At 38.8% G+C, this 118,987-nt stretch overlaps 3 protein-coding genes across 6 annotated transcripts; 2 read left to right on the top strand and 1 right to left on the bottom strand.

The window, feature by feature from the left end:
- The first annotated feature begins 3,387 nt into the window (after positions 1 to 3,387).
- Positions 3,388 to 18,078, top strand: RIOK2 (RIO kinase 2). The gene is made up of 10 exons (XM_065656652.1): positions 3,388 to 3,588; positions 4,672 to 4,810; positions 5,712 to 5,828; positions 6,814 to 6,989; positions 8,605 to 8,693; positions 9,806 to 9,997; positions 10,392 to 10,484; positions 11,435 to 11,971; positions 12,934 to 13,030; positions 16,562 to 18,078. The coding sequence occupies exons 1-10, from the start codon at positions 3,523 to 3,525 to the stop codon at positions 16,721 to 16,723; spliced, it is 1,668 nt and encodes a 555-aa protein (XP_065512724.1). The 5' UTR covers positions 3,388 to 3,522; the 3' UTR covers positions 16,724 to 18,078.
- A 6,405-nt stretch (positions 18,079 to 24,483) lies between these two features.
- Positions 24,484 to 44,166, top strand: RGMB (repulsive guidance molecule BMP co-receptor b). Its single transcript, XM_065655838.1, has 3 exons — positions 24,484 to 24,927; positions 28,147 to 28,658; positions 38,440 to 44,166. The coding sequence occupies exons 1-3, from the start codon at positions 24,822 to 24,824 to the stop codon at positions 39,103 to 39,105; spliced, it is 1,284 nt and encodes a 427-aa protein (XP_065511910.1). The 5' UTR covers positions 24,484 to 24,821; the 3' UTR covers positions 39,106 to 44,166.
- Positions 44,167 to 54,484: 10,318 nt separating this feature from the next.
- CHD1 (chromodomain helicase DNA binding protein 1) lies at positions 54,485 to 115,154 on the bottom strand. 4 transcript variants are annotated; one of them, XM_065655835.1, is made up of 38 exons: positions 114,802 to 115,154; positions 112,676 to 112,874; positions 93,442 to 93,646; positions 92,353 to 92,457; positions 91,018 to 91,085; positions 87,576 to 87,725; positions 87,031 to 87,299; positions 85,295 to 85,520; positions 84,352 to 84,452; positions 83,914 to 84,092; positions 82,795 to 82,922; positions 82,007 to 82,223; positions 81,303 to 81,392; positions 80,271 to 80,461; positions 79,424 to 79,612; positions 78,946 to 79,108; positions 77,174 to 77,326; positions 76,594 to 76,665; positions 74,664 to 74,813; positions 73,928 to 74,076; positions 73,560 to 73,656; positions 73,378 to 73,473; positions 72,240 to 72,416; positions 71,890 to 72,050; positions 70,607 to 70,648; positions 69,762 to 69,892; positions 69,211 to 69,349; positions 68,329 to 68,479; positions 67,245 to 67,367; positions 66,759 to 66,896; positions 64,314 to 64,577; positions 63,753 to 63,893; positions 61,492 to 61,670; positions 59,570 to 59,666; positions 59,311 to 59,368; positions 58,272 to 58,455; positions 57,882 to 58,070; positions 54,485 to 54,646 (listed from the first exon to the last, which is right to left on the bottom strand). In XM_065655835.1, exons 2-38 carry the CDS (start codon positions 112,726 to 112,728, stop codon positions 54,508 to 54,510), a joined length of 5,364 nt encoding a protein of 1,787 aa, XP_065511907.1. In that variant the 5' UTR covers positions 112,729 to 112,874; positions 114,802 to 115,154; the 3' UTR covers positions 54,485 to 54,507. The 4 variants fall into 4 exon arrangements, with proteins under 4 accessions (XP_065511907.1, XP_065511906.1, XP_065511908.1 ...); XM_065655834.1 differs by lacking the exon at positions 54,485 to 54,646 and having other exon boundaries at positions 56,396 to 58,070; XM_065655836.1 differs by lacking the exons at positions 54,485 to 54,646; positions 64,314 to 64,577 and having other exon boundaries at positions 56,396 to 58,070.
- Between the last annotated feature and the right edge of the window lie 3,833 nt (positions 115,155 to 118,987).

Raw genomic sequence — 118,987 nt, 5'->3', positions numbered from 1 at the left:
CTGAGCTTCTTCTACTGCCTTAAGGACTTCCCACTCTAACCATTGACCAGGTCAAAAAAATCTTGCTTCTGTGGATGTGCCTCTCTTCACTTAATAATCCCCATTGCCTGGCTAAGGTATGCTGTCTGTCATTCTATTGTCCATTTCTTTCTGTCCTTGGTCATTCCCACTGTACTGGCTCCAAATTCTTACTGACACATGCTTTTCGTCTTTTATGTTTATGGTATCTCCAGTTTCCTGGTATTTTCTCACCTAATCTGCCTGCATGTAATTAATCCTTTCATATGTTACACTCTCTTTCACCACTCAAATCCCAGATAATGGAGTCCCCCCTCATGGGAGACTTTAATTACACTGATGTCTGCTTGAAGGACAACACAGCAGGGCTCAAGCAGTCTAGGAGATTTCTTGAGTAAGAAAACCAGCTCCCCCAAAAAAGAATGTTGTCAAACTTGTAAAAGCAAATGGAGTTGTCTTGAGCTAGGACTACCCACCCTGCCATGAGAGGCTGGAAAACTCTCTGATGTACAGGAGAGAAGGGAGTACTACCCCACAGCTGGGCACAATAAACCAAGTAGAACTTGTTGGTGTAAGGCAAATGTTCACCAGCCAAAATGAAGGGGTTTGTGTTACAAGAGGACAACTAGATATATACTAGATTTGCATGTTCCAGAGTCCAGCTTGATTGGATATTTTCTTCAGGAACACTAGAACTGCTTATGGATGCCCCCTTAAGGCCTGTTTCCCAATTCAGCTACCTTGAAATGGAAATTCAGGCAGCAACAGAGCCCTGAAGCAATGGATATGGGTTTCTGCTGTGACTGTTCTTTGAACATGGGAAAGCAGTGCTGAAGATTAAGCTGTGAGGCTACAACGAGCCATCCAGGCTTGCTCTGATAGTGTATTGAACTAGAGTACTAAAGTGATTATTGAATTTGTTCTTGGTTGTCTAGGCAAGTGGAATATCTTGCTGTTCTCAGACAAGCTACATAACAAACACAGATCAGGGAAGTGCAAAAAAAGTAAACATCTCTTGGAGTTACAAGAGCTGAATGCTGGGCTCCTAGCCTTCTCCATCCTCCAGGTCCTTGCCCCTTCCTTTCTCCCTGGGGCTGCCTTCTACAGCCTTTCTGCAGATTAGCTGTCTCAAATCTGAAGTTTTCTGTCTCCCCAGTTAGTAGGCAGCCTGACATGCCTCCTCCTTGAGACCAGCAGCTGGCCTGGGTACTCTGTGTCATGAATACTGCAATCTTGCAGCCCATGTTCCTGGGTCAGCAGCTGTGGCCATGATAGTATCTGGGGGACACTGCAACTCCAGACATGCTTCACAGCAGCCCAGAAATACTACACAAGGCCCAGTTCCCCTCAGCACACACACACAATTGTTAGGGAAAAGAAATTTCACACCTATAGATTGTCTCCACTAAACATGTACAAATTGAGATTTTCCAATACCAGAAGTGTGGCTAAGATTTTCTAGCTCTCTGCAGAATTTGCATCCTTTACACAGAAGGCCACTTCTGCTGGTAAACACCAAGCCCTTGTCAAAAATAATGGATTACAGCTTTTTCAGAGAAAGACAGATCCATAATCTGTTAATTCAGACAAAAATTGTTTTTTACCTAGTGCTGGTTGGAAGTTCCAGTGCAGAATATTATTAGTTCAAATACACAGATAGTAAGAACAAAAGTCTCCATAGCTAATGCCACTGCCTGTTCGTGTTTCTGTTCTATATATCACAATTTTTCGCTCCTGCTAGCTGCAACCAGGGAGGTAGAAACTTTTGAAACTCCTGTTGGTGCCTGCTGCTGGGGAAAGCCTTCTTTGAAGGCATTCCCTACAGACCATGCCTTTGGGTCAGAGTTATGAGAGGCCTATTAGTTGCAATGTGAAGAAAAGTTGTATGTGATGTTGAGTGGTGGTAAGCTATTTGCTCTGTGCCGTGGTTTAGCCCTAGCCCCAACCTCTGCCCCCCCCACCCCTCAGCCAGCAACTACCCTGTTTTCCCCAAAATAAGACCTAGAATGATTTTTCAGGATTTTTGAGGATGCTTGAAACATAAGACCTACTCCAAAAATAAGCCTTAGTTACAGTTAATTTAAAAAGTCAATTTAAATAGTGTCCAGGCAGCTATACATGTAAAAAAGTAAAATTATTCGGCAATGGAAGGCAGCAGGACAGAGAGACCCTTCACACTCAAGATTCAGGAATGGGCAGAAACATTACTTCCTTGCTTTTATGCTGAGGAAGATAAAAGCGTTATGCAAGGTAAATTGGCACAGGATGAAGTTTTTAATGTGTCTGAATCTCTTGACAGCTTTTCTGCTGAAGTGCTTTCATCTTTATTTTAGAACAGAAAAGCAGGTATGTACACACCATCTGCACATTTTTAACACACTGTATGTGTCAGCCTACAGAATAAATGCACATCCTCTGTACACTCAAAAAGTTTTCTACTGCTACATAATGACCACTGCTACTACCAGGTGGTGTACAGCCGTACAACTTCAAGTAATTTTCTTTATAAGACTTGGTACCACTAATCTGTTTGGTTTATTCTGCACACTTCATACGAGCGACTATCACCTGTCTACAAAAGCGTGGTGCGAGAAATGGGGAGAGGAGGAGGGATCTTGCGGTCAGGAGACCAGGATGTAAGAGGATTGTATCTGATGTGCCGGGAGACCCCGGGGGGACCCGCTTGTGGAGTCACCGGCATCTCCAGGTGGACTCTCCCTTTATTCAAATGAAGTGACGTCTTTTACTCTTCTGTCTCCCTTATGGACACTGACCTCTAGTGCAAAAAATTTTCCGTACACACTTAAATTAGTAAACTTAAAAAAAAAAATAAATAAAATCACAAACAAAAAAACCCACCTGGCTCTTGTTTATTCGATTCCATAGTTTTAACCTAATTCTTTCACCCTACTATCACGTAAGGAAAAAAAAAATATTCCGAGAAGGGGCTGCACGGAACCGGCACGAGCGCAGCACAGCGCCTCTGCTCCGAGCCCACCGCTCCGCAGCCTCCCGGGGCGCCGGGCAGGCGCAGCTACAAAGCGCAGCACCTCACGGCGCCTCCCCCGCTGGGACCCGTGACCCGGCCCCGGCGCTGCCAGCCCGCAGTGCCTGGCGCGCCTCCGGAAGGGTTTCTTCTAGGGTGCCGGTCGTGGCAGATGCGTACACGCCACCCAACTAACTCATTCACAGGAGGGAGAGAGGTCGAGCTATTCCCGGACTGTAGGCTTGTTCTGTTTCTGTTTTCCGTCGATATGACTCAGTGACAAATGAAGCGCACGTGGATCCGTCCGAGGACATGAGCACATACGCAGCTGCCAGGACCCAAGCGTGCAGCAGCCTCGTTCCGGGAGGTGCTTGCCGCGGCAGTGTCGAGCGTTCTGCGCGTGTGTCGGAGCGCCGCCGCGGGGAGGGAGCGTTTCCGCACGGGCTGGGGCCTGGCTGCGCGCCGCTGCGGCTCGTGTGGGGTGTTCGCGCTGCTGCGGTGTACCGGCCGCGGCCGTCATGGGGAAGCTGAATGTGGTGATGCTTCGGTACCTCTCCAGGGAGCACTTCAGGGTCCTGACGGCGGTGAGGAGGCCCGGCTGTGCGCAGGCGGTGGCGAGGAGGAGGGGAGGCGTGCCCGGCCGCGTGGCCGGTTAGCTCGGCGGGTCGGGACAGTTCCGTGCTCGGAGGGGACGCTGGGTTTGTTGTGCCACGAACGGCAGCGGATGAAAGGCTGCAGGGGAATCGGACCTGTCACTGCCCCCCTTAGGGTCCGGTGTTGGTATATCACGGTGAGGAGGGCCGTGCTGTTCTTAGCCGGCCTCGGAGGAACCGTTAACGGCAGAGTGGTCGCTGGGGCTGCGCAGGTGGTGACCCCCGGTAAGGCAGCGTCACCAGTTTGTACTGTGCTCTATATTGGTTTTAGCACCCAGTGGAACGGGGAGTGAGCAAAGGTTTACCAGTGTGTGGCAGGCTGCCTGGGCTGGTTGCATGGTAAGCACAGGCCCCACCAGTTGGCCTGTGTAACTGTACGGACAAGCAGAAGTATTTGTGGAAAGGCAAATCGAGTCGTGACTGTGTAAGCATGAGAAAAGGGTCTTATTTCAGAAATGTAGAACAGTTCCTTGATCCACTCTTGAGACTGAAATCTAACCAGCTATTCTTCTTCTTTAAGGGTGAGCGTCACGAGGATGGAGCCAGGCTCTTCTCGGTGACAACCAATGATAGGACAAGGGGCAATGGGTACAAACTGGAACACAGGAGGTTCCACTTAAATATGAGAAGAAACTTTTTCACAGTGAGGGTGACGGAACACTGGAACAGGCTGCCCAGGGAGGTTGTGGAGTCTCCTTCTCTGGAGACATTCAAAACCCACCTGGACACATTCCTGTGTAACCTCATCTGGGTGTTCCTGCTCCGGCGGGGGGATTGGTCTAGATCATCTTTTGAACATTCTGTGATTCTGTGATCTTCTGATCAGTACTGTAGACATTTAAAGGCTGAATTATACAAAAGGTATCAAGGGGCAAGGTGCATATTATAAGTTTGCTGAAGTCATAAAAACGCCTAATGCATCAGTGAAAAGTGATTTTAGTCTCAAGTGGGATCTGATATTATTTCATTGTTGAACATGGGACCTAACAAATCTGTTTTTATTTACCCTTTTAGGTGGAAATGGGCATGAAGAACCATGAAATAGTTCCTGCTAGTTTAATTGCTTCCATTGCCAGCCTTAAACATGGTGGCTGTAATAAAATTTTGAGAGAGTTGGTGAAGCACAGACTTCTAGCTTATGAAAGAACTAAAAGTGAGTTTGAATTTGGGTTGGGCTCCCTCTTTCATTTTGTCCCCAGTGCCTCACAATGGTACTTGCAGAAGTACCACAGCTTGGCACGTGTGAGCATCCAGAGCACTTGCTAGCCTTGCTTTCTCTTGGATCTACCTGGGAATCTGGGTTTGTGCAGCAGCAGGTGTAGCTGTCTGCTGAGCTGCTTGTGCCTATGGAGATGACAAGCAGAAAAGAGATGAACAGTTAACTTTCTTTTTTGCTCATTCACCAAAGTAATGAAAAATAAAAGAATAATCAGTTAAGGCAATATTTAGATGCATACAGGAATCAACGCAAATGAGTTACAGTCTTATAGTATGCAAACCGGAGCAGACTGCAAAAGTCTTGTATGTTTCACACCCTCAAAAGTAGCTAGCAAAGTAGTTTTTATTCCCTGTCATGTGACAAGTAGTAGTTGTGCAGGCCTTTCCCCATTTCCTTCAGCCTTTTAGTTGTATCTGGCTTTGCAAACATACTGTTGGAGTCTACATGAACTTCCTATCCTTTTTGTCCCTTCCTCAGAGCATTAAGGGTTTTTCTCGATCATCAGAACAATCCCAGATTCCTATGGTGTCTCCTAGATGTGTATCTTCCAAAATGCTCTGTGGGTTTTCCCAGGCTATGTAAAATACTGCCATTGCCTCTATTAGAGAGGGGCAAACAGCATGTCTATGTTTTTCCCAGTTGTCAATTTTCATAAAACTTGCAGGAATTTAAACATCTTTACTATTCTATCAAATTTGGCTGATATTAGCCAAAAAGTGAAATATTACTTGTGTGTTGTATACTGTAAGCTGAAACAGAATTAAACTGAGACTGATTTTAAATGTAATGTGTATATAATGAGGAATTAATTGCTTTGTACTTTATTCTTATCTAGCTGTCCAGGGTTATCGGTTAACTAATGCAGGATATGATTACCTTGCTTTGAAAACTCTGTCATCCCGACAAGTCATAAATTCTGTTGGAAACCAGATGGGTGTTGGCAAAGAATCAGGTAATAATTAAAACCAAACAACAACAACAACAAAACTCCCCCAAAAAACCAAACCAACAAAAAAATCCTTTAATAATTTCTTAAAACAAACACAGCTGTAATGTTGCAATATTTTGCTAGAAACTAGGTACATTTTCCTCTGGAAAGTCACATCAGTTAATCTGTCAAACACCAAGATTTATGGGTCACTTGTTGAAATGCTGTGTGAGGTCTCTGGCTGCATTTGAATATTTCTTCACAAGAGCATCATTCTGCTTTGACCAGTTTTTCTGCTTCTTGGTTCATCACTTAAATAGGTACTTTGCAGGCAGATGCCATTTGTCTCATGCTTCTCGAAGTTTCGAACCATTTGAGCAAACAGTTAATTTCAGCTTTTTCATCCCACTTAAAAGTAAGATAGTAAACTAAAATACGCTCAAAACTATTGGAGTACTATCTCGGTTCATCTTATGTTCATGTGGTTTGTAATTCGACACAGCATGTAACTTGCGTAATTGAAGAATGAGAAGGATTATTGGGGGCAAATGGTAAAATGAAGCAGGCTATTTGGTAATACTGTTTAAATTGAGAGGCTAGTCCCTTGGGTTGTCTGTCTGCTCAATAGAAAGAAGATGGCACTTCCAGAGTGTGATTAAAAACCCCAGCATCTGACCTAGATTTCTCTCAAGATAGCTTATTTTTTTTTTTGCTGTGCAGATAGCCTGAGAATGTTAAACCAAGTATAGGAACCTTAGGGTCTCTTACTCTGAAAGATGTTTCAGATCACATCAATGTTTCTTCTAATGGAGTACCATTGTCTCTTTAACAATACTTTTTCTGATCTCTAATATACAATGTGTAATTTTAGCTATAGTAGAGCTTGCCATAACAGAAACAGTAATTGTGAGAAGTGAAGTAAGAAGCTTATCACTGCACTTTTTCACTAGATACTAGCTTGTTAGATAACCATTTGTTTCTTAGATCTATGCCATTATGTGTCTTTTAGATATTTATATTGTTGCAAATGAAGAGGAGCAACAGTTTGCATTGAAGTTACATAGGCTTGGAAGAACTTCCTTTCGCAGTCTGAAAAATAAACGTGACTACCACAAGCACAGACATAAGATGTCATGGCTATATTTATCCCGGCTAGCAGCAATGAAGGAGTTTGCCTATATGAAGGTAGGTGGACCTTCACACAATATCAGCAATGGTGTAATAGACTGAAAGATACTTTTCAGACTGTCTTCTGATCAGTTTATATTTGCAGTACTGGTAGGATTTATGGGGGTTTTTTTCTCTTTTTCCTTATTTCTTTTTTTTTTTTTTTTCCTCCTACTTAAAGTAAATGTTTCAGAGAATTTCAGTGCTATGTTTTGTATACTTTCAAATGACAAAATGAAGCTTTGCCAAGGAAGTCATATGGAACAGAAACAGGTGTCATGAGAGAATTTCAAATTAACATTGTTATTTATGGACAGATAATTCATGTATCACCAGTTCTGCTGTTTTTCCTTTAAAATATATTGCATAAGATTGCAAAAACATCTTAAAAAGCAAGGAAACTTGCAGTTAATTGTCAGATTTATTCTTCATTTTATTCAGCTGTCATTTAAAAAAAATCATTATTTTTTAATTGTCTGTGTTTTGAGTTGTTGCTGTGCTGTTGAGGGAAATCTTTCTGTGCATACTAGTGTTCTGATCTGAAAAGGCATACTTTGTTCTGTCCTGTGCGAAAAGATTTTATTTCCAATTCTCAGAGTTACTGTTTTTTTGACATACTTTGAAAAAGTGCAGATGTTATATAGTGGTTGAAAGTTGATAGTGGAAAACTAAATCTTTATAAAAAACTAGTTTTCCCTTCTCCTTTTGTGCTATTCAACAGTACTATATACATTAAATATTATTTTCTCATTTCTCTTAAAAAGTCTTTGTCGCTTCTACCAGTGGCCTGCGCAGTGAGAGGAAGAACTATTGGCATAATTTAGAACCTCTATATGGTCCAGTTCATCCAATTGATAAAATATTATGTGGTCAGGACTTGTAGGAATATAATTGTGGGAGTCAGTTTCCCTGAAAAGATTTTTGGGAGAGGATTAATTGTGTGCTGACAAGTCATAATAGTGTAATATTTAAGTAACAAAAACTGTATTTACGTTGCTTTAACTTAGAACTTCACCTTAGAAAAATTCACTGGTAACAAGAGAAGAAACCTGTAAAGTTGTTGAGTGAATCAAGCGAATGACTGCATTTGTGTTAAAAAAGGCAAACAGGATAGCTTTGAAATATTATGACCCACTTTTGGCTAATCTTGAATGTGGTTTAATGGTACTTATTAATATTAAAAAACGAACTTTCATCTTGGAGCAACTGAGTATAGATTAACTATTCCACACTAAGCAGCAGTTTAGCATGGAACTTTTTCCTGGTGCCTGACACCCTATTTCCAGTTATCTGCTATTGATTACTTGGGTTATCAGACCAGATGTGATTCTGTCATTTTTCCGCTCTGTTTTGTTTCTTTTCCAAATGCACCATAATTAAACTGTAGACAATGTAGCAGTGCACTCAGTGTCTAAACTTACAAATTTTAATTGTCTTTGCAGTGTAAATTCAAATTGCTGTTATGCTGTCTTTCTTCTGAAGCATATGATTGGGTGTTTCTAGTTAGTATTTGAGTAATGTATGCTGCTTCCACAGTAATATTTCTTGCTTATCTTAGAAGGGAGTTTGTCAATATATGTAATATTTTCTTAACTATTTAATTTTAATTTTTCAACCTATTGTCTCTTTCCAGGCTTTGCATGACAGACAATTTCCTGTTCCAAAACCCGTGGACTACAACAGGCATGCAGTTGTTATGGAACTTATTGATGGCTATCCTTTGTAAGAACTGAATTTGTATTTTCTGTGTTATAGAAACCCTAACAACGTTAGGTTCATTAAGGTAACAGGGTTAGGGTTTTCCTTGTCATGTGAGTGAACTCTGACCATAATGAATGCTCTCTAGCCCATACTCACTGGCATTTTACTTAGTCTTAGTCTTGTTTCTCTTACCTCTTTATTCAGAGAAATTGTATTTTTCTTAGTCCAAAGAAATTGGTGAAATACAGTAGTTTTTTTAAGTAAGAACACATTAAAAGTGTAGTGTAACACAAGTTAGTACTACAACTGTTTTCTAGACATAAATCACATATTCTATATGTCATCAGATATATACAATATTGAATATACTATGCTGGAGCCTGTTACAGAGCTGCTAGACTTCCGTTGTTTGTTCCTTGTATTGTACAAACGATTCATTCTCATAATACTGTGCTGCTGCATTTGGACCAAAATTTCCACATGATAGTTGTAATTGATGACTACTTCTTGGGAGTTTATGGTACAATAACTGCGTTTTTATTTGGTTTGTTTCTAAACACTACATGATTTGTATTTTGGCACTTGTGGGTCTTTGCTTTCTCAAGTATATGTTCAGGAATGCCTTAACCTTTTTCCCTCACCCCCACAACTTAGTCTAGAAAATACATTCAAATGGGACATTTGAATTTGAATACGGGAAGACCAGTTGCTGAGACTATAACATTACCTAAAACAGGAGAGACATAATTTATGGATCCATTATTTAAATAATGCATTATGACAATGGTGCATGGTGGGAGACAGTGAACATAAGTTGAAATGAGATTTAGCCTGGGTATAAGGAGACATTATTTTCCCATTGAGGACAGTGAGGCAGTGGCATAGTGTGCTTGGGGAGGTTGGACAGTCCTTCTCTATCCCATGAATTTTTCAGTCTCCAACTAGACAAAGCCCTGAACAGTCTGGTCTGATCTCAGAGTTGGCTCAGTTTTGAGGAATGTATTGGACAAGAGACCTGAAGACCCTTTTAACATGAATTACCCTGGCATTCTGTCAGATGTATTTCATATACTTTGTATTTTTAAATGAAGTTTTTTAAGCTTCAGAATATTTTTCTTTGTTTAACTTTTCAGGTGCCAGGTGCACCACATGGAAGATCCTGCCTCTGTCTACAGTGAATTAATGGATCTAATTGTAAAACTTGCCAGTCATGGTTTGATTCATGGTGATTTCAATGAATTTAATCTCATATTGGATAATGATGACCGTGTCACTATGATTGATTTCCCTCAGATGATCTCAACATCACATGCAAATGCTGAATGGTAGGTTTCAAAGTAAATCTGACAAGTGCTCATGACAGCAAATAGTCAACCATGACTTGTTTCCATAAGCCTGTTTTCTGGTTCTTTTTCTACCATTGTTGTCATGCAGCACAAATAATGTTCCAAACATAATTTGCTTTATGAATGAATAGAAATGTCTCTGTAGGATAAATATGTAATTAAGAGTTTCTCAGAATGATGTCGTTCAGTTAAGAAATGTTTAGAAATAAACTGCATGCAATTTGTCTCCCTAGCCGTTTGTCTTGAGATCACTAATAGAAATAATTTTCAAATAAGATCAGTGAAAGACGGGAAATGTAAGGTAGAAGTTTGTTTTTGCAGTAGACTTCATTAGCTTGATTTCATGTTCATACGAGTCTGTATTTTTTTACAGGTATTTTGATAGAGATGTTAACTGTATTAAGGAATTCTTTAAGAAACGCTTCAACTATGAGAGTGAGCTCTTCCCGGCATTCAAAGACATCAGGTAGAAACTACCAGATGAATTTGAGTTCTCCTATTTATGGTATTTGTGTTGGTTTTGTGAGAAAAATGGGTGCCTGTGAGAGCTGCTTCTGGACAAACTAAAAAAATAGGCCCAGCTATGCCATTTTAAATTGTATTTTTGCCATTCCTATTGTGTTTTTTTCAACCAAAGTCACTGTGGTTTCCAAAAGCTAAAGTGTGCTTTAAGATCTGCTGCTGCCTCCTTTGTCTTTCCTCTTGCAGCTAAGGAAGAGGCATCAATCCGAAAGCTCGGTTCGAATGGTAGATGTCTAGGAAGTGCTAACAGTGATGCAGAATCAGTTTCTCTCACTTCTCAAAGCCTATTTGACAGTTCTAGTATATAGACGATTAATTTGGGTTTCAATTTGTTTTTTTAATACTAGTAAAAATGTTGATTGCTTCTTCAAACATTATGATGTTCAAAGTTGTCTTCCTAAGGTCCTTTGTCCCTTTTGAGAAGTAAAGTAGTTTTTCACTTCTTTTAAGACTGAAGCTGTTGCAATGAAAAGGGTTTTATTTTGGTCTGAGGGCTTTTCCAAAGGGCTACCGCACTTGAATCAGTCTCCATGTGTCAGTGTACCTTTATTCTTCTGTTTGCTTAAGCATAATTTGAACTTAAAGCCAAATTGTATTCCTGCTAAAATAAGATAATTTCCTACAAATAAATAAACAAACAAACAAATAAATGCTTATTATGGAGATAGAATCATCATCTGTGAAAGTTTGCTTCTCTTAGGTCACATTCTGTTAATACTTTACCTAAAGATCAGCACTATCATGTGGTAGTCGGTGTGTTTCAACAGAGTATATCCTCTTTGTTAATAGTATGGATAATTATAGTCTAGCTTGATTAATATTTTTAATCCAAAATGTAGTACATCAGTAGCTTGATGATTCAGCATATTAAAGGAAAACATATTTCTTTTACAGGAGAGAATGTTCTCTTGATACAGAGATTGCTGCCAGTGGCTATACCAAAGAAATGCAGGAAGATGGTGAACTTCTTTACCCACCAGGTTCTGATGAGGATGATAATGAAGCAGAGGCATCAGAAGTTGTAGAAGATGCTGAGAATAAGATCAACTTCTTCAGCAAAGATAAAGAAAACAATGCAGACTTCATACATGAAGTGGATGATTTGTCTGAAAGCAGAACCTGTAACAACTTTATGTATAGCAATGAAGAGGCTGATATAACTGAAAGTGGTGTAAATACACAAAGGCTGAATATGTCAAAGTTGAGTTCAGCCTTAGAAAAGGTTGAAGGGCAAACTATGCTTTGGAAGTCCAATGAAGATGCAGAGAGTTCTGAAATTGCTTTTTTTATAGGCAAAAGCATAACTGGGAATGCTGCTGAAGTAGAAAATCAGCCAGGTCAAGGAATGTGCTGTAGTGATAAGGAGCATGAAGACAAATGTCATAATCCGGTTGACTTGTCAGCTTTAAACGAGAAATTCAAGCATTACAGGTAAAGATTCATATTTACTATCTAGGAGTAAATATACATGTAAATCTGAATATTTCAAGTAGCTCAAAAAGAACTACAGGTATGCTTGTTTAAATTGAAGACTAAAAATGCAATTTATTTTTTAAACATTGCAATGAATATCTTTCCTATTGGTGTCACAATAGGTAGCCTGTTGATTGCTATTACATATGTAATACTTCATATGTAATATGTGACAGATCAATTGTCCACCTGTATAGTAGTATCTAATGAGAGAACAGGTTGGATTTAATTCATAGACCAACCTGTTTTCTGTGGTGGAATTTTTTCCCTTTTTCTTTATTTCAGTTAAGATTGGTAGTGAAAGAGTTCTTGATATTAAAATACTGCTTCTAAATAACTTTTAGCAGTAGGTTTGTAATTTGAAAGCTCTGTCTCACACCCAAATTATTCTGCTGCTCACTCAGCTGAAGTTAGTAAGAACAAGCTCCTTGGAATATATTATTCAAATGCATTGTATTTTGTTGTTCTAGCTTTTAATTTCTTTCCTGACATATTTAGAAATTCTGCTTACCTTCAGGCTAGCACCTTGTACATGAAATTCCAACTGAGAGTTTGCCAGCTCACCATGTACCTGGATGCATATGCTAAGCTCATACTGCCTCTCACCTGCTTGTTTGCTTTTTGGTGAAATGACTTGTTGAAACGTTGTGCAGAATCTGAAATAATTTTTTTTAGTGTTCTGGAGCTTCTTTTCACATGCTTGGTATACACGTGGCTATTGTGCATCAGATCCTTCCTTTCATAAAATTCTGGTATTGAACAACTAGTGTTAATATTTAGAATGTCACTGTTTTGTAGTACTTGCATGTTCTGTTTGGGAGTTTTCAGATTATATCTCAAAAAGCCTAAAACATGTTGCTCATAAAGGCAAATGATGTTTATTTTGCTAGTGGAATAAAATATTGATTTATGTATTTTAGAAATGAAGAGAGTATTGCTCAGGTTGCTGAACACAGGACAAGGACTGAAAGTATCACATCAGTCAGAAGTGTTGGGAGCTGTTCAACCATTCCAGCGGTAAATATTATTGTTACTTTGTCATTACTTAGTTTACTGTCAGACCACATTAAATTGCATGTAGCTGTTAGTACCCATTTGTAAAAATACTCTCTAGCATTAATTATCTTTAAAAAGACTCTTATTATGTACCCACAGAAAAATAGGACTGATATTTCTGGAATTGTTTACAGGGAATCATTTCTAGCACTTGCCTTCACGTGTTGCTTTCTTGCTCTGTCACCAAAGCTCTACATCAGCAACAGCCTAATGTAGGTTAATGCACAAACATATAATCAGTTAATTCATTCTGTTGTTAACCACAATTAATATTTTTTTAATTTTAAAAGTGGATGCTTGAGTCAAGATTTAATTTGACCTTTTTTCACCTGTCTTAGAGATTTCTTGACACTGTTTCTGAAACATTTCTATTAACTCACTTCAATAGTCATTTTTTTGACAGTATGCATTATATAAATCAGAACACTTTTACAGCAGAATTTAATATCTTCTTCTTTAAAAGTTCATTTTAATTTTAAAGGGGAAAAGGCCAATGTTCTTTATTAGTTATAAAGTATTCCTGTACAAAATGGGAAGAAACTTGTTTGAGCTGAGAGCTAATCCATAAGGTATTTTTTAAATTAGGTCAGACTACATACTTGCCTTTGTAAATACAGGTACCTCTGTTCAGTCTTATTTCCATTTACAGTTAGGAACAGAAGCTCTGAAAAATTTCGTTTGGGGAGCTCGTTAGTGTAGTTTCAGCTCTTTTGTGACATGTACCCGAAGTAAATATTTTGGTTTTCAGTTTGAGTGTTTTCAAAGCATTTCTATTGCCTTATTAGAGTTTTAGTCCTAGAAATACTATATCTGAAACCCCTAATGTTGGCAAAAGTGATTATTTGTTTGGTTTTAGTCTTGATGATCTTAATTTACAATCCTTTTATTCTGTTACTTATTGCTTCGGTGTTTTTCTAACAAAGACTTGGCTACTGTCCTAATAAGTAATGTTATTCTGTGAAGCAGCCTTGTATTACACAAGGTGCCTGACGGTGTCTATTATATTCATGGAATAGTTGGCTGCTTTACTTGTTCATGTTTGGATTTTTTTAAAGATAAGTATTTTAAAGATACGCCAATAACCAATAAAGTTATGTGAGTAAATAAATGTTAAGGAACAGCATGTTTGGGTCTTGTCTAAGACATTTTTTACAGGACTTCATGCAAGACAAAAAAAAAAGCCCACAACAACTTTCACCTTTGTCATCACAATTCTTAATCTAGGGGATGCCATTGTATCATTTTAAGGAGGCAAAAGGTGAGGCTAAAACGATGGGATTGAGTCAACAAGAGTGAGGATGACCGGCCAGGAGTTACCTAGCTTCTAGTCCTGACAATCTTTATTGTTGGTTTTTTTTTTTAAATTGGTGTTTTTTGGGGTTTGTTTTCATTTTTTTCCTTTAGTTTACTAATTCCAGTGCAGAATAAAACAAACAGATTAGTGGTACCAAGTCTTATAAAGAGAATTACTTGAAGTTGTACTGCTGCACACCACCTGGTAGTAGCAGTGGTCGTTATGTAGCAATAGAAACCTTTTTGAGTGTACAGAGGATATGCATTTATTCTGTAGGCTGACACATACAGTGTGTTAAAAATGTGCAGATGGTGTGTACATACCTACTTTTCTGTTCTAAAAGAAAGATGAAAGCACTTCAGCAGAAAAGCTGTCAAGAGATTCAGACGCATTAAAAACTTTATCCTGTGCCAATTTACCTTGCATAACGCTTTTACTTCCTTGCTTTTATGTTGAGGAAGATAATGTTTCTGCCTGTTGCTGAGTCTTAGCTTTTGAGTGTTAAAGCTAAAGAAACAGTGTGTATCATGAGCCATTTGTAACATAGGAAAATTATTACGAAAGTAAAAATGCAAAATAATGGCAGTGCAGTAAGACCCACTGGGCTGCTTAGAGCTGATGCCTTTTATTACTCTAGCATTTATCTACTTACGCAGCTTTATTTCAGTTCAGTGGAGGAAACGTATTCAAACATAAGGAAATTTCTGAATTAATCAAACAAATTCAATAGGCATATAGAAACAGTGTCAGTAATACCAGTAGGTACAGTCATAACTTGGAGGCTATGTGAAAAAAAGAAAGGATCATGATTTTGGAAAACCTGCTGCTCCACATGAAGTAAGATATCTTTCTGTGCTTGTACAAATCTTCATATGCACTGGTGTAATTACATTAGAGAAAATGTGAACGATCAGAAATATAAATAAGAAAATGTAAATCTGTTTACTCTGAAGCATTTCTCGGTATTTGCTTTCATTTAGGTTATGATGATCTTTGCTTAAGGGCAGACTTATTCCTTTACTTCATTTTTAAAAAATGTGTTATTAATTAGAATAAAAGTAAGACATTCCTTTGTGATTTCCTACAAGGTATAATTCCTTCGTGATGAAATAGTTAGAAGGGTGAAAATAATATGAATTATCTTTTTCTTCCAAGACAAGATATGCAAATATGCACTGAATAGCAGTGCAGCAGCTTGATCTGGGATTGTTTTCCAAATTATAAAATCACAGCCACAATCATGGCTTTATTTTTACTATGGATAGCTATTGCCATCATAATGGAGAGTAGAAATCAGGATGAAAACATAGGTGTAAATAAGATGAAATTTCATAAAACTACTGCAGTTTTATGGAAATAACAGTCGCTGTTGCTCTTTCAGTACTTTTGCTGTAGAGGTATGAGACAGTCCTGACTTAATGCATCTTAATAGGAGAGTGCCTTACAAGAGGGGGAACTGCAAGAGGATTTCCGAATCACTCCTGACTGCCTGTCTTTTTTTGCAACACTTGTGGCAAAGAGTTGTTGTTTTCCATTAGAATCATATTCAGTTCTTTGTAATCCAAACTTTAGAAAAAACAAGATGCTGAAAAGAAATAGGCACAAACCAAGTAATTATTGCAAGACATGAAATGCTCTACCGGTCCCTTTTTTGAAACTTAAAATACATTTGTCTAATCTTCAAGCATAGAATATTACCAGCTTTTACATTTTTTTTAGAAGGTCTATGTTTTACACCAAGAGGTGCTCATCCTTTATGATCCGTGTAAGAAAGATGCTTAAACTCCGTAAGGTATGATTGAAAATGCTATTTATTAGAGCTAAGACTATCAGAAGAGAATAACATAGATAATCCCACACCCCTTTAGATGCTGGCAGCCCTGAAGGTGTTGCATTGAATGGGGCTCCAACACAAATGTAGCACACCATGTAGACCTCGTCCATAGCAGACAATCTCTTTTCAGTCGTTCGATTTATTTTATGATTTTCCTATAAGGAGACAACTCTGTTCATCATTTCTATGCTCAAGCTGAACTGATGTTCCCATGAGAACTTGCAGTTGCACTTTTAGATGAAGGCATGGTCACACAGGAAGCCTAATTGCCAGTACTGAGTGGGAGCTGGCTTAGTTTATCCTACTGGCAACAGATTTGTGCAGCAAACACAGTTCTGATACTGAATTGTTTGTTTATTTGTAGGAACTGGTGAAACAGAAGATAAAACGTCAACTGACCAAACAACAAAAGACTGCTCTGAGGCAACGGCTGCGAAAAGGAGAGGCAAATATTTATACCAAACAACGTCGAGAAAATATGCACAACATTAAGTCAAGCTTGGATGCAGCTAGTTTCTGGGGATAATTTCTTAAAGCTCCTATATAACATAAGAAAACTCATAATGTATACAGTTGAAAGAATTCTGCTGATAACCGGTAATCCTTTTATATGATGGAAGAATCTCTTCTATACAACCAAATGTTTTTCTGGAAGTTAGTAAACCTCACTCTGGTTCCTGTGATTTTGATTGGGGGATTTTGTTTTGTGTTTCTGGTTAAAACTGTTGACTGTAATTTAAATTAAATCAGTAGTACTGGCTGGAATAATTTAACTGCAGTAATTCCCAACAGTATCTTGTTGTAAATCAATTTTACTGTGTTTGTTTAGACTAAGAATATTCTGTTGTGCAGCAGATTCCTTTTAAGAGGGAAGGGAAATCTTTAAAACAAATTTTTGCAATGATGTGAAATTTAAATGTAAAATATTGCCCTTGTTATAAAGAGATATTTGGTTTAATTAAAAATCACTAATATGAACCTGATAGCAATTAGTACTCCAAGATTTCTCTTGTACCTGTACAAACATGGCAATCCATGTGATGAATATGCATTCTCTGTAGCCAGCAATTCTCATTTATTTTTTCCTTCACTCCTTCCATGATCTCATGTATAAATCTTGCCCAGAAAAATACATAATAATAACAGTGTTGTACAGACCTGGCAAGCACTCAGATTTTTAATATGCCTGCACAGTTACCAATAAATTTATTTCCTTTATATCTTACGACTTATATAATGCGATGAGGATTCTGGAACTTCTCTTTTCAAAAATATTACCATGACTTTTTCTATGCTATATGCTTGGAATCTGAAGATCTAGAAGAAAAACAAGTATCATGATTTTTTAAAATTTTATTTTAAGCAAGATACATCTAGTAATAGAATTAAATGGTGTTTATATTTAAAAACATAATAAACTTAAGGACGTAAGTGTTTGTGAACACTGAAGTAACTGAAGCAAGAGAGATCGGTTTAAATTTTTCTTTATTCTTTTTTTTTCACTCTGGAACAATATAAAAGCTAGTCTCAGCTGGCAGCTGTATGTGGTCTTAAATAAAACTGTGGCAGGTCAGTGAAGAGATGGAGTAGATAAGTGTTCCATGTAGCATCACAGCTGCATGTATCTGTTGAAAGAAGTAAGGAAGTTCAATTAAATTCTACACATAAATGATTGCAATCAAGGTATGTAGGCCTCTTGCCTTATACAGCTAAAGCTGATTTTAGCAGGATTAGAAAAGCAAACTAAGTGAAGTTAACTGCATTTCCATTTTAAACATCAAGGGGAAAAAGTCTTTTTATGTTTGTAGACTCTTACACGTTAGGAGACTGGTTCAGTGACAGCTTAACAAGATTTGAGTTACCATTCTTTGGCTAAGATGTGCATGCACTTTTTGACCTCTGATGTAGGACTTCTCACAGTGAGTTCTTATTGGTGTACAACCTCAAGTCTGTTTTGGTAAATGGTTCCAGAAATATAAAAAAGCTGTCTGGTTCAGCACCATGAGAAAAGAAGGGATGATGGAAATGTCTGCTGTTTATTTTCAAAATGTTTCTTTAAAACATCCATTAACTCTTTGAAAAGTATTCTGATGGATTGGTCTAAGTTATTATTTTCACTTACTCTGCCAGACAAGACTCTTCTGAGCCTGGACAAGGGAGGAACTGATCCTCAAAGTTACAGCCTAATATGTCTTTGTTAAGCCTATTTTTTCCAGAGCAGCAGAATTCCTGAAATGTCTAAAGTCATCTAAGGTCACTGTGAAGTTTACACATCAAATGAACTTCAGAGTACTCCCTTGGCTTGAATGTCCACATATGAAACAAAGTATTTAGAATGAAGTTTGGAAAATACAGAGGTTAAGACTATAGTATTATTGAGTATGTTAAATTAACATATTCAGTAGGAAGGGTTGTGTGGGCTATAACAGAATAGGTTTAAAATGCTTTGTTTTAATAAGCACACATCAAGTAGTGCATTAAATTGTAACTAAAACTTGAAAATTAGTAAGGAGAAACCTTGTACTATGCACACTCAATGCATGCAATAGTATGTGTTAAAAATTTAAGTGATACAGGTACATTCTGAGCTCACTGGATGTTGGCATTTCCCCTTTCTAGCTTTACCCTGCAGGTTCAGTCTTCTGCTGTCCATAACAGGTTTCTCTCCAAGAGCTGCCAAGCACTTTGTATGTGGTGTTGGGAGACCCTCGACAGAATTGTGCTGCTGTTTTCATATGTGCGCTCCAATCATATGTCTTCTTACACCAAAGGATTGTCTGAAAGTCTCCAAAAATAAGCCATGGAAGTAGATGCACTCAAAAAAGTAATTTTTGCTTATCTGACCGTAGCTAGTGTTCAGACGTGCCTTGCCTGTCTCCATTTTATAGCCTGTGCTCAGGTGTCAATGTCAGCTCTGGATTCTCTGGTGGCAATGGGACCGTAATCAGCATTACATGTATGCCTATAGTCTGCTAGCAGAAGGACACTCGAGATACATCTCCAGAGGTAGCAGCTGTGGTATACATTGTCACTTCAGTGACAATAATTAACTACTCTCGTTGGGACCAATTATTGTAGGTTCACCTCCACAAGAGGTGGCTATACTGCTTCTGATTGTCAAGCTGGCCCACCTCCCACTAGCATGTGGCCTTCAGGTTCGTGCCTGGCCTCAGAAGGCTCCGATTGCCAAACTGCCTGGATTCACATGAATCAGCTGCCAGACTTACAGCTAGACCAACTGTTTCACAGATCTCTAGCTAATGTAAAGACACTCCTTAGTTTTAAGCTTTCCTTTAACCTCGCTACTTTATTACCAGAGGGCATTGGGAGTAGCTCTAGTACAAGGATGTCAGTGTAAATTGAGGAAATCAAGCTCTTTGAGGAAATGTGTGTTGCCTAGGTCTATGTGCAGTAATAGTGTCCTAAATTTTGAAACGTCTGAGCCCTTAGCAGCTGCTATTACAGACACTGAGCAGTGGCATTTCTGTAAAGAATAACCTGAGTATAACAGTGATATTACTTAGGACAGTGGCTGCACTAGTAACGTGGGAATGAAGGATGCTCACCTTCCATCTTTGACTACTAGACTGTCACCCTTTCTTTTGTATTTCCAGTCATTTATTTGTTTTTTCTTTCAGTGGCATTTAAGAATGCATAAAATGGCATTCTACTAAAATCTTTTATACAAACTCTGGGGTTTTTTTGAGGTGTGTTGTGCCTCCCTTTTTCATCTACTGTACTGAGAGAATGTGTCTCACAAGATGCTAAGGTTCCAGTCTTGCTATCCCAATGATTGATACTTGTCTAGAGATACTGGGCTGAGAGGAATGAGGCTATGGGAAACAGACAGCACATATGCTACTGGCAAAACCCCTTCCTCTTAAGTCTTCCCTTGCAAAATAAAAAAAAGGAACTTTACTGGATTATAATAATTTTCTAAGTGCCAGGAAGAAGGGAGGAAAACTAGTTGAGTGTTTGGTCTGTTTTCGTTTGTTTGTTTCTGCACAGAATCTTTAGACAGATGGACCTGGGTCTTCTGTATGTAGGGTTTCTGTCGCAGCAAAGAAATGAGTATCAGAGCAGAAGCTAGTTGAGATGTTTAATTTGATTTTTTTAAGATTGCATATAGCCTTTTTACATTAAAATATAAAATTCCATCATAAAAGTTCTAACTTTTTGTCAGACTTAACACAACCTTAACAGTTTGTTCTCTTTCTACTATTTGACCTCTCTCTTTTGCCTTTCTCATCCATTTTTGCCTTTTAAAAAAGTGGAATACTATTGTTTTCTGTATATTGGGATGGTGTTGGCAGGACACTGCTTCTGTACAGATAAAATGTGCAAGGGTCATGTCTCAGGGCTATCCCAAACATCAATTCCTGATTGGAAAGCACTTTAAATATCTGTGATATAGATGTGAAATTTAACTTCCGCTGAAATCAGAGTGATGACCAGAGGTACTTCTCAACCTGCTAATAATGACCATTACTATAAAGTAGAGGGATAACAGATTGTAGGTAAATGATACAAGATAGCCCATTTCTGAACAGTAGTGGAAGAGAAGAGCTATCTATTATTTGCCATTTTTTTCTTCTCTCCCCCCTGGTTATTCAGCACTCGAAAAAACTGCTTTGAAGATAATAATGCTTCTTGGTGTCGAACAGCTCAGGAATCTGACAAATGTCAGAGGCGAGGGGACAATAGAGGAAAGGTCTGTTTCAGACACTATTTGAAATGTTTATTTAATTACTGATTTTCTTTAAGATTGAACAAGCTGACTTCTAAGGCACATTGACTAATGTTTTTGGAAAGAAAAAGTCTTTGTCTTGCTAAATTATGTTTGTTGCATTGGGACTACTCAACAAAGAAGAATGGTAAAGTGCTGGAATTGTGTTAGAAAACAACCTCTAAGGCCAGCTTTCTGGGATTGCTTTGAACTCTCCCTCATTTTCTGCATCCAATCTCCTTTGTACATATGTAAGGAGGATAAGAAACAACATGAATCTTGCCTTCAGGATTTTTAATAAAGTTGCAACTTTCCTGATTGCAGCAGTGGATTTTCAAGCTCCAAAGCAATTGTGAAAATTAAAATCCCATGTTTCTGTGGGCTATGAATGGAGGTCTTTGAAATGTTCTTAATAGGAGCCTACTTCCACCGTCAGAAAGGGGAAGGAAGTTTCAGGAGCTCTGGGCTTCCATTGCCCCACACAGTGATCTGTGGCTGATGGACACTGCAGACTTGTGAAGAGGCTGAGGCCTCCCTCCCTTCTGGGGCAGGGCCTCACCCAGAACAACTTGAAGCCTTTAAGAGGTTTCCAAAAGGCTTCCTTCAGATCCATTTACTGCTCAGATGAGGTACACAGAAACCAGTGACATGTGCAGCAGAGGAGGCAAAGGGCTGGTCATTTTAAGATGTACGTAACGAGTACACACCACAGCCCCTAGCCCCCCGAAACATCAGAGGCACATCTGCTCACACAAAACAGTGTGTAGCAAATTCAGGGGGGAAAATGTAATGAGTCAGAGAAAGAACATGAGGTTCATTCCATAGCTTTTCTAATAACCCAGTCAAGCCTTCCCCAGCCACAAGGCCAAGTTTTGAAGTTTTTTTCCCCCTCTCCATTCACCCTTGTACCCAGCTACTACATTCTGCCTCTGCATTTGTGAGGTCAGATTTCCAGAGATGTATATTGATCTGTCACTGTTATTCCTACAGGAGCAGATAGTCCCTGCACTGGGTGCCCAACATAAAAGAGAAGCCCACTAGCAGGTGCATAGAGAGAAGAGACGGTGAGCAGACTTACAGGGGGGAAACCCAAACTGGGGGGGGCTATGCTATGTGCGCAGCTTATCAGGTGGGCTTCCGGCATTGAGGTAAGTACGGATCTTTTGGCAGCTGAGGCGCTGAGAGCCGGGAGGTGCTGAGAGGATGCGCAGTGAGCCACGGCAGGGCAGGGGGCTGCCGGGGGCTAACCCGGACGGGCGGGGTTCAGGGCGGATGCCGGGGGCGAAGGACGAACGGCTGGGATCGGGCCGAGGGTGCGGGTACGGACATGTGGGTGCTGGCCACGGTGGGACAGCGCCCGGCCGGGAGGGAAGAGGCAGGCGGAGGAGCATCCCTGCATTCCCAAGGTGGCTGCCCGTGCTCCCCGCTTTCTCCCCGCCTCCTCTCCATTAGTTTTCTGTAAGTGGCAGGAAGATCACGCTGTCATTAGAAGCACATCTCCACCCTTTGTGACAGAGAGAGAGGGGCGGGCGCCGGACACGCCGATGCGGGCTGTTCGCTGCTGCTGCCGCCCCCGCGACGCCGGCTCTTGCCGGCGGTGCCGCTATGGGTGCCGCCGTGCCCGGCGGGGGCTGCTTTCCGCGCTGACCCACCGACCGCCCCGGCAGCTGCTCGCTCGCCAGCCCCGCAGCTGCCCAGCCGCCTCGGGAACTGCCCGCTGCACTCGCTGCAATGCAGGCAGGCGATGGGGATGCTCAGGGTGAGTCGTTTGTCGTATGCCTTTGTTCGACCTGGGGTTGCAGTGAGGGATGTGTTTTGATTAGCACATTTGCTTGTTTGTTGTTTCTTCCACTTGCCTTTAAGCAGTCTCAGCCGGTGCTTAGAGATACTGAGATCTCGGTGATTGGAGACTGCAGAGGAAAGGGAAGTATTGTTTAGCTATCCAGGCACATATCCGGATTCACTTGCGAGTCTGCAAACTGCAGGTTGAATCCTATAAAGCAAACAGCTTCTGACAGTGCTTCCTGTGACTTCCCACCTTCAGGGTTACCATGGGGTTTTCCCTGCTCTGTGCCTAATATGTGTTCTCTTCTTGAAGTTGAGGTGGTGAGAAGGTGGCCCCCATGGGGTGCTGCTGAAAAGGCAGCCCTGGTGGGATCAGTGCTGGCGGCATGCATTTTCCATAGGTATCTCCCAAAGACGGGCAACATGGTGCGGCCCTCTGGGCCTGTGCCAGGTAGAGCTGGCAGGCTCTAGGCCCAGCACTGGAATGCAAGGCCAGGACACATGTAGATATCCCAAGTACAACAGTGGGCAATGGCTATCTTTGCTCAGCTGAGAAGTAAGAAACAAAAACGCCAGTGCAACTATGAGGCTGCTGTGCTTTCCAGTTTTTTCAGTTTTTGCCTGACGATATTAGTATTATTGGGCAGGAAGGTGGTGTGGGTTTCCATGGAGAACGGGCAAGAAACATGCTATCTCTGCAGTTCTGGCAGGCAGGACCCAAATGTATCTTGCACTGGCTGGTGCACCTGCAGCAGCATGCTCCATAATGTGGATGCAGAACAATCTCTGTGTGGGCCCTGTTATTGCCGCCAGAGCAGGGCCGCTCACCGTGTCCATTTTGTCATGTATTTGATATGCAGGTCCAAATCTGCAAAACATCCTGTACTCGCCAGTGGGAGAGCACGGTGCCACCTTGAACCCAGTGAGGCATGCAGCACACTAGAGTCAAACACCATGTAAGTACCCCATGTGGCATGGGTGAAGTACCAGGGGCATACTGCTGGGACTTCTGTCCACTCCATCTGTGGACACAGAGCAACACGGTGCACCCTGCAGCGCCCAGGCCAGCCAGTGAGGACCCACCCACGGGGCTGCCTTGGGGGTTGGAGATCCCATCCACGGGGGAGCAGCCCAGGCATCACACCTGTCTTTTGGAAAACAAACCACATGTAGTTCAAAATGCAGTAGTGCTTCTTGCACTGGCACATCCGTTTAATTTCGCTGGTTTTCCCGATTCTGCCACGGGTGTGCTTGGAACCCTGCCTGGGGACGAGTGAGCGGGTGGCGTGGGACCTCTGGCTGCTATGAAAATGCCGCAGATACGGTTTGCGCTGGGACGCGCCCCTTTAAGAGGAGGTTTCACCTCGGCCTGGCAGAGGCCGCCGCGCGGCTCGGGCCGCTGTGCCCCCGGCCCCGCCCCGCCCCGGCCCCGCCCCGGCCCCGGCCCGGCCCGGCCCCGCCCCGGCCCGGCCCCGCCCCGCCCCGGCCCCGCCCCGGCCCCGGCCCCGCCCCGGCCCCGCGCGTGCCGCCCGCAACCCCTGGTGGCGGCGCGTGGCACTGCTGCCCCTTCTGCCACGTGTGTGCTGGCGCAACCAATCACGGCCGTGGGGTGCGCTGGGGGCCCCCTGAGGGCGCGGCCACGCTTAGCGGCGTGCGTCCGAGGGACGTGCGCAAAGCCACCGGTAGGGCGGGGCCGGCGGGACGGGCTCATCTGCACAACGCGCCGGGGGCGGGAGTCACGGCCTGAGGGGGCGGGAGCTGGGGACGCCCTTCCCGCCCGAGTCAGTCACGGTGGGGGAGGTGGGGCGCGCTGACCACATGTCGTGAGGCTTGTCGGACAGGCCGGCCAGCCAGTGCGAGGCGGCGGGGCGCCATCGCACGCCCGCCACCTCTTCCCCCTTCCCTTCTCACCGGCTCTTTCCGTTTGTGGCCGTCTCGTTCTGCCGCCATGCCGCGCCGCCTCGCGCCCGCCCCGCTGTGTCCCGACGGCTCGCGATCGTCGCCGCGGCGCTGAAGGAAAAGGAGGAGAAAGAAGCGAAGAGGAGGCGGCCCACCCGCCACCTCATGCCGCGGCCTCGTCCCGCCGCCAGCCCGGGCAGCTGCATGGACGGGCATGGGCAGAGCTGCGCCTTCCCACGCCGCCGGGGCTGAGCCGCCGCGCCGCCCGTCGCTGGTCGCCGTCAGCCTTCTCGCCGTCCTGGGGCTGCTGCTGGGCTCAGGTACCGGGGCGGGCCGGGGGCCGCAGCGCATGCGGCTGGGGCTTGGCGGGCACCGCAGCCCCGGCAACGGCGGGAGCGGGGTGAGGAGAGGGTCTGACGCTCCCGGGCGGCAGGGGCCGGTGCGGGGCTGCGAGCGGTGTCCGCTTGGGCGCACCCCGCCTCCCGTGGGCAGCGTCCGGGTCGGGGCGGGAGCCTGCGGCCCGTAGGGCTGATAACAGCGTTGGGAGCGAAGCCGGGCTGTGCTGACGACGCGGGGAAGCGCTGTTTCTTTTTGCTTCAGGTAGAGCCAGCGTTTGCTTGGCGGATTGGAAACTGGGGAGAAAGTGGAAGGTGCCCTGCACACTGCGGATGCCTGCCAAAGCGGTCTGCGTTTTCAAGTCGGGAGTGATCTGAGCAGTTGTAGTTCTGTGAAAATGTTTCTCTCTAGCTTGAGTGTTTTTATACATTTTTCGTGTTGGTGAAATAAATTTTAGAGAGAGTTCGTCCAGTTTCAGTCAGATTGTTGTTCATGTGCCTCTCTCTGCAGCAAGAATCCACTGAAAGCAGCAAGCAGATTTCCTTAAGTTGCAAGGAATGTGGAGGGACTGATGTATTACACTATTTGATAACTTGACTCATTTGCTCAGGTAGACTAATTTATATGTAGTTAAAATATTACCACAAATCATAACTGAAGGGAAATATAGGAGAAGTTTTGCTGCTTTGAAGGTCAGGCTCTGAACCAACGTTTCCAAGGTAGTTTTATTTGCCATGGGTCTTTTCTGTTTGTGTATCTGAAAACACAGAATTTGATTTGGGGTTTTTTGCTGTTCTTTTGCAGAGGTACATATTATTTGCACAAAGATCAAGGAGAAACATACTGTTTACTCATACAATTCATGGTCATGCTTGGCTGTGGGTTACAGACTTCCTCCTATTCTGTCTTGGGATTTCGAGAGATATGCATTAGCTACGCATCTCTGGCAAAACATGTTGCCCTTATAAATAGATTCATGGCTTGGATATTCAGAGTAAGTCATGTGGATACAGACTTGCAGGAGGGTGAGCAAAGGGACGAACGAAGAAATTGCTAATATCTTCTCATCCCTGTGTGAATTGCAGAAAACAACCGTGTTTAAAAATGAAAAGTGCTACACTACTATTCAGTCCATTTTCCACTCCTCATGTCTCAGTTGTTTAGGAACATTTTAATTAGGCTGTTAAAATTAGACTGGACTGATGCCTATTTTACTTTGATGACACACAAAACAGGTGGGAAATGTTTTAAAGAGGGGCTTGAGGGGAGGGAAGAGACTGTTAGGTATGTTGTATTTCTCCCCTTTTTTCACACTTGCATTTATCTTTGTAAGCATTTTTGTGTGTTCAAAATCTGCATTATGACAGTTTGAAATGGCAGATTAATGCATGCATAGCTGAATTTTGTAAGTCATAAACCGAACAAGTATGTTTTTAGTACATCGTGTTTTTAGTAGATAGTTTCGGGTGCTTGGACAGCTATTGTATGAAGCCTTGCACATATTCTTTGTGAAGGTCCATTTTCTGTAACAGCTGTTTTCCGCTGTTTTGGAGGGAATCCGATCTCCTTTGAGGTCCTCCTATTTTTAACCTCTGTGGAATGTGTGGCTGTCTTCTTTAGTGCAGCCTGCAGTCTTGTTTGTTTCATTTCTGCTCCTCATGAGTTGGTGTGTAAAAGTTACCTGCAGAAAATGGATGTTAACTGCCATGAGAGTCTGGAAGAATTTCAGATCATGACAGTGAGACCTGTGAACATTCAATTGTAACATTCTGTAACATTCAGTTTGCTTGCTGGGATGGTAATTATGCTGTCTTTGTGGAAACTGGGTGAACAGATAAGGTCTAACTGGTTTGTTCATGTAAACTGAACTGTGTACCTTTTGAGTACATCTTGTGAGTACTTCAGGTTTTAGTGCAGAGGGTGTTTCTTTGCCCCTTGTCTTATTATTGAATCACACTGTAAGAGGTACTGTTATTGCAGCGTATGGATTCCTTAGCTGGCAGTATGCATTTCAGACAGCTGTGGGTGCTGTCACTCAGTCTCAGAAAGCAAGCAGTGAAACTTTAGCCATGGCAGTGCCAGGGAAATAAAGCAAACTGAATTTATAGCGTGCCCACGTCCCTGCGGTTCTTCCCCTTCTAGAAAGCAGAATGTCCTGGTTTCAGCTGGGATAATGTTAATTTTCTTCCTAGTAGCTGGTATAGAGCTATGTTTTGGATTTAGTGTGAGAATAATGTTAACGCACTCATGTTTTAGTTGTCGCTAAGTAGTGCTTGTACTAAGTCAAGGACTTTTCAGCTTCCCGTGCCCTTCCAGTGAAGAGGTGCACCAGAAGCTGGGAGGGGGCACACCCAGGACAGCTGACCCAAACTGGCCAAAGGGTTATTCCATACCTTATGATGTCATGTTCAGGGAGGAGATTTGTTGGGGAGTAGGGGGAGAAGGGGCAACCGCTGCTCAGGAACTGGCTGGGTGTTGGTTGATGATTGGTAAGCAATTGGATTGTGCATAACTTACGTGTGTTATTATTGTCATAATCATTATTAATATTATTATTTTGCCTTTCTGTGCTTTTACACTGTCTTTATCTTAACTCACGAAGTTCACATTTTTTCTGATTCTCTCCCCCATCCTACTGTGGGGGTGAGGGAGAAGTGAGGGAATGGCTGTGTGTGGTGATTAGCTGTCTGCCAGGTTAAACGGCAAGAAAGATAAACTTTGATTTCTGCTTGATTTGATCTGTGTTTGTCTAAACTTGTGTCGCTCACTGCCTTTTACCACATCCTTCTGAGGGGCAGAATTCTGTTTAAAAGTTCAGTAACTTGTATAAAACACTGAAAGACTAAATGAAGTATTACTTATTGACTAAGTGATTAACTTAAACACAGAAATGCATCATCAGCTTGATACCTGGAATGAAATGCTGGGCTCATGCTCAGCAGGAATTAGTGCTCTTAATTTCCCTCTAGACAATATCAAGTAATGGATTAAGTCATGCATGGGTCATCTCAGCCTTTGAGATGGTCTGTCTTGCTGTCTTTCTGCCTCCCAGCCCCTTTTTCTCTATTATATAATGTTTCCCTAATGGATGAACACTGTAAGTTGTCTTCAAGTTATTTTCTACAGTACCTGTGGGTGTGTAATGGGGTATTGCAATCTAAGAGGTTTGCTTGGTTTCTCTCTGCCGTCTATTTTGTGCTTAGGTGACTGCCATCTCCAAACACCTTGTCAAATCCAGAAGTGCACCACTGATTTTGTATCCTTAACTTCACATCTAAACTCGGCTCTTGAGGGCTTTGATTTGGAGTTTTGCAAGGCCCTGCGAGCGTACTCAGCTTGTACTTATCGCAATTCCAAGGTATGCCGTGGAAACCTAGTGTACCATTCTGCAGTGCTTGGGATCAGCGACCTCATGAGCCAGAGAAACTGTTCCAAAGATGGACCCACATCTTCCACCAACCCTGAAGTGACCCATGATCCCTGCAATTACAGTGAACACACAGAAGCCAGAGAACATCAAGGAGGAGAGAAGACTCCTCCTACTGCTTACTTATTTTGTGGCTTGTTTGGTGATCCTCATCTGAGGACTTTTAAGGATCACTTCCAGACATGCAAAGTGGAAGGTGCTTGGCCCCTCATAGACAATAACTACTTATCAGTGCAAGTGACCAATGTGCCTGTGGTCCCAGGATCCAGTGCTACTGCTACAAAAAAGGTATGGATTGTCCTTAAGCACCGTGCATGCATACAGAACTAAAAGGACAAGACAGTAGACTAAGTCACTTAACTGTTAAGAAGTGTAGCAGCTTAAGAGTCTTCTGTGCAGTAGTCTAAGAAAGTAAAATTGTTAGCCTCCTCTTTCCTGAGAATCAATCAAAACTTAAAACTTGTCCTTTTCTTCCTTCTGTTCCTCCCCACCACAAGAAAACCCTGTACATATAATCACATAAGCCTTTAAGAATACGAAATGTACCACTTTAAACCAGTTATCAGATTGCAGCATCCGTGACTGCTGCTGCACTAAGTAGAAATTCTAGGCAAGGGGCAAGGAAAGAATGTAAATCTCCACTTTTATTTAATTATCTAAACTGTATAGCCATAACAGTAGAAAACAAAAAATATTGTCAGTGGAACAACAAATAGGTTACTAAGATACTGAGAGTTCAGAGACAAGACAGAGAGCTGCAGAGCTGAGAGGAGGTATTAATAGCAAAAAGAATTACACTGATGCCAAATGGTTGTCAGGAGGTCTTCATACCCTGGCTTTACTAAAGAAGCAGTAGCCTGAAAATTCTGCTGAGTGTCTAAGTCTCTGTTACAACAGGTGGGACTTAAGATTGCCCTCCTCTCAGCCACTTGAGATAGCTAGAGAAGGAATACATGCATTAATACTGATAGGTTATGCAATTTCCTTATCTTAAGAAAAGTACTTGTCTCTTTCTTCTGATAGCAAGTTTGTAGGAAGAAAATGAAGAGGCATAAAGCATGATCCTTAGATTTACCTCCAGAGCCAAGGGTGAAAAATGCTCTGAACATTTGGGAGCATCTTTATGTCAATAAAAGAAATTACTTGAACATATGTTTGAGGCTGATGCTATCGCATATCTTGTTCTCTTTTTGGAGTGAAATGGCCTTTTTAAACTGTGGTAGTGTAGCTCTTGTATTGCCAAGGTATGTTGAACTATGTGTACACAGTTTCAAGACCATCAATATTGGAGAATTTTCACTGTTTTTTTAAGCTCGGAAGTAGGGTTTTTTTTTTATTACTGGGATCAGGAGCTGGGGGTGCCGGTCACAGTAGTTTAGAGCCAGCATATTTTCCATGGAGGTAGCTGTACAGTAATATTAATAAGTGAAAATCAGTTTTGCTATGACATTTGTGCTGGATTGTGAGGTACTGACTAATGTAAGTGCTTGCATGAGTGAGGCAGATTTTTGCATTTGCCAGAAAGCAGAGATTTGACTGATATACATCACTGAAATTCAGAATCATCTTTTCTTGTCTTGTGCCTGTTCCAAGAAAATTCTGAACAAGTTTTGAAGAAGTATAAAATGAGGAAATGAAGCTAACCTGAGTAAGCTTTGCAAAAGGGACTTAGATCCCTTAAAAATCTGTTCCAGTGGCTTTTTTTTAAAGACTCTTAATTAAGTACAAGAAAAAGCTGAATTTAGTAATCTGCAGTAAGCTTTTATCCTTAGGTTTGCTAAAATCTTGCAGAATGTTCTTTGTTTCCTTGTTCCTGGTGGTACTGGAGGAACAAGTTGAGAGTCATCTTGTGAACAAATTGTGTGGGTGGCTAGGCTGTGATGGTAGTAGATAGATGACCTTATCTTTCCCATTAGCCACATTCTGAAGATGATTGACTGTGGTAGCATATTATGCTGGTATATGTCTTCTCACACAGATAACCAAGCAGAGAACTTCAGGAGATAAATGTCTATATGTATTGGGGGAAAAAAGTATGTGTTTTAAAGGGCACTATTTATTCTCAATGTTTTTGTGTTTTTCTTTGACTTGTCATTCTGGAAAATAATAGTAATACCTTTTTCTCTTTATAATAGTGGTTTAGCATCCCCACTGTTGCACAAGCACAGATAAATGTGCAGAAGCAATTAAATGAAATAAGACTTGTGGTTTAGGATATTAAAAATGCCTCTAATTCTAATATTATATAATGCTAATATCTGTTACATGTTATACAGTCCTTGAGTTTTCTTTCTTTGGCAGGTAATCAAACTTACCAGCACACCTGTTTGTAGGAAATGAAGGTTGTTTGAAGGTATAAGTAACTTAGCAAGACAAGTTTTAATATCTCTAATGCATCCTCTCAAGTCCTTTATTTCTTTAAGGAGCAGGCTGCTATAAAAGATACATAAAAAGGCTTGTTAAACTACACTGCCACTGTTAGTTTCATTTCTGTAACATTTTTCTCTGCAAGTATTCCATTTTGGTTGTGGTGCTGGACTATTTGCTGCTGGATTTACTTTCCTAATTTTGGCCAGAGTGGCTTAGGGCACCTTTAAAGAGCTACTACGTGAAGTTCAGTGACTTACCTGTGTGCGTGTTTGGTTTTTTTTTTTCCCTTAGCTGAGAGTGTGCAAATAGGTCTTTTACGTTCTTCATAAGAAAAGTTTCTGGAACATTATTCATTGTTAGTCTTGCTGCTTTTTCATTGCAGATATTTGAGATAGATTTTTAATAGGAAATAATAGCAAAGGTTTATGCTGAACTTAAATTGTGCAGAAGCTGAAGCAAATAGTAAATTGCTATCTAGCCTACTTAATCCACTCTAAAGCAGACCTAATGAAAACAAAGACAAAAAGAGTAGAAAATCTAGTTTTTCCTGAATGCCTTTTTAGGGAATTGATTTAAGAAGCTGTAGGAACAGAATATTCAATCTTCACTCCATATGCAGTATGCTTTTGAAAGGGGCATGCCATCCCTTGCCCTTGCAAGTGGTTATTACCTTCAGATTTATCATGGCTTTCTGGTGTACCAAGCTTGAAGGGAACCAGAAACGAAGGGAGCATTATGTGTAAAGTAAGTTGTTTTCTCTCTCCAAAACCTGTGAGACTTGCATAATGCCAATAGTCTGAGGGACTAGAGAATGTCAGGTGACTTTAATAAACAATGTGAAGAATAAAAGTGTGGTGTGTGTGCCTCTGCCATAGGGGCAGGCAAGTATGAAAAGCAGGAAAACTCTGATTCCTTAACTAAAAGGCTATGTCCTCTCATGGGATTTGTGTATTTGTTCACAAAATGCTCTTGGCAATTTGTTTGTAGGTGTTTTGCATATTTGTGATGCCCATAGTAACAACATCTGTTTCTTCAGTGAACAAAGCTATTTTATATTCTGTGGTCTAGCTGAAACTTGAAACTCCAGATTTTTTTTGAGCTTGTCAGTTGTGCCTGTGCCCCTTGGCACAGGATCCCAGGGCCTTTCAGATGGAGAATGAACGATCGTCACCAAGCAGCAAGAAAACAGAGTTCAATCTCTCTTTTTCTTTCTGATGGATTTCCTTTATGAGTTTTGGGTAGGTCACTGGCATCTTTATGCCTGGTTTCTCCATTAATAGGTAAAGAGCTCTCCTATCTTGCAAGCCGTTTTGGGATTTCCTGAGAATAAATGGCTATTACAAGGGGCTGTAGAGGGAGCAAGTAGCAAGGATATTGTAGTACACATCAAATAGAAGGGTGTTTTAAAAAATTTATTGTGTGCTTTATTTGGAGAGTTAAAAGTGTTTGTTGACTTTCGTTGCTGTGACAGATGTTCTGGATATCACTTGTGTAGCTGTTCCTGAGTGGCAAATGAGGCAGAGATGCTTGGGCTTGTCTGTGGAAAAATTTCCTTCTTGTTTGCAGTAATTGGAAGGGGAGAATTTTCCTGTCCAGATGTTTGACAGTGGCTTGAGGGTGAGAGAGTGAATGGAAGGACAGAGAGAGAAAAAAAGCCACAGATCTTACTGTACTGTATTTACTGGGCAAAAAGTTTTGAACCTGGGAGCTGGTGCTATTAGCAGGGATTGGGAACATTGGGTATAAATTTTCTTTTTTCTAGAGTAAAAAAAATTAAATATCTCTTTTGCAGCAAGGTTTCTATTTTTGCCAGAAATCATTGCAGACTGAATGCAGTCACCGTTAAGTAATATTAAGATATTTGTCTTCTGGTTATTATTCAGTTGTTCTTCTAAGTAGGAGCATCAGATAAGTGATGGCACGTGAACAGGTTTTTTTGTGTTTATGGATATCCTGCCTAAGGTAAAGACGGATTTGTCTGTATTTCTCAGAAGTAGTAGATACTACAGTTTTGTTGGAGGACATCGTAAAATCACAGAATCATTTAGGTTGGAAAAGACTTCAGATATCATCAAGTCCAACCATAAACCTAACACTGCCAAGTCCAGCACTAAACCATGTCCTCAAGTGCCACATCTACATGTCTTTTAAGTAGCTCCAGGGATGATAACTCAACCACTTCCCTGGGCAGCCTGTTCCAATGCCTGACAACCCTTTTGGTGAATAATTTTTTTGTAATATCCAATTTAAACCTCCCCTAGTGTGACTTGAGGCTGTTTTCTTTCACCCTATTGTTTGTTACTTGGAAAAAGAGAGCAGCACCCACCTCACTACAACCTCTTCTCAGGTAGCTGTAGACAGCAATAAGGTCTCCCCTCAGCCTCCTTTTCTTCAGACTGAACAGCCCCAGTTCCCTCAGCCGCTCCTCATAGGACTTGTGCTCTAGACCTTTCACCAGCTTCATCGCTTTTCTTTGGACACACTTCAGCACCTCAATGTCCTTCCAGTAGTGAAGGGCCCAAAACTGAACACAGTATTCAATGTGTGGCCTCACTAGCACCAAATACAGGGGAACGATCACTTCTCTAGTCTTGCTGGCCCCATTAGTTCTGATACAAGCCAGGATGCTATTTGTCGCTTTGCCCACCTGGGCATGCTGCTGGCTCATATTCAGGTGGCTGGTGACCAACACTCCCAGGTCCTTTTCTAATGAGGATCTTTCCGGCCAGTCTTCGCCAAGCCTATAGCATTGCATGGGGTTGTTTCAACCCAAGTGAAGGACTTAGCATTTGATGTTGCTGAACCTTATACCATTTGCCTCAGGCTGTTCATCTGGCCTGTCCAGGTCCTTCTGTAGGATCTCCTTTCCACCCTCCAGCAGGTCAGCACTCCCATCCAAGTTGGTGTCACCTGCAAACTTACTGAACTTCACTGGTGTAAAGATAAACAATGGTGTTTCCTGGTGTTCAGGACAGCCTGGCCTTACTAGAGGTTTTCTAGGACAAGGTATGGCAGTTTGTTAGGTGCTAAACTCTTTCCTGTCTGTGATGTTTGTGGGGCTGCTGGACAACTGTTACTGACGTTGTGGTGCCTTCAATGTCTGCTCTTTGGAGGTGGAGGGGAAAGGAGAGATGCATATATAGTCAATCAGGAGCCTCTATCTGAACATCTTTAGGACAGAGAATAAATCAATCATTATAAGTGGCAGTTTTTCTCGCAGACATAGTAATGGGAGTTAAATGTTAGTGTTGTGCACTTAAATAGATGTTACTTTCCTGTTTGTTGCCATATAAGCTTTATAGTCCCACTGTGAGGCAGGGGAAGAACCCTTTTTCTTGGGCTGTCCACCTGAGAAAAGGAGGTGAAATCTTTTAGCTACTGTTTCCATTGATTAAGAATGCTTAACTAGGTTCTGGGTGGTTTTGAAATCAGTCAATAGTAGATTGATTTCTACGGTGATTTATGAAGTGACCTTCTTGCTTAACTGCATTCAAGAAACACTTTCCTGAGTGATCTTGACTTTCCTTTTGGAAATCATGTAATGCTGAACTGTCTTGTTGTCGGGTCGACTTCCTCTTTATTTCTCTGTTTTGCAGAGAATTCACAATGGATTCCACATGCTTTCCCTATTTTCTCCTCTGACATGAAATAAGAGTGTGTTATGGTATAAGGTCTCGTGGTGCTTTTTTACCACAGAAGCAGGCTGAAGTATGGCAGGCTGAAGAAGGACTACTGTATATAGTTTTGTAACACTCCCAACAGTCTTTGCTTCTGAGAAGCTGGCCCTGGCAGCATCACTGAGGCAGCCTGGAAATCTTTTCCAGATAGTTTGCTGTCATCGTGCCCTCACCTTCCCCAGTATATATGGAAGAAGCCAACTGTTTTGTGCATCTACACCCTTTGCTGGTGTCCCTGAGCTATGATGACTTCAGCAAATAGTGCACCACTAAAGCATGGGTATATTAAGAGAGACATGAAGAAATCCTGCTTTGGATGATGCCTATTACTGTCTGATGGACTGAGTAGTCATTAATATTTGTAACACACCTTTCATCCTGACAGACCTGCTATGCATATAAAAATGAATTAGCCTGTGATGTAACTTGAAATGAGGCTAGTGAATCAAAATTTTACAATGAGTCCATATGGTTTTCCCTAATTAAATCTCTACTTCCACTTTTTGGCATAGGCTATTTTTCAGTAGATGATGAGTGATCCTTGGTTTTGGAGGTAGGCTCACATGCTTCACACCTGTTGCAGGCCTCTGGAAAGGGAAGCTGTGACATTTTCAGTTGGCAGTTGGAAGGTTATTTAATGCATTCAGGTTGAAGTTTTCCTATATGTATGTGTGAACTCTGAAAGCTTTTGGATGGCACTGCAAGACCCCTTTAGAAATGTCATGTATTCTATGCGGTTGTCTACCTATGAACTTTCAATAGCTGCCTTTCATAGATGACTTGTTAAGTCCTTTGCAGGCTTTCCAGGGTTATTTGGTGGACCAGTGGTCTAGTATTATAAAACCTCCTGCTGAAACATCTCTATTCTTCAGTGCTTGCTGAAATTATTAGTAAATCATCAGGGCTGTGTTTTTCTTTAAACATCCTTCCTTGTCTTTTCCCATAGACTGAAATAGTGGATAAGGAGCATATCTGAATGTTTTCTGATGATGCTTGGGCTTGAGGTAGGGCATGCAGACCTATGCTGAAGATAAAGCTGAGAAGTGTGAATAGCAAGGTGTTTCTTCAGCTGCATCAGAGTGCCATCTTGGCAGTCTGCCTGACTTACTGCACTTCATACAGACTTACAGGCATGTCACTTGATAGGTGCACTGTGGGATCTCATCTGCTTCCCTGCTGCTCTCTGTTAGGAAACTGAATGCTCAATATCAGAATCTAGTGACATAAGAAACATTGTGGAGACACTCTTTCAATGCCCATATTCCACTGGCTAGGTATTCAGTTGTTAAATACTTGCATAATGTACTTGTAATTAATGTTCCCTACCTCTCTAACTACCTTTCCTTGTTATGCACCTGAATGCTGACTGTAACCTTTCCAAGATGTGTGTTGTGGCCATCTGTGCTTGCAGTAGTAGTTGGGGAAGACCGGGTGGCTCTGTGAATTTTAGTAGCACCTTGGGTGTCCAGCGGTGTGTAGGCAGGTTCTGCATGATTGTGTGGTGATACAAGCCCTTGCCTGAAAGTACAACCCAGTCATGACAAGTGTCCGGGGAGGAAAATGGACTTGGGCACTATAACAGTAAAATTATGAGTAAAACTAGGCACAATCAAAATCTGTCCATAGAAGGACAGGTACCTTCTGTCCTTCTATGTTAAAACAAACAAACAACAAAACCAACCAACCAAACCAACAACAAAAACCACAAGCAAAAACAACAACAAAACCCAACCAAACAAAAAACCCTCAGAAAACCAAAACTAAAGAACATCCAACAACCTTCAGATTTTTCCAGTCACTGCCTGTTCTGTAAGTAGTGTCACCTTCTTGCATATGGTACCTCGTATCTGTGTTTTTTAACATGTGAGTGAAGTCTAATTCTAAGGCAGGTTTTGTTGGAGCTCTTTCCTTAGGTTTTTTCCTGTAGTAGGTGTAAAAGACTTGAATGCCTGAAATTGCATTTCTGGATATATGAGTTGTATTTGTGTCTTCTTGTTGTGGGAGGGCTAGACCAGGTTAAAGATGTTATGAGGAAACTTCCTGCTCTGGTACAGTCCTCAAATTATTATGCATTATTGCTTTATCATGTAGGCAGTGATGAAGTTGCAATAAGAAGTCCAAGGGTGAACAAAAGAGACTTCGGGGCCTTGGTACAACTGGTTAAGGGATCAGGAGCACAGATAGTGTTTTCCTCTGTCCTTCCAGTTGCAGGGAGTGATGCTGGAAGAAACAGGAAGACCCAGCTGGTCAATATCTGGCTCTGTGTCTGGTGTTATGGGCAGAATTTCAGTTTTTTTGATCACGAGTTGATCTACACAACACCAGGCCTGCTGATGACAGTTAAGGTACACCTTTCTCAACAAGGGGAAAGGATCTTTGCACAGGACTTAGAAGGGCTCATTGAAAGATCTTTAAACTAGATTTGAAGGGGGAGAGTGATAAAACGAGGCTCATTAGTGATAAGCCATGGGGCAGCATGCCAGTGTTTGAGGGATGGTGGGCTAGTGAGAACCTTCAGTCTGTGCACAATGTGCTGTGTGCACTGGAGCACATTTGAAATGTCTTTGCTAATGCCTGCAGCACCTTAGCTGTCTCAGTGGTGGTGGGGGATGGAGATCCAGTGGCAGCAAAGACACAAGGGTTATCGATGTGTTAGAAACCACGCAAACACCTGAGAACAGTCATGTAGGAATTAGGACTTCTTCCTGAAAAAGGTGGCAGGATTAATAGCCCAACTGAAGTGCATCTACGCCCATACTTGTAGCACAGGCAACAAACAGCAAGAGTTGGAAGCCATTGTGCAGCTGGAAAACGATGTTACTGGAATCATGGAAACATGGTAGGATGACTTGCACAACTGGAGTGCTGCATTGGATGGCTATAAACTCTTTAGAAGGGACAGGCAAGGAAGGAGAGGGGATGGGGTAGCCCAGTATGTTAGGGAGAGTTTTGATTGTCTAGAACTTGATGATGGTGACAATATGGCTGAGTGTTTATGGGTAAAAATTGGGAGGAAGGCCAACAGGGCAGACATCCTGGTGGGAGTCTGTTTCAGAGCACCCAACCAAGATGAAGAGGCAAATGAAATATTTTGCAGACATCTGGGAGAAGTCTCTCGATTGCTAGCCCTTGTTCTCGTGAGGGACTTCAACCTACCAGATGACTGCTGGAAATACAACACAGTAGAGAGGAAGCAGTCTAGGAGGTGCCTGGAGTGCATGGAAGACAACTTCCTAACACAGCTGGTTAGTGAGCCTACTAGGGAAGGAGCCCCTCTGGACCTGTTCTTTGCGAACAGACAAGGACTTGTGTGTAATGTGATGTTTGGAGGTCGCCTTGGGCATAATGATCATGAAATAAGAGTTTTTGATTCTTGGAGAAGTAAGGAGGGCGGTCAGCAGAACTACCTTGCACTTCCGAAGGGCAGACTGATCTGTTTAGGAGGCTGGTTGGCAGAATCCCCTGGGAGGCGGTGCTGAAGGACAAAGGGAGTCCAGGAAGGCTGGTCAGTCTTTGAGGAAGGAAATCTTAGAGGCACAGGAGCAGGCTGTCTGTGGCTGTCTGTATGTGCCAAAAGATGAGCTGACAGGGTTTTCACCCAGTCTCATTCTGTTTCTGCTGTAGTGGCTAGCACTTACACTTCTCTGTGACTGCAGGATGCATGCCAAAGTGTTAAGAAACCATCAGGCAGGAGGGAGTTGTGATGCCTAATTAAATGTAAAGTCTTTTGCTTTCCTGATCTTGTGGTGCTTGCCACATGCTAACAGTCTCACTTCCAAGCCAACCTAGGAACAAATTTAACAACTACTGTCTGGTAAAATATTGCTTTAAGAACGTGTACAGACTGTTTTCCTTTAGGTGTGAGTTGGGGACAACTAATGAACTCCAAGGTAGTGGACAATCCCAAATATATTCAGCTGCAAAATGGAAATGGGATTGAAATAATGATTTTTTTTTTTTTTCCCCCCACTAACTTTGATTTTTTTTTTTTCCTCTGTCTCCTTATCCCTCCACCCCCTCAGATAACTATTATCTTTAAATCATATCAAGACTGTACAGATCAGAAAGTATATCAAGCAGTGACTGATGACTTGCCTGCAGCTTTTGTTGATGGTACAACAACTGGAGGTGATGGGCACACCAAGAGCTTGCAAATTGTGGAGAAAGTCACTGGCAAATATGTTGAAATGCATGCCAGGTACATTGCGACCACCGTGTATATACGCCAACTTGGGTACTACTTAACTCTGGCCATTCGCATGCCTCAAGAGTTGGTCATGGCCTATGAGGAGAGCCAGGATCTGCAGCTGTGTGTGAACGGTTGCCCTTCAGGTGAACGTATTGATGATGGTGGCCACTTACCATTGCCTGTAATGGGGCAGTTGCTCCCTCAGGGTGGTGCTGCTCGTCCCTGGTCAGCGTACACACTGGAAACTGCCACCACCAAATGCAATGAGAAGATGGTGGTGAAGGACATCTATTTTTACTCATGTGTATTTGACCTACTCACGACTGGTGATGCTAACTTCACGACTGCTGCTCACAGTGCCTTGAAGGATGTGGAGGCACTGCACCCCAAAAAAGAGCACTGGCATATCTTTCCCAGCAGCAGAGGTGATGTGGGCAAGAGTAGCAAAGTCTTTGTTGGTCTTGGACTTGTGTACTTGACCCTTGTTGTGTTTTTGTAGTTTTTTTGTCTATTAAAAAGTTTTGAAATATACATTGTCATAATATATTGAGTAAACATGAGTATATATGTATATACTATGTATATGAAGGGATGTTTTGTCTTGGGACATCCACCAGATTGTACATATTGTGTTAACTGTTTCCATGTATGTTTGATGTAGTATTCTTTGTATCTATTTGTTTTGCAGTTGGTGAAATGTTTTATAATGTCCCCGTGTCAGGACCTGATAGAAAGCACTTTATTTTTTATATATTTAATATTTATGTGTGTACCTGAGTAACTATATATTATACATATAAACATGTATATACAATACTCAGTGCTTCCTTTAAGTACTACTTGGTTTAACACTTTTTTTAAACTGGATTAATTTGTGGGGTTTTTTTCCTGTCATTTCTTTTACTCTAGAGACAGCACATCCCATGTCCTGCAATGACATTGGTAACTTTTGGGGTTCACTACTGAAAATCATTTAAGAATGGAGTTGTATTCTCTCCCTCAAACAAATGGCCATCCCTTCTTTGGAGGGAGAGTGAAGTGCTTCCCATTAGCTCAGATGACTGTCTTAGATAACATCAGTTACAGAACCTTCTTTGTAATTCTGACATTTTGTAGTTTCATGGCAGGTGTTTCAAAAGAAGAGAAGGGAATGTGTTGGAGTGAGACTAATGTAGCTTTATAGAACCTGTGGAGAGATCATTTTAAAAGATATTAATGGTCTAATTGCATAAGCATGTAACGTAACTGTTCAGCTGCCTCTAACCTCAAGGTTTAAGTCATTCTCCAAGATGGACTGGAGAAATCACAAGCCTGAATTCTCACCCTTGCTTAGGTGCTAATTCTATCTATAAATTCAGAAGGAGGAGGGGAGTGAGGCTGCAGGCTCTGACTACTGAGGAACTAGGATAAGAATGATTTGGTGGCCTGATGGCTGGTTTTACTTAGTGCCTTAATGTGGTGCAAGAAGTCGAAACTCCAGTACATGCTGCAATAAACCCAACTCCAGGAAGGGCTTATTTCACTCTTAAAACTGTTTGATACTGGATTGTTATGTTAGAAGTGCTATCTGAATTAGACTCAAATAGTACTTGCCTTTGTTATGCGAACCTGAGCTTGTGTTTACTTTGGTGGAGGGAGATGGAGTTTATTCATGGAATGAAATCTCCTGGTTTTTATGAAGACTCTTTTGGCTAGGTTAGGGATTTTTGACTAGTAAGAACAGCAGTAGTCTTCTCAAAGAAACTAGTTAATTCCCTTTATGGATGGATGACTGCATACAGGTAATATTCTGGGAATATCTGAGATGAAAGTAGTCAGAACTAAGTTAAAGCCGAAAGTAAAACTTCACTTAAACTAGACTATTGGCAGCTTGTTCTGTCTGTGCTGTCTGATTATGCTGTTTCAGATGAGTTAGTCTTGTGGATTTATGATATATCTGATAGTGTGGTTCCTGTGGTTTCACCTGATGGTGACAGGCTTCTCCCTGTTTTGTGTCTGAATTGAGAGTTCTCATGGCTGAAGGATGAACCTAATATTGCTTGCAGTGGTTTACATACTTATTGGGCAGGTGCCATATACTAGTTAATTTCCTCTGTCCTTGGATTCTGTATGTATATACATATATATGCTATATATATGTATACTTGCATTGAGTTGTTAGCCTCTCAAATAATATTTCAGAAATGTAGTCATTCCCTTAAGGAGTTTTCCATTTTCTTGTTCATGCTGTGGAATTCTTGAGAAAATGTTATTTGCACGTGTTCATTCTTGAAGTCTGCTATCACCAAGAGAGCTTTAGTCAATGCCATATGTGGATATTTTGAAGCTGGTGAATGGTCTCTGGAGAGAACTTTACCTTAGAGGGAACACTTTTTTTCACAGGACCTCTAAATGGCTGTCTTTTAGGAGGCTACGGATATTTTTTTCATGCTTGGAAACCCCACAATGTGTCAGTCTTTGCAAAACCTTTTAGATGTACTTCATGAATACACCAGTATGTATATGTTTGAACAAAAGAGTGGCTGTGCAGTGTGTAAATACTTTAAATTATTATGATAGAAGAATGAAGTTGCCTACCCTCCTGAGGAACGTCTGTAATGTGGTGTTAGTGACCTCTGGTGGGGTGTAGAGAAACTGGAGACTTGGGCCATATACTGGGCAAGCAATCTATAAATAAAGCCCCAGTTTATCTCCTACCCATCACTTATTGGATAAGAACGTGCTGAGTACAATCATTATACTTCCTTGCAGATGTTTGTTTTCCCTCTACTAAATAAGCTGTGTAGTGAAATTTATGACCAGCAGCTGCAAACCAGGCCAATTTATTGAAGAGGCAGTGTGTGGGAAACCAACAGCAGGAACCATCCCTTCAGGATCCCACTTGTACAGTTCCTTTGCAGTATTTGCAGAAAATCTTGGAAGAGCTGCTGCATCCGTCTTGAGAGGTGTTACAAACATCTTCTTTTAAAGTTACTGGGAGGTTCCCAGACCAGAAGACCCTTAGAACAGAAGTGATTGAGGCATTGAAAGAATAAATGATATGGAAGAGTCTACAGGATTACAGAACTTTGTATAACAAGATGATCTGCGAAGTAGACATGGTAACTGCAGTTTTTCAGCTGCAGAGCTAATTACACAGTATGAAGGTAAGTTGAAAGTGCCAAAACTTAAAACAAGTTAAAAATGTATCAAGAAAGATTGACCTGATAAACACAGCTTCGAATGCTGTTTTGCTAAGCTTGTGTTTCAGCTAGAATTTGAGGTGTGTGTTGAACAATCTTATGTGGTAGATAAATCATTGACATGTTTTGTGGAAAAGACTGTAGAAAGCAAAGGGAGCTTTAAGTATGTGTATGTTTAGTGTATATAGAAGTTGGCCATCATATCTGTAAGAGCTTACTTTCAGAGGTGTTGATCTACCTACCACCACAAGTGCTACTGAAGGCAATATAGCATGATCATCAGTATTTTAATGCAACAACTAGTAAGACACTACTGATGCTATCTGTTGTTGGCCTTTGTCTTAAAAATGTTAGCTGATACCTTGGTTATTAGTGGCTTATTCAAAAGGTTATTTTATGTATCTTTTAGAGCATTTCTAACCAGAAAATTTCTTAATCATATGTTAACAGAGCTCTTCTCAGCAGCTGAGGATAGCTGTCTGTAGTTGTGGAAACTGACAGCTTCTCTAGGAAGCATGTCACGGAACTGGGCAGAGAACTGGGAGCTTGGTCCTTCATTTTGTATGTACATGCATCTCCTCAACAAGGGTATTAGAAAAGGAAATAGTATGTGCAACTGACTCTCAAACCAAAAACTCTTTTTTTCTCTCTTCCTGGAAAACCTGTCTGGAAGAATAATCTACATAGAGCACCTGTTAAGCAGAACACAGCTTGAGATTGAATGCAGGGTGTGAGAACAACCTGGCTGTTGTTCTTAAGGTCAGGTTAGGGCCCTTCAGTAGTGGATTTCCTTTCAAACTGCTGCTGTACTGCTGGAAAATAGATCACCAGCTATTTACATTCTCCTACCTTAGCGTTGTGGATACCATGCATTTGTTTATGGGTTTCGAAGATGTGCAAGTGCAAGTTACTTACATACAGCCTGAAGTGAAGCAAGTGATGTTGCAAGCTTTGCACTGCCTAATAAGGCTTTCGTTAATGGATGTGTTTTGAAAAAAAAGCCCAAGTGGCTTGTGGCTTTCTTCTGTTTTCACAGATTCATAGCAGAGTTTCAAGTCTTGCCTTCATTTTCTTAATGTAAGTACAGTTGCAGTGTTTTACACTGAAATTTTTGTACTTTGGGTTACTTTAATTCCCATCTGTGTCTTGACTGATGTAAAGTTTATTCCTTTCTGTCTTTCCCATTGCAGCTGTGGAAGACTGCTGCCTGTACATGACTACTAATGACTCCTCTTTTTTTTTTTTTTAAGAAGGTATTCTTTGTTGTTGTTCACAAGATAAACGTTCTCTGTGTTGTGCTGCTCGTTTGCTCCATCTGTGTTCAAAAGAAACAAGGATTATGTAGGTCAGTGTTGTTCATTAGATTTTATCTTATTAATTAGCTTGTTTTGGAGACAGCATACATACAAGTATATAGGTAAATTTATTGTGATGTTGACATAAAACAACTGCATCGTATCTAATTCAGAATTCTTTTAATCGGACTGTGTTTGTAAATTATACTTCATTTAACTTAAAAGCTGCTGATAGTAAATCAACTGTTGATTTCATTGATTACAGACTTTGGATACATGCAGGGATGTGTATCAGAACTGATAACTTCCTATAAAAAGGACTTATTTTGTTGTATGTGGAATGCAAAAAACTTATAGGAATTATTGTAATTATTGTAGAGCTTAATTTCCACTTTTTTCTACACCATAACAGCGGAAGAATAATCTGTTATGTACACAAAATGTGTGTTTATTCTAGTATGTGCTGAGAGCTGGGTCTACAAAAGATTTTACATGTCTAGTGGCTGTGTGAAGTGTTTAAATCCAAAACTGATATACACAGTAAAGGCTTCTCAGCTTGAACTCAGACATTTCTTTAGGATCTCTACTTCTCTTCTTAATTCACTGAAGTCCCTCAAGAAACCTGTATTTTTGCTGCTGTGCAGGGAAAACAAATGCAGTCTTGAGGGTTGTACCTCCAACCTGGTGAGATTCACATGTTGTATTCATTTGCCTAGTTTACTTGCAGAACTTTTTTGGCAGGTATCTGACCTGCTCACTCATGTTTGGCAGATGATAGTAAGATCTGTTAATAATGTAGTGATGGCAAGCATTCTGCTGGAGTTTTGGAGAAGCAAATTAAAATTCCTCTTCTGTCTCAATCTTTGATACCTTGTGTGCGTGCCAGTGCCCTAACAGCTGGGAGCTATTATCAAATAAATGCCATTCTGTGTTGTTACAAAGTCATAGCTCTATCCAAACAAGGTCTAGGGTGCCTTGAAACAGACTGGAGGCATACTTATGCTTGAGAGTTATTGCACTTAAATTCAGCAAACTAAGTATGTAGGTCTTCTCTGTAGTCTGTGGAATCACAGAATCACAGAATGTTAGGGATTGGAAGGGACCTCGAAAGATCATCTAGTCCAATCCCCCTGCCAGAGCAGGAACACCTAGGTGAGGTTACACAGGAAGGTGTCCAGGCGGGTTTTGAATGTCTCCAGAGAAGGAGAATCCACAACCCCCCCGGGCAGCCTGTTCCAGTGTTCTGTCACCCTCACTGAGAAGAAGTTTCTTCTCACATTTAAGTGGAACCTCTTGTGTTCCAGCTTGAACCCATTACCCCTTGTCTTACTGTTGGTTGTCACCGAGAAGAGCCTGGCTCCAGGAGTAAATGGCTCTGGAGTAAATGGCAATACTGTAGGTTGGGTTGTATTGTCTTCTGGAGATGCCTACTGATATCCTTCAGTAGAAGGGCAACCCAGGCAGCTAATTTTAAATAGCTGAAGTCAGATGAAATTGGCTCGGCCCTGATGGGTACGTTTTAAATTACAACCTAGGTTCCTATTAAGAGACTACGTATGTTTGCTAGAGACAAGGGAGCTGATGCAACATTTCCTGCATAGCATCACATCTGCCTCCCGGACCTGACTGATGGATACACCTTGGCCTCTGAAAGCCTCACACCTGACCTTGGCCTGGCCGGAACACCGAAACTTTCAATATTTGATTTCTCTTGAAAGCATACCTGAAGAAGGCAACAAGGCCACTCCATCCTTTCTGTATTGGCCCCTTCTCCCCTCCCAAAGCAGCTCTATGTGGGGGAAAAAAAAAAAAGAAAAAATAAGCAGGAGTCAGGATACAAAGAAGAAAGAAGAGATTGAGCGGGATCATAGTGGGTAAGCATCCTAATCTTAATTTTGGCCTTTAATTCTCGGACCGTTTACATTTTCCAGTGAATGACACAAGGTTTATAACGTAAGTCTGCATAAGAGCGAGGGCTCTGATTCCTAATTAGCCTGTTTTATATTTTAGGCTGTCCTTTGGGGTGTCCCTTGCTGCCATTACCATACAAGTGTTTTTTACAGAAAGCAGAACAATTCCAACAGGTGAGATTGCCAAAACCTTTAAATACCTTGCAGCCAAGTTATTAATGTATTTGACTAGAAAGTAAGAGATCTGTGTTTGTTGGACTCTCCACTCCAAATTATGTAAAGAAGATGTTTAAATAGAGGTTTCCTGTCTTCTCAGGTTACTGTAATAATTATCCTACAGGGTTTATCTGGCATTGATGAATGAAAGTGCAAGGTGCCTCGTAGCTGAGAACTCTGGTGGAGGCAGGCCCTACCTCTGAGCTGGAGTTGCCAAGTCAAGTCCTATGAGAATTTTACCCCAGTAGTTCTTACTGGGTAGCTAAAGGCTACAAGCCCCTGCAGTGGACCCTGACAAGTCTTACTTGCTCAAAGGTATCTCACTCTCAAAAAGTCTGACTAGATGGCAGTGCAGCCCAAATGCCTGCATGGTATGCTGCTTAGCACCACAGTGCCTGAACAAGCGGTCCAGTGTATGACTAAGTGATTTTAAAAGCTAGCTCACTCCTGAAATCATTGCAGATGTCTGTAACATCCTCAACACAAATACCTCCATATCTAGCTATATCTGATTAAATCATTTAACTCAGGCTCTCTTTTCTAAGAACCCCAGACGCCTGATCAAGCAGCTGTCCTTTCTCAGAACAAATAGCTTTTTCACGCCAGTCTGCTTGGAAGCATATGAGACCTGCCTTCAAAGACTGCGTTGAAATTGAAACTCTTTCTATATAGGTGGGGTAGCATCTCCTGTCAGAGGAATAATGCTTTCTCTAACCCTGTCTCTCTTGTAGATAGGCCAAGAGTGGGAAACCCTCTTGGTGGCTAGGGCAAGTTAAAAAGTAATGTACATCACTGTCTGTGGTGCCATCTCTAATCCCTTTGTCCTGGCCTTGATGCTGTGCCAGGGGTTTGGTATGACCTGCCTTCATCTAGTTCTTTCTTCTTCAGGTGATGCCAGTCTTCTCTTCCCAGTTTGCTTAAAACGTGATGAACTAATTTTCTGTAAAATAAGTAATTTGATAATAAGCTATGAGAGGTGGTAACAGAATAGACTTGAAAAATAGAATTTGGTTTGTGCTTTTAAATTTTTTTTTAAATTAATTTTATAACACTTTAGCAATTTTAAATCCTGCAAAAAAGCCCCGATAAATTATACTGTGGCTTGCATAAATAGCATTTGCGATTCTTTGGAATGCCACCATTTTAGAATACATATGTATTTTAAATGTGCATATAAAAAAGTCACAAGTCTTACCTCTTCTTGCAAATGATATGGCCTTTATGTATGCTAAAGAGATCAATAAATAGTCTCATTGGGAAATCAGATATAGATACTCCTCTATAATAAGAATAATTGGTGAAAAATAATTCAGATGTAACTATGTCTATGGCAATCACAGTCATCTGCCCTCTCCTTGCAACTAGTTAAGGCTCCTCAGTCAAAAAATACCAAGTATTTCAGTGATGACTGTCTGAGTCCTTGAAAGTTTTCCATAAGTAGACATGCATGTTCACTGACATAAATGCTAACTTTGTCAGCAGATCTTCAGCTAACCTTTGTAAGACTGTGGATTACTTTTCGTCTTTTTCTAGATATATTATTTTTTGTTGTTGACCCGTTCAGAAAACCTAGTAATTCTGATATGGCTCTTTAACTGACTGAAACAGAGGATCCTTACAAAGGGAAATGCTTTCTGCTTCTGGCTTTAGACTCTGGTAAAATGTCTAACTTCACAATTATGAAAAAACTGCCAAATAGAACTTTGTTCAAAAAGGTTCTATGATATTGTTCCTACATTGTCTGGTGCGAGCAGAAGTACATAGTGGAATCTCTGGTTCTGTACAGATCAGAGGATTTTGCTTTTGCTTAGTTCTGCACTGTCTCAGAGCAAACAGCTGCCAGCAGCTGCAGTGCATTGCGTGATCTTCCTGAACACATCTTCCCATTTAGTTTCCACAGGAAAGATCCATTTCATTCAGTCAGAGATGTGAACCAAAGCATGGCAAGAGGGAGGGGGAAATAAGGATGTTCACTTCCAAAGTTAAAACCTTATCAGTTCTTTTAATATTAAGAAAAGATCCCAGTAGTGCTCACAATTATCCTTGAAATCAACATGTTATGTAATATCTCTCTGGGTAAAAACAAAACCCCAAACCTGCAACCCAGCAATCTAAAAGCGGTCCATTTATAAGTGAATGAGTTAGTCTAATGACAAGAAGTAAAAAAAAAAAAAAAGGCCCAGTTTCAGTTTTGCTCAGGGGATATTTTTACTGGATATTTAAACTACCAGTAGTTAAGTGACAATATATTGGCTACTGGTGCGGTATTTGCCTTAAACATAGAGCTGCTAACTGCACTTTGATTGTGGACAGTAAAGATTACCTAATAATCATTAATGAAACTTCTCCAGATAACAATTTAAGAGTTTGTTGTTTGTTTCTTTTTATTTTGCTAGAGATTAAATGTGCATGTGGCTCAGTATGTATATAGAGAGTCTACTTGATTATTATTTTTTTTTTTTTTTAAGTCTCAGCATATTATTTTCTTATGTGCTAAAGTGACTTTATTTGGTGGTATAGACCCTCTAAGACAATTAGGCATTTCTCCACCTTGAATGAAGAGCATACACTGCCAATCCTTTTTACCTCTGTTCTTTATCCACAGAATAAGCAGTGAGTCTATCCTACTCATAAAGGATGGATACAGTTTTTGGATTCATAATTTATTTCGTCCTTACACGTAACGTTGAATATAGGAATGAGAGTATTGTGTATCAGCTTTGGCTGGCGCACTGCATCCCTGAATCTTGAGGAAACTCTTTCCCCTGCCTGTGCCCTCCAAAGCTTTGTTTCAAACTCATAGCACTCACCATTAACTGCATTTTTCTATAAAGGATCAAAACACTTCTCATAACTTCCTTACACTGAGTGTCCTATGCTAGCAAGGAAGCAGTGGAGGTGAAGTTACTATTTCATCTCTAGGTTTTCAGCAGTGCACTCCCACTCTGACACCCACAAATCTAATTCAAGCAAGCAGGTATGCAGCCCACAAGAAAAAACCTGGTTTTCATTGTGTAGTTAACAGAGCTTCGTGTTCTTATTTTCCTATACTTAGAGATTTTTCTACCTTGACTGAAGAAATTTGCAATGTAGCCTTCTACGCATAAATAATAACTATCCCAGTTCTGGGGTTATGTCAGGAAAAATCTTGCCAAAGAGATCTGGCAATCTAGGGGCAAATGAAAATGTCTACAAGATTGAACCCCAAAGGAAGACATGTATAGAAGTGTATCCTCTTGGATGTAGGCAGGAGATAGCACTGAGCTGCTCAGATCTTTGATGCCAGGAGGTAGTGTGGGCATGTGATCAGAAGCAGAAATTTAGAAAGGAAGTAAATTTTAATATAGAAAATTGGAGTCCTTCAGGTACTACTGGATTAGGCAACAGGTGTATGCAGGCTCTGAGGACTGCAGTATTGAATCTAGGTGTCTGAATTATTCAGTGATTAAAGGCTCTAATCCCTGTAAATTAACAAGCTCCCATTTTTGCAGATGATCTAAACCCATGAGGCCTGATGTGCTGCATCCCAAGATCCAGAGGGATCTGGCAGAGGAGGTGGTTTGCTGAGCTGCTCTCTGTTGTATTTGAAAAGTCATAGCAATCATGTAAAGTCCCTAGTGGCTATATGCTATAATGCATGCATGTAGAGAGGCACCCAGTTGTGATGATTTTCCAGAGAGGTTGTGAGAGCTTTCACTATCATGCAGTCCTCTCTTCATATCCTTATTTGCGTACCCCTTCCACCCTGTTTTGCTGGCTTTGAGATCTCTCCAGTCCACATCACCCTGTGCCCTTTGCTTGTCAATCCAGGCCACAACTTCCTCTCTTGATTGTGGATCAAAGTTTCCCTCCCTTGCTGTTCCTAGTTAAAAGCTCTTCTCACCAGTTTGGCCAGACCTGACAAACCTGACAAGATGTTTGGTCACAGTCAGGTGAGACCAATTAGCAGTCCGTGATCCTCAAAATGGCCAGGGAGTCATAAAAGCTGAAATCCTGTAATTGATGTGAGTTGTAAAAGAGGTTGTTGACCTGCAGGATCTACCTACTTCTCCATAAGCTCTGCAGGTGGGGCAGAATACCCTCCTGGGACTGACAGCCACCAGTTTCCAGCCTTTGTCCTCTTGGGAGTTTTCATTTCTCATACACATACGCCTAGACTGCCTGTTCCCTCAGGTAGAGCAGGGACGCAGGATTTTGAAGCTATAGCATCTCAGAGAAACTGACGTGTTCCTTATTGCTGTTGGGAGACATGATTAAGCAAGGTCAGGCAGAGGTTAGCAATGCCGAGAAGCACTGCGCTAGACTTTAATTAAGATCTGTGGACTGCTGGAAAAGTTTTTGTTTGCCCTTTGTCTTCTCTGCTCTTTTTCAAGAACCTTAAGTGTTTCACAGTGCTATCATGCTGTTATCCAAATCTATAACAAAAGGTTCACTTTCTTTATCCCTCAGCTGAGACAGATTTTAAACATCTTCTCTTAGATTCTGTGATGCTTTGCTTCTCTGTTCTCATCCCTTTTTCTGATGCTTCGTGCTTTCCTAGAGATGATACACATTTCAGATAATGAAGTACATCAGAAATAGCCATCATGACCTCCTCATATTTTTGCTGTACAATCCGACTGTTCCTTCAGTGGGAAAATAAATCAGGGCTGATTTCACAGTCTAGAAAGATCTGAAACTAATTGTACCTACTGTCTAGTCCTAAAATTTTCAGTTTGGAATACAAGAAGATTGCTCCATTTTGGAACTCGAAGTGCCTTGAACATATTTTACATAACAACTAGGTTTGAGGGAAATACACAGACCATAGGAAGCAAGAAGATCTCACCTGTCAAATCAAACTACTCACAAAGCTGAAAATAAATACAAATAATCTTACGGTTGATATTTAACTTCTAATTTATAATTGAACATTCCCAATGTTTCAGGAAATGACATCATATTAAAAACACTTGGAGTACTGTGTTCTTTGAAATTACTGACCATTCCTGGTAAGTTTAGAGAAATCAGTATTTACTATTTACATGCAAATATTTGTAAGGAGATTTCTTTTTTATGCTTTGGCATTAAGTTTTCACAGGCACGCAGTATTAAGTGGAGGCCATGCTCTGTATTTTCCAAGGGAAGTGTTTCAGCAGCTCACTTGCTGTTTAATGTAGCCAGAAGCGCATCCCCCTTGGTTTAGTGATCAGAATTCCCACATGCTATTTTTCAGACAAATGAATGAGCTTGTCTCCCAGCTTGCCCCAACAGGAACACCTGGCGCCAGCCCTGCTTGCCTACCTGCTGCAACTGGAGATCCCTGGAGGGCTCAGGAAAGAGATAGATCCCTTGGCCTATGATTTTTTCTTCTGAGTCAATACTGATGGCTGAAAGAAGGTACTAGGGAATAAAGAAACACTGAATAAATCGTAGTATTTGGAATCACCACATGAGGTTGAAATAAAATACATTAAAGTATTTCAGTGTTCAAAAGACATTAGTACTAACTGATTTGTGTCTTGTGTCCTCATGTTATGCTGGAATAACACCAACTCATCTCATAAAACATATTTTAAAGTGTCTGCAGTACTAAGTGGAGTGCATCACTGCAACTGAGAAGAAATGATTAATTTTTTATTTTGTGATCATACACTGAATAGTGATAAAAGAAATACTGAATTTACTTCATGGGCATTCTGCAGTGTGCTCTCATCGTGTACTCTCTGGAATGGATGAGGTGGGCCTCCCTAGAAAAAGTAGTTTGGGACTCTGAAAATTACATCATAAGAATTGCATAGGGAGGTCTGAGTTAAGATTCTGCAAGAAAACTTAGTTCTGGAATCTCCTAACTTTTAAGTGATTTGTTTTGCACATGTGCAAATGTCAAGTCATTTATGGAAAAAAAAATTGAAAATACTGTCATCTAAAAATAGTCTTACCTCAAGTTTGAATGTTTGCAGTGTATTTATTGAAACAGTCCATCTGTTTATTCTTTGTGGTGTTATACTACAAACCCATATATTAAGCCTTTAGGTTACAAATGTTAATGTAAGTGAATTTCAAATTTTTTTAAAAATTATGGACACATAGGTTGTGGTTCTAATAATAAGGTCTGTTTAAAGTTTTATACTTGAATGATATGTTCTTCCTGCTAATAATTTTCCACCGAATTACAAGAGTGATCCTTAAGAACAGATGGAATATTGAAAAAAATAGAAATTGGGTAATTAACAAGTAAATTGATGCTATAAGATACATCATACTTCCTTGGTTTCAGTACTGTAACTTGAAATAATAGAAACTCTTTAAACTTCGCACATTCTCCTGTTGTGTCTCTGTGACAGAGCAACTAGGGCTGGATTTCTTTGTTGTTGTTGTTGTTTTTCCCATGCAGTCATGATTGTGGAGTTTTTTCTAGAATTTTAAAACTGCAGAAGGGCAGTCATCTGTGCTTGCCTGAGACTACATTCTTGAACTTCACAAAGGTAACTATTTAAAGAGATACATACTTGCAGCCTGTAATAATTGGGCATACTGCGCCTTTCAGATACTTCATGTTCTAGTGTGCTGGCCATACTCTTGTCTGAGAGTAAATATTATTCATCTTATAATGCATTCACTTAATTAAAACAGAATGGAGAAGGCTGCACTATTACAGGTAACACACTAGATAGAATGGGAGTTCATACTTTAAAAACTTGACCAGAATGTGCTCGAATACGGAAAACCTACAGGGTGATCTTCTAAGCTCACAGACATGGATTCCAAGCATCTCTCTTCAGGCACTAGCTAAAGACTGTCCTAGTACAATACACTGAAGAGAAGAATATAGTTTTAAAGCACCAAACCAGAAAATGTGGTGCTTCATGTGCATTTTCTTTTTCGTTAAAGCTCATGGAGTATTTCCTGCCCATGTTTCCTTTCAGCATTACAGTTAATGAATATCTGGATCCTAACTCTTCAGACGTATTTATTTAGAATTTGACATGACTTATTGAACCCTTAGTACCTGGTGAAGGTAAGGGTAATTTTCCAGCCCTGTTTACTTTCACCTCAGGGTAAAGACTGGATTAGACCATACCCTTCTAGATTTGATAGTTTTGATAGACTTCAGTGAGGTAGAATGACAATTTTCTGTTTGAGATCTGCCTGTTCTGGATAGAGAATCCATCTGCAAATTCCACTACAGAAAAAAATATCAACCCCTCAAAAATCTCATTTAGTTAAAAATTTAGAACAGAAAGCTCTCATATGAACAACTTTTCAAACAGTACCAAAAAGAGATGGGACAGTTGTTTCCAAACAAAAGAACTGAAAGGCATTTAAGGCAGTGGACTTCTGACAGTTTTATTATTGATGCTCAGTGCCATGGTAATTGTGTGCGTTGCTTAGTCAACTACTACATTTTGCAGTCCCAAGATTCACAAGACATAACAATTATGATGCTAATAGACAAAGACAGTTTCATGGAATGTATTCTTAAGTATCCCAGAAACTTCTAATATAAGATTAAATTAATCTTCACTTAAAAGAATTACGATTTTATATGCTCATAAAAAAATCAAAGCTTTGAAGTTCTCTTTGCTCCTCTGTGATGAAAAGGAATGTTAAAGAAACATTTCTTAATTTTAATTGGTCTATACACTACAGGTAGTCACTTATCAATGCTAGGATTACTACGAACCGAAACAGTAGCTAATTTTAAGTGGTGATAAGATTATTTTCCAAATACTCTAATTACCTCAGCAAATACTAACTCTACTGCAATTAAATCTCAGTTGAGGTCTTGGAGTACTGCAGTAATAAAAGCTCTCTGATTAATTTATTACATGTGATCAGTAGTATGTGATTTTCTGACATGACTTCTGGATGTTTATGTTCAGATAAGGTTGTGGGTCACTTGTTACAGAAAGATGAAACATTTAACTGAGGTTCAGAGAGCAGCTACCTCACATATAATTCACATATGTTATTACAGACCATTAAATGGCTACATGTTTCCTTATAGCTAGAATAAAAATACTGTAATGAATCAAACTTGGACTAAGTAGTTTGGGATTACAGTTAGATCTTGGGTGTTGACTAAACAGAGAACTGTAACTAATAGCTTTGAAGTTTCTTCGGAAATCCAGATAACATGTATCTCAAAGGACTGTTGCTCAGTTTACTTCCTGTGAATGATTATGATTCATCAAGTCATACAGCGGAAAACAAATTTGAAATGCAGTCTTGATAACTGACAATAAATGCATGCAAATATTCTGTATTTAGGGGTTTATGTAAATAATGTAGTCTTGGAGTAAACTAAAAATTACACACTTGACCAGAACTTGCCACTTTTCTTTTAAAACAACACCCTCCTCAACTTTATCTACAATATATGTTATACAGAATATGAACAAATAAGATTTGTTAAAAAAATTCTGTTGCTATATTTTAAATTTATCAATATAATATGAATTAAAAGCCTAATGCTGAGCTTTAGAGTGTAAAACAAAGTAAGCAGCTTCCACAATAGGTTTATGAAGATGCTGCACATAATTTAAAAAAGCAGATTTTCTTTGTATGTTAGGTCTAGAAATAGTTACTTTCTTTTCAACAGGACAATAGCAATTCTTTATCCAAACTAACAATCATCATTAAATGTCATTATTTATCCCAAAGCAATTTTTCACCTGTTAAAAAGGTTTTGAAAATAATAAAAAAGATAGTTATCAATGAATTGGTAGGGCTAGGTGGCTGGAAAATACACACAAGAAGCATCCTTTGGTCTAGTATTAGCCATATCCAAAGAAAGAGCTTTCACTGGCCCCATACAGTGTGAGAGTATAAAGATGGGTGGACCAGAATGTGCTCCTTATTACCCAGTCATTGTCAACTTATATTTTAAGAATAATAATTAGACTACAGAGAAAAAGGAAAAGGCTAAGCATCAAACAGTGAATTCCATGAACCCCCTTCTTTCTGCTCCTAGCAGTGTCTCACACAATTGTATTTCTTAGCTGCAGCTTCTGGATTTTTTCACAAATGAAAGCTTCAACATAAAGTTTTAAGAATAAAGCTTAAATTTCAGGTGCAACCATACTAGCTTGTTGGAAGAATGAAGATACACAAGTGACAGCACTACCTATCTGTACCAATATAGTTCAGTAAAACAAACCTTGGTCAGTACAAGTGGATGACTCACACCAGGTGTTACCTATTTTAATAGTCTTTACTAGTCTCTAACAGAAGCAAGAGATTGCCTACATTTATTTGTGTTAAAAAAAAAAAAAGGACCTCATTTCAGCCATAGTCCACAAAAAGAAGCCAGGATTTAACTAATTTGCTGTTCAAATAAAATGTGATCGTGGAGAAGCTTGCAATAAAATGCCTCATCAAGAAGAAAAGCTGTATCAGGATGATCGCCTTTAGTGTCTTCAGTCTTGCTCATCTTCCTAAGCAATGGTAATTTCCTAGGAAAAAAAAAAAAAAGCTGTTGTCACTGAACAGAACACTAAGCATAACACTGGAGATGCCTGCAGCTAAACAGTAAGGGCTGTGGGAGGTGATGAGATCTATTTGTTGATGACAGGACATCATACAGGGACAAAACAAGCCAATCTAGCTCTGAAAAGAAGGAAGACAGGCGTAAAAGGTATTCTGCCTACAAGTCTGTGCTTTTGGTTGCTGTGCTGACCATGTCTCCAAGGGCAGTTGGGACACACATGTAGGAGTGACAGTGTTTCTGCAGAAACTGCCATCCTTTCATGGCTGGTGCTTCAATCTTTTCCAAGTCCTGTTTCTGATGGTAGTGAAAGGCTCTCAGAAACCAAAAGTTATCTGAGTGTCACTCAGACACCAGGACATCTGCACTGAAGATCAAAATGGGGACAACAGAGTGCCTGTAAGGAGGTAAATGATGATGCCAACACAGCAGCTGAAGAACTAAGGACAACCAGTCAGAGCATGCATTTGTCCTTACAGCTAACAGCAGCAATACATTTTTCCTGTGCTTTTTCAGACTGACCAACAACTTACTCTTTTTAGATAGTACTGGAAATGTTAGACTAGAAATACATGACAGGATTAAGATGAAAATCTTAGACATCCCTGCACACCACATGAAACACCCAAATCTTTATCAACAAGGAGTTCTCTTGCAGCTGCCAAAATTCTTCCCAAAACACCTTATGGACAGGCAACGTGAGACGGATGCTTTGAAACTGGACAAACTCCATGAAAGCTCTTCACTAAAAATGAACAAAACAAGGATCAAATCTCTGTGTATGGAAAATGAATTACAGATGGCTTATTTGCAGAGGATACAGGATTCTCCTAAATAGTAAGATACACCACAACAGTCAGCCTCCTAAGCAATGGAGGCTATCTCTACCATCAAACTTTATACTTAACTAAAAACACAGGGAAAATTTAAACTGTTGCAAATGTGATTTGTAAATCTGTAAATATGATGGAAAAAAAGTTAACACAACCTAAGCAGACTAAATGCCAAAGATCCTGATCATCAAAGCCACCAGGTATTTTGTCTTGCTTGTTCACAGAGACCTGAGATGCCTTTAACAAAAAAGGATGCAGACTAAGCATGTCAAATTACACATGTTCAGCCACAATGCCATAATACAGCTACACTGATGCTAAACCAGGCTTGTTGGGACTGCTCTCTCTACGCTCCATTGATGGATCTATGCACTTCCCAAGCAGTAAGCATCAGTCCAGTGGTTAAAGGTGCTCCAACTTCTAGATTTTCACCACTGGAAGACACATGCCACACATGCACAACCTTATCAGACACCATTCCACTGCCTAAACAGTGCTTTAGCAATTAAGGTTGAAAGCAGAACAACTCAAGACTCTCTAGATCCTGGGAAGATGAAGAGTTAAGACATGAAGCAGCATTAATTAGTGGAGTCCCAGCCCACATTAAATAACCTTACAACTTAATGTGCACCAACTGTGCCTACAGTGAGATCCCAACTCTGTGGACAGGTTTTGGTTCTATATTAATGCTTTCATATAAACCTGTTTAATTGGAAAAAATGCTCAACACTGCAAGAGCAGAGAAAAACTGAAACAACAGATACAGCTCCAACCATGATCTCAGGCTAGATAGTACTTAAAGAGTTTAATTTTTTTATAGGTAAACTTGAGAAAAAGTAACACTGTAGAGAAAAACACAGCAGAAAACTACAAGAGCCCACAGGTCCTTTAAGTTTAAATTTAATTTCTCAGATAGAAGTTATCTATGTACAATCAGTGTGCACTGTAACAATTCTGTCAGTAAAGTAATTCAAATCTTCTAAAATATTAACTGGCTGCATAGCACATTTGACATTATTGCCAATGTTGAAGAGGGAACACAAATGGATTTACAATAAATTTTGGCTGATTTGGATTCTGAAGTGTTCAGATATTTAACACTCCTTTAAAACCAATGCACCTGAAAAGCTTTCAGAGCACAGTTTAGTGGGATATTTTTTACCATTTCATTACAAACGATCACAACACTGACAGCTTAATAGGAAAAAGAAACAAACCAACCCAGAACGAAACCCAAACCCAACCACAAAAAAACCCCAAACCAAACAAGGACAAAAATAAACAAAAAACCCCACCCAAACAAAGAACCAAACACCCAAACATGTATCTAAAGTATCCAATAAAAAAGGAGCACAAATCGTAATAAAATTTTCCCTTTCCCCATTTTTACATTCTGAACAGTGACCTGATCAAGGTATTTTATTAGAACATGTAGGTACACTGATTTTGTTTCACACTTAAGACAAGAAGGCCTGAGTTGATGGGGAAATGAACAGTCAAAAAAAGCCTGAGAGGGGAAAAAAAGCTCATTTAATTAATTTACAGTAATTTACAACCATTTGTTCGTGGGGGTTTTTTTTAATTTTTATTTTTTTTACTATTACTTGTTTTGTAAAAAGGCATTATAACTGATCACAATCAGGAGAAATCCTGGCTATTTTACAGTTATAGGTACAGAATTTAAATATTCAAGCTTGTGATGAAAAGCGGCAAGGTGGTCGCAGTGTAAAATGTAAACAAGTAGCTTTGGGAAGTGAACAAAGTCCTTGAGAGTTCTTTACTAAGAAACAAAAGAAAAAGAAACTCCTCATTCCTTCCTGAAATAAACACAGGTCAGTGTTTAAACGTTCATTTACAAACATAATTTAAAACATGTTCAGCCTAAAACCACTTTGACATTAAGAGTATTATAGTAAGATCCAGTCTCAAAGGGGCAGTGTTGAGGTCCCTGTAAAAGTAAACATCTTCCATTTCTTAAAAAAGAGTGCCACGACATTTGCAGCACAGTGCAGCATAAACTTTAAATACAAAAATATTTTTCTTCTGTTGGGATAATAGACCTTGCATCCTGGAAAGAAGTAACAATACTGCTACTGATAGAATATCCAGTCCTTATCTTTCAAGTCATGTAAGGCAATTACTGTGTTAGTTTACTGTATATGGCTAAAAGAGAGTCCACAAAACATCAGTCTTTGTTATGTTTTCCGGCTGCTCCATGCATGTTCAGGTGTACTTTTGTGATCTGATGAGTGTTCAAATGGAGATCTGTGTCCTAGAGGAGATCTGGAACCATATGGAGACCTCTGATCTAATGGTGACCTTGGGCCGCTACCTGAAGCTCTGTGGTCCATTTGCCAGTCTGAGTGGTACCTGTAATCTCTAGAAGATTTATGATGGCTGTACTCTGAAGTGGAACGGTGATCTGAATGTATCCTGTGGTCTGAATGGGAACGGTGATCTGAATGAGCCCAGCTGTCTTTTAAACTTCCTTCCAGATTTGACCTGTGGTCTCTGCTCCTGTAGTCATCTAACTTTCTATGTTTACTATCACTGTAGTATCTAAAAAATAGAAATTATTTGTATTAGTGTTACTGAACACACATGAAGAGCCACGGTCAAATCAGCAGAAGTGCATTAGACAGATATCATTATTTCAATTTTGCATTACTCAAAAAAGATGTTTTAGTGCTTGCTACAAAGCATACTACAAAAACAGGAAGGGAATTCTGAACAGATTTGGAAACTGCTGAAGAAACTCACCTGCTGTCTTGTTTATAGTGGTCCCAGTCTCTATGATCTTTGCCATTGCTGAAGGCTGAATAAGGCCTTTTCCTACAGTCACTTTTCTTGTAAGCATCATGGTATTGTGACAGATGTCTATCAGAAGAATAACTGTCCCTGCTACTGTCATCATGGTTTGTATTCTCCTTCAGTCTTTCCACATCTGTTTAATAAAGCAGAGGTTAAAAGAAAGTCTCAAAATCTTTTCTTCAACTAATTCAAATCGCACTTCTACATGTCAGATGTAAAGCAGTATGAAATTGACATTATAACGTGACAGAAACAAGATCTAAATAGTGGAAAGGCAAATGCGCTAATGCAAGTGAACTGAAAGTAACCTCAGAAGCAAGCTAGACTGTGGATGTAAAGGACTTGGGAACTGAACTTTTCAGCCTCTCTGCAGTCTATGAAGTGAAGTGTGGTCCCAACGAGCAGTAAGTAGAGGTGCCTTTTGTGGAGCAATTTTAGACAGAATGGTAGCACCTTCTTCTATAAGAAGGGATGGCCTTAGCATGAGTAAAAGTTTTAAATGTACACCTTGTTAATGAAAGCCTTTCAGTGGTACTCCTAATATACACCGTTGATTTTAAGTCCATGAAAATATACTAAAAGTGTTACATAACACAAGATAAAATCAAGTTATTACAAGAAGGCAGGTGTGGGAGCATAGAAAAATAAGTGTTATTGTCAATAATAAAAGACAGCACATGTAACTAATTTTAATTATAAACTATGACTTCAAGGAATAGCTTACTTTCTTATACAGCAGTGACATTACACCAGCTACAAATAGGCACAGAATTTCCAAGAAATTTACAGGTTGGTCAAATAACTTGCTACTAAAACAAGTTAAGGACCAGCTTCATTGTGTACTCAGCTGGATTTCATCAGCAAACTACTGGTTTTGCTGACCAGCCTATCTCTGCGATGATTAGCAGTGTGGGAGACAGATCTAGGAGCCAAAAGATGAAATAAACACTAAGATACCTAATACAAGAATATACTTAAGGTTTCTTACCTGGATTTCTAATTACGTGTGTATTCACATTGCTGCTAATATTCTGGTCATTGTGTTGCTAAAAGAGACAAGTACAAAAACTGATTGCTAAGTCCTGAAGTTCATCTGAATTAATTGGAAAAGTATCCTAACAAAAGAGATTACTACAAATGCTACTTGAAATGTTGTTTCTATGTTCCTTATACTCTTTTAAATCTAATAAAGAGTTATAAGACTTAAATATGTATTTGTGTATTGAGAAAGTGACTGAAAACATTACCCGAGACTCTTGGCGTTTTTTGATTGCATGTTTATACAGTTTGTGTAGCTTTCTTGCATCAAATTCTGTAAACTTAGAGACAAAAATCCACAAGTTTCTGAAGGAAGAAGAAAAGACAAGTTATAGTTCTTCTATACATTTGTTTTTCTTGTATTATGCAAAAGAACGTGGGTTTTACTGAAATTATTGTAAATACTTCAGTAAACCAGAAACACTATAAAATTTGCAGTGTATTGCCTAAGAGCACAGCAAAGATTACCTAGTTGTATTTCAAACATTTGGAAGATTAATTTCTTTAACAATTCGTCACTTTTTACTTCATAGTGCAAAGTGCATGGAAAGTAGTACTAATAACTGTTAACAGAATGATTTGTGAAACTGCTGAAAAATGTGGCTATTAGCTTATGTATGTCTTCTGAAAGTTTGTTTGAATTTTCTGTATTTATCACTCAGTAAATAAAAATTTAAGTAAAAATTATTCCAAACTTGAAATCTCTTGCAGTGTAAGACATTTGACCTACAAGCCTTATTTCATGAAAATATCAGTGAGATATTTTTTCCATAGAATTCCAAAGCCTGGTCAAAGCTTTTGAAACCAAATCGGAACTGTGAAAGAGGATGGAAGTGGCACGGCAATAAATTTGTGCCTAATCTATGCTCAAAGGAATGGAAGAACAACAAATGAAGTCTTTTCCTGTCAAGATGCCAAAACCCTGAAGAAAACATTTGCTTCTATTATCACTGATAACAGATGTGAAGTCTAGAATTCTTTTAGTCAAATTTATAGGTGCAATGCTTAAAAGAGACCACAGAATACTAGTGTTCAGAAATATCTGAAGTGTGCAGGCTCAGGAAACAACAGTCTGCTCCTTCACTGTGATTATTTAAACATTATAATTTTGGTGTAGAGGTTTACAAAAGTAAACAACCGGTCAATGGTATGCCTAATGACATCTATATAACTTTATATTAATATAAAGTTATTAATGTAAGCTGCGTAGCTTAAGTATACATCTTATCAAAAAGCTGAAATACGTATTTTATTAACCTATATATACTATCATAGCATTATTAGTAGTAATAGCACTATTATGAGTTTCTACTTAAAGAAATCCAGCATTTACTAAAAAATGTAAGACACGGATCTTGGTTTTGGTATCTCAGATCACCTTAATATTTTGAAGTAAAGCAAACAGAAACAGTAGAAGCATTCTACACTAACAGAAGTCTTCAGGAAAATGAAACACTTAACAGATGCTTGTATATGGAAGTGCAGGATGCATTTTCAACTATAAAAGATTGAAGTGGACATTCTAATAAAAGTAACTCAAATTGCATTAAGAACTTAACAATGAAATAGGGAAGTTTTCAAACTAAAGAATTTTTTTAAATTGCCACCTCAAAGACGCAGACTCTTTTTTCATTTTTTCAATACATCTGAGTACGTTATGAAAAATACTTTCTATCAAGTCATGGTTAATATACAATATGTAATTTAATTTTAGAGTATTTTAAAAATAAAGAATTTTACAACTCAAAATTCTATGAAGTTCAACGCAAATTCAGAATTGCCTACTTTTATCAGGAATTAACAAAAAAACCAAAAGCAACTCAAAGTTGAAAAAAATAGATCCATAATGGTAAGAATGCTTATGTAACAAATTATCTAGTGTTTTCTTTCAGTTGTAAGAAGTGAGATGACTCCACCTACTGGACAAAATACATCGGTGTGTGGTATGAAAAAGTCAAATCGATTAAAAGTTAGAAACATTTATAATAATCTTCTTATAGATTCCTATTTAAAACAGAAGAAAGATACAAGAAAGGGAGGACAAGAAATGAGAGAAAAAAATAATACCTGTTTTGTTTAATAGGAGTTATAGATTTTCCTTTTTCAAGAAAAAACACTGAGAATTACTTACTTTCTCCACTGTTTAATTTGTTCAGGATTTGTGTACTCCTTTAGACATTCAGTAATGTGATCCCCAATTTTGATCAGACACTGTCTCGTATGTTCCAGCTGCTCTCTTTCAGAAAGGCCCTTCTCTGGTCGATCCAGCTGTTTCAGTGCTGCTTTGACAGGCCTCATTCTTTCTTTGCACTGTAAAATAGAAAAAAGAAATCTATTAATTCAAAGGTAAAAAAAAATCTAAAACATTACCTACCCTTTTCTATTATATATATATATATATATATACAGGCAAAGGCAGTATTTTTACAAGCCAAATAAAATCTAAGACTTGCTCACAGCTCTTAAAAATGTTTTCCAAGTTGCCTTTGAAGAAGTTGTATTCTAAATCCAGTTGGAGATTTACTCCTCTTTGAAAGCATTAGATTGTATAAAATACAGATATCAAGGATTTAAGAAAGCACTAATTTAAGGGATTTTCTGAGGAAAAGGACTCATCACAACAGGGTTTTATAATCAGTTATAACTTTCTGCATGAGCATATAGGACACGACATACTTTTTAGCACCTTAAAAGCTATACAAACTCAATGTCAAAATTAATATGAGATTGTTCAGTACATTTCAAACAGATCCTTTCTGGAATAATTAAACCTGGCAATCAGCAGAGGATCAACACTGCTGCTCTGAGCAGTTTTTAAACCTCAGTCCTATGCAGATACTAGCAGAACTTGTGCTACCTAGAGTAAAGCTAGTTTGGGTATGCCTAGATTAGCAAAAACAGTGATGGCAACATATGTCATATGTGTGGTTTTGAATTTTCACACGTTGAATAATAAATCCAGATAAAACCAGTTAGCGTGATTTAAATTACAGACACTTGCTTTGCAATACCATCCAACTACAATGGCATGCTAAATAGATGAAATGCATGTTCTCCTCGTCACAAAAAGACCAATTAGTTAAGCCTGAGCAACCCACAGTAGTAATTTCCATTTGAAAGTGTAGTTAAATATGTTAATTAGACTGTATATGACAATGGCATAATGATAAACATACATACCAGAACGAAAAGCCTGGACAAAAAATTGGTTACACACAGACACCACCTAGACTTACTCCCAGCAAGAACAAACGGAAGTCTTGCACATAAAAAAAAAGAAACTTGAAAAACCAAAACAAATGTTTGGAATGGAATGAAATGCTATATGGTATATCTCAATTACCATGTAAGCATCTACGGACAACTCAGAAAAATCAAGCTGTTCCGTTGTCAGCTCATGCCACAAAGTAATTAAGCAGCTGCATTACATATTGCACTAGCCATAGCTTAAAGTAACCGTTAAAAGACACCTTAGGGAGTGCGCTGCTTAAACATGGAAGTTATCAGAAAAATATAACTGTACATGGAAATCAAGTGATTTTCTATCACTTGGCCACACAAACAGCCACCTGAACCACTTGAGGCTCATCCTGGAAATAACAGGTGAGTTACCTGAAATGTTTAGAACAAAACTATACACAGACCAGTCACTGCCATAGTCAAGAGAATCTTACTTGCATGTCACATACAGCACCCACAACAGACCAAATGAAACCTAGCTAGCAGAATAAACTACTGTTGAAATCTGAATGACAAAAAACCCACAGGAAAATAGCTGCTCAAAGTAACATATTTATACCTTTTCTAAAGGCCCCAGCTGACCTATAAAACTTCAAATAAATGGTACATACATCTTTTTTCTCTAATATTGATTCTGTTCTTGGTCAGAAGTAGTGATTAAACAAAATACTTTTGGTATCAGAGACATTACTCCAGCAAGGTATTTCTAGGGGCTTTAGTATTTGTTCCTTCCTAAGTCTGCAATACTTCAGGAGGGAAATGCTGAAAATTAATGTCTCCTGTTATCTTACAAAGGAGAAAAGGATATATGATACAGCAAAGTCAGAGCCTCCAGCATTTGCACTGGTCTTTAATTAGCAGGATACTCTTAGGAATAACTTGTGTATCTTCACAGTCTATATTCTAAATCTATTCAGCACACACATCACTAGGAAAGTTTTCCTACTATCCCGCATAGAGTAAACAACAAAATAAAACTGCTGGAATTAAGACAAAAAATACAGTACAGTGTCAATAACATTAATTGATCTGAGATTTCACTAGCAAAAGATCATCTGTGTTACTGTGCTCAATAACAGAATCAAGAACACCAGAAATTGTCCTAAATTAGACTATGAAGTATAAACAGTAAGTTGCCAAAAAGGGACTTACCACACTGAAAGTTTTTTGATCCAGTTCTTCAGATTCTTCTGATATAGGAACTGGTTCACTAGTTGCAGTAATATGAACCGGAGTATCCAACAATGGGATTTTTTTAGTTTTTTCTTTATTTTCAGATTTGATTTCATTTACCTAAGGACAAGATACAAAAATGTTTAACTGAACTTGATTTTTGCTCTGGAATTATCCTACAACATACGACAGTCTCTGCAACTACTCCATTCTATTCAATAATAAAAATAATGCTGACATTCAGTGACAGTACATGTTACTTTCTCTGTGGGATGGAAAAAGAGAATGGAAAAGGAATAGAAGAATTTCTTGTACACACTTGTACTCTCAGTCCAACTGAAATATGTATCATTGAAGATGTAATTTCACATTTCAAATGCCTGTCCTCATGGTTTCAGGTAGTAAAAATAAAGTTTCAAATGATGTGAAAGACTTCAATGAAATGAAAACTGATCAGATCCAAAATACTTCATCTCAAAATCATTCATGTCAACCTAGTGGCCTTTTCTAGTGCTATATAAGATAAGTAAACCTAGTTACCTTCTCTTCTTTTACTTCTTTTTCTTTCTGTGTGGATTCTTTTACTTTGTTTTCTCTCTTTTCTTTAATATCTTTTTCTTTTAATTCTTTCTTATCCTCTTTTTCTTTTTTCTCCCTTTTCAAATCCCTCTTATTTTCCTTTTCTTTAGTCTCTCTTTTTTCTTCAGCTTCCTTCTTTATACCAATATCTGGCTCAGGCTTTTCTTCATTTTCTTTTTCTGCTTTAATTTTTTTATGTGGATGTTTCACTGAAACAATCTCATCCTGCAATATGCAAGCATATATGTCACATCAAACTGAGTTCCTAGCTATACAAGTTTAGCAACTATCAGATTAAAACATACTTTTTATCTGTGCATTTTTTTCTTTTTGGACATCGATTTAACACTTATCAAATAGAACTGAATACAGTTGTAAAGAAAGATGAGAACAACTGACTCACTTCGTTGATGTGACAAAGCAAGTACTGGTTTGGCAGTGGTAGTGGGGGTGAGAAGTTATGTCCACTTAACTTAGAATTCTGGCCCTCTAAAAAGGTAGTCAGGCTCTGAAGAGCTAAAAACTATAATGATGCAGGTCTCACAAAACTGAGCTGATTAGTGAGGATACTCAATTGATGGGGATGTTAGAAGACCTCTGTTCTAGCTAGCTTTGTCCCAGAGACTTTTTACCAAACCCATATTAAACATTCACAGGAGAGGGTAACAGAGTTCCAACTTTCTCTTTTCCAGAGGCGTTCTTTTTACTAGGCTTAAAAAAAGTCTTAGTTACAGATTGTCTGATAGGGACCCATTTAATTATTTAAAGGTGAACAAAATACCACTCCACTGGTCTTTATAAAGTGTGAGATAAAGACTCAGATCCTTTCAGACACAGAAAAATACTATAATAAGTAACAAAAGTATTATGCACAGGAGTAAGTATTATTATCATATTTGAATTTATTTGACTATATCTTGGAACGGCACATACGGAATACATTGCAGAAAAATAGATGAAAGAATGCCCCATACATGAATCCAAACAATTTACTTAGATGAGGTATCAAGTAACCAGCCCAAACAGGACTTTAGGATTTAGATATCATGGAAGCAAAAATACGACTTCAAGAGTCTCCTGAATGTTCTACCAGTTAAACAGATGTGCACACACTATGGCAGCTACGTAGCTAAAGCCAATCGTTTAGGTGGTTAAAGCCTGTTCTCGTATATAGTCTAGTTTTCAGAAGTGTAATTGTTAAGTCTGTGTCCAAAAGCATTAAAGTGATGAATAGCTGTTATTAAATATACAAAAGTGGACAGCACACTAGGCACTTTCCCAAAACGTAACAAGTTAATCAACCGACTCACAGTGTCTTCTGTTTTGAGTGGAGATGAAGTTCATTTTAAGTAGTTTGAACACCATATTTGCTTAGTTTTAGGATTCAGCTGTCTGTGTTAATTTACTGGGAAGTGTGACTACACTTACAGTTCTTAGTCTTACATCCCAGACAAATTATTGTATCTATAAACATAAGACAGCCTACATGCAATATTTTTTTCCCTGGCTTTATATTTTATTCTTCATACAACAATTTAAATATATATAGGGATGCTTTACTATTTTTTCCTTTAGAGTTGACAATTACAATGGTTTGTAATAGTTCAAAATGGTTATATAAGACATTTCAATTTAGTTTATTTTAAACCAAGTAGGAGTATTTTAATGATACATATAATTTGCACGTATATATTTCAACTACTTTCAAAGTAATAAAATTAGCTGTGACATGACCCTAAGCTTTACCTAATTTTTTGTCTCTACTGGTTTCTGCTGTGTGATGTCAGAAATAAAAACACCCAACAAAAGTAGTGGCCTAAAAGAACACATCAGGAGTAACAGAAGACAACAAGATTAAGTAGTCAGTTAAACTGTCTTTTTGGATAACAAAAGCCATGACACATACAGTAGCATTCACATGCAAGTCTTTTATTCTTATTTTATCATTTATTCACAGTGCCCAGTCTAATAGAGCTTTACGGTTTTTTATTGAGCCTGAGTAAAAAGCTTTATCTGATGAATCACTATCAGTAGTTGTCACACATTAGCCAGAAACATTAGTTTTATAATTGTGTGTTACATCAGGTTTGCATTTCTAGCAGATATGATGCTGAAGTCTTTAAAGAATGCTGCAACTGAGCAAGGCCACTTGTAGTTAGACCACAGCTTTTTAAATAATATAACTTTGAAAACTACTCCTGACTCCTCATCTACTGGCTTATCCATAAATTAAAATAGATACAGTCTTCCATGTGCTTGTACTGATGCAACATCAACTGTAGTGGCCAAAGGAAAATGACCACATTCAGGTGCTTCAATTTTATTAAGTAAAGCAGAAGGTAAAATATAAATTTATACTAATAGGAAGAACTGAATAGCCATCTTTAACATATGAAAGATATTTACCTTGTTATCCTCCTCATCATCTTCATCAGATTTTTCTGAGGGTTGTGGTGAAGAATCACTTTTTATTTCTTCTTTTATTTTTGCAGCCTTTAACACCTTATTCTTCTTAGTTCTTGTTTTCCTCCTCTTTGAATTGCCCTGAATGCAAATTGGTCTCTTTAATATGTAAACTGACAAACATCTCTGCACCACACTTGCAAAAAAAAAAATCCTGACTTGTTTTTACATCAAATAGAGGGTTAATTTTATTTTATTGCTGCTAATGACCACCACTTTTCTCAGGACTTTAGACAGAGCAGTAGAGAATACATACATATAGTAGGGGGAGTAATACAATATGAAACTCGCAATTAATTTCTTGAGTTAGTCTCATGTAATATGATTGGCAATAGAGAGTAATACTACACAAAGAGCGGAACTAAAAAAGAAAAAGGATCAGCTGACATGCCCTTATTATCTCGCTAATGAATGCCAAATTTTACTTACTGCACCAGCAAGCCTTTGTGCTTCCTTCCTTGCAAGGTCTTTACTCAATAATTTAATGAGGTAGTCTGCACGGGTCTGTAACTGCTTCGCCTGGGGTTTCTTATCTGGATCATCAGGCAAAATCTGAGGAGAACAATGGTATCACAGCTATAAGTACATTTTATGAAGTTTGGGTGATGTTAGCCTGGAGCAAACACAACAGAAAGACCTACCTGCGTGAAAGAAGGTGGAAAACAATTCACTTCAACTATACCTATCAATATGCCAACAGGCTTGAAGCAATGGAGAATTTCTTAATGTTTTAATTTCTCTCCAATCACACGGAGATTGCCTCACAGTCTAAAACAAACTCAAGAAACCAGCCTCAGATTTCCGTTTCCACTCTGATAGTTTAAGAAACCCTGAGCTCCTGTATCAGTCAGAAGTCCTGGCTATGCCTCATTCATCTTCTAAATGCAGAACTTGCTACAGGGTATTGCAGACACCAAAAATATTAATGAGTGATTTCAAAAAACAGGCAAATAATGGAAGGCAGGAGTAGGAATCATTATTAAATAAATTCGGACACAACCCTGGCTCCTCAAATCCCAAAGCTATAGGTTGCTGGCACTGTCAAAGTTTACTTCACTCCAGTCCTCCCCTCAATACCTGTTGCTCACTATTCCTAAGAAGCTACTGCACTAATTCTAGTACAGCTACTCTCAGGTTGTGAGTGGAAGACAGCTTCAAGCGAAGAACCTGGAAATTAAGTGAGGATGGGGAAACCAAAAGCTCCCTTTCAAGAGTTCAAGAACACAAAATGGACAAAACTAGAATATCTAAAATAAAGAAGGAAAAGACCAAAAAGAAAAATTCAGATGAAAGAGGTCCATCTAAATGGAAATACGGCAACATAACTGATTGCAAGAAGGCATACTTCAATGAAATACACAAGACCTTAAAATCTAACAATACACCACAAGGATACTAATAAATATAATGTCTCTGCAATTGCAGTTATCATAAAATAAGCTCTGAGTTACTGTTGTTAGTACCACTATTACCTAAACAATGAGTCCTTTATGAAATACTGTAGATGACATACCTTCTGTGTCAAACTGAGATCAGGATCCATTTTTATCATTTCCCAGCTGCCATAACCATATTCATAGATGCCTATTAACAGATTGGAATCATCTTCCTTACCCCAATCAATATCAAAATGAGCAGCCTTGGTGTGGCATGGGATGACATATCTAGCAGAAATAAATTAGAAGGACAAATAAAGGACTTCTACTTCTGAAGCATAGCAAGGGGGAAGGGAACATACTAGAACTAATGCAAATAGATCTATTGTCTCTGCCAAGATACTAGTATACTTAGGAAATTAATCAAGATTTTTATTATATTTTCTTAACATTTCTATAAAATATTTATGGAAATCAGCACTGAAATGTGTTTTGAAGCTGATCGAGACTAAAATATGTAGAACAGACATCTGTCCGTGGCCATGAACTGTGTCACAACCTTGGCTAACCATAAATAAAACATAAATCATCATCCAAGTGTAACTGCTAACTAAGTGGATAGTTTAGGGACTGTGATACACGAAATGGCAAAGGAGAAAGTTCAGAGGGTATGAACAACTACTGCTGTGCTTTGACAAGGACTGCTTTCCCCAAAAGCAGAGATGACACATACAGAAGCTCCTCAGCAAACCTGAATTCTAGTCCTGATTATTATTAGTAATTGCACACAGTCCCCACCGAATATAACTGAGAAGCCAAAGCTGGTACTGGCTTCTACAGCAAGGGAGGAAAGAAGGAAGAACAAATGTGCAGCAGGTTACTGCTGCCAGTCCTTACAGGGAATAGAGGGACAATGCTGTCGCAGTGTGCTTTGCATCCAAGTTGTCTGAAAAAAAAAAGCTAATAAAACTTTGAAAATTTTCTACATTAATACCTCTTAAAAAAAAAAAAGTCAGTACCTTTTTCTTTCTTCTGGATCTGAAGGAATGGATTTGTGCAATGGTGCCAACTCTTCTTCGTGAGAGATGACCAGTTTTGCATTCACCTGCACTCCTGAGATTCGGAATGTTGGGCCTTTAACCTTCCCTAGTCTACCTCCTTAAAATAAATGACAAAGCTATTAAAATTTTTACCTTTATGAATATCCTACAGAAAAATGCAAGCAAAACAAATAAGACTAATGCTATAGCAGCAAACTTTCAATTATATCAAATGACATCTTCTTAACTAAATTAAGCTCCAGAATGAAAAGGTTTTCTGGATAGTAACAGATTACTTTTCAATTCCACAGTAAAGCAAAACCATACTGCATTCTCCAATCACAATTCACATGCAGCAAGGGAAAAAAAAGAAGTCATCTTACTATAACCCTTTTTGAAGTCACCCTGCATGCCAATGTTTCTGTTTTTATTCTCCCCCAACGAAATTGGTTTCTGTTATGACTGGAGTGCAAGAATAATTCAGACTTCTTCACATTTTTTTGCCCCCAAGCCCACTCAACACATTGTACCTGCTCTTTCTTGTCCAGATGAATTGTCCTTTAAAGCTTTAATGCATCCATTATGTACAAGCTCTCCCAAACGTCTAAGATCTGTCTCTGATTTATCAACTAGCTCAGCATCTCTAGCTACAGCATCTAACCTGTAATAAAACAAATACATGTTTTTATATCTCTGAAACTTTAGTAATTGTGAATGACTCCTGCAGACTTTGAAACTAGAAAAACGATCACGTAAGTAAGTTATCAGTCATCTGCACTTGATATGCTGTGTACAATTTTGATTCAAGGGAAAAAAAAAAGTGATTCTGGTATCAAATGACAATACAAGAAGAACTGTAAAGGGCCCTAACCCTACAGTTTTGAGTTACTCTACATTTCCTTTAAAAAGGAAAAGGAATCATTATATATAGTATGTTCATATACACTATAAATATTTTTAAGGAAAACAAGGATGGGAAGTTTTTCTTAAAATACGGAATAATAAAGAACTGACAGTAAGGAAAATGCAAAACTAACTGACAGTCACAGTAGATAAACTGGTAAGCTTTAAACAGGCTATCAAACAAGACAACTGAATGATTATCACCAGTGAAGATTAAACAAGATAGAAGGTAAAGTATTAATAAAGGAAGAGAGTAGGTAACCTCGCAAATGGGAAGATTTGTTGTGTGGCTGTTAGCACACATACCATATGTGAAGAAAGGGAAGACATTAAGCTAATGTCACGTTATATTTAGGGCAAAAGACTAGAAACTGTATCTTTTCGTCAGCCTAAGGTTTCTTGGTATATTGTTCTAATTTTTACAAAAACAAGGTTCCAAGTTGCTAGACAAACAGTAATCAAACAAGTTTACCTTTCGAGAGGGCCACCAAACTTCTTGTAACTCTTGATAAACCTAGTAACAGAAAATAATTTTGCCATGTAAATGTATGCTTAACTAACTACATTGGTTTAAAAATTGTATTAATACAACTATTAATCTTATTATAATGCTATATGGACAATGGAAAAAAAAAGTAGAGAGAGGAGGACAGCTCAGTATATTCAGATAATCCAAAGTCAGAGTTTTATTACTTTAAGAACTGATGTAAATAATAGAAGGTACAATTTATTTCAGAAATTGCTTTATTAATTTCACAAGACAGAAGATTCAGCAGCTGGATGTGTCTAATCATAAAAACTTAAATGTTGATTTACATTAAATAAAGACTTCAGACATTATGTTATGCCTTATGAAGTAAAAGGAGCAATTTGCAACAGCTGATTTGAAGATTTTGACAAATATGACATCAAAGATACTCTCTGTAGAAATGTGTAAGTGGTGGAAAGAAACTGGACATAGTGGGAATAAGAAAAATTTTTTTAAAAAAAAGCCTTGAAAAAAGCACCAATTTGCTTGTTAAATGAAATGGAAAGGCAAAAAGAATCTTTAAAGTTATTTCTCTAACTAAAAACATTTTGAAAGCTCTACAGCATTTTAGAGAAACATGCATACTTAACTTTCAGAAGCAAACTACCATTTCACAAACTCAAAAAGGTAAAACAAAACAATTACTCCTCCTTCTACCAAGAAAACAGTTTAGTGCCAAATATTGAAGGGACCTGCTCTCCAATATTCAAATAGGATTTTATATTTTTTTAGTTTAAAAAAGCACAATGTAACATTAATTCAACTACACCATCAAGAAGTTTAAAAATAAAACCAAAATCCACTCAAATTAAATTTCCATAGTTATCACCAAGATGATCCACACGTTCCTCCAGCACTGCAGTTTTTAGATAAAGTGACTGGAAGCAGATTATTTTGCTTGTATGTTAAAAGAAAAGCTCACCCATTGTGACAACTTGTTTTTGAAAACACTGTCTTCACAGGTTACAGGAATTAAAAAATATAAACCAAGTAATAATATTTTTCAAACCTAGTTTTTATCCCTCATTAAAATGGGTTCAAATTCTTGTCATGACAGTTCACTATGTTGGCACCACAAAGTACACAAGGTAAAACATGAAATGCTAGAATAAAAAAATTTCAAAGAAATTCAGAAAAAACAGACTGCTGTCTGTACTTTCAGGCTTAATAATAATAATAATAAAATAAATTGTCCCTTTAAATATGTATGTTCCCCTATATCTTACCGCCTGATCTCGGCATCACTAAATCCTTTAATATTTTCTCGAGGGATAGTTCGTGGTCTTCCACGTTTTTTTGGCCGTTTTCTTTCTGATATGGAGTCACTATCAGATCCAGAGTATCTTCTGCTCCTACTGCGCCTTCCTTCACTTCCATTAAAGCTGATCTGGAATTTCAGAATAAGTAGTTCGAAGCTACGTGACTGACACACACAGGTAAAGTTTTATCTAACCTGTCAAAAATACGTGTTCAGAAAATGGAAAAAAAACCCTAAAAACCAAAACCCAACAACAACCCCCAACAAACTAAACCAACGGCAACCTAAAAGCACCAGTCAATCAGAACCAAGAGACACCTGTTTTGCACAGTTTCTCATCCTTGGAAGCATGTATATTTCTTCAAGTTCTTTTTGTCTTTCCTCCTCTTCTATTCTTCGCCGCTGGACTTCCGGAATGATTTCTTCCCAATTTCTTGAATTTCTTTCTGGTTCCAATTCAATATCATCTTCATCCATATTGGAAAAGTTGGCCACCTTGTGTATTAGAATATAGGTATTTTCATCAAATCAGTACATGACTTTATTTGAAAACGACTAAGCAACTAATACTTTAGGAAAACAGTTCTAGACAGCATATTTTATGCATTTATATATTATTATATTGTTTTATAACATATATAAAATCTATACATACAAGATGCTTCATAGAACACTATCTCTAATGAAAGAATTTTTATTCATATATGAAAGCCACAGGCTCCACACAACATGGCCTAAGAGGAGAAAAGAGAAGAACCTTTTTCTTCTTTTGAAAGTTGACTAATACAAATGCATAATGAAACACCTCCCCAATACCAGTATGATTGCTGTTTAACTTCCTTTGAATTATGGCTAACGACATTTGAATGCCTGAGTTGATGTGAAACTATAATAATATAAAACTAACCAAACATCCATACGCTGTAGACATCACGATATGTTGCAAATGAATGATCAGCAGGAGAGCTATTTAATAATCTGCTGATCTAAACAAATACATCATGCTCTGCGTTTTTTGCACCCAAATTATAATACGTTTAACTGATAACAGTTTAAAATATTTGGCATTCAAGTTTACTTCAAGGCTAAAAGCTACTTTTAGAAGTCATCCACTAAGAAATGCAAACTTCATAATTTTGCATTTAACGATACCACAGCTGTTTGACAGCAAAGGCACCATATAAACCACAAAACTTTCTAGAATTCTAATCATTAACACATTCACTAAATACCTCTTATTTTATTAGCAAAAGACATAATGTATTTTAAAATGTTTATACTGATGGTAGGTATCCTATAGAGGTGAAAAGACATTTTACTAGAAAGAGATAAAGAGTTGAATTACTGAGGCATTTATTTCATGAGAATGAAGAGATGGATAGGCACACAAAAGAATAATAGCACCGTTTAGAAAGGAAACTGTAATTATGGCAGGAGGGAGAGAACACAGCAATACCTTGAACTGTGAAAGCAACTCATCTCCTACAGTTAATGGACCTGGCTCATTTTCCCGAGTTTCAGCCCTCTTCAAGATTTCATCTATATCCATTTCCTAAAAAAGAAGTAGTTTCTCTTTTCAATAAAATAATCCATATGTTTTTGGTTGTTTTATCTATCTAATCCAGAAACGGTACTTACCTGGGGCTCCTGTTCTTCCCCTTCAGGTTCTTTAAAAAGTTCCTCAGCACCAAACTTCAAAATCGCTGATAACTCCTCCTTATTAAAAGGTGTTGAGCTGAAATAAAGGATGTTTCAGGAAAACATTTTATCTCAATAATTTGAAAAAGTTCTCTATAATCATAAGTCAGTTAACATTGATTTTACTGGTAAATAAAAATTATATATATATATAGTTTTAATATATATTTTCAATATGCAAATAAAAACCTACAAAGACGATACACCCTGCATCTTCACTTATTTTGCCTCTCATTAACCATTACATTTTTATTTACTTGTCAAATATCCTTAGGGGTAAATCAGTATGGAAATAAATACAAATATACCTTGAAGGAGTAGAGCCTGTATGTAGCACAGTTTTCCCTGTAGTGTCCATTCTCTGAATTACTAAATGATCTAACACCATCTTCTTCTTCGCTCTCTCAAGGATATCTTCTTCTACTGATCCTTTTGTGACTAGCCGGTAAATATTAACCTGTATAGAATTTTTTAAAAGTACACAATAATAAGGATAAATCTGAGTCTTCACTGCATATATTCTCAATTTATTGACTGGTTTCAAATATGAAATACTAGTTCAATCATGCTACCACAGTCTTTACGTAAGCATTAAAAAAATCCCAAACCTCTTGGATCTGTCTTTTTTAAACTGCAGTGATGTGGCACAAGCATTGCCACAGGAAAAACTGTGGCACTTCCAACTATTACTGTATGTTTTCTGCCAGAACGAAACCTGATGAGAACTAAGAAACATTTAAGCAAGCGATATGTGCCTGATGTAGCAGTTATTTTCTAGAATGACATGATAGCAATGAATGTGGGACACACAACCCCACAACTCTTCTCCTCCTTCCATCCATCTACCACAGCTGCCACATTCTCTCTCCATATACGGAGATTTAAAAATAAAAGAAAGTTAAATGAGCATTACTAACATTTTTGGACATATGCAGCAAGTAGTAGTTATTCTCAAAAATACACAAAGACTGAATGGTGCTCACATAGAGTGGACAGCTACTGTATAAAACCCTCCTTCAGGTCTGGAACTCAAAGTGTGTATACCTGTTTCTTCTGTCCAATCCTATGTGCTCTAGCCTGTGCTTGCAGATCATTCTGTGGATTCCAGTCAGAATCAAATATGACTACAGTGTCAGCAGATGCCAAGTTGATACCTAATCCTCCAGCTCTGGTAGACAGTAAAAAGCAGAAGTCCTGAAACAATAAAATAAGAAATAGTTTTATATACAATAGTTGTAATACTCTTAAAGGAACCAACATGATACTTTTTTATGCAGTTTGTGGCACAGACTACAAAATCATAGACTACCAATTGCACAACTGTTCTATAGTTAAAGCTTCTTTAATTATAAAGCAAACATTGATAGCAGTTTCTTTCATAAATAGTTAATGACTTCTCAACAGCTTAAAGGAAGCAGCATCCTAGAAGACAATCACTGACCAAAAAATCCCAATCAAATCACAGACTGGCCAAAAAGTACAAAACTCCAACTGTTAAAGCCTTGTATGTTACAAAGTCCCTCTCCCACATGCTCTGCCCCAAGCCATGGAAGAAGCATGCCAAAGCAAGGAAGATGCCTGAGCCTACAGGTAATGGGTTAAGAGACAGGAAAGAAACGTCTTCTGCCAGGTTCAATGCTGTTGAACAAACTCATGGACTACATTAAAATGGGATAAGCAACAAGGTGAAAAAGCATGTAGATGATACAGAATTATTCCTTCAGAGACAACTATGAAAAACTGCAGAAGCATCTTGAGATGTGCAATGAAACAACACATGAAATTCAAGATAAAGTAAAACAGATTAAAAAAAAATCCAAATCTTCAGTGCCATTACAAGAAATAGTAAACCATTACACACAGGAATAAATACTGAGAATTGTGTTAGAAATTTCGATGTAGCCCTTAGCTCAGAAATGGCCAAAAAATATGTGGAATGTTATGGATTTTTAGCAAAAAAGTAGAAAATAAAATTAGGACAATTTTATTGCTGCACAAATGCATTGTTTGCCTCAGTTTTTTAAATGCATGAAGTTTAAATTCCTCTTCATCTCAAAAAATGTACAATGTTACTACAGAGATTTCAGAAGAAGGCAACATGTCTTTGCCAGAAATTTGAAAGATAATTACTTTGTGTATTTAACAAATATTTGAAGTTCGCATTATGGAGCTAAGTCCTTCTCCCTCCATCATAGCAGAAACAAGCTCAGCAGCAACTGACAAATGCTGTCCTTCAATCACTGATTTTAAAAAACAAAAAAATACCCTCAGCCACCAAAAAAACCAAAACTTCCCTTCCCCCAAATCTGCCAGTGTAGGACAAAAGACTTAAGCTGACCAAAGTATTTATTGAATGGCTTGCACATTAGGAATGTGAAATAAGCTACAAGTCTTCCAACTCAGAAAAGAAACAAACTGTAACATATATTCACAGGTTGCTTGCAAAGAATGGCTAAAAATTGGTTCTTCTCTATTTCTTCAGGGCAAGTAAGTAGGTGGCAACAAACAAAGATAAGAGAAACCAGATTTGAAACAATTAAAAATGGTTGTTCATGCAAGGATATACACAAGTTAGTTCTGCCCCTTGCCAAAAGATCTTTTTCATGCTTACTGCTTGTGTAAGTTCAATGCTCTTTTAAACATTGTTGGGTTAAGTTCTACACAGCAAAGCTGAGGTTAAATTTCTGCAGATTTTATATAGTAATTAAAATAACTTTTGACAGAGAGCTTTAGAAAAAAAAACATAACTACACAACCGATTAAATACCACTTCGTAAGTTACGTATTTTCTACTTAGCCTCCTCTTTGAGAAAAAAATAAAAGCGGACATAAACCTTACAGTCTAGGCAATAACAATGAATTTTCAACCTTATTGATTTATTCCTCACTTCCCAGTCTGCCCTTTTCGTGCAATGTTTTTTTTATATTTCTTGGAAAAAAATAAACCAGATTCCTTAGGAAAAAAATACCATACCTCTGATCCTTCTGCATTAAAATGATCTAGTGCTTGTTTCCTTAGTTCCCCTTTTATTGATCCATCAAGTCTCTAAAGAGATTGAATAATATAGTTAAAAAACAATTTTATATTCAAAATATTCTAATATTCTCTATTCAAAATCAGAGCACCTTGAATTCTCAGCTGCCAAAACTGTTATGTGAAGGTGAAAAAAGCAATGCAACACCGCACATCATTTTTTAATTATCTATTTCCTTTCAAAATACTACTTAGTATACAGCAAATGCCAGTCTTTCTAGAACAAAAACATTTTCTTTTATCTTTTCTTAAGCAAAGTGGTAAAGATCATATAATCGCAAAACAGTTGAATTTGGAAAGGACCTCTGGAGGTCATCTAGACAAGTCCCCTACTCAGGTGGGGACGGTTAAAGCAGGTTTCACAAGGTTATGTCCAGGTGGCTTTTGAATGTCACAGAGATCGGAGATTCCATGACCTCTGGGCAACTTGTTCCAGTGCTCTGTCAGCCTCAGAGTAAAGAAAAGATTTTTCTTATATTCAAGGTCAAAGCTTCTTGCCTACTACCACCAAGACTCTTACCTGAAAAGGAAACTGACGATACTTCAGATATTCTGCTAAGATGTCCAGCATCCTCACCATCTGTGAGAAAATGAGTACTCTGTTGCCACGTTCTCGCAGACGAATCAGTAGCTTGTCAAGAAGGATTAGTTTCCCGCTGCTGCGTATTAAATGCTACAACAAGCAGGAAATACATATTACAAAACAAGTTCATCTCAACACTAACACACAGTTCAACTGGTTAGACATTCATTTGAGGTTTGCTATTCTTTCAATTCCTGTGGGGAAAAAAGTATGCAAACAGGCAAATTCTAACATTTTTAAGAATTTTATAGTTTAAAATGTGCATACAATTTATAATCTCCTGGAGCTATAAAAAAGACCCCACTAAATTCATGTGATCATAAGACAACACATTCACTAGTATGTAGCATTTACTGAACATGAATGTTCAGTCTAATTTTGGTTGATTCTAACAGAAGTCAACTGGATTACTAACTCATATTTTTCAGGGAAATGCATTGTTCAGTTCCCTCTCAAGTCACATTTTAACATCTCACCAAAATATGAAGTAAATATACGGGCTTAAAAATTCAAGCAGTTATGAGGTAGGTCCAAGTTCTTCTCTGCCAAGTAAAAAACCCCAAATTTGGTAACCAATAAAACATAAGATTGAGAAAAAACTACCTTAGCATTACTTTCTCTGCACTTCCCATCTCTTGAAAAGAAAGAGGTACTGCTGCAACCCTCTAATTATTTTTAAACAAAGCCTATCAATCAAGTTTCTCAGGCAAGATGAAGCGAGAGGAATCTTGTTTGTGGTGCCTAGCATTGTAACCCACCTAAAGCCTGTTAAGCCTTCTTAGCTCCATTGGGAATAATCAGCACAGGTACTCAAGCAAATGTGAAATATAATATTGAAAACATCAGGCCTCTTCAGATGAAGATGCTTGGGATAGAATTTTGGGGAATGTTAAATTTTGAGTTAAGTGCTTTTATTCTTTATGCCAGAAAGGAGGATGACATTTGTCACTGCACAAACTAGCAGCTTTGGGAATATATTCAAATTATCAACTTGCAAGCTTACAGGGGAAAAAAAAAAAAAAAGTTTAGAAACATTTATGTTGGTATAACCTGCATCAACAACAATAGTCTTCTTATCTGTTGCTGTGCTTCTCAACAGTTTTGGTACAAATATTAGTTAACCTTAAAAAAACCAAAACAGAACAGACCATCTTTGGTAGTCATAATTGTTTCCAACTGTTACAACAACCATAATAAAATCTGACTGAGCTTTGGATGCTTGTTACTTTCATTTCCTTTCACTTAGGTTATTTGCAGGCATACAGGAAACAGTATTTGATTACAAAAAAGCTTAAAAGCATTCTGCAGATGACTTTCTGCTATCACATAGATCACCAGTGTATCACTGCCAGTCACGTGTATTTCCATTCACATTACATTTACCTGCCTAGCATTTAACTTAGGTTTAAAACAGGTCTCAATTTTATTTTGCATGAAAATAAACAGCCTGTTTCAAACTATTTCCTTTTTCCTTTGGTTGTAATTAAAAACAGAGATACTTTATTTAGTGAGTTATCTGTCCATTATTAAATTATCCAATCTGTCAATAATTCAATTAAAAACAAAAATCAGTTTACTTACCTGTAAAACCCAGGATACACATTTTCCAGAGAACCTGTTTTTTCTTAATATACTTCAATAAGAATAAACTGCCAAAGCATTATAAAATTGTGTGACTATAACGGATTTTAATTATAAAGTGACATTACCTGTAAGGCCTCCTGTTTATTATAGAATTCATTATCATCAGGTGGTTTAATGAGGTAGCAATGGTTACAACACTTCTTGAGTTCCATCATGATGTTCAAAAAGCCTGAAGTACTGCCTTTTGAACCTTTACTGAGGGCTTTGTAATTCCTGGTTAAAATCCACCTGTGATATAAGATGTACAATACAAGTAATTTCTAACCATATGAAGAAGCAAGACAGGTGTAAGCTCTCAAAAAATAAACAAGCTAAAGAAAAAAAGCAGCTCCCAAAAGAATGTACAAACATGCCAAATAGAAGAAGCTACATGAATAGACATTAGACCAGTGTAATTCTTCAGCCCTTGAGTCACAGAATTTTACCATTGTGAAAGCCTAGCAAGCTCAAGTTCAAATTGCATTATAAAAATTATTATACCTCAGTAAATTGCATATAGACATATCACTAAACCAGCACAACTTAAAAAGCCTTGTTACTTACTTATAATATTGCTTCTGCAATGCACTCATTTCCATCCGCAGAATTTGCTCAACCTTCGCAGGTAAAGACTTTTCTACATCTTTTTTAACTCGTCTCAGAAGAAATGGTTCAAGTTCTTTGTGAAGACTTGCATAACCATACTCTCTCCCTTTGCCGTGCTCCTCTTCAAAATCTTCCCAGGACGAAAACCTTCAACATAACAAAGAATGAGTGCAAAATAATGACATATTGTGAACAACCTGAAGAAGCAAAACTGAAGAAAGATAACACAAGAACAGGATATGTATAAATATACCACAAGAGCACACATACACATTTTGGTTTCTTCCCCACTCCCTTCTGTTTAATTCATCCAATTCCTGAATTTTCATCTCACAAGAAATTCCAAACACTTGGCCTGTAAATAGAAGAATGGAATTTTCCAAAAACATTTACAGAATGAAGATTACTGAATTTTAACTTCCCAAGTGGAAACCAACATTTTCTGCAAGGGTATTCACTTAGATGGTTGCAGAAATTCCACTATTACATTTATCAAGAGCAGCACGAAAAGAGTTGCATGGCTGGAGTGTGTGCAAAAGAGCAAGAGACTACTTAATATACATTTTGCATAAGTCAATCCATCATTTTTGTGGACTGCTAAAATTGAAAATGGTGAAAACTGCTACCAGTGTTACTTATCAGGAGCAGCATGAAAAAAATACATGTATCTACTTTATATAGAATATTTAAAATAACTTTCAACATAATCCTATACCTCTATTGATTCTCAAATCACTACGCTACTTCACAATAACAAAATTGACCAAAAAAATGTTAAGAAGAATAATGTAGAACTCTTCCTTACTTTTCTGGCATGATGAAGTGCAACAAAGACCAGAGCTCTTTGAGGGAGTTTTGCAGAGGGGTTCCAGTAATAAGAAGACGATGGTTAGACTTAAAGTCTATTAAAGTCTTGTATAGAAGAGAGTCGTCATTTTTTAAACGATGAGCTTCATCAACTCCTATGAACGCCCAATTCAGACCACCAAGGAATGACTTAAAGAAATGGGAGGTGGAAACATTATACAAATAAATGCATGGCAAAACTTCCCCACATTTTATAATCAAGCTATAAACACCATCACTTCTTAGTTTGTCATAATAAAACATTGACAGCTATGTTTTTTAGTACTAATTGCATCTTTTATATTTGCCAGATTCAACGAAAGTCTGTACAAGCAACCCAAGAAAGTATAAATTAAGTTTAAAAGGAAAAAAATGGCAAAAAGTCTGACTCACATTAATTTTTATGTGACAGGGGAAAAAAAAAAAAAAAATCACTATTGACCTCTTCTTCCTAGTAGACAGAAACAAATCAAGTAAGATTGTTCTGCTTCCTGTATACAAAGAATTTCCATATACTGTTAGAAGGATTAACAATAACCCTGTGTGCTACCACTCTGAGGACAGTATTAATATATGTACGCATACTACTGTATGCAAAATAACAAATGAAAATTATATGGGACTTCAGAGTTCTGTATCATGTTTGGGGCTAGGGGTTTGGGACTGCAAAAAAGTAGAGCTCTTGAAGATGGGAGGAGATTATTACAATAATGAGAATCCCAAGCAAACTGGAAAAAAAAAGAAGCGTTACTGACTTAACAAAATGGAAAAAGGCTGAAAGCCTCACCATGCATAGAGAAAAATCTATAAGTGCTTAAAAAACATATATACACACAAAACTCCGCCTAAAGCCCCAAACCGTGCACTGTCATACCTCCAAAAACAAAAGATATCACACTCTCCACAAATTTAATGACCCACAAACCAAATGCATGCTATAGAGTACTACATTGGAGAAATGAATTTTATCTCCCTGGAGAAGCGCCATTACCTTATCCTTCAGCAAAATTTCGTATGTTGTTAGAAGTATGTTAAATTTTAATCGTTTGGTCTGTGGATGCATCCATTCATGAGTTCTTATCTACGAAAAGAATGAAGTGAACTATAAGCTAGAGAAGAACGTGTCTTTTTGACTGGGATGAATTTAAGTACTGCAGCAATGTAAATGTTTAATGACATACAATAATATAATCACATAACAGAAGCACAATATATTTACATACAAAAGACTGAACTTCCAACCTGTCTAAGCACTCTAAAAGTATTTTGTTAAACTTCTGAATAAACAAAGAATTTCTAAAAAAAAATTTTTAATTTAATGGATAAGATCACTAACATCCAGAAAACACATTCAGAAAACAAACCAACAACTTTTCAAGAAATAAATTAAGATAATTAATGCCTTGCTTACATATTTATTATTTTTACTATCTCCACTCAAATAATCAGATGGCAGAAGAGAAACTTTTCAAATATAAGACTAAATTTTTAACCCTGGTCACTATTAAGCAGGACAGAAATCTTTCCCACTCATTTATATCAGATCAAAATCTAAGCTTTCAATTTGTATCTTAAATACATAGCATTTCAGTATTTGCTCAGTCCTAACCAAAATACTGGAGATTATCAGAGGACAGAAATAAGAAGTGTCTTGTTTATCTACAAGGCTTTCCAATGATAATGAGAAATACTCACCATATTTCTGCTAGTTATATCTCCTAAGTAAACTACAGCATTCATGTGAGGAGCCCAAGTTTGAATTTCTCTTTGCCAAGATGTCAAGGTAGAAAGTGGCACGACCAGCAAGAAAGGCCCATACAATTGATGTTCGTGGAACAGGTAGTTCAGAAAAGAAATTGTTTGTATTGTTTTACCCAGACCCATTTCATCTGCAAGAATACAGCTATTCCCTCTAAAAAAAAAATGTAGGGGGAGTGTAGAGAAGGAGAGAGATTGGACAAGAAGTTATTCTCTCTTGAGCATAAAAACCACTCATACAAGTTTTCAAGATTTTGCAACTATACACCTTGAAAAAGTTTATTTCGCTTTTTCCCCATAAAAACAATTTCCAACCAACACTCCCCAATTATTACTTCAATTCAAATAACAAAAGTAATAAAAACCTTGTTAGCATGCCTCATGAATCTAATTTTAAAAGTATAACACTCATGCTGACATTTCAAAGAGTTTGCTTTGGATTTTCTGGTTTTACTCATTTAGGCTTGTTTGTTTTCTAAAAATATTACTTACCCCCATACAAAATTAAAATCAAAGCAACAACAGAGCTTAGCTGTTTTTTGAGAATAGCCATGGAATGATAAATTTTGGTACTACTTAGAACAAAACCACTCCCTTCATACCTCTACTTTGAGCTTACTGTATGAAACCCTCCACCTTCAAAGAAAAATACAGAAAAATAAATTTCAAAGTTTTACAAATGTTTACAATTCACAAACAGCAAACTCATTTCAGGCTATACTTACTTGCACCATGAGTGAGCAAGCCAGTTCAATCCATTTAACTGATAATCTCTTAACTCTAAACCTTCATGCCCTCCAATGTAGGATGGTTGCTTCTTTAGCGCAACAAACCTTGGCCTCTGTTTTAGAACCTGTCAAAAGCAAATTGATCATCAGTCTTACTATTGTCTGAACCTACCAACATGTCTTCTTGTAGAAAAAATAGTAGTGGGAATCTACTGGGTGACCAAGTCTAGTCATTATCCATTGACAAAAACTACGCCATATAAAAACACCAAGCAATTTGCAAGTTGAAATTAGTTGGACTGCTAACCTAAATTTCACAACATGAGTGACTTTAACTCAAAGTTTACTTTTAAAATAAGCTACAATATTAAACAAGACCATCTTTGATTGTCAGTGAGAATGCAAGGGACTGGTATCTACAAAAAGCTACTCTTAGTTATGATATTTTCTGTATCTATTACTATAGATCTTTATCACTATTCTGAATACCCTTCAAAACATATTTCATATTACGTATCTTATCTTTGGATTCATACAAGATTTTCACATTTTTACTATTACAACTGATGTGGTGGCTTCAATCTGGCTGGCAGCTAAGCTGACAACTGGTTGTTTATTCACTCCCCACACTAGTGGGACAGGGTAGAGAACTGATGAGTTGGAAAAACTTATGGGTCAAAATAAAAGACGGTAAAGGAAAAACATTCAACCAATAAAACAAAAATCCATAACTAAAAAAAACCCTGCAAGTGACAGAACACATTAACTCACCGTCAGACTGATGACCAGCAAGTTTCCAAGTAACAACCACTTTTGAACCTCCTGCTAAGCCCATGCCATTTTATTGCTAAGCGTGACATTAAGTATTGGCTGTGTTCCTTCTCAGCCCCTTGCCCACCCTCAGCCTACTCATGGCAGGCAGGGCACAGCAAGAAATAGAGAAGGCCTTGACACTGTGCAAGCACTGTTCAGGAACAGTCAAAACACTAATGCATTACCAAAACTGTTCAGGTGATAAATATAAAACATGAGTGACACAGGCTGCTATGAAGAAAATTAACTCCATCCCAGCCAGACCGAGTACGACTTATTATAAACACATTGCAAATAACATACCTTGCAATCCTTAAAGGGAGTGGTCTTGGATTGATTTCTGCTGAAGTACTCATCAATGCGTGTCTGAAACTTTTTGGCAATAAGAGCACCATCTTCCCAGCTACATTCTGAATAAGGCAGACCCTGCCATTTACAATAGTAGTCTGGATAACCAGCTGCTGACTTCTGATTTGAATGAGCTGCAGAATGCACCAGAGAGAAATGATCAGCATTCTGTTTCTGTATCTTATGAAAATACTAATTTTAGGTAGTAAGACAACATAAGTTAGCTTCATAGCACAGACAGTATGACAACTTTTCTCTTTACTCAAAGTTTCCTTTGGGATTTAAAAGTTTGTGAAATTCATATTCTAAATTTCTTAACTACAGATGTAATATATAAGCAGTGAACATACAGAATTCTCCACACTGTTTTCTGTCTGTAAGTTTGTAACATACCAATTATTCTTTCCACTATCTGATACTGTTTATGCAGATCATCTGTAAGCTCCTGCTGGCAGTTGTAGTATTCCACATCTTCCGGAGAAGCATTTTTCAGCCTGTAGTGGGAATTAATTTACAAGACTTATATTGTACAGTTCTAAGCCCAAGAAAGTTTGGCAACTCTAAAGTTCTGAACATAAGCTTCACAGGAATGTTGCTTTGACAGCTTTTTTGAAGGGAGAACTTAGAAATGCCTGCTACAAAATTGTTGCATCTGGCCCAGGTGCCTCATCATTGATGACTGAGAATGCTCAGCAAGAGACACAACTACTACAGCTACAGGTGGTACCAGTCATGCAGCTAATTCAGAACACCTATTCTCAACAATAAGTAGTGTACTTTACAGTGTACCTTCATGGAAAAGTATTCAGAGTGGCTCACTCTATAAGAATACTTCTTATGATTAAGCTGCTAAAAATCCCACTAGTGTTCACTGATTATACTAAACATACTAATAAAATGGAACACTAAAAAGGTGATTTTAAAATGTATGGATTTCTTAAGCATTTTGTGCTTATGTTTGAGACAAGACAACTGAGATCCTCAAAGTAATATGAAATGGCTAATCCATCAGGAAAACATTAACCTCCTGAAGAACTCTGACCAAAGTATAATGACAATATTAGTAAAAGGTACAATTTATTATTTAGTTTTAAACACTACCCATCTTTTCAAAACTCCATTAATAACACACACGCACACACATACACAAATCAGGTTCAGAAGATTATCTTACAGGAACATGTTAAGGAGGCTTCACCTTGTAAAGCTTTTGTCTTCCAGTTGCATAGACACTCAAAATTATGCCCTCAAAGACAGGTAACAGGTTTCAGAAACAGATCATAACATCTGTGTTGTCACAAAATAAGTATCATGCAAGTCTACATAAAATATTCACCATCGTTTTGTTTCCTGATCCTTTTTCCTATAGTTGTCCAGTTTCTTCATTCCTTTAACATTTTGTTGCTTCAGCGTTTCTTCAGTTTCCCAAGTGTTATGGATATGTGACCAACCTTTCCATTTAATAAGATACTGTATTTCTCCTGGCTCCTTTGACTTTTCAAACCCAGCATTTGGGTCACCATCTGCCTCAACTGCATATATGGTGGTTGCAGCACCCGTGGCTGAGAAACCAAGCACATCATAAGCATTAAGTGTACATTGTCATAAGTTAACCAGTATGAAATGTGGTGTAGAATGCAATGAGTGATACTTCTAGAGAACATACTTGACTAGTATCTACAGCTCTCATGTTACTCTTATTTGAACAGTTATGATGTAGATATGTTAACACATGCATAGGTAATCAAAAGAAAATCAAAGAAGTAACCAAAACTTCTGCACCTAACCTACAATATCTTTTCTCATTAAAATTTTCTTTGCATTTCTAAAGTGATCAGCAGGAAATACTCCACTAATGCTGCTTGTCATCTTCTCTATTATATTACTCTCATCCTCTGAGCATACAAAAGACATCTGACATTATGCTTGGTCAGCTTGAGACCTCAGTAACCTACTACTAGGGATACTATAAAGCTGCTTATTCCTAAACATGTTTTACTACTTTTTTCTGCCTTTGTTATTTACCTGGGAAAATTTTTATTTAAGTACAGTCCTTATCACAGCTGAAGCATGCTAGCAACAGGAAACAGGCTCTTTTCTGTGAAAACGGCCAGGTTAGGAAATGAGCCCACCAAGCTGCAGGGGCCATATAAAGCAACAGAGAGTGGCAACAGCAAAAGACAGCACAAGCAGCAACATCATCTGGGTAAGAAGAATAAGCAGCTTAGTTCCAAAGGCTTTGACCACAGCAGTAACACTATGCACTGGAACAGGATATACTAGAATTTGGGACAGCATGGGAAAAGAAAGTTGAGAGGAAGAAGCGAGCAGGTTCTGAGATGAGTCAGAAACTTTAGAGACTGGGTATAACTAATAGAGAAAGGTAGATCTGAAGTGCAAGGGGACCAGGGTGGTGCTGGGTTTTTTGTTTGTTTTGTTTTTAACTAGAATCCTAATTTGTAGACTCAAACACATAAGCAGAACTGCTAGATACTGCATCCCATTATTGCTGGAAATATGACATGCCTACCACTATTCACAAAATATTTTTAAGAGTTCACATGCAAGTGCACCACTAATTTTTCAGATGCATTTTGTAGTCATTTCACGCATTGCACTATATTGGAACAACTAGTACAGCAGTAACTGAAGTCATAACCTCAGTGGCTCAGCATTGCTAACATCATCTTTCAGGATTCAGGTTACTAGTCAGCTCTCACATCTAGTCCACTGTCTCCACTCCACTGTATAAAGTTTATAGTGATCAAGTATCACTAAACTGTACACAGTGGTATAACAATTGCATTTATGCAATATGAAGCTATTGTCTACTTCATTTTTATTTTCTACTTAGGTACGCAATTCTTCTACATTTTACTTTGCAACACTTAGAATGGGCTTTAAAAAGGAACATCCTTATAAATAAAAGACAAAGCGAGATGACTTTTTTGTAACATTAAAATTATTGCTGTTTATAAGCCTCACAGGTGACCTACAGCTGAAAACATTTGCTGAAGTTGCACCACAATGCACTCCAGGATCTTAAGAACACTGACAAAAAATAAATAATACCTCCTTTACGGCCAACTCGACTATCCATGAACTTCTCTATAGTTTCAAATTCATCTTCTTCAGTTTGTGGGACATCTTCTCCACAAACTTCCAGCAAATCATCAGAATCTGTCTTGGTTTCTTCAGCTTCTTTGTAACTGATGTTGACTGTTGCCTGGCGACGTGATCCTCTCTTATCATAATCATCATCATCATCTTCCTCCTCCTCTGATGAATCAAGTTGCCTCTTTTTCAGTCCTGCACTCTTTTTCCCACTTTTTAGCTTAATTCTTGAAGACAGTAAGGTACGACACAACATTTCAACAGGGACAACTATAAATTCTCTGTATTGCTTTCTGAATATGTGTATTTCATGAATGTCCAGTTACTCCATTTTCAGTTACAGCCCATGAAAAAGTATTCACTAGAAAATACTAGTATACTAACATCTTACGTAGCTTTAAAAACAACCTTATTTTGTCTTTTAATAAGCATTAATGTTTTCATTCACATGTATTTCGCTTATTAGAAATAGTATGAGAGTATCCGAATGTATGACTTCTTACCTGCTTGGAGGTTTTCGGCTTTTGACCTTGTTTTTTGGCTCATAGTCAGATTCACTCTCTTCACAACTGCTTTTCTCTCTATCTTCCTCTGATTCAGAATCGGAAGCGGTTCCTGATACTGACCCCGATCCCGACATTTGCCAGTCTTCACTATACAGATTGAAAGACAAAAGAGTAACATCAATGAATAAATAAAAACACCCAGCAGCTTCAAAGGGAGTTGGTGTAAGTTTTCTGTTATCGAGAGACAGATTTAAAATTCAAAATAAAACAAAAATTTGAATTTCTACAAACATTTCTGCATGAAGAAATGAGTTACCATGATATGAAGAAACGTAGCAAGTCTAACTGGAAAGATACACATTTATCAGAACTTACATATACCTAAATCATAAAGCCCTGTAATGTTATATTCTGGAGAGTCCCATATTGTCTAATGTCTATGGTATCTGTAGCCCATGTGAAGAATGAGCAACTTTGGCACAGGAATCAAAAGATAATGGAGGCAGATTTGAGAAACGCCCAGAAAAACTTGAATTGCAACAACCTGTGAGTGGCACTGGCTCCCAAAAACTCCCACTGAGCTCCCAAACCAGACCTTCACAACCAGGCAGCATACTATGAGTAAGACACTTGTGACTGAGCAGCAGCATCTCCTGCTTAACTGAGATCTATTTTGCAACAGGAAAGATATAACCACTGATGAACAGTAACATGTTTCAACTCTTTGTATAGGCAAATTTAATCTTAATAGCTTCATGAAAAAGAAAGAAAAAAATTCTGTTATACATTATTGAAACATGGCTAAACTTCATACTAACATCAGGTTTAGGTCTACATGACCAAGGTGCTAGAGCAGTAGTAATATTCATCAAAGCTGGAATATTACCAAGAAATCTCTTCCTTAAATTTCCAGTCAGGAAGCCAGGGAATCAATGCTTTGATGCCTCTCTTCTTCCCTCCTTCTTGCCTTCCAGGACATTGGGTCCTGGAGGAAATTACACTGCCATTGTTCTAGCCACCCAAGACAAATACATATATGTGTCTATTATACTCATGGTACATCGCCGTATCTTATCAAAATACTTTTTCTGCAAACAGTAAATTAAAGAAATAATAACATAAATCCATGACCTGTATTTATTTGGAAATATAAGAAACAGATATAAAGCACCATGCTCTAAGGCTTGATCATGTATTAAATTATATACTGAGAAGTCTCTGATCTGCATGCCAGATAACAACTGCAGACATACTCATTCAGAAGAGACATAGGACAAGAATTCAAGTACTGGATATATGAAGTTATTTGATTACAGGTTCCTAAACTTAAATATCTTTCATGTAATGGAGTATGCTATTGGATGCAATCAAATTCTTAACTAACAAAAAACTGTGACTAACAGCTCACTGCTAGGAAAGTATCACTTTGCATAGTTAGTGGATTTTTATGCCCTTTTTTTTTTTCCAACTACTATTTCTTCAAGATATTATACTGGCAACCCTGAACACTGAGGTGATTCATGAAGTGTGAGAAGAGGAATGGTAGAACAGTTCGATTTCTACTCTCCGCTCCTCAGAGACACAGGTCACTGCCTCTTGGTGCCACGATAAGAACATATAATCCTTTTCACAAACTTTTTGATCTATCATTTATTAGGCTGGTGCAAAAGTAATCGAGGTTTTGGACCATGAATTTTAAATCATTATAACTAGGTTCAAACACATCTTTATTCATCAAAATAGGAGAATCATTACAATCAACACATTTTCGCCAAAGAGAAATAAGTTTGTTTATTCCTGTAGCGTAACAATCCGTGCTTTGGGATTTGACGAACTCTTGGAAAGCATTTTCTGCATCCTGCTGGTTGTGAAAGCGTTTTCCCTGCAAAAAGTTGTTGAAATGCTTGAGAAAGTGGTAGTTGGTTGGTGAAAGGTCAAGTGAATATGGTGGATGAGGCAAAACTTCATAGCCCAATTGGTTCAACTTTTGAAGCGTCGGTTGTGTGACGTGCGGTCAGCCACTGTCATGGAGAAGAATTAGGCCCCTTCTGTTGACCAGTGCCGGCTGCAGGCATTGCAGTTTCAGGTGCATCTCATCAATCTGCTGAGCATCCTTCTCAGATGGAATGGGTTCCCCAGGATTCAGAAAGCTGTAGTGGATCAGACCAGCAGCAGACCACCAAACAGTGACCATGACCTTGTTTTGGTGCAAGTTTGGCTTTTGGAAGTGCTTTGGAGGTTCTTTTCGGTCCAACCATTGAGCTTGTCATCGCCGGTTGTTGTATAAAACCCACTTTCATTGCACATCACAATCTGATTCAGAAATGGTTCATTGTTGTTGCGTAGAAGATGACGCTTCAAAATGACAACTGTTTTGATTTTTGGTCAGCTTATGAGGTAACCACTTATCAAGCTTTTTCAACTTTCCGATTTGCTTCAAATGCCAAACGACTGTAGAATGGTCAACGTTCAGTTCTTCAGCAACTTCTCGTGTAGTTGTAAGAAGATCAGCTTCGATGATTGCTCTCAATTGGTCATTGTGAACTTCTGATGGCCGGCCACTGCACTCCTCATCTTCAAGGCTCCTGTCTCCTTTGTGAAACTTCTAGAACCACCACTGCACTGTACATTCATTAGCGGTTCCTGGGCCAAATGCATTGTTGATGTTATGAGTTGTCTCTGCTGCTTTATGACTCATTTTGAACTCGAACAAGAAAACTGCTTGAATTTGGTTTTTGTCTAACATCATTTACATAGTCCAAAATAAATATAAAATAAACAGCAAGTAATAAGTCAGCAGTGAAAAAACATTAAGCAAGAAAAGCGCATTAAAATCATGTATAACATAACCACATTTATTTAATAATGTATTCCAATACCAAACAGCAAATTTCAACAATGCAAAAACTGCAATTACTTTTGCATCAACCTAACTGGAGGAATTTTACAGTTGAAGTTCTTTACTAGTCTATAATTACTATAAAAACTCTAATAAATTCTAAACATGTCAGAGGGAGGCAAAAAACCCCTCAACAATGAAAAACACCACCACCAACAAAAATAATTTGGCATTAATTAAGGGATTCTAAATTGAATTTGTTCTGAGACAACATACTTAATAGCTTCCCATTTCTGCAAGAGTTTTTAGGGAGGGCATTCAGCTCAAAAATAAACCGTAACAAAGTTTTTTAAAAATAAAAGCACTGACGAATTTTTTGAACAATACTGCAGACTTTTGCTCAGACAATGATATGATATACGTGTTCCTTTTAGAGTTTAGTTTAAATATTCCAAAATGTTTATCAAAATTGGAAATGCAAGATCAAGATGAATCACAAAGGGAACTTCAGCATTTCAAGTGTGGAGAAATGAAGCATGAACTATGAGCACGTCACTATAACAAAATGATTACGTAATTTTACTCAGCAAAGTATCTTACTCTTTATGTTTTTTCCTCTTGGTTTCACTGGATGAGTCATCTGCAGAATCTTCACTACTTGATGAGTCCTGCAGGTGAAGAAAAAAACTCCAACAATTCATTATCACAAAAAGAATGAAGCACTTCTAACATTAACAAGAGAAATCAACTCCCACTTTCAAACTGGAGACATATTATTCATGTTTTATCCTTTACATCTGCCACAGTGTAGCTATCAATGCACAATGAGATAGACTGCTATTGGTTTTGTATTTATCCATCTATGAATATATTGTGCCAGAACATCACAAAAAACGCCTGTCTTAAAATAACTATTGTGCCTACATAAAAACAAACATGGTTTAAGCTGCCCCAGGTTAATCAAGATGATGGTTCTATCAGAATCCTAACAAAATCTCCTACTCTCAGGAGTTTTCTCACCTTCTGTATTCTTTCACAATTAAACATCACTTTAAGAAAATTTTGAGAATAGCATGGTTCTTTCTGTAGTCCCAAAGAAAAAAAACCAACACTCTTAAAATTTGATTTTCCCAAAATCAATCTAATTGGGATGAAGTATAGATTTAGATTTTTATCTTGAAAAAATATTTCAGAAACAGTACTAAACAACAGCTGTAAATTAATGTTTTAACGATACGCGATTTAAGTTCTGTGATTGTTTTAATGATGAGCTGCTAAACCAGACAAAACCAGAAACCTAACCAAATGAGTGTGACTACACTGCATAGTTTTTGTAATGAAGAAGTCTTCTTTATAAATAGATTCCACTTCATAGACACTAGTGTCCTTAAAAGATGTTCCTGATGCACAAAGTCAACATTACTTTAGCCTATGATTTAGGTCTTAAAATACGTAGAATATAGGTGATCTTAAAATACAGGAATTCTTTTGTAGTAGCTTAGAACATTAGCAAAAATGTTGTTTTTTACTCCATACAGAATTTTTGAAAACCACAGTAGCTAGATTTATACAGAAAAAAGTTGAAAAACATCTTTTAGCATTTTTAACTGTCTTTACAAAACTCAAGAAGCCAAAAATACAATGCAAGTCAGTACTGTGTGGCTTGCAAATTTTGGCCATACATCACGGAATACCTAAAAATACCACATAATTGAGGCTGCTATAATTTTGGCACAACACACTTGAAAACAAGTCACTAGAGAGATTTCTATTTCTCCTTATAAAAATGTCAGTTATTTGAATGTTACTTTTATAAACTAAAACCAGGCTTTTACACACACTTGAGAATATAACTTGGCTCTGTGTCATTTTATTCTAACATATGAGATGATATGGGCATGTTCACATCTAAAAAATCTAAATTATGTTATTCACCTCTTCTGAACCACTGTCTGATGAAGCTGCCTTTTGTTGTTGCTGTTGCTTCTTGAGCACTGCTGATCTTTGCACAGCAAGTATACTTGGACTAGACTTCCAAAACTGGATGGAGATACAAGAGTCAATTAAACATACTGAAAGTCTCAAGTTTACCACTTATTTACTTTTGCTGAGTAGCATCATTATTAAGAATGATGTTAACTTTACCAATGAAAAAATCCACTGCAAAATACTGCACGCACTAATAGTATCAGATAACTTTTTAAAGCAGTAAGATTTCTGCAAAACAGAATGTTATATAATAATTGCCAGGACAGTTTCTATAGGACGTTTAACAATAGCTGTGTAGGTATTGTCAAGGTAAAACATTTATAAAGTAAATTTTTAAACTGACCCAAATAAATCTTCTCAGATCGCTTAGCTGATATGTTTTTGTTTCATACAGTAATACTGAAGAACATGAACAAAAAATATAACAGAGAATCCTTAACAGTCTTAAATTCATGTGGTAACTAATACATGACTACTGTTCATAAATATGGTCTACCACCCCAATTAAGTCCATATAACATGGGAAAGTGCAAGTAATTTTGGCCCACTGGATTTAAGAAATTTCTAAACACCACTTTTTCCTGAATTTAGGTGACTTCTTGATAAAGAAAGCCAACTGTATGTAAGCTTGAATTTTTTATACAGTCATGTATCGATACAAGGAAACTAAGCATAAGAGAAACATAAAAAAAATCATAAATAACATTATATTTACCTTCATATAGCCTAAGTTCCAGCAAATTAGCACATGCTTCTGCATAATGAAGTTTAGGTAAGTATTCGACTCAAAATACTTACAAATGTAAGAATTTTAATACGGTCAGTTCAAGTACTTATCAACGAGAAACTCAGCCCTATATTTTAGATGGCTAAGCATAGGCATTCACTAACACAACTAAGCTACAATCTAATTAAAAGCACTTCATTACCTCTTTTTATGTTTCTAAATGAAAACAGCTCTTGAAACTAACTGCACAGCATAATTTTTTAAATCATATTTCCCTCCCACAAAGGGTTCATTTGTGTTTTGTTTACCTCAGATCCATCAACTTTTGGCAGTTTAGCTTGAATTTGTTTCTTCTCTCTAGATGCGTCAGACTCTGCTTCTGACTGAGAGCCTGACTCTGAACCAGAGTCGGAGTCACTGCTGCCTGACTGGCTGCTGCTTCCGTCACTACTGCTTCCAGAGCTTGAACCAGATTCAGAACCTGATGCTGACCCAGAATCATCATCTGATCGGCTGCAATAAGAAGTTAGGGTATTACATAATTGGCAAGGTAACAGGATTAAAAGAAAAAAAGTTGCCTTACCATCACCTATAAATTGTTAAGCTAGACCAGACAAATGGGTAGCACGCAAATGGATGCAGTCGATTAAAAAAGTTGAGATGAACAAAGTTAAAAATCAACAAGAAATGAGAATTCAGAGCACAATCAGATACTCTTTGTGAAACCTAAAAAAAAAGAAAGATCACAGAATCATAGAATGTCTTGAGTTGGAAGGGACCCAACAAGGGTCATTGAATCCAACTCCTGTCCCTGCGTATGACAACCCCACAGTTCACACCATGTGTCTGAGGGGCTTGTCCAGTCTCTTCTTGCCAGCACCCTCTGGGTGAAGAACCTTTTCCTAATGTCCAACCTAAACCTCCTCTGGCACATCTTCCTGCCATTCCCTCTGGTTCTGTCATTGGTTGCTAGAGAGAAGAGATCAGTGCCTACCCTTCCTTGTGAGGAAGCTGTAGACCACCATGAGGTCTCCCCTCAGTCTCCTCCAGGCTGAACAAAACAGTGACTTTAGCTGCTCCTCATACGGCTTCCCCTCCAAACCCTTCACCAACTTTGTAGCCCTCTTCTGGACTCTATCCAGTAGGTTTATATACTTTTTATCCTGTGGTGCCCAGAACTGCACACAGTGCTCCAGGTGAGGCCACACCAGTGCAGAGCAGAGCGGGACAACCACCTCCCTGTCCGGCTGGCAATGCTGTGCTTGATGCACCCCACGACACGGGTGGCCCTCTTGGCTGCCAGGGCACACTGTTGGCTTGTGTTCAACTTGCCGTCAACCAGAACCCTCAGATCCTTCTCCGTGGAGCTGCTTTCCAGAATCTTGTCCCCTGGTTTGTATGTACAGCCAGGGTTGCCGTGTCCCAGGTGCAAAATCCTGCACTTGCCCTTGTTAAACTTCATGTGATTGGTGATTGCCCAGTTCTCCAATTTGTCCAAATCCCTCTGCAGGGCCTCTCTGCCCTCAAGAGTGTCAACAGCTTCTCCCAATTTTGTGTCATCGGCAAACTTACTTAGTATTCCCTCAAGTCCTGTGTCCAAGTCATTTATGAAGACATTCAAGAGTTTATAAGGTGACCATGCTCATCAAGTAATGGGCCAATATTTCTAGTTTGCATTTTGCCATGAACATATTTGAAAAAGCCCTTTTTATTGCCCCTCACTGAACTGGCCAGCTTCAATTCTAATTGAGCTTTGTTCACACAAATTTCCTCCCTACAGTGGCGAGCAGCATCTCTGTAGTCCTCTTATGAAACCTGACCATGCTTCCACTGACCACATACTTTCTTTTTCCACTGTAGTTTAAGAAAAAGATTCCTACCAACCAAGCTGGCCTTTTGCCTCGCCTACTAGATTTTCGGTCTTTTGGAATTGCGTGGTCCTGAGCTTTTAGGAGGTTGTACTTTAAAGGCGATGAACACTGAGGGATGCCAGCACTTTCAAAGGCTTCTTCCCAGAGAACCTTACTAAGTAGTTCTTTGAGCAACCTGAGTCTGCTCTCCTCATATCCAGAGTTGAGGTCTTGCTGTCAAGTTTCCCTCCTGTTGCCACAGATTTTAAACCTGACTGCTCTGTGGTCACTGTGGCCAAGGCAGCCACCAATTGCCACTTCTCCCACAAGACTCTCTCTGCAAGTATCAAATCTAGGAAGGCACCTTTCTTGGTCAGTTCCCTTAGTACCTATACCAAGAAGATAAAGCAAGAACATTTAAATGAATATGGAGGAGTCAAACAAGGAAAATTAAAAATGGTAGAAATGGTTCTTTCCCATGCAAACTTTCCACTCCAACTCTCTCCGAAATCCTTGTTTAGCTCCATCAAAGCCCATATATACATACACACCTCTTAACACCTAAGTCCAGCCCACAGCAACCTGTCCAACTAAAGTATAAAAGACTCTTTTCAATCTCTATAGATCAGCAGCAATCCTTAAAAAAAAAAACCAAACCTTAGAAACACATATCTCTCTCTAAAAAAAAAAAGAGAAAAAAGCTATCCAGACAACATTTTTCCGCTAAAAAAATAGCAGCAAAATTCCCCATGCAGACAACTCTGGATTTGTCACTGATGGTATGACTTGTGCCAAGGTACTTTCCTTGGGATATACTAGAGCCGCCAGTTTATTCCACCTGTATATTCATTTTACACTAGATTTAACACACTTAGAAAACACCATAACTAAAGATAAATATTTATTTTATGACCCCTCAAAAACTTAGAAATACTTGGTTTTTTACAAGAAGTTCACAAAGTATCCACGTTAAGGCTTTAATAAGATTCCTCATTAGGTTAACACTACCATATCTCAAAGATATCATGAGAAAAAACATTGGAATCATACTACCACAGAGCAAAATAGCTTCAAATTATGTATGCATTGACCGCAAACACTTAAAAAACCAGAGCAAACATGAAGCCAGAATCAAAAATTGTAAAACAAAAGCTGGTATCAAAGCCTAGCCAATCTCTGCCAGCACGATTCATCTGACAGTCAGCTGGAGGTGGGGTGGGGGAGAGAGGACAAACTGATCATCCTCTGCCCTAGAACATACTTAATTGACAACATTTTAAAACTGCAAAACAAAGCAAAATTGCTCCCCTTTCTGCTTTTGCTAACACCAGCAAAACTGTACCACTAAAGAAAAAAAATCAAGCTATTTATAAACAGACTCCCGTAGACTGCACCTCAATCAGCCACCTGCAACTACCAGCTTTGAAAGAAACAAGCGGACCATGCTGAAGCTTCCTTTTTCTGAAGGTGGAAGATACGGAGAAACATGCTGGTGCTGGGTTTCTTCACACCTGCCAAGAGAAAAACTGGGAAGCAACAAACTTCCTATTTCTGTCACCAAAGTCTTACTTCAGGCATGGTGCTGCAACACTAACCTCATTTGCCAAATAAAGGAGGGCACCCGCTACAGAACATAACTGGAGTTTAAACTGTTTACCAGAAGTTAATGGCACTGCATGACAATCTGCTGATGATATTTTAATTGTAATAGTGTTCTTGTACAGTAATGTTACCTTACTATACATGAAGAGAAAAACAACAAAATTGAGCATGAAGAAATCTTGAGGTACAAGTGAATACCAGCCAGACAAGTTCGAGTAACAAAAAGCCACCAAAAATGCGTAAATCCTATGCAACCTGGGAAGAAGGGAATCAAATACTTCCATGTAGGACAACACTTGCTCAAGTAGGGCAATACTAACGTGTATTATCAAATCTAAAATATCTCATACACATGAATACAATGCTAACCATAGGTTCAATATCACATGGAGCCAGAGGCAACCAAAACAAAGTATCTCTTTTCTAAGGTAGCAAGGGGAAACTGACACTGGAATAAGCCATCTTGGTCAAACAACTTGTCAACATTATGAGAAACATGTAAACCAGCTACAGGAGAGAATGGTAGAGACACTAATGGGAAAAAGAAAAAAAAAATTACAGCTTACTTAGATAAGTATGCAAAAGTCACATCAGTTAGACTCGCAGTTGATGAAAAAATGTAAACAGTTAGATGTCCTTCAACACAGGAATTAAGTGGTAAGTTCAAAACCAAAGGGACTGAGATAGGGGAAAAAAAGTTTAGTAGATAATGCCATTTGTTCTGGAGTTTGATGCAAAAAACTCAACTAATCACAAATATTGTTCTTTACAAAGAGATCAGGTAGCTATCATCCAAGGTCTTCATTAAGTAATACCGACGTGTCAAGAGATGTGGATCACACAATATTCAGTATTTAGACAAAAATGGATAGACTCTTTATCTTGCCAACTAGCTCTCAGCAAAACTCGAAGGCTGGGAATTAATTCCTATTAGGCTTATGAGCAGGACCAGCAAAATAAGAGCTACTTCATAAACACTTCTTCTCACAATAAATTGTCCTGATCTGGACAAGAGCAGACTACTACAATCAACGGCATATTAACTAACAGTAACATCTGACAAGCCTAAAAACCTTAAAATCAATATTCAACCATGTTATTAATAAATGCAAGACTACAAAACAAACCTGCAGATAAAAGGGATGGATAGAGAAAGAAATTTACAAGAAACAAGAAGAAAGAACAAATATTAATGTTCATCACAACTGACCTAGGGCTGCCCTAATGTTACCATGTACAAAGGACAATGCAGGGTCACTACTGTAGACTAACAGCTAACTGGTATATAGAACAGAGAAAAACAGAAAAATAAAATTTAAAGAACATGGCATCAATAATGTCTTACTAAGCTTTCTTATCCCACAGTGTTAAATCAGCATGAAGAAATGTGAAAAGACAAACTGAATAGCATCAAGTAATTTTAAAACTAGCTAAACAGCAAGGACTTGCTAAAACATTTATCAAATCTTAAGAGGCTATGGCAGTACTCATACATGCTCAAAACCAGTTTGAGATTAACTAGTAAAAAGCACTGTAGGAGTTCAAGCACACAAGACTAGTCTATGTTGGTCAGAGCTTACTTCAACTCTAATTATCCAAATTAATGCAGACTTGTGAAACTACACTAGAGTTTCTGCCTGTATGCTTCCTCATGTGCACCACATACTACCAGAGATCTTGATGCAACTACAGCACCTACAAAAAAATAGGTATGATAACAGATGTGATTTAATTTCAGTTGAAATCTGAAGAACTTTCCTGTTCATTGCCCACAGGACACACAACTGATTGGCTCTGAGGACACCAATGCATGTTTATTTCATCATGTCCTTTCATAAGACGTTTCACTCTGAGCTTCAGCAGAATCTTGACTTGGAGCCACCTCTACAAAGACAGTACTACAACCCAGAAACTAGAGCTCTTGTTTGCAAAGGAGGTAGGAAATGGAGTAATACACGAGTTCGTGCTGCATAAACACAAGCAATAAAGATACACTGCACATTGTTGAGACAGTACCAATCAGCACTGTGTGACATGTAATACCTATAAATCCCCAACAGCTGCAACAGTCTATACCTCAAAGAACTTTCCTCTGAGAAACTGAAAGGATTTGAACCAACAGTAACAGTAGTGGGGAACCCGAGGCAAAACACATACCTACAGTAAGAACTCCGGGTTAAGTGCTCAGTTGTGACCATTAAAAATATTTTAAAAATTAGAGAGAAAATTGGTATTTTTATCACTTAAGTCACTGCAGTCAAAGATCAAAAAGAGAACATGTTTATGCAAAGATCAAAATATCATACACTTCTGGGTGTAGACTGTGTCCTTGCTTTTCCTGTCCAAAAAGAAAAAAAAGTTTGGTCTAGCACTTCTAATGATACTCTTTCACAACATGTAACAATAATATATCATAATTTCAAACTATGATACTGATTTTCTTCTTTAAAGAAAAACTTACTACTAGGTTATTCCAAGTGATTTTACACTAACAACAGGTGTTATCATGAGAAGGCTGAAGAACAAGGAACGTCGTTCAGCCAGTCTCTCTATTAAGTCTCTGCCTCTGCTTACACAGAAATTTTTTTCTTAAACTAGAAAGAAAAAGAAAAACAAAAAAACCAGAAAACTCATTCCCTAACCTAACTATCTGGAAAAAAATAAGTTAAAAGAAAACCTTTTGTATCAACACCACAAAACCCCTTCTATTGCCTAAGAGGACTAGCTTACCTATTCAAACAGAACTTGAATGGAAATTTTCAGCCTAAGACTTATTTCATAGTTATCTCTAAAGGTAAGGATCTACAAGGCACATGGAAAGTAATAATAGACTTGATTACTGAGTTTTTTCTTGCTTTTATTAATCTCTCATGAGAAACAGTTTTATACTGGCATCAGATGAGACTACTGTTAATAACTTGCTAGGCTACCAATCAACTTCTGATATAAATGAGCACCTTGTCTTTTAAATAACACTTGTAAGAAAGCAGCAGCATTCAAGCAAAAACATAGACCTAACTAACTTTTCCTAAATTCAAGAAAGCCACCAAAATATGTAAATGTTTGCGGCACAGAAGGAGCATTATGTGAAGAGTATTGAAATGTAAAATGGAAAAGCAAAATATTTCTGTGGCATTTTAAGGCTGTGTCTCTTAAGCAGTTGTCAAGGTTTAAGGGAAGGTGGCAATAAACTGTGGCAGACGCCCCCTGTTACCCTCTTTACCCTCTCTCCACCCTCTCCTTTAGATCGGAAAAGATGATAAGGAAGATAAAAGGGAAGGAAAAGAGACTTAGACTTCAAGTTGGAAGGGTTTAAAGGGTTTTACTAATGCTACTAATAAATAGGGAATATATACACAAAATATACAAAACCAATCTTGAATGCTGGATGTGGAGTTGGTGTCACTGTGGCAGCGGCGGAGCTGGGTGTGCGGAGCTGGTGTGGCTCCAGCAGGTGCAGGTCCGGCCCCGGGAAGTCACGGGCGGGACTTCACAGCAAACTGGAAACAGGATGCAGGGCCTGAGGCCTTCCAGATCTCAGGAAGACAGACAGGGTCCTCTACAGATGCTGGCCATGGTCAAAGAGAAGAGTTTGACCCTCATGATAACCCTCTTACATAGTGGGTAGGATGATTATGGAATGGAATACTCCGTACTAATCAGTTTCAGTCACCTGTTCCATTCACCCCTCCTCAAACACGTCCCTCTCAATTATGGGATGTGTGGAATTCTTGGCTGTCATAGCAATAAATCTAAACCTGAAGCTTCTTCAACATTCCGTTGGTCTTGACTTTGGCGATATCAGCACCATACACAGTGTTCGAGAAAAACATGCAAGCTAAAACTCAGAAGGTACAGCCTCCTGGAAGAATTTAGCTGAAAGGAAAAATCACTAAAACAAAACTGGTCGTGTTTTTAACAAAACCAGGACAGCAGTCTCCATAATGAAAAAGTGGGGTACTGAAAATGAAGTCTTACTGAAGAACTACTGTAGCAGTAGTTTTCAGCTGCAATTTCTGTTCAGCATAGATACTAGCAGTTTGCTACATCCTATTGATTGAACAACCAGAGACCAACCTCTTCAAGAACTTTCCCGCTATAGATGTAAAAATCACTGGACGTTATGTGTACTTGGATTTTTATTTTTGTTTCACATGTAGTGCTGAAGTATGCAAAATTTAACGAGTCATTGCTTCTCATTATCACACACACAGCATGCCTCAGGACTTAACTGAGAAACGTATCTCTGAAAGCCAGCGGCCCTTGTGAGAAAGACAATCCATATTTCTGCTAACTGACAAGAGGAATGCCGGGATTTAACTAAAGGCTTTCCCATCGTCTAAGAAGCCAGTCTTTCAGCTGCAGGTACCACTAATACTGTGAGCACAAGCAAACAAGAAAATGGTGGAGCTGACACTTCTTCTCCTGTACAATTTGTCAGCCACATTGCAAGGTAAAAAGCCATGACAATCACATCTGACAAGAAGTTAGACCAAAAAAATTTGCGTTATCAAGACTATTTGAAATATGTGTTTACATCCCTCACTGTTAACAGTTAACCTTGCCCTAAGTGTATATTGTGCCTTCGGATACTAGCTAACAATAATACAAAGCCATCACAATCAGCAAGATATTTTAAAAGTAACCATCCAGAACACAAAAAACAAACCTCTGTTTTTTTCCCAGCAGTGTTTCAAGGCATGTGATACTCGATGCTGTACTTTACAAAATTGCACTAAATTTAATGATAAATGTTTAGAAGCCTCTTTTGAGGTTCTTGTATCTAAGAGCAAGGGAAAAACATACCACATGCATTGCTTTGTCAGCAAATGTTGTTGAAAGATGCATAGAAAACATTGGTAAAGGTCTGTATAAGTATTAGAACAAACCATGCACTGCATAAGGTTTGCTCTATGGTTGTATGAAAGTACAGATGCTTCTAACACGACCCAACTTAGAGTATTGCTAGATTCTGTTTCAATGATGAAATATGGGCAAGCTCCTGCAGCAAACAATCTGAAGCGAGAAGTGTACAAACTGTGCAAGTATGTCATTGATATGGCTAATTTTATGAAAACAAGACTTTTAAATAGTAAAATTTTTACAATGCTTTGTGATGAGATGGGGAGTGACCATAAAAACCTTTTGTACCAAGAAAGGTTCACTGCTTAAAACCATTTCTGACCTTGAAGATTAGTTTTTGGTGGGGTCTGGGGTTTTTGCTTCTTTGTTTTAAAACAAGAGACAAGTGTTGCAAATTTGCCGACGTTTTCTGTGAAAACAAGTGGTCACCAGTAGGACAATACCTAGCAGACAGTTTCTAAAAAGTAAATACACTTAGTGTATACCTTCCAGGTGAAGTGACATAATAAAAATGAGAAAGCAACTGCTTTTCAAAAGAAACTGATGCTATGGAGAGAGCATTTTGAAAACACATGTTTGGAAAGGCTTCCATAATTATGAGATTTTATTGGCAAAACCAATGTGTGTCATCTATAAAAACTATCATATCTATAAACTTAAAAAGGTGGGAGACAGAAATTTCTAAGCTGTTTAAAAATCTCTCAAAAAGTTTCAGTAGGTTTCAAATGCATTTGTTAAAAAAATAAAACTGCAACACCTCATTAATTTGCAAGAATCGACTGACACTAAGGCAGCTAGAAATTTACTAGCCAAATTTTAAGAAAAACCTTCGCATTAATTAGTTGACAGGATTGAAGAAAATACTATCATGATTTAGTAAGGGCAGTTAAGGATGCACTTCTTTCATTTAGAGCCATGAATCTTTCTGAGGTATCTTTTTCAGCCATGCCACCCACTAAAACCAAGTACCAAAACAAACTGAACTTAGAACCATACCTTCAAACCACCATATCACTGTTAAACAAAATTTTAATAAGTAAGAATATTCATCATAATTTTTTCAGAGAGAGCAAAAAGTAGTTTTTTGCCATTAACAAGGGAAAATATTTTCAAATATTTAGAATAGAATCATAGAATCGTTGCAGTTGGAAGAGACCCTCAGGATCATCAAGTCCAACCATAACCTAACCTAACTCTAGCACTAAACGATGTCCCTAAGAACCTCATCTAAATGCCTTTTAAACACCTCCAGGGATGGTGACTCCACCACCTCCCCAGGCAGCCTGTTCCAATGCCTGACAGCACTTTCTGTGAAGAATTTACTCCTAGTATCCAATCTAAACCTCCTCTGGCGCAAATTGAGGCCATTTCCTCTCGTCCTATCACTTGCTATTTGGGAGAAGAGACCAACACCCTCCATGCTACAACCTCCTTTCAGGTAGTTGTAGACTAGCTGAAGATCTTTATCTCATAATGATAAGATCTTTATCTTATAATTTTAAAATTTCTATTTCTTTTTAATGTCTAATAATGGAGGTGTTAGTACAGCAGTACATGTATGTAATTTATAAATGAACTATACATATACTGGAGGTGCATGCTCAAATATTTTTTACTGATAAGAGTTCACCAACACAAATATTGGAGACCACTGCACTAAGGCATTAAAAAACCATAACAGAGAGAAGCCTTCCTTTCTCCCTATCCCAGACACGTTAAGCAAGCCTTGGCTATTAAAAATGAACATAAGTCTGTAATCCCTTTGACAGGATTACCTATGACCCTCTTCCACATGAGCAGTATTTCAGATTAAATCCTTGTACTCTAGATGCTAACACTAGGAGTATGCACGTATTTACATACACACATATTCAAGAAGAAAATTTACATCTGTCATCTCCTCACAGTAAAGGGGGACCTCAGGAACAAGTAGCTTTAAAGTTTCCCTTTAACTGCTCTGCTTGCTTTAAGTTTCAGCAATTTTCACACACTTCATACAAGGGTACAAGCAGTAATGCAAGCACTTTGAAAACATTCTCAGTCCTCGTCAATAAATTCACACGTTGCTAAGGGCTCTCTACAAGAATAATTTTTTCTGACATCGTTGTTGCTGCTCTCCAATCCCCTCTGTGGTGTCAGTACCATCACTTAGAGACAACAGCCCCTGCTTTTCAAAACAGTCTCTGTTTTCATAAACATTCTAAAGGTCTGATGAAGGAGTGGAACAAACATGAGTGAACAGGCAGTATTTCTTAAGACCGCTGTCCTGAAACTGAAGTATAAAACAGTGCATATCAACACAGAATTTAACAAAAACTAAACAGATTTGAAATGGAAAAGGGGTTTTTGGATATTTTTCAATTTTAGTACACACACATTCCACACTGTATGATGACATACTCCAAATCATTTTTCCAAGTGCTTAAACTGGTACATGGTGTAATTCCTTCTCCCATTTCCCACGGAGCATGGCATTGCTGACATGACTAAGAAAAAGGGAAACAGCATACAGAACTCCTACTACACTGCAGTGCCTACCAGCATCACTGGAAATTTAGAGAGTTTGCTTGGCAGAGTTTTTAAAAACATAACTGAGTTTTTGAAGTTCATATGAAAAGAGATATAGGATATGGAGGTTTCATATAGATTTCTAATAGCTCAGAAGACATTTTCTTGATCTGCTGAAATGGATACCCTAACAGCCAGCTATAACAAGGCAAAACCGATCATCATCAGCTTGAGAGACGTCTACAAGCTTTTCAGAGCTTGAATACAAGTAATCTCTTCTTTTAACAAGTTCTATCAGCAGAAGTCCAGAAATGGTTTAGTCTTCTTTGAAGCAGAAAAGGAAAGGCAATATCATCTAAGAAGGAAATATGTATATTTGCTACGCAAAATCAATGGAAGCTTCCACTGTAAACCAAATAATAAGTAAAAGCATTTCACACTGTACTAAAATTTGACTTTTAAAATAGTTGCTGCATTAAAGACAAAAAAAGCCCTGTCTGGTATCAAGACAGTTTACTTGCATTAAAGAAATAGAACCTAAGTTATATAATAAAGATGTTATACCATAAATTCAGGGATAAAATAGCTGTGAAGGTAGATACAACGCTCTCGGTCACTTACTTTTCCACCTTTCCCTATGGAGTTCCTTAATTTTTGCTGCATTTTTTAAGGCATAGTCTATAAGCAATTCCTTCTCTAGCTAGAGCTTTAAGTATTATCTGATATAGTCTAGCTAGGGTCCATAATTTGCCTAACTCTTCCTGCAACGTGCAATGCCCGTTAGTGCAAAGTAGCACCACTGACCTCCACAAAATTAATCACTTGAACTGGCATTCCTAATTACCAAGATTCTGGTACATCTCTAGGAGTAGGATGCAGGGAACACTAAATATCTCCTCAACAAAGGACTGTAATACTGTCACAATTACCTGTAACCTGTTGTCTGATGTTGTTACATAAATATTATCTCAGGAACAGCAATTCTGGTCCCCTGCTCCTTAGAGTTCCCCTTACAGAAAAGGAGAGGCAAAGTGCATTATTTTTTGCCACTTTCTCTTCCTGTACAGGCCAGGGTCTTTGCCATTGCTTAAGATGCTTTTACCGGAAACAGTTCAGCAAAAGCCAAAAGCAGACACTTGTACCCAACACGTTGTGGACACTTCAGGTAGAGTAAGAAATGGTTTGGGTACAGCTTAACCAGCCTTTTGCCTGTGCTTCTGTATCCTCATTTCTACTTCTTCCCAAAAAAGCTTGATTAAAACTGGAAAGTAAGAGAAAAATCTCTACTATTTTCAGGCAGCTACCATAAATTAAGACTATGCTGTCTTTCCTTCACCCTTTCTGAACATAGTCAAGATAAGTCTCTCTGTGGGACAACCCAGAGGTGGAAGCTTACTTTCTTCATTCAACAGCTCTGGTAGAAAAGTCACGCATACCTTAAACACAATCTGAGAAACAGTTAACATACAAGACTTCATTCTCGGTTAACTGTTCACGTGTGTTTGACAATTTACCCTACTTCATCATGTCGCATTCTGTATTTCCTTTGCCCTGGTCCTGTACTGCTGACCGCTTCTAACCAACTCTATTTTGCAGTCTTAACTTCCTTTTTTTCCTGTCTTCCTCACTGATTAATGGGCTTCCAACAAATCAAATTCCAACAGAAATGATAAACACTATCAAGACTAGAATAGGAAGTGTAGATGGAAAGAGGGTAAAGCAAGCTAAGGTACAGAATAGAGATGTTGTCAATATAATGTATGCAAAAGTACAGTATTTGCTAACATTAACTGTTAAAGACCATTTGTGCCCTTTTAGGCATTTCACTCCATTACTCAAAATGGAATTCCTGCTTTTATAAGTCCCTCTTCTAAGAATGTGTCACATAAGCCTTCTTCCCCAGGCAAATTATATATATTTTTTAAAATAAATAAATAAATCAGTAAAATGAAAACAGTGTTATGTGTTTAGAGATATTCATGAATCAGAAACCTTACACTACATTCACTGTACTTTGTTCAACTGAAAAAGACAAACAAATAAACCCCCCCCCAAACCCCCAAAAAACCATGCCCAAACCAAAACAACAAAAAAACCCAAACAAAACCAAAAACCCAGCAACCAAAAAACCAAGCCCAAACTAAACACAGACAGCAATACACAAGACTGTACAAAACTGTGGAGGATCATAAGGCTATGGAAATAGAAACAAATATGATAGATAAAGCACTAATGATGATTTCTTCAGTACTGTTGGACTGAGACACTTTCCCTACCATGCAAACAAACCACAGAAATGATGACAAAGATAGCTGTCAATAATGACTTGAAGAAGCAGGCATGCAACAGTATATACCAAAAACAAGTAGCATGTTCTCAGGATGGGATTTCTACCTGAAAAAGTACAGTTTCATGCACGTCAACAAACTGAGGTGTGAAGTCTATAAGAAGCTCCTTCCAGCATACATAGTCAGGAAACCTCTCTCATCCCTAGCCCTCAAGTCAAGCAGTTGAATTTGTACAGCAGCACTTGTCAAATCTTACTTGGTATGGAAGTTTGACACACTGAAGTAATTTGTCTGCTCTTCTTTATAATCACTGTCTCCAGATACTCCCTCCATACTTAAGATGAATTTATGCCTGCATGCAGTACTTATTTACAAACTACTTTGCAAGAAAAGCCATGCAGCTTAATGACAGCACCAAAGGAGAATTTTTCACATTTGTTTTTACCTGTGGTTTGTTTGTTTTCAATAAATACTTAGGCAATGAAACCGAAGAATGCTTTGGGGAGATGACAGGCTTAAACAGATCACTGAAATGGATTAAAAGCAAGTAGCCTGTCAGAAAGTCATTAATTGCTTTCAAATGGCTTAAGTTTAGCTTTACTAACTTAACCCTTAAAATAAGGTGCCCCTGACAGGATCACAAAAGGAGGAACCAAGTCTGCTAATTTACACAAGGCACCAAGAAGAGAAATTCTAAGATGGAAAGCTACACAAGTCACATTGTAAAAGAAGTCACTTTGTAAAAATTCTCACACTGGTTGAGAATTTAGACTCCTGTGTGAGGTGTAGGTTAACAATGGATCCAAATCCATGATTTCAAGTGCATTCATCAGGTTAAGCTACCTTAAGAATCTTCTAAGAACAGCAGGAAAGAGAATACCAATTTGAGCAAAATAAAGTTCAACACACACACCAAAAAAAAAAAAAAAATTGTGCAGGGTCTTCAAAAAGCATCTGACAGTGGACTTGTTGCCATTGTTCTGTTTGTTTTGTTTTTAAAATAAACCAGAAGTTGAAGGAAGACAAGCATTTAAATATTAAGAGCCCATTCAAAATATGCAGAAGTAACAGACACTAAATGCCAAACTTAAAATTACGAGTTCAAAAGCAAGATTGTTTAGGCAAATGCTATGTGGTTTTTAGTTCTATTTTTAAAGAAATCTTAACTATTTAATTTTATTTAAATGCATACAGAAGATTTGTCTTATTTATCACCACCAGTAAAAAGCAGAGGGAACAAAGAATATAAAGTCAGGGTACAAAGTGTTATTTACTGTCTATTTCCTCAGCCATTACAAAGCATGAACTCAACTGAATTTTCCTGATATGGGAGAAGAACCAAAAGAGATGCATTTTATTTCCATGCAGATTATTACCTGCTGCCACTACTATAGATTTCCCCCAAAGCAGAGGTATCAAAACTACACTGATCACCTACCAACCTTCACGACCCTATGAACCACATTGCAAGTCTTTATTTGAGAGCCAGAAGTCACACATCTTAAGAGAGCAACGAAATTCCAGAAATCCTTCATGGGCAGAAGGTATCAGCAGTTCACTGGGATTTACTACTCTGTTGTGCAATCTGACACAGCTTCTTCAACATGCAGCTGGTTACAGGAGCAATACAAAGATGTCTTTACCAGAAGTTCCTTGTAGATAACCAGCAAAAAAGCATTAAAAGGAATTTAATTAAAAATAAAATAAAATAAAATAAACCAAACCAAAACCAAAAAACCCCCACAACACTTGAGAGGTCCCATCTGCATGGGTCTGATGTATACACTGCCTATATCACAAAACCTCACTCTGTTTTGAGGAATGTGAAAAGCTTGCATCAGCTAAAATTTTGAATATCTCAGAATGGTAGAACTGCATCTAAAATATGTGGAACAGGTATTTGGCAGCCAGTTAGGCTAGACAAAGACTGGGACCTGGATAAACTCAGCAGGAGTCCAAAAGCCAAACTAGACATCATATGCACAATGAAAGCTGCATAATAAACTTATAATTACTTATTTAGTTGGAAAGGTTTCTAGAAAAAAAAAACCCAACACTTGGGTTTTGATACATCTTCTATCTGAATTCTTCCCCAAAAGAAGTTAAAAGCAGCTTTTAAGTTGGATCTGGACACCTCATGCTTTAGTATACTTAATTCTGCAAGAGATCATTCCTGATAAAATAGCAACTCCCTAACCAAAGAGAAGATTATCGCTAACAGAAGTGAAGAGCTTTACCATTCGCTTACTTTTGTTGATCTGAGAGTTCCTGTGCACTAAGTATCTATCTCTACATGTATGGTGTTTTATGTATATGCTCTCTCTTGACATATACATACATTTTTATTATCTCTTAAACTTCTACCAAAAAGAAGCCAGCACATGGAGATAAGTCTGCAGATATGCTTGAGGAATGTCTGTTTTAACTCTCACATTTCTTGAAAGCAAGAACCTGAAGTCACAGCTTTCAATTAATCTTTTTTACCTCCTACAGAAGGTATGAATTTATACAGTAAATTGAAGCCTACTTACAAAAGTCTTCACTATCTTCAATTGACAAACCGAATTAAACCCACTGAAATTATCACCTTCTATTAAAATCAGCTGTCAGGTGTGTGAGTAATGGCGAAAGTCTCTGGTGTAAGCAGCTGCTTTCTGCTTCCTGCAAAGACGAGATTACAATACATTCTAGCCAGCTACCTTCCAGTTAAGCTGCACTGAGCACATCCCTTTTTACCTATGGAGAAGGAAGGTTTGCTTAAGTCCTCTATACTTTGTTCTGCAGGAAATATAGAAAGAGCAAAAAGACTGGAAATCAGCTTGTTACTCAATCTGCACCAATGTTTTACTTCAGCAGTCCCTGTTCTACCTGGAGCTCGTCTTGCAGTTCTGGTATAACCGCAGTTCCTTGCTGATTAAGCTTTCTTATTAATATCTAACTCTAATGTATTTACTCAAGTTTGCAACAGAATGCTTTCAAGAATGCTACACAAAGATGGTTTCCTTAAGAGTCAGCTTCTCAGAGTATTGCTATAAAGCTTTTGTGTCTGCACTCACTTGCTGTCTAGGTGAACAATATCTGTGACATTTTACCTTGAGCTACTTTAAAATATTCTGGAGTAGTGATTTCAAGTAAACAAGAAAGTGGAGAGTAGGTTCCACTGTAATTATTTCTCAGAAATCAGATCACCAAGCAACAAGATTAGATAACAGTGTTTATGCTAGTCTACAATTTCCATCATGCTCAGTTCTAGTACTGAACTACAGCTTCAGAGGTTGCTGAAATAAGCAAGGGAAGTCCAAACAGTGCAGCCAGTTATTCAACCACAAAAACACAAGAGATGCACTTTTCCACTTGTAGCAAAATAGAACTTCAGGCTCAACACCTGCAACAAAGGAAAGGCTCATCTACTAAACAGATGAATAGATGCAATGCTGGAAAGGGGTGCAGGAGCATGGCAAACTGGACATTCCGTTCCCACACTTCAGAAAATAGTCCAACTTCACAGCCAGTCACAGGGAGTAAAGGACAGCTACAATTCCTTACTACTAAGGTGACCAGTGGATAAAAAAAAAATCTCGAAGGTTTGTGATCAGGACTTTCTCCAGCCCTCCTACTGCTGATAATACTGACGGCTTTCCATGACTTCTGCAAATCATGGTGTTTCTGTAAAACAACACAATGCAGTATCCACAAGACCCATGAATTTTTGTTAATCCAGCCCTGATACACTGCTTCTCTTAACTTTCTAAAGGGATGATGACAGCTCCCCTACATCAAGCTGTATTTAATTGTTATCAAGCTTGTCACTCCAGAATGACAGCCACGGAAGTTTACACCAGACATCAAAGGGAAGTGAATGGCTTTACTGTACTTGTAAAGTGTCAAATTTGCAAACTGACACAAAAGTTTCAAAGATTTCTTGTAGTCATCATCAATGCTGCTGTTCAGATTATCACTGGATTGGCCTTCATCTCTTCTTCTTTTCTACGAATTCTTCAGAGTTTGATCTTCTTTACAATTGATTCCCAGCAGCAATTCTCAATTGCTTTCCTCACTTGTTCCCCTTCCCCCCCTAGCATTCTGAATGCACTGGGACCACTAGAAGGTTCGTAAACATACTTTGTTACTGATGTCTACCTCCATTCTGTAGAATTCACATTTCCAGACTTGAAGGCTAAATAAAGCAACACTTCCCAAGTTACAGTTAGCTATCTGTCTGCAGTACTAGCTCCCTAAAGTAATTCTTCTTCAAATAAAAACTATCTAGAATTCCGGAAACTTACGAAGAAGAAGGAAAGAAGACTAAACAACAGGGACAAGTCATATAAAGATATTCTGTGTCACACTCCTTTTGCAATAATTATTTTAATAATAGAACCAGGCTAGACAGAAGAGGGTTCCATCATTTAAAATGGAAAGCTTTCACCTTTCATTTGCAAAAAAGTTTCCTGATAATACATGGCAAATATGAAAATAAGCTTTCCAAGACCTGCCTGTGAATTACACTATGGACTTAATGGCCAATACAAGCCTAGGAAAAAGGTTTTTAGCATTTTAAAACTTTTTAAAGCTTTAATATGTGTTCAGCAGGACATTTAAGATGAAGTCCAAAGTCCTGCTTCATAGGCAAGTATCAGGTTTTGAGTACTATGCATCTTCCTCATACCTACTTTTAATGAAGTTCATGGAACTTCATGATGTTTAGCTTGTTTAGTCTTAGGACTTGCTACGGCTGTTAAGTAACTTTGATATACTGGTATTTATGGGTAGTCACAGTTCAATACAAAGTAGGTTTTCCACATACCTTTAGCAAGGTGGCTGGTTTCAAGTAGTAAGAAAATTCACATACAAAATCATCAGCCAGTATCTCTGGTAAGTTCATGTTTGTTGGAGGTCCTACAGTTCAGAAGACTAGCCTTGCTCACATCATTTTATTTGTTCACGCTTCTCTTCTCACCTGACAATGCTTTTTTTCTCTTTTAAGTAATCACGAATATTTTGCCCCCTACTAGAAGAAACTCCAAATTTGTTTGCTAACTGGAACAGTATCAACTTCACTGAAAGCAGAAATCTTCAGAAATGATTACGTATCAGGCCTTACAAATAATTCATAGTGTTGAAAGTTTACTGTATTTCTAGAACATTTCTCTGTATAACAGGAAGCTTGACATAAACTTCAAAGTTAAAGTTTATTTAGTTTTACTGTTCATAGATTTCCTTGTCATTTGCACCTAGTTACCTAAACAATTATCTCTTCCCCTTCTTCCCACTCCATCATGCACTTTGCTACATGCAAGCTCAATGGCCAGCATGTGCTGACTGATTAGCTGGCAATTAATGTTCTTCTTGCATTTCTTCACTTGAGGCAGTAATTTATCTCTCTTTCTATTCAACTGCTATTTTCCACGAAGTCCACAGAAAATAGTTTTATGTCCCTCTGATTGACAGAATCAGCTAACTGGTTCAACAGGCTGTGATCAGAAAGAGAAGCAGGAAGACAGATGAGCAGAATAACAGCACCAGTCACAACCAACCACTTGAAAGTCTAAAACCACCTTTTACTTGCAAGTTTACTTTGACTTATTAACCCTTCAGCATTCATCATATTTCCAGTTTTAGAAATCTAAACTTTCTGGCACAGGAAGGACTGTTTGAACTTAGCACTGCTCCAGAAAGAGAGCTTAAATCCACCCCTACAAATTGGCTCACATCCTGCATGGATGCAAGGAAGTTCTAATCAGGTTCTTCCAAACATGTGAATGCTAGAAGACTAGCATTCAACATTAGAGGACTTATACTTCTTTTTAAATTACAAAAACAACCCACAAAACCACCACCATCAAAAAACCCTAAAACACACACCACTAACCAAAAAAAACACCACCAAAAGATGCTGGAAGCTGTACTTTCACTTCAGAAAACCAAGTTAGCACTTTTACTTATACTGCTCTGACAGCTCTAAAAAGGAAATAATCATGAAGTACTCTATATCAAAACCAAAAATGAACAGCCCACTGCTCCACCTTTAGAGACAGTCTAGTTAAGGGTTTTATACAACACATACACGTACAACTTTATAGACGGTAGCTTTATTTCAACATTCTAATCCAATACATCAGCTTTTGACACTTCAGATATTTTTTTTTCCTCAAAAGAATAGTACTGTTCTATTGGATGCTAACGCGGTTTTAATACTATTTAAGGTTTATTAAGTAAGGTGTATACAAGATGATTACAATTCTTAGCTGAAGTGATGTGAATGTAACAAGCAGATGAGGCACCTGTAAGAAAGCACATCCAGACCTCCTAACTATGGTCTGCTTGCAAACCAGGAAGCTTTGGCACCAAGTTCAAATATAAACCAGCTTTAGTAAACAAAATATAGGAGAATACACAGCCAAGAATAACAAAAACGAGGAAGTGCTTACCTTGACTCTCCACTACTCTTTCTTACGCTTTCTTCATCACTGTGCCCATTCATTGTAAATATTAATAAGTTTAAAAGTATAAGTCCACTCAGGTTACAAGGTGGATATCAAGAATCCCCTTCTTGGTACTTTAGGTTTTCCAGGTGATGTGTTTGCTCTAGTGTTCTCTGGAAGTATGCAAGATTTATCCCAAAAATACCTAAAATAGTAAAGGAAAACGTTAACACAATTTGAAAGTATGTTTTCAACTAAAAAGATACCAAAAATAACTTGGTCTTTCACTAACCGTGAAAGAATAAATCACATTTGACATCATGTTTTTAACTGAAAAATAGTTTTTTATGTATTATCTGTTCATAGTTGATCATTTTAGCACCATGTTCTTGTAACCCTCCCCCCCCAATTAAAATCTCTCCTGATGTCTATGAAAAATAGAAAAAAAATTTCTCACGAGAAGTACAGATCTTTTTATTAGTTATGCTTAAAAAAATGAAAAAACTAAATTAAATACACAAAATGTGTGAAAGGAAAGACCTGTCTAGCTTTCTTGTTGACTGCAGCTGGGTTCCGGCATACAGGTCATTATGCTCCTTTATGCAACTTTTCATTGATGATGTTATAAAGATGTCAATTTCTGCTGAACTACTAGCTGCAGAATATGAAATGTTATGAAACTATATTCTCTTTAGCATTGAGAGAAGAACAGTTTACTGCATGTCTGCATCCTTGTGGCTTAAGTTTTGCTACAGTACTGGCTTCAGGAGAAGTAGATCTAAATTTTAAAGAAAAACTGCCTACCCGAACATGTAGGTAAAAACCACAGATATTAATGTTCTGCTAAGATCTGCTTAGTAAAAAGTATTTCATGCACAGAACATAGTGGAAGCATTTCCAGATACACATATAACGTTTACATGCACTTGTAGGCGGAGGCAGGAAGATAAAGACTATCCTGTTTAAAACAATTGTCTCCACTAAATCACACAAGCAAGATCCCACAGATGGAATGATCATTATTTCACACACAAGAGTATCTTAAATCACATCACTGCAGTATCCGGTGCAACTACAGAAAGTTTGGGCTCGCAGTCAATGGCCTGCAAGTATAAACTCGCTGATAAAGTGCAGCCCCTCTCACAGATTTAGTGGTGTGAAAGTGTTTAGGGGCTCGCCTGATGACTGCCTGCCTGCCCCGCGGTGCTCTCTAACATGCAACCGCCCAAAGCATGGCTCATCCGAGGGCGGGGGAGCCTCGCTCCGGGGTGCGAAATGCCCTGCGCTCACGCACCATCTCAGACGCTTGGGCTACTCCGGCCAGCAAACAAAGGCGGTGAGGGAGGGGAAAGTGATAGAAAGGAGGCCTGTAATCCCGAGGGGCCGCGAAGCGAGGTCGGGGACCCCACGACGACGAAGCAGCGCCGGGCGGCTCCCCGGAGCCCGGCCACAAGCCCACGCTCTGCGCCGCCCGGCAGCAAGCTCCCTGCCGCCTGCCCTCCCGCGCGTACAAAGCACCTCCTCGTTCCAGGGCCCAGTACCCTCTGAACCCCGGGAAACACCTCCAGCGGCGGCGAAACTTGCTCCCAGCCACCCGCTTCCGGCTCTGCGGCGATCCTCGCCCCGGCCGTCCGCACTGCGCTCCCGCACAGTGCTGCCCACCCCCACAGTGCTCCCGTGGGAGCCGGGGCCAGCGTTGCCTCCCACCCTCGGAGCGGGCCCTCCGCTAGCGGCGCGGCCTGCACAAGTGCCACTCCCGGCCAAGGCTCCCTCGCATGTCCCCAAGGCCGCAGCTGTCCTCCATGCTCGATTCTCCCGGCGCCCCCCATGGCCACAGCACAGCCACGGCCGTTCTCCAGCCTCCTGGGCGGCTCGGCACTGGCTCCCCCCGCAGGAGCCAGCGAGAGCGGCTAGACACCGGCTGCCCGCCTCGGCCTTCGCAGCTCCCTCCTCCCGCGGGAAACAGCGAGCAGGCCTAAGAACCCAGGCCCATCTTGGGCATCCATTCCCACCTGGCCGACAGGGTCCCGGGGCCCCATCTCCTCAGCACCGGCCGCCCCCATTCCATCTTCGGAACCCACACCACTCCTGGCCGGCGAAAGGGAGAGAGGCCATGGCGGGCCTGTGCTTACCTGCGTGCGCCCGGCCCGGCCTTCCCTCAGGGCCGCCCCGGCCCGAGGCTGCGCTACGCCACACGGGGAGGTTCGTGCCGCAGCCCAGGGTCGGGGGCTGCAAGCGCGGCAGGGCCTAGGCCGCCGCTCCTCCCGCTGGCCGCCGGCCCCTCGCAGCCCCGCGCGGTGGGCTCACTCGCCGGATCGAACAATAGGGCCCCGAACCAGGGAGGGAGAACCAGAGTGGGCGCTGCGCCGCTCTGCTCCGCCGCCGCTTCCTAAGTCCTTCCGACCGCCGCCATCATGCTGCCGCTCCGCTGAGCCTCCCCCTCCCTCGGTCGGATGGAAACCCCGGGCGTGATGTCAGCCCTGCGCCCTGGGACCGACCGGCAGGAGGAGGAGGAGCCGTGGCCGGAGGCGACGGACAGCGCCGCCGGGCCGCTTGGAGGAGGGCGGTGAAGGCAGGATGGGCCACTCACCGCGCCGGGGGCCTGCGGGGCTGGCGACAGCGCCCGCCCTCGCTGTCCTGCCGCAGGGAAGGGGCGCGGGGGCCTCTGCAGCTCCCAGCCCTGTGTGCAGGCGCCGGGCGCCGCAACCCGAGCGGTGCGGCCGCAAGCCCGGCACAGGTCGCCCATTAACTTTCTGCGCAAGAAGTTTTTGTGTTTGCTCTGAAGTTTTCGGTGTAGAATCACAGTCCGGCGACAAACAGGACTGCATTTCTTAGTCTAACTACGTAGTTACAAGTGGTACCGGCGTGTATTTATGAAGACTCGGCGTGGTGCTCCTGGGGGTTCGCTTGTCTCTGTGAGAACTATTCTCTTGCTGGGGACTGGGCTTCTTCCATTCCAGAACCTAGCACCCACTCTTTTCAAAATAATTAACGTGAGCTGTATGCTTAATGTGCCTCACGTTCGTCATCGAACAAATAAAACTATGCCCCCACCCCCCCAAGAAAAATGTCATGTAAGTTGTGTGTCCAAATGTTTCCAGAGTGGCAAAGTAGTGGCAGTTTAATGCAGGAGTATGCTGCAAAAAACTCAACGTCGCAGCCAAACCCAGCACTGGAAAGATGAAGCAGCCTACCTGCCTCCTCCCGTTCGGAGGCACATGTACACAGTTCTGCTTTGTCACTCTAAAGGAGGATTGTGGGGTGATTGCTGACTGACATCTGGCACCAGACGTTTGGACATTTAATTGTTTAGCACCCTGCAAGAGTGAAAGAGGTCAAGATCAGCATCAAAACACAGTTTGCTCGTCAGCAACAGGAAGCTCGAAGGAAGGGAGTCACTGTGTGGGTATACTAGAAGAAGGTGGTTACAACAGCTGTCAAATGAATTCAAGCTTGAAGAGTTGTGTTGGCTAAGAGCCAACGTCTGAGCCAGTCAGTCAGCTGGAGACCTCTCAGCCTATAGCTTACCTCATGGTTGCATTTCCAGGGTGAGCAGCGCTTGTCTCAATGCTCAGTGGTGGCTGGGCAGCCAATGAACTTGCCACCCTTCAGCTGGGCTGCTGGGGTTTCCTGGAGCTATACCTTCAGCCTACCAAGCAGGTTGTGAGATTGGCTGCCACGCACAGCGACTTGCCGTTTGAGGAGCACTAGAGGCTAGAGGAAGCGTATACACGGGTCTGAAGCACCATGTAGGAAAGTACCCCAAAATCTCAGTGGCTGATGGCAGAGAATATTTTTTCCCCCTAGAGTTAAAAAAAAATGCACCTGGAGTGCTCAGACAAGAAAACAGCTTCAAAGCTTACAAGAAGGCTGTATTACACTATGTTAATCATTGAAGCCCAAGTCAGCTTAAGGGAGAGTATTTTCTTGTGATGAACAAGAGTGCTGCAAGATCAATGGACTGAAGTTTAAATTCAAGAGTGTCAAAATGAAAGTAACTGTATTAAATTAAAGTGATTAATAACAAAACACCTTACCAAAGATAGCTTAGACTCTAATGGAAGGATTTTTATTACTGTTAGGGATTTGTTAATTTGAAGGAAAGAAACAGTAGACAGCCACTGCCTTGTTCAACCAGATAGGACAGGCCTTATGCAGAAATGATGGACTAAAGCAGTTACCTGCAGCAAGCGGGAGGTAAGACCAAATTGATAAGAATTCTGGTACATGCAAAGTGTTAGGTGTACAAATGATGTGACTTACATAGATTAATAATTTGAGTTACATTAGATTAATAATTTGAGTTACATAGAATATAACAAAACAGTTTTAACTGAGTTTTAGAGCCGGTTGCAAAACTCTCGTAGGTCAATACAGATATGTAAATATGTAACTCAAATATTTATTAACAATATGATCCACAGAATCAGTAAAACCTTCAATAATTCAGCTCCACCTAAATACAAATAAAAGGGAATACATTAATTTAGCATCCTTTTCTGTTCACAGAATCTCTCTTGCAAAATGCTACACTTTCTCTAGTTGGAGATATATAAAACATGCTCAGGGAAGAAAGGAGCTTGGGGGACCCCAAAAAAAGAGAAAATTAAATACATTCCAGTTGCTTAGCTACAGAATACACTCAATTCTTGTTAACCATCCAAAAAGCTTCACATCAATAAAGAAGGCAGATGTTAGTCAAATTCCTCTATTTTTGCTATCCAGCTTCCTCTCTTCAAGTTTCTAATTATTTACAGAGATACAGTGACTTTCATCTTTCTCTTTGTTTCTCCTCCTTCCTACCACTCTGTAAGAAATCATGTGTGGAAAAGTTTTACTCTGATAGAAAATATCTCTCCAGGCTGCTGCTTTGAGCCATGTGCATGATTTCGTTTTGATACATGTTGATCTTTAATCCATAGTAACATCAACAGTAGCAATCAACTTCTGTTAAGAAATGAAAGTAAAGTAGTATTCCTGTAAGTCAAATTAGTTGGTTTAGCCATTAGTACTGGAATTAACAAAAACTACCTGTTCCTTCAGGATAAGAATTAAGGGAGAAAGCCAAGGTTTTCCATTTCACGTGGCAACTATTACTTTGTCCTTTGCATGATTAGAGTGACTGTTGTGACAGTTTCTACATTTAAATGTTGATCACACTCTATATACAAAGTTTCCTTTTCAGGTTGAGGCCCTGTATCTTCAAGCATTTTAAATATGTGCATAATTTCCTGGCATTCCTCTGAGTAATTAAGGCCTGTGCTTCATTAAGATGGTCATATTTTGCAAGATTGTCTACATGGTAGGAAGTTATGACTATACGTGTATTAAGTGTATTTGTAATAACTTGTTTTAGCTATCGAAAGTAACTAACTGTGAACATATGACAGAATGAACATTAGCATAAATTAATAATCAGAGTTAGTGCTAGAGAATTTCACCAACAGCAGTTTCAAGATTTTAAAATTGTTGTCACATATGGTTCTGTTTGCAGATACACAGCACCTTTATCCTCTTCACAGTTACATGCAGCCCAGCATGTCAAATGTCCTTGGACAGCCGCCTCGCTGTTGCTAGAAGGTTCTGGAGTGGGCAATGCTGTTTTAGATTAGTTAAGCAAGACAAACATGCTTGCACCTGCTGTGAACACCTTTTTGCCAGGAAGGCATTTATGTGTAAACTTTACCATAACCTGTTACTATTGGGTAGTCTGCTATAAGCAGTCTTTTTTTTTTTTTTTCATTTTCTCCTCTCCTCTCCTCTCATCTCCTCTCCTCTCATCTCCTCTCCTTTTTTTCTTCTTTTTTTTCCACTTTCATTTTTCTTTTTCTTTCAGGACTTCAACACTAGTAGTTTTCATATCCAAGTTAATAAGGTTAAACCTGCCTCCTTTCCAATGAGCATTAATCCTTAGCTTTTACAGTTGCATGATTTAGTTAGAGATGTGAGGTCTTTCTAAAATACTTCCTGACTGTAGCAGACACAATAGCCTGTGTGCTCACTAAATGAATTGTCTCCTGAACACAGCAGTTAAAAATACTAGCCTACACTTTGCAACCCAGGAGATAACCCCCATTCCCTAAGTCTTCTAAATATGTCCCAAAGTGCTGTTCCCCAGGATGCAACTGCACACACCCTTTCATTCGTGTTTGAGAAACAGAGGTACCTCACATTTGGTAACCTCGCTTGGAGTCATTGCAATATGAGGCAAGCTTAAGCTTAAGCAGAATAGATTTCTGTTCCAGCAGGATACGAATTTAACACCTAATTACTCAACTTGGAAGAAGTATATATTTTTAGTTCTATTTTAATTAATAG

Source organism: Caloenas nicobarica, chromosome Z (genome assembly GCF_036013445.1).
Source record: "Caloenas nicobarica isolate bCalNic1 chromosome Z, bCalNic1.hap1, whole genome shotgun sequence".
Classification (NCBI taxonomy): domain Eukaryota; kingdom Metazoa; phylum Chordata; class Aves; order Columbiformes; family Columbidae; genus Caloenas; species Caloenas nicobarica.
Note: the sequence above shows the minus strand (reverse complement) of the source record. Positions and strands in the feature narration are given on the sequence as shown.

Bases quoted from the DNA above. Each gene is read 5' to 3' on its own strand.
- CHD1 (XM_065655834.1), bottom strand. From the start codon at position 112,728: ATGAATGGGCACAGTGATGAAGAAAGCGTAAGAAAGAGTAGTGGAGAG. The intron at 59,667-61,491 runs GTAAGTAATTCT...TTCTTCCTTCAG, and splicing joins CAAATTAAACAGTGGAGAAA to AAACTTGTGGATTTTTGTCT. The intron at 58,071-58,271 runs GTGAGTTTCTTC...TCTATTTTTTAG, and splicing joins CACTATAAACAAGACAGCAG to ATACTACAGTGATAGTAAAC.
- RGMB (XM_065655838.1), top strand. From the start codon at position 24,822: ATGGGCAGAGCTGCGCCTTCCCACGCCGCCGGGGCTGAGCCGCCGCGC. The intron at 24,928-28,146 runs GTACCGGGGCGG...TTTTGTGCTTAG, and splicing joins GGGGCTGCTGCTGGGCTCAG to GTGACTGCCATCTCCAAACA. The intron at 28,659-38,439 runs GTATGGATTGTC...CCACCCCCTCAG, and splicing joins GTGCTACTGCTACAAAAAAG to ATAACTATTATCTTTAAATC.
- RIOK2 (XM_065656652.1), top strand. From the start codon at position 3,523: ATGGGGAAGCTGAATGTGGTGATGCTTCGGTACCTCTCCAGGGAGCAC. The intron at 3,589-4,671 runs GTGAGGAGGCCC...TTACCCTTTTAG, and splicing joins ACTTCAGGGTCCTGACGGCG to GTGGAAATGGGCATGAAGAA. The intron at 11,972-12,933 runs GTAAAGATTCAT...TATGTATTTTAG, and splicing joins GAGAAATTCAAGCATTACAG to AAATGAAGAGAGTATTGCTC.